The sequence below is a fragment of the Bos grunniens genome, chromosome 9 (assembly GCF_055505025.1).
Source record: "Bos grunniens cultivar Pamir isolate PY7600 chromosome 9, Bosgru_T2T1.0, whole genome shotgun sequence".
NCBI classification, from domain to species: domain Eukaryota; kingdom Metazoa; phylum Chordata; class Mammalia; order Artiodactyla; family Bovidae; genus Bos; species Bos grunniens.
Window position 1 is genome coordinate 71,817,086 of NC_141173.1, and position 125,953 is coordinate 71,943,038.

At 39.6% G+C, this 125,953-nt stretch overlaps 3 protein-coding genes and 2 pseudogenes across 14 annotated transcripts; all 5 read right to left on the reverse strand.

Annotated features, from left to right (window-relative positions):
• Positions 1-6,356: 6,356 nt before the first annotated feature.
• On the reverse strand, positions 6,357-36,496 carry LOC147366148 (trace amine-associated receptor 1). 2 transcript variants are annotated; one of them, XM_086317894.1, is made up of 2 exons: positions 17,646-36,496; positions 6,357-9,210 (listed from the first exon to the last, which is right to left on the reverse strand). In XM_086317894.1, the coding sequence occupies exon 2, from the start codon at positions 9,089-9,091 to the stop codon at positions 8,081-8,083; it is 1,011 nt and encodes a 336-aa protein (XP_086174020.1). In that variant the 5' UTR covers positions 9,092-9,210; positions 17,646-36,496; the 3' UTR covers positions 6,357-8,080. The 2 variants fall into 2 exon arrangements, with proteins under 2 accessions (XP_086174020.1, XP_086174022.1); XM_086317896.1 differs by having other exon boundaries at positions 17,599-36,496.
• A 136-nt stretch (positions 36,497-36,632) lies between these two features.
• LOC147366149 (pantetheinase) lies at positions 36,633-58,735 on the reverse strand. Of its 9 annotated transcripts, XR_015133194.1 has the most exons (11): positions 58,688-58,735; positions 57,729-57,910; positions 54,935-55,091; positions 53,543-53,673; positions 46,924-47,116; positions 45,662-45,953; positions 44,883-45,244; positions 39,827-39,997; positions 38,487-38,621; positions 38,135-38,189; positions 36,633-36,784 (listed from the first exon to the last, which is right to left on the reverse strand). XR_015133194.1 is itself a non-coding variant. In XM_086317890.1 (10 exons), the coding sequence occupies exons 2-10, from the start codon at positions 57,767-57,769 to the stop codon at positions 36,749-36,751; spliced, it is 1,518 nt and encodes a 505-aa protein (XP_086174016.1). In that variant the 5' UTR covers positions 57,770-57,803; positions 58,688-58,735; the 3' UTR covers positions 36,633-36,748. The 9 variants fall into 9 exon arrangements, 7 of the variants coding, with proteins under 7 accessions (XP_086174016.1, XP_086174015.1, XP_086174019.1 ...); XM_086317890.1 differs by lacking the exon at positions 38,135-38,189 and having other exon boundaries at positions 57,729-57,803; XM_086317889.1 differs by lacking the exon at positions 38,135-38,189.
• Positions 47,872-47,969, reverse strand: LOC147366150 (U6 spliceosomal RNA; annotated as a pseudogene).
• A 7,417-nt stretch (positions 58,736-66,152) lies between the features above and the next one.
• LOC147366151 (vascular non-inflammatory molecule 3-like) lies at positions 66,153-80,028 on the reverse strand (annotated as a pseudogene). The gene is made up of 7 exons (XR_015133195.1): positions 79,750-80,028; positions 79,517-79,650; positions 74,159-74,370; positions 71,153-71,456; positions 69,565-69,943; positions 66,802-66,972; positions 66,153-66,281 (listed from the first exon to the last, which is right to left on the reverse strand). The product of XR_015133195.1 is annotated as a vascular non-inflammatory molecule 3-like (transcript).
• A 7,798-nt stretch (positions 80,029-87,826) lies between these two features.
• On the reverse strand, positions 87,827-117,038 carry LOC147366152 (pantetheine hydrolase VNN2-like). Of its 2 annotated transcripts, XM_086317897.1 has the most exons (7): positions 116,803-117,038; positions 116,552-116,682; positions 102,038-102,230; positions 98,110-98,398; positions 96,040-96,413; positions 94,357-94,527; positions 87,827-88,426 (listed from the first exon to the last, which is right to left on the reverse strand). In XM_086317897.1, exons 1-7 carry the CDS (start codon positions 117,013-117,015, stop codon positions 88,235-88,237), a joined length of 1,563 nt encoding a protein of 520 aa, XP_086174023.1. In that variant the 5' UTR covers positions 117,016-117,038; the 3' UTR covers positions 87,827-88,234. The 2 variants fall into 2 exon arrangements, with proteins under 2 accessions (XP_086174023.1, XP_086174024.1); XM_086317898.1 differs by lacking the exons at positions 96,040-96,413; positions 98,110-98,398.
• Between the last annotated feature and the right edge of the window lie 8,915 nt (positions 117,039-125,953).

The window sequence follows — 125,953 nt, forward strand, 5'->3', positions numbered from 1 at the left end:
GTCCTGTGGCCGTTGCTGAGTTTTCCAAATTTGCTGGCATATTGAGTGCAACACTTTCACAGCATCATCTTTCAGGATTTGAAATAGCTCAACTGGAATTCCATCACCTCCACTAGCTTTGTTTGTAGTGATGCTTTCTAAGGCCCACTTGACTTCACATTCCAGAATGTCTGGCTCTAGATGAGTGTGAGTGATCACACCGTCGTGATTATCTGGGTCGTGAAGATCTTTTTTGTACAGTTCTTCTGGGTATTCTTGCCACCTCTTCTTAATATCTTCTGCTTCTGTTAGGTCCATACCATTTCTGTCCTTTATTGAGCCCACCTTTGCATGAAGTGTTCCCTTGGTATCTCTAATTTTCTTGAGATCTCTAGTCTTTCCCATTCTGTTGTTTACCTCTATTTCTTCGCATTGATCACGGAGGAAGGCTTTCTTATCTCTTCTTGCTATTCTTTGGAACTCTGCATTCAGATGCTTATATCTTTCCTTTGCTTTTCACTTCTCTTCTTTTCACAGCCATTTGTAAGGCCTCCTAGCAAGAATTCTTTTGCTTGCATTGGTCGTGGCCTTTGTCATCTATTTTCATTGAATTTTAAGCATAGGTTATAAGTCGTCCTTAAAACTTTAATTTCTTCAATGTTTGGAGCTATCCTGATGCCTCCATGGTATGCTGCAAGCTCACCATCAACTCTTACTGCCAAAACACCTTTCTTGCTTCAAGGGATATTAACAACGTAGAATAGTGGATTTGGGGATTTCACAAAAAGAAAGTTTTAAACATGGGCGCAAACGTGCCGATACGCTGTACTGTGCTGTCGCTTCTGTTGTGTCTGACTCTGTGCAACCCCATGGACTGTAGCTCGCCAGGCTCCTCTGTCCATAGGGATTCTCTAGGCAAGAATACTGGAGTGGGTTGCTGTGCCCTCCTCCAAGGGATCTTCCCAACCTTGGGATCAAACATAAGCTTGTCAAATAAGATCCTTGTCAAAATATTTTGTCTGTTATTACTATATTTTCTTTCATGAAAAGAACATCTTAATCCTGGAAATTTAGTAAGGAATGATCTTAGTCAAGAGACAGTCTATTAATTTGAATGCATATTCCATAATGAAAAACTCTTACACTGTGTTTATTTTCTCACTTCATAATGACTGGTAAAAAGTGTGTCATAGCCAATGCTAGTCTTCAAACTGGGAAAATTTGAGAATCCCTGAGTTAGATGATCAAGGCATTATTAGTTTGACAAAATAACATTAAAATGCTTAAATTTCAAAACATAACTTTAGAAATAGTTTTTCCCACAGGAACTCTACTTGGTGCACTGTGGTGACCTGAATAGGAGAGGAGGGGATACATGTATAAGTACAGTTGATTAACTTTGCTGTACAGTAGAAACTAACGCAACACTGAAGCAACTATAAAGTGAAGTCGCTCAGTCGTGTCTGACTCTTTGCGACCCCATGGACTGTAGCCTATCAGGCTCCTCAGTCCATGGGATTTTCCAGGCAAGAGTACTGGAGTGGGGTGCCATTAATTTAATAAATAAATAATTAATTAAAAATTTTAAAATGTTGCACTCAAATAGTTAGTTATCTTTCTTCTCTCCCTTCCTTGGACAAATGTTCTTGGAGCAACTATCTGGCCCAGGCCCTGTGGCAGATGCTGGGGAAAACTGAGTCCCTAACTCACAGGAGCTCATAGCCAGGGCTTCTGAGCTCATTTTTAAATACATTGTGCTATTCATTATTCCTCTGAATTTTCACTGTACAATATAAACTTAATTTTTTTTATTCCTTTTTTTTAACATCTAAGGAAATGGTGCTTAGGAGAAATGTGATCCAAGGAGCATGGGCTGCTGCTGTTTGAAACTGCAGATTTCTGAATCTCAGTCCAATCAACCCTAAATAATTCCAAACAGTTAGGAATTCAACATCAGCCTTGGTAGTAGCTCATATGCTAAATCTAGTTAGCAGTTTCAGAACCAGCTTTTTAAATAATTTAACCATTAAAATCTTTTCCTATCCGTAAATAATACATATTTATTGCCAAAATTAAAGTCATACAGGCACATCTGCTTAAACTTGACTGGAGATAAAACTATGAGTCCTGATAGTTGCTTCATATTTGACCTGAAGTAGGAGAGAGGGTAGAGTTTGGGCCAGACAGACTTGGATTCCAATCTGTCTCTAACTTGCATTAACACTATACCCTTGGATTTCTTATTTCCCCTGATTCATCTATTCCCCTTAAAAATGTGCTTTGAGTGACTTCTCTGTCCCAGGTCTGGTGCTGAGTATGGAGTAGAAGAATGAATAAGAAACAGTCCTTAACTTCTGTAGTTCACACTCCAGTGGGGACAGAGGGCATTTGAAAAATAAGCGGGCAGTGTATTGATGAGAGACTTCCCCAGTGGCTCCTGGGTTAAAGAATCCACCTGCAATGCAGGCGATGCAGATTTGATCCCTGGGTTGGAAGATCCCCTGGAGGAGGGCATGGCAACTCACCCCACTACTCTTGCCTGGAGAATCCCATGGACAAAGGAGCCTGGTGACCTACAGTCCATGGGATCATACAGAGTCTGAAGTGACTGAGCGTGCACATATAGATAAGTGCAGGGCACAACATTGGGAGGTTTTTTGGTTTTGTTTTGCTGCTGCTGCTGCTGCTAAGTCGCTTCAGTCGTGTCCGACTCTGTGCAACCCCATAGACGGCAGCCCACAAGGCTCCCCAGTCCCTGGGATTCTCCAGGCAAGAACACTGGAATGGGTTGCCATTTCCTTCTTCAATGCATGAAAGTGAAAAGTGAAAGTGAAGTTGCTCAGTCTTTTCCAACTCTCAGCGACCCCATGGATTGTAGCCCACCAGGCTCCTCCATCCATGGGATTTTCCAGGCCAGAGTACTAAGTTGGTTTGTTTGTTTGTTTTTTGATGTGGACAATTTTTAAAGTCTTTATTGAATTTGTTACAATATTGCTTCTGTTTTATGTTTGGGTTTTTAGGTTGTGCAGCATGTGGGATCTTAGCTCCCTGATCAGGAATTGATTGCATTGGAAGTTGAAGTCTTAACCACTGGATCGCCCAAGGAAGTCTGCACACTGGGGGATTCAGAGAAGACCCCTACTTGATCTTAGAGAATTTAGATGGATTCCTGGAGAGGCAATCCTCAAGATGAGTCTTTTAAAATGAGTAAAAGTCATGGAGATGGAAGAGGGGAAGGAGGCGTTTCAGCCATGGGGGCTGCAGGAGCAAAGACATAAGCAGGGAAAGCACAGGAACCACGAGGAAATTGGACTTGACCTCACGCTTGTCTGGTTTCAAAGCCTGAGGCCATCCCTCTATGCGGGGAACTTCAGAAATCTGGCTCTAGACCAGCAAGCTTCAGAGCTTATACAAAGTGTTCATCCAAATTCATTAACTACTTGGACAATAAGTAGGTATTTTGCAGGTAAATATCAATACTATATATGTAGATAGAAATATATAGTTATGTTCATATATGCCTTCTATAGAAATTATTTTTAAAGAAATAAAAATTCCCAATATGCAAAACTGCCACAGACTAATGCAGAAATGTATCACCAGGTTAACTTTCTTCTTCATAGAACTTGGAATAAGTCTGATATTCTTTTCCATAATTTTAATTGTGGAATTTACTGGGAAATAGGATGATGTAATGTTGCTCTAGTCTTTTTTTTTTTTTTTTTTTAAAGATATGTAATATCTGCCAGGTACTCCATGTGTACTAAGCATATTCTGAATGAACACTAGCATAGCACATACCAATAAAATGACAGAGAATAATGCTAATAAAATGTATTTGCTGAGTATTTTTATGTGCAAGGCCGCATGCTAGGCAGTATCTCTCATGTAATGATTAATGGTCCAGTGAGACAATATTATTGTCCTTATTTTGCAGGTGAGTAATTCACTGGGAGCTTACAGACTTAATAAAAGGATTTTACGAGGAGAGGAATATGGAACAGAAGGTCAGGACCTGTCAAAGACAAATTTACCTTCTCTAAATGCTTGTTTACAGTTGGCCATGTACTCAATGACCTGTTTGAAACACTTTGGGAAATGAATATATACTTTATCTTTAAAAAAAAAAAATCTTCAATTTGATTCTTACATTACTTAGATTATTTGAGTGCAACACTCAAAATATCTCTCAATACTGTTTTTTTTTTGTATACTTTATAGTCTACTAAATTTAAAAACATAAATCACTCTTCATGAATCTTTAAACATTTCAGTTAATATTCACACTCTGATTGACAGTGTACAGTTAAACAAACTGATTCACCAAAATCCACAATTTATGGGAGTTTATATAGTTTGCTTTACTTTTTTGACAAAAATTATGACTCTCCAAAAATTGGATTATTGACTTCAAGAACCAAGTTTAAAATCAGGCTGGAACTTCCATTGCACTGATCTCTTAAGATGGCAATATTATTATTACAAAAAAATCAGTTCCGACAAGTTCCTTGCTAAAACATTTTTATTTTTATCTCTTCTTCAATGGAAATTTATTTGAATATTTCTCTTTGAGAAGGGAGTGGAATATGATACTGTTTTGAATGGACATTGTTTGGACTAGGAAATAATGTTCTATTGTGTTGTAACAACTGCTTTCTTTATGTTTACCATAATATCGTATGTCAAGTTCAAGTTCTTCTCGTGCATGCAACCAAAAGCTATTCCTACTGTGAATTCATTAGAAGACTATCTGGGAGTCATGAAATCCATGAGAGAATGGAGAACTCAGTTTGGAAATGAATACTTGGGTATCTGTGGAATCTGGGAGGCATGAACTCCAACAACACCAAGAGCAGTCAGGTCACAGTCTCACCATATGAATAGAATGGAAACCCACATTTTTTTTTGTTTGTTTTCTGCTAATGATTCTGCTAAAAATAGTTGTCTTTTTCCCTTCTTTTAAGGTTCAGTTTCTAAAGAAAGACCTTCTGAAATTTTTAGTGTAGGTTTTCTACCCATCTGTTTAGTTAAGGGGAAAGGCAGAAGGCCACTCTCTTCCTTACAGTTCCAACAAATTATATCTAGTCTGGATGAGAAATTTCCCAAAGCTAATTGAATTCCAGTTGAGAAGCAGATTCTGGACAACCAAAAGACTAAAATACCTCTGCATGAAGGAATGGAAACTAGAATAAAGCTGCACATAGGGAAAGACAAGGTGAGCCTTTCTTCTTGTTTGCTGAAAGGATGGGTTACTGGTTGTTTTTTATTAAGAGTATTAAAAACAGAGGCTACAAAGAGAAATAGGCTATAGGGGATTTAGTACTAAGTCTAAAAGGTAGAATTATCTGAGTCATAAACTTGTTCCAAGAAAAATGTGGTCTCAATAGTCATTTAAAATAGATGGAAGACAAGGATGACTTATATCAACATTGTCAATGCTTAGTTGCTGAGTCACTTAGTCATGTCCAACTCTTTGTGACCCACTGGACTACAGCATATTGCTCTAAAAATTCTGACTCATGAAGTACAGCAAAGACTGTAGATAAGAATAACTATTAGAAAAGAGATAAAGTTTAGCATTTTTTGAGGATACTATGACTGTATAATGAAAATCCAAGCAAGTCAACTGAAAAACTAGAATAAATTTTACTATACACAAGCAATAATAATTATATAGAAAATATGATGACTTTAAAAAGATATATTCATAACAGGCAAAACACACACACACGAAAGTATAAAACATCTAAGAATGTGTGGGAGCAAATGAAGAAAACCATAGAAACTTGCTATAAGGTATAGTCAGTCAGTCAGTTCAGTCACTCAGTTGTGTCTGACTCTTTGTGAGCCCATGAACCACAGTACACCAGGCCTCCCTGTCCATCACCAACTCCTGGAGTCCACCCAAACTCATGTCCATTGAGTCGGTGATGCCATCCAACCATCTCATCCTCTGTCGTCCCCTTCTCCTCCTGCCCTCAATCTTTCCCAGCATCAGGGTCTTTTCCAATGAGTCAGCTCTTTGCATCAGGTGGCCAAAGTATTGGAGTTACAGCTTCAACATCAGTCCTTCCAGTGAACACCCAGGACTGATCTCCTTTAGGATGGACTGGTATAGAAAACTATCTAAATGCTTTTGTTCCCTTTTTAAAATTTAACAAAAATAGTTTCACAAGTAGAAGAGTCAAGATAGTTTCTGAAACCAGGAGTGATTAGGGACAACTTTCTTACCATATACTAAATGAAAAAGGTTTTCAAACTGCTTTTAAAATCTATGAGAACAAAATCTAGTCACATCAAGGAAACTAAATATACAGTCCTGAAAGAGATTGTAATAGATAGAAGGGTTTGTGAACAGAAATGCATATACAGGAACATGCATTTTTAAATTTTATTTAAAATTAACTGCCTCACCCTAACTTACCCATGAGCATAAGTCACAATTGGGAAACAAATAAATTCAAATCCGTGGTGCTGCTTAACACGATACAAATTACATGAAGTCTAGATTAGAAACAGTTCAAATGCAAATTGATATTTATGATTAAGAATGCTTGCTCACTTCTATTAGGGGATCTTACTTGAAATCACTATTTCTCCTTATTTTTCTTTTCTATATGCCATAGTAATAGACATGGGATACACTGTGTCCAATTATAGCTCTTCTTTGCCTCATGTTTAGCTGCTCTGATGAATAACTGCTTCTCTTTCAGTGTAGCTTGGCACCCAACAAGTGAATTTGCTTTATTTCCTACAGCTTGTATTTTGAGTCCTATCACACCAGGCATGACCTTGAAATGTGATGAAATCCTCCCAGACGTTTTTGTGGGCTTCAGTAACAGGTGCTGTGTGCTTAGTTGCTCAGTTATGTGTCCAACTCTTTGCAACCCCATGGTCCTTTAGCCCACCAGGCTCCTCTGTCCATGGGCAAGTGGGTTGCCATGTCCTCCTCCAGGGGATCTTCCCAACCCAGGGATCGAACCAAGGTCTCCTGCAGTGCAGGCAGATTCTTTACCATCTGAGCCACTAGGGAAGCACAGGTAACAGGCATTTAATTTAAGCTGTTCAAAAAAAAAAAAAAGGAATCAAAATGAACTAAGTGGTCAACAATGGGAAAATGGTTAAAAAAATTTTTGTGCATTCATACAATTTAACATTTTGCAGTCATTACAAAATGATGTTTTTAAGAACTTTGAATGATATGGTTCTTAAGTAAGCTATGAATTATATTTTTATTTTTATTTTGTTTCTATATATTATTTTTATTTTCCTCTATTTTCCAAATTTCCTACAAGTATGAAAATCAGAAAAAAACATTTAAAAAATGTAAACATCAATAGATTTAAAAATCAGAATATGTATTAATAATTAGTAATAAATAGCAAATTATGTGTAAGCAATAGTAATATTCAATGTACACTTTTAGTTGACTTTAAAAAAAGGCATATATATCCAAGCAAATGAATGACAAAGTCCTTCTAATTGCCATCTCCAAATGTAGCCTCTTAGTTTCCACCACGGAACAACTGAGTAAGGTACCACTGTCGGTTTCATGGCAGTTCATGTAAGAGTAGGAAGTGTTCTTTAAAATTTTAAGTTCTTAATTTCTGGACTTGTAAAGCTTCAATATACATAATACGAATGGCAAATAAAAAGCAAGATGTAAGCATCATATCTCACTGTACAATCTTTGAACCAAATATTTGATAAAAGTCCCTACAATTGGCACATGTGGTTGATATTATGCATGTTCATAATGATCACCAACTATTTTGTAAAACACTCGAAATCAGTCCTTAATATTCATTGGAATGACTGATGCTGAAGCTGAAACTCTGATAATTTGGCCATCTGATGCAAAGAACTGACTCACTAGAAAATACCCTGATGCTGGGAAAGATTGAAGGCAGGAGGAGAAGGGGACAACAGAGGATGAGATAGTTGGATGGCATCACTGACTTGATGGACATGAGTTTGAGTAAGCTCCAGGAGTTGGTGATGGACAGGGAAGCCTGGCGTGCTGCAGTCCATGGGGTCGCAAAGAGTCAGACATAACTGAATGACTGAACTGACTGACTGAAATCATAATAATTCTATGGATTTATTCTGAAAATAATTTGCTCCTAGATGAATCTTTTTGGAAAATTTTACCAACTAGAATTATCTTTAGTGCTTTTCTGAACCAGGGGTAGAAAAATGCATAAATCATTGGATTAAAAGTAGAGTTCAAATAGCCAAACCAAATCAATGCATCGTTCAAAGTAGATGGGATAGTATAGTCCAGGAAAGGGTCCATGACCATGCAGACAAAGAAAGGACACCAGCATGTTAAGAAAACTCCCATCACAATCCCTAAAGTCTTCGCAGCTTTCCTTCCTCTGCTTCGTGAAATTCCATTTCTCTCTTCCAACCCAATTTGAACCTTCTGCTTTGCATCATGAATTGATCTTGCCTGGCCTTTTGCTATGAAATATATTCTACAATAGATGCACAGCATAATAGAGCCAGGTATATAGAAAGAAGTCATAAAGGCCAGAACCCCAGATGTTTTGCTGAAGAAGACAGAGCAACTCCCTATGCAGTGACTGTGTTTATAATACATCTCTTCAGCTCCTTTGAAGTTTAGCTCCAGAAAGATCATCCCAAATGCAAAAAGAGCAGGAATACTCCAACTAATGAAGATCATCAGAGAAATAACCAAGATGTTGATCTTGGTTTTGTATCTCAGTGGGTCACACACAGCATAGTAGCGGTCAATGGAAATGAAGGACAAGTGAAAAATGGATGCTGAACTCAGCATAATGTCAGTGCTGGTGTGAATTTTACAGAAGACTTCTCCAAAAGACCAGTGGTGCTCAATGGATCTCACCATGCTATAAGGCATGACCAGGCACCCCAGAAGAAAGTCCACAGTAGCCATGGACTGAATGAGCCAATTATTTAGGGTATGCAGTTGCTTGAAGTGTGATATGGAAATAATAACTAGCAGATTGCCAACCACTGTGGTCAGAATTATGAGCACCATTAAACTGTACAGGGAAGCCCGGATGTCATTTGACCAGCTGCTTTTCACACAGGAAATATTAATTTTATTGTGGCAAAGGGACATCATTTCTTAGGACAATGCACTGGTTGTTATCTTTTCCTTAGTGGTTTGAGGAGTCTCTCTTCGAAATCCATGATCAGGTTAGAGTTCCTTCTCTTACTTCCATATATATATATCCCAGAAACCTGTGGGGGGAAAAAAGGAAACTATCAACAGTTTGATTCTTCTCACTTTTAATGCATTTACCTGTTACTTCTTGCTGAAAAATGATTATTTTGAAAAGAGGTTTTATTTCCAAGTTCAGTTCAGTAAGTTCAGTTCCTATAAGTTTTTTTTAACATCTACTGCATGTTAGTCACTGTGTTGGAAATGTAAAGCTGAATTATTAGTTTGACATATATGATTCTGTAATTCTGTAATACTCAGCTAAATTGTGGGGAACTTGCAATATATTTTGCAGTATATGTTTAATGTATATTATGTGTAATATATAACATTATGTTATATACTTGCATATTACAAAGATAAAAAGAGGAGAGAGAATTCAGAAGAACAAAGTAAATTCTGGTTATCAGTGAATAAGCTGTTATTATATTGGGAAAATGCTAGGAAATAGCAAGAAGTCTTAGAATTCCAGGAATCTACTCTCCTTTTCATCTCTTCTCACTCCCTCTGGGATGACAGTTTAAATCAAGACCACATAAGAATCTAAATTTATCCAAAACTGGAATTGGAGGAATAAAATAACTTTGCCATCAAAGGTCTGTCTAGTGAAGGCTGTGGTTTTCCCAGTGGTCATGTATGGATGTGAGAGTTGGACTGTGAAGAAAGCTGAGCGCCAAAGAATTGATGCTTTTGAACTGTGGTGTTGGAGAAGACTCTTGAGAGTCCCTTGGACTGCAAGGAGATCCAACCAGTGCATTCTAAAGGAGATCAGTCCTGGGTGTTCATTGGAAGGACTGATGCTGAAGCTGAAACTCCAATACTTTGGCCACCTGATGCGAAGATCTGACTGATTTGAAAAGACCCTGATGCTGGGAAAGATTGAGGGCAGGAGGAGAAGGGGATGACAGAGGATGAGATGGTTGGATGGCATCATCAACTCAATGGACATGGGTTTGGCTGGACTCTGGGAGTTGGTGATGGACAGGGAAGCCTTATGTGCTGCGGTTCATGGGGTCGCAAAGAGGGGGACACGACTGAGCAACTGAACTGAACTGAAAATGGATATTTTAATAAATTTGAAACATCTCTCCCCCTAGTCCCTTTCTGCCTTCTATTCCCAGGAGGAAACATATCAAATGCACCTGTAAGATTTATTTTAGTAGACACCCAGGCCCACTTTATGACAGAACAAACAGCAGACTAAATATATTTATATTACTTGAATTGTATAATGTTCAAATTATAATTGAAATTCACTAAATAAATGATGGATTTTTTTTGACTACAAAATTTATGTGCTCTCAACTAAACTAAAATTTAAAGTTTTTTTCTCACTACTGCCCCCTTTTCCTTCTTTATTTTACTTTTGTTGTTGATATATTAAAGGAATCAAACAATGTTTAGAATGTTTGCTAATAATTTCTACCAATTAAGAAAATATCCCTGCCTGGTATCACATTGAGCAGCTTCACTCAGCAGGAACTAGGGTCCAAATATAAGTAAGGGAAGGTGGGGGGAAAAAAACTGACTGCTCAGTTTTAGAAGATTATATTCATAGATGATGAAAGAGTCATCTGGCAAATTTGTATGCCTTGTTCTTCATTCCCAGATAAAAATCAAATGGCTTCCTCCTCATAACGATACATCTTGTTTTCAGAGAAATAAAGCCTGAAGCATTTTATCTGAGAAAGTATTGATAATATCAATGACACTTCAGAAGAATAATCTGTCTGGTCAACTTTAGAACTTTATGCATAAATTTTGTGCAAGTATTTTTAAATGTTATAATTTATTTTTAAAATGCTGCTGCTGCTGCTAAGTCACTTTAGTCATGTCCAACTCTGTGCGACCCCATAGATGGCAGCCCACCAGTCTCCCATCCCTGGGATTCTCCAGGCAAGAACACTGGAGTGGGTTGCCATTTCCTTCTCCAATGCATGAAAGTGAAAAGTGAAAGTGAAGATATTCAGTTGTGTCCAACTCTTAGCGACCCCATGGACTGCAGCCTACCAGGCTCCTCCGTCCATGGGATTTTCCAGGCAAGAGTACTGGGGTGTATTTTTTAAATAGATTTATTTAAATAAATGTTCTATGATGATATTATGAGTTGAACACTTATCTAAGAACATGACGTAATAGTGGTTTTCTTTTCTTCCAGCTTTAAGAATTTAGCTGGCTAGAAATGATTACTCTCTGTATTTACAAATTACGAAGTTGAACATACTATAGCAATACAGAAAGTTAATCTCTATGATATCTAGCTAGGCTTCCCAAGTGGCGCTAGTGGTAAAGAACGTGCCTGCCAATTCAGGAGACATAAGAAACTCCAGCTGGATCCCTGGGTCAGGAAGATCCCCTGGAGGAGAGCGTGGCAACACACTCCAGTATTCTTGCCTGGAGAATTCCAGGGACAGAGGAGCATGGTGGGTTACAGTCTATGGGGTTGTAAAGAGTCAGACACTACTGAAGCGACTTAACATGCATGCTCTGATAACTAGTTAACTCAACAGTTCTGTTCAAATTATCTAATTACCTAATGTTTGAAAATGACACATAATTTTAAAATATATTGTTAGGCATTATAGTTTGAAGTAGAGTTGTCTAGCAAGACAGGATTTCACTGGTAGAGTGTCCCCAACTTCCCAGTAAAAGGCCATCAATGCTAATTTCACCATGCCATTTGTCCCTGGTTCCTTCAACTACCCATGTCTAATGGCTCAGACTTTCAATCCCATACTAGTCTGTACAATTACTAATGTGAACCTATCTCCTAATCGACTCATCCACTACCCACTCACAAACCCTTCCATGTATTCCCTCTGGAGCTCATGGTCATCACCCTATTTCCTCAGGCTCTTTTTAAAAAACTTCCCTCTCTTTGTTCTAACTGAAACTTTCTTTCCCCTGAGGATATCTCTTTCCCTACATCCTTATCAAAGGTAATTGTTTCCTCTCCTGCATCCTTGGCTATCTTTTCTATTACAGGACTTGGAGGAAAAACATGTCCTCTTGTACTCATTGACATTGCAAATCATTATCCCTCCTTCCTTCCTAACTTCCATCCCTTGCAAATTTTGAAGCTCTGTGTTCAGACTACACCTCCTCTTGCTGCAGACTTCAGACTTCAAGTCATTTTTCTATATCTTGAAGATGTTAGCTCCTGGCCTACTCTCACTTTCTCCAAAGCTACTCCTGCTAAAATTCTTCATAATTTTCTTGTCCACATAAATGATTCAGTAATGGACTTGTTTTTTTTAAACTTTACATAATTGTATTAGTTTTGCAGCTCCTTACTCCTCTGTCTTCCAACAAGCATGTCCTCCACACGTTTTCTCTGCATAGCTATCTCACTTTCTTATTTAACTAAAGACACCAGATATGTACTTATGTTCACATTAATACAATGCAGAGTTTAACTTTGCATTAGACATAATTTGTTCTCTTCCTATAAATCCAAAACCTCAAATTAACTTAAGAATCTCTTAATTTTGATGACCTAAATCTGATGCACTATTATATTCTGTGTAACATAGCAGAGACGCTCTCAGGTATAGTGTGTTTATATTATCATAATATTGCTGGAGATGATTTTCTCTCTTATCTATCAGTCTATGCTGATGTCTCCACAAACAGATGGATTTTGCCATTCTTCCTGTTACTTACAGATGGAAACAATTTACTTGCAGGGATGTCCCATCTGGACATTCCATGCTGCTTCTGCTTAGTCACTTCAGTCATGTCTGACTCTTTGTGACCCAATGGACTGTAGCCCACCAGGCTCCTCTGTCCATGGAATTCTCCAGGCAAGAATACTGGAGTGGGTGGCCATGCCCTTCTCCAGGGGATCGTCTCGACCCAGGGATCGAACCCAGGTCTCCTGCATTGCCAGTGGATTCTTTACTATCTGAGTCATCAGGGAAGCCCAATGAGTCATAATTTAAATATTTGGAAATCCTGTGCATGACTAAAAACTGAATCACTGAACTTGCGAATCAAGCAGAGGAATATTACATACTCTAAGCTAAAAGACAAACAGAAAGGCAGTCATTCTTTTTCAAGATATTATAATCAAATGCCTTCCTCCTGTCAGGCACTATGTGCTGAGGCAAGAATGGTGAACAGACACAATGAAATTCCCTGCTCTTCTGGAACTTACATTCCAGTTGAAGGATCAGTCAGTTCAGTTGCTCAGTCATGTCCGACTCTTTGTGACCCCATGAACTGCAGCATGCCAGGCCTCCCTGTCCATCACCAACTCCTGGAGTTTACCCAAACTCACGTGCATCGAGTCCGTGATCCCATCCAGCCATCTCATTCTCTGTAGTCCCCTTATCCTCTTGCCCCAAATCCCTCCCATATCAGGGTCTTTTGCAGTGAGTCAACTCTTCGCATGAGGTGGCCAAAGTATTGAAATTTCAGCTTCAACATCAATCCTTCCAATGAACACCCAGGACTGATCTCCTTTAGAATGGAATGGTTGGAGCTCCCTGCAGTCCAAGGGACTCTCAAGAGTCTTCTCCAACACCACAGTTCAAAAGCATCAATTCTTTGGCACTCAGCTTTCTTCACAATCCAACTCTCACATCCATACATGACCATTGGAAAAACCATAGCCTTGCCCAGATGAACCTTTGTTGGCAAAAGTAATGTCTCTGCTTTTCAATATGCTATCTAGGTTGGTCATAACTTGCCTTCCAAGGAGTAAGCGTCTTTTAATTTCATGACTGCAATCACCATCTGCAGTGATTTTGGCGTCCCCAAAAATAAAGTCTGATACTGTTTCCACTGTTTCCCCATCTATTTTCCATGAAGTGATGGGACCATATGCCATGATCTTAGTTTTCTGAATGTTGAGCTTGAAGCCAACTTTTTCACTCTCCTCTTTCACTTTCATCAAGAGGCTTTTTAGTTCCTCTTCACTTTCTGCCATAAGGGTGGTGTCATCTGCATATCTGAGGTTATTGATATTTCTCCCGGCAATCTTGATTCCAGTTTGTGCTTCTTCCAGCCCAGGGTTTCTCATGATGTACTCTGCAGAGAAGTTAAATAAGCAGGGTGACAATATACAGCTTTGACATACTCCTTTTCCTATTTGGAACCAGTCTGTTGTTCCATGTCCAGTTCTAACTATTGCTTCCTGACCTGCATACAAATTTCTCAAGAGGCAGATCAGGTGGTCTGGTATTCCCATCTCTTTCAGAATTTTCCACAGTTTGTTGTGATCCACAAAGTCAAAGGCTTTGGCATAGTCAAAAAAGCAGAAATAGATGTTTTTCTGGAACTCTCTCTTGCTTTTTCAATGACCCAGTGGATATTGGCAATTTGATCTCTGGTTCTTCTGCCTTTTCTAAAACCAGTTTGAACATCTGGAAGTTCATGGTTCATGTATTGCTGAAGCCTGGCTTGGAGAATTTTGAGCATTACTCTACTAGCGTGTGAGATGAGTGCAATTGTGCAGTAGTTTGAGCATTCTTTGCATTGCCTTTCTTTGGGATTGGAATGAAAACTGACCTTTTCCAGTCCTGTGGCCGCTGCTGAGTTTTCCAAATTTGCTGGCATATTGAGTGCAGCACATTCACAGCATCATCTTTCAGGATTTGAAATAGCTCAACTGGAATTCCATCACCTCCACTAGCTTTGTTCATAATGATGTTTTCTAAGGCCCACTTGACTTCACATTCCAGAATGTCTGGCTCTAGGTGAGTGATCACACCATCATGATTATCTGGGTCGTGAAGATCTTTTTTGTACAGTTCTTCTGTGTATTCTTGACATCTCTTCTTAATATCTTCTGCTTCTGTTATGTCCATACCATTTCTGTCCTTTATTGAGCCCATCTTTGCATGAAGTGTTCCCTTGGTATCTCTAATTTTCTTGAAGAGATCTCTAGTCTTTCCCATTCTGTTGTTTTCCTCTATTTCTTTGCATTGATCACTGAGGAAGGCTTTCTTATCTCTCCTACTATTCTTTGGAACTCTGCATTCAGATGCTTATATCTTTCCTTTTCTCCTTTTCACTTCTCTTCTTTTCACAGCTATTTGTAAGGCCTCCCCAGACAGCCATTTTGCTTTTTTCCATTTCTTTTCCATGGGGATGGTCTTGATCCCTGTCTCCTGTACAATGTCACAAACCTCCGTCCATAGTTCATCAGGCACTCTGTCTATCAGATCGAGTCCCTTAAATCTATTTCTCACGTCCACTGTATAACCATAAAGGATTTGATTTAGAAGAGTAGTGGTATGCAATGCTAAAATTTGGGCTTTCCTGGTGGCTCAGTTGGTAAAGAATCTACCTGCAGTGCAGGAAACTAGGGTTCAATCTCTGGGTCAGGAAGGTCCTCTAAAGAAGGAAAATTCCATGAACAGACTAGCCTGGCACTGTCCAGTCCACGGGGTCACAAGAGTCAGACACAACTTTAGCAACCAAACTACCGTCACCAAGAATAAAAGCAAACATCGTGAATAATATTATCTAAATAAAGATTTAGTTTATGTCAAAAAGAGTTATGACAATATGACACAATATAATGCTTTCTAAAAAAATTTTTAAATAGAAAAAAGTAAATTTCAAGAAAACACTTAATATTGAAATTTAAATTTTCAGCTATTTCAATAATCTCTAGTTGTAATCAAAGTTAGTGAGTAGCTGTCAAGACAGTTCTTGCTGGATCCTAAGATGCAAAATTAATGATTTAATTTTGGAAAATTTCTCCAACTTCGTGTTTTAAATTTTAAAATTCCAAGTTGCTTTACCCAGCAAACGTTCAGTGTGATGGTTTTCATAACAGTAACAAAAGTAAAAAGTAAAATCATCTAAACGTATATTAGACACATAAACCTCAGTAGATACATGTTCAAAAAGATGGCAAATTGGTGGAGTTGACTCTTTTTATAATAAGACATAGAGAGATGTCCATGAGATCTTGTCAAGTAAAGAAAAATATGCAGAGTGTTTTAAAGTAGCATGCACTTGAACACACACACTTGTATAAAAGCATGAAGCATAGGCATGGAATAATAGCTCCAACTGCTCAAAGATGGTAAGTTTGAAATTCATTAAATAAATAAATAAATAACAAAATGGGAAAAAATACCAATTTTAGCATTAATTTTTCCTAGGTGAAATAATGGATGAGTTTTACTTTCTTCTCTATAATTTTTACATTTTGCAAGTTTCCTACTATGAAATGCTTCATTTTCATTTTCAGAAAAAAAATATTTAATAAAATTATGTAGGTTGTGAATTGTTTCAAATGAAACTTTAAATGAAACTTTCAAAAAGCTATTGATAAATGATTATTAATAAATTATATTATTTGTGCTTCATGTGTTTGTATAATTCTTCACCTGAGTAAAGAATTTATTATGAAAAATCACACTTTCGCTAAATTTCTTAACTGACCCATATGCTGTTTTTGTTCTGTTATACAAAATTTGGAATCAAAATTAGAAATGGACTTGATAACAGTGTTATTCACAAATATGTTTGCAGCTCTGTAATTTATCTAGTGTTTGTTAAAATAATGGAAGTATTTTTGAAAAATATTTATTTTAAAAGAAAGAAAGAGATAAAAGACAGGATTTCCAAATATTTAAGTCATAACTCATGGGGTCTCTAGGTGGAACATCCCTGGAAGCAAATTGTTTCCATCTTTAAGTAACAGGAAGCATGGCAAAATTCATTTGTTTGCTTAGGCATCAGCATAGACCAATAGATAAGACAGAAAACAATCTCCATGATATTATGATAAAATAAACACACTATACCTGAAAGCGTCTCTGCTGTGTTACACAAAAGATAATAGTACATCAGATTTAGGTCATCAAAACTAAGAGATTCTTAAGTTAATGGATCTAATACATGGCACATATAAACACACACGCAGAGGTACACATATTAAAGCACAACATCATTCAGAAATGCACCAGCATTTTCCCCACCAAACAGTATTTGCCACAAATAAGCTTTTAGTTCTGCAGTTTCATATATAATAACAATAAGATACAATTTAATTTGTAATCCTGAAAAATTTCCATGAATACTCCATTATTACATTAAAACTAGCCAAACACAACACGGAATTTCCTTCATTTTACAAGGAAAGAACATTTTTTAAAAATCCTTTTTCGAATTTTCTAGCCACCCACAGGTGAATTTTTAATCAAGGTGAAATATTTTGAAAAGCTCATATAAAGTAAGCTATTTAAAATATATGTAACTATTTTTATCCTCTCCTACTAAAATGACAGTAGAGAATCTTTCCATCAAATAACCCTAAATGTTAATATATTTGTAAGTACGAAACCATTGATAACTCTTACTCCCTTGAGCATTCTCCCTGTAAAAGATCACCTGGGCCTCCCGGCTAATCTCTGGTTTACAAGGCTGTTCATTGTGTTCAGACCTACCTTCTCAGGAAAGGGTCACAGAGCAAGTGGATAAGCAGAAACACTACCTTTGGGAAGAGGCCATCCTCACTCGTGTCCTGTACACCTGCTGCTGGCTTGAGCCACTGCTGATCAATGATAGACTGCAGTTAATGCAGACAGAATGACGCACATATTAACATCTGGAAAAGATAAGCTGATAATAAATCTTTCTGAAACAGGTAACAGTATACTATTGAGAAAAATAGGTGAGAGGTGTGTTTATTCTAAATGAGCACCAGGAAGCTAGCAGTGAGCAAATTAAATAGAGAAGGTAAATATCGCTGTTACTTTAAAAAGTATCTCAAGCATGAGCCACCAGGAACCACAGTCATGGATGTTAACGGCATATAAATGAAAACAAATGTGCATTAAGACTGCCTTAATTGTTGATTGATTTGAAAGAAAAAAATACTCCTGTATTAGGCATCTGTACAAAGGAGATAACTAGCACTAAAAAGCAAAAACAAAACCCCCCACTTTCAAAATAGATGACTTGTACTTGATAAAGGGCTGTTTTTAGAGATTAGACTGTTTTTAAACCTAATAACATAACTAGAAAATAATTTGAGTTTTAAATCATGGTAGGAAAAATGCATTTTAGCTCATGACTCAATACATATATAAATATGCATTCATAACAGAAGCAATGCTGTCATTAAAAATACCCTTACCTCATTCAATTCACTCTAATATTCTATTTTATTCAATTTCACTTTTTTAGCTGAGTGGGGTTTGTACCTCAATAATGTTACTAATCACAATTTTAAGAAAACCACTTTAGAGATGATACATATTTAGCCCACCAATTTTAAAATTGCTATTTATAGAACTTCCAAAATGACCTTCTTTCAAAACAAGGAGCCAGTGCCTTCAACATGGCAAAATAAATGGGTGAACAGTATAGTTTCTCATCTATTTCTATCAATCTGCTATTCTGCCATAGGAAATCATAGAATCATTATGACAGCTTGATTATTGGTTCCAATTCTCATTCTTCTAGTATCTCCACCTTTGTCTTTGCTTCACTTGGAATGGAAGGCCCCGCTTCCTTGTCCTTTGAATTTGAACTTTGCCGTTTAGCTTGTTTTGGCCAAAAGAATGTAGACAGAAATAAAAAGATGCCAGTTCCAAGCTTAGTCATTAAGGGGACTCACCTGTTTATGAATGTCCTGTGTCATCCCCATGAGGAGAACACACCCCAGCGAAGTCCACTTCTCCAAGGAGGTTGAGGGGCATGTAGAGCAAACTGGGGCATGTAGCTACCCAGCATTTGCAGAGCCATCCTTGCTGACCCTACTGATTCATGCACTGAAGTGGCTATTATTTTAAGCTACTGAGTTTGGGTTTTTGTTTTTTTTTTTTACACAGCATTTTCATAGGAATAACTAACTGAGTTAAGTTGTATTTCTGAAAGAAGCTACTGAGATCTATTACCCATTCTCTTCCTTGGAGAAACGCTGACACCAGAGAAGTACTGACACCACACGATGGGCCACCTATGATCTAAACAGCCATTAACAAAAGCTGCAACCATACAAAGAAAGAAAGTGTAAAATGAAAATTACCCTTTACTAGATGAAGATGACCTTTTACTAAGTAAATGTAACTCCATCTTCAGAAATTCCTGTATAAAAGGTTAAGAAGTAACACCCAAGTTTATTTCTTATTAACAGTACCTAGAAAATATTATTCGTAGTTCCAAAACTAAGGCCAATGTATGCCCAATTCACATATATACCTGTCATTTTGTGAATGAGTGAAAAAGCACAATGTCTCATGTACTGGAATTTATTAAGTTCCAGGAAATTAAAGATCTTATCTGCTTTGTTCATTTCTGTCTCTCCATCATCTAAAATAGTGCCTTCACATCATAAACATTCAATGCACATTTGGTCTGTGAACATCGGCTTCCTAATTATAAAATGAAGCATTGGTTGATTTCAGTTCCGCCACTGAATGGCTCACAGTGAAGTCAAGATCTGTGTCTCTGGCCACACAGGCTACCTGCTGATCGTTCAAGTGGGGCACTCTTATAGAATTCATGAGCTCCATGAAGACAGGGAACATATATGCTCTTTTCACTGCTTTATCCTTAGGACCCAGCACATAGTAGGTGCTCAATAACTACTGATCAGTTGACTGAGATTTCTAGCAGATTAGATGAATATTCACATTGATAGCACAAGAAAAGTCATAGCATGTGGTATTGATTTGGAAGGCAGCAACCTAGTGGTAATAGTTGAAGCTGAATCTGTGGTGGAGGATTAAAAGGAGAGACAGTGAGGAAGAGGGAGGAAATGAGCTGAAAATAAGGTGATACGTTAAAGAAGTTGCCATTAGGGATTTTGAAGCAATTATCAGTGGATTATTATGGACTAGAGGGAGGAGGTCAAAGGAAAGCTAGATTCATGAGACTAGAAAGATAGTGTGTGTTAGTTGCTCAGTCATGTCCACCTCTTTTGTGACCCCATGAACTGTACAGCCCGCCAGGCTCTTCTGTCCATGGGATTTTCCAGGCAAGGATACTGGATTGGGCTGCCATTTCCTTCTCCAGGGGATCTTCCCGACCCAGGGATCAAACCCAGGTCTCCTGCATTGCAGTCAGATGCTTTACCGTCTGAGCTACTAGGGAAGCCCAAGAAAGACAGTGTGCATGGTGAAAAAATAGAAGTAGCTGGATTAAATTTTTTTGAGACATATGACAGTGAAAATAAGATGAAATAGAATATTATTAATATTATTTTGAAGAGATGAAAAGTTCAGGGAAGTATAAGGGCAACTACAAATTCAAAATAAAAGACTTAATTTTCCTTTTTGAAAATCAGGGAAGAGGCTCCCTTCTCTCCCTTTTCTTAGAGCACTTACTTTAGAAAATGTTTAAGTTCTTTCTCTGTCTCTATGAAATATATGTAAATCTTTTTAAAAGCAAAATAAGCTAACTCTTGCCAGCTTTATGACACAGGAGTGTCTTGCCCAAGGACCTGGGAATCACTCTTTGAAACATAATTCTGGAAGATGATGCCACTAGCCCTTAGTTTCTGTGGACTGGTAGGAGCCTAACCTCAATGAACACTTCACTCCAAAGATGAAAGCTATCTTTTGTCATAAAGAAGAGTTTATATTTCCTCTGAATAAAGCCAATTAGTTAGCACAGATGGTCACCCCAACTACCAAGTGAATTTGAATAAACTGTGCGTGACAAATGATGCTTTCAGTCCTTTTTCTTGAGGGCTGTTATTGTTTATCTTGAGCACAGGTATGTATTAGTCAGGGTTCTCAGAAAAACTGAACTAGTAGGTTGTATATACATACATATACGGACAGATTTATTATACAGCATGTGTGTGCTTAGTCGCTCAGTGGTGTCCACCTCTTCGCGACCCCATGTACTGCAGCCCGCCAGGTTCCTCTGTCCATGGGGATTCTCCAGGCAAGAATACTGAAGTGGGTTGCCATTTCCTTCTCTGGGGGATTATACAGCATTCACTCCTATAATTACGGATGCTGACAAGTTTCCAGATCTGCAGGGTGAGTTGGAAATTTGGAGACCGAGGAGAGTCAGTAGTGTAGTTCTAGTCCGAAGGATGACAGGCTTGAGACACAAAAAGGGTCCATACTGCAGTTGGAATCCAAAGGCAGAAAAAAGCCACTGTCCTAGTTCAAAACCAGCCACGCAGGAGGAATTCTCTGTTACTTGATAAAGGTTCGCTTTTTGATTCTGCTTAGTCCCTCGACAGATTTGTGGTTACCAGAGTTGGGGGAGGGGAATTGGATGAAAGTGGTCAAAACTAAAAAACTTGCAGTTATAAAATAAGTAAGTTCTTGGGATATAAAGTACAACATGATACATGTAATTAACACTGCTGTATGTCATATGGACTTACCAGGTGGCTCAGATGTGAAATTTCCACCTGCCAGTGCCCAAGACACAAGAGGTGCAGGTTCAGTCCCTGAATCGGGAAGATCCCCGGAGGAGGAACTGGCATCCCACTACAGTGTTCTTGACTAGGGGATCCCATTGACAGAGGAGTGGTGGGCTACAGTCCATGGGATTGCAAAGAGTTGGACATGACTGAGCACGCATGCATGTATGTTGTATATGAAAACTGAGAAAATCCTAAGAGTTCTTACCTCAAGAAAAAAAATTATTTCTATTTCTTTAATTTTGTATCTATATGAGATTATGAATATGTATGAAATTTATAGTGAAAAACACTTCATAATTTATGTAAGTCATATAACTATGTTGTACATCTTAAATTTGTACAGCACTGTGTGTCAATTATATCTCAACAAAACTGGAGTTAAAAAATAAAGTCAGTTCATCATACACACATACACAGATAGTGTGAAGGCTGAGAAACAAAGTGCTACTTCAAATATTGAGATCAGTTCAGAGCCTTAAGGATAGACCAAATGTTAGCAGGTTTCATATATCTCTTAAAACTCCATTCAGACAATAGACTGACTCATTAATAAAGTCATCCTGATGCAACTAGCTCTGAATATCTTCATAAATATTGTAGGAAGGATCTTTGGATGGGTTGTTTGTATATACATTGTTTGGCTACCACAAATAGAAGAATGAAAATGTAATGGGGCACATGGCTTATACACTTTAGAAAGGATAGTTTTTCTTTCTTAACTGATATTAAGACACCACACCTTGAGTGTTAATTTCTTGCTAAACATGAATCTCTGACCCAGATATTATGTTCACATGTATCTATTTTTGTGGGATATAGGTTTTTATCCTGAATCCTTCCTCTTGTGCCTGGGTCCAGCCCCAGCAGAATCCAGGGGTACCCTCAGGATCACGGCCTAGGTGAAAGTATAGCAAAGCAGAGAGAGAGAGGCTTGATCTTCCTTGATTAACACAGAAAGCCAATAAAGCTCCTGGCATGGAACTTGCTCTGTTCACAGAGGCCGCAGGTGCCCTCTTGGTGGGGTGAGGATGCAGGATGCCCCCTCCCTGGTGAAGATGCAGGGCGCCTTCCCAATCGGGTCTTAGAAACCCAGGCAAAGAAGTGAACTCAGAGAGCCCCTGTGCCCCAAGGAGTCATCTTGAAAGAACAGAGAGAGAAAAGGAGGGAAAAGGAAAAAAAGAACGACATGGGGAGACCAAGCTTTGGTGAGAGAGGCCCATAACTTTATTTTCAAAAGGAACTTTTATACCTTGACTTGTACATAGAAGGAAATGAAATATGCAAAGTCATACAGAGTCAGCCCAAACACTACATCTGTTTTGTCTTTATCAAAACCAGGATTTTTTCTGCATATCTTTCCCATAAACAATGTTGTGTACATTATCTTCTGGCCTTGGAGGCCTGTGGACATTTTATGATCCTTTTTTGATAAAGGCTGCTCAACCAGAAAACTTATTTTCCCTTAAAGTGTTTTTTCTTTATATTTCTAATCTATGTCAGCCTCAGAAAGTGCCAAACAGAGGTACATTCTCACAGAGCAAAGACGTAGTAAGTTACAACAAAGAAAGAACCAATTAGCTCAAAGGTCTGATGTGGTTAATTGCAAGGCTGCTACTTGTTTTTCTTACATTCCAACTATGTTAACCAATGCACTCCCAGGTGCAAAATGGGTAAGGGATATGGGCACTTGGCAGCAAGCATTGGCCCAATAATGAAATCCTACACCAGCACTACTCTAATAGTCTTTAACTCTTTGAAAGGCTCTATATTTTTAGAATGTTTTAGGCTTTCCATGTCTCTCACAGTGGGGAGGCTGTGAACAGTCACATGCTTAGCTGCAAGAGTCTAGATAAACCTGTCAGGCAAGCTAGAAAGCCATCAGAGGGGTTTGAATTGAAACACTTATCATGTCCATTAACTAAAGCCCTAAGTTGATTTTTTCCAGAGAAAGATGGTCGGGGATAGCCCCCTGTTAATGTCAGAAGAGCTGGTGAAAGGCACAAAATAGTAAGACAAACAGATTTTGGTTTTGGGGTGGATGCTCGAGCAGATTCAGGGGGTCCCTTGAGGCCTGATCCGCCTTTGCCTGTCAGGTCTCTTCCGAATGACCTTTGTCATGGGTGGGATCTTCCTTGGTGGCTCCCGGCACTCTTGCCTCCCAAGGACCCTAGAATAGAGTGACCCAGTATTAAACAACTTCAATCTTCTCATTTTTTTCCCCTCAGAGGAGAGGGGAGGAGGAATAAACTAGGACCCTGTGGATTTCCCACATAATAGTGGATTTCCCACACTGTGCTACTCTAGACTTTCCCTTGCATCTTAGGACCTATTGAAGGCAAACCATAAACATACTGCTCCTGGGGACACAGCCTAAGCTTGGTTACTCTCAATAATAATAATAATAAAAGGGAAATAATAAGGAAGAAGAGGAGGGGCAAGAAGAGAGATGAAGAAGGAAGAGGAGAAAATGTGAGTGGAAGAGGAGGAGGAAAAAAGAGTAACAGGAGGGATAGAAGAAAGAAAGTGGAGGAGAAACAACATTTCCTGAAACAGTACCAGTCAATGAGTGAAGAGCCTTATGAGAAAGCTCTAATTTATTTCCATAACAACTCTACAGTAATAGATACTATCTTGATAATTGCTTCACAAAGGAAGGTCATGAGAATTAGATACTTTAATTTATACTAAGGGGCAGCAGTGGATTTTGATTCCAGATTTGTCTGACTCCAGAGTTTCAGCTCCTAACCACAATGAAGAATTTGGGGGAAAAAAGTTTGAGTGAAGGGTTTTCTTTTCTATAGCTGATTTCTCCCTCAGCCCCTTCAAACAGCTAGATAGCAAAAACTGAGATAACCACCCTATTGAGAACTTTGCTTAACATTCATAAGTGTTATGAATAAGTGGACAAGTGAATCATATCATTTACAAGTTAGGACAGGTAATGTTGCAACAAGTTCAGTTAAGACTTTTAAAATGATCTTCATTAAAAAAAAAAAAGGCAGATGAGATAATAACATACTAACAGTAATTTGGGGGCTTCCCTGGTGGCTCAGATGGTAAAGAATCTGCCTGCAATGTGTGACACTGGAGTTTGAATCCCTGGGTTGGGAAGATCCCCTGGAGATCTTCAACCCACTCCAGTATTCTTGCCTGGAGAACCAGTCAATCCTACAGGAAATCAACCCTGAATATTCATTGGAAGGATTGATGTTGAAACTGAAGTTCCAGTACTTTGGCCAGCTGATGTTAAGAACAAGCTCATTGGAAAAGACCCTGATGCTGGAAAAGACTGAAGGCAGGAGGAGAAGGGGTGACAGAGGATGAGATGATTGGATGGCATCACCAACTCAGTGGACATGAGTTTGCACAAACTCCTGAAGATAGTGAAGTCCATGAGGTGACAAAGAGTCAGACATGACTGAGCAACTGAACAATAGTAATAGCATAGCAACAACAATAGTAATTTCAAAACATTTTCAAAATACTTTTTGTAATTGTTTTTGTCACTAAAATTATATTTTTCTCATCAGTTTCTATAGATAACTTTCACATATTTCATGTAAAATTAAATTATAAATATTTTTAGGCTAATAGTTTTATTTTCTTGCTATAATGCTTTTATAATTGATCTCTACAACAACTAGTTTCCTAGTACTAAGTACACACAATGTCAGGTGTTTCCTTTTTTTTTTTTTTCCACTCATACTGCTATGGCAAATAAATCCTTAGTTGTCTTTGACAGAGCAAGATGAAATTTTATCATAGACGGGAAAAAAGAAATCAGCTGGTTCATAATTTCAGCTAAATCAACATCATAATCCATTAAAACAGAATTTTTGATACTAATGTTTTCATAACTCAAAGTTCATCCTGTCTACAAAGCATATTGCCCAAATATTAACTATTTATCAGATAATCTACCACTATGCTAACAGGTGGCTTTTCTTTGCTTTGGCAGGAGTTCAAAGTTCCCAGAATATATTGATGGCTAAACAGCTATTAACACTGATAAAAGCACTTGCTATATTTCTGCAACCAGACAACCATATGGAACTGATTTCAAAACAGAAAGATTAAAAGAGCTCACTCTTAACACACATAAGGGAACACAATGAACACATTGTCACTGATCCTTCTAAATTTACCTCCCAAGTCCCAAAAATTTTCACTCTTAATGTTGACAGTCCTCTCTCAGTGTCTCAAGGAAAATGTGTATTTTCTATGCCATGTTAACTGATATCATCAACTGAGTTCAATCTTTCTTCAGGGTGTGTACATATATTTTATATTAATTGTGTACTTTCACCTTAGCCCTCTACCTATCACCCTACAATCTACCAAACTCTGTGGCTATTAAAGCTACAAGATTGACTATGAGGAATGTAGTGTGTTGCTCTTACAAAGGTAGTGAAAGTGTGAAAGTGTTAATTACTCAGTCATGTCCGAATCTTTGTTACCACATGGACTGTAGCCCACGAGGCTCCTCTGTCCATGGAATCCTCCAGGCAATAACACTGGAGTGGATTGCCATTCCCTTCTGTAGGGCATCTACAACCCAGGAGTCGAACCTGGGTCTCCTGCACTGCAGGTGGACTCTTAAAAATGCAATTAAAATCTAGCTTTAATAATCATTAAGCAAAACATCAGTACCCAGCACTTTAATCAAACAGGATTAACAGTGAGTCCCTCAGGAAGCTGCAGTCTAGCGTGGCTATCTAAGAAAACACTGATAACCTAGAAAGCTAAAGAATACACTGGACATGAAGCTCAAAGATTCATTTTTGAGAATCTGATACACCCACTTGTTGGCTCTTGGGTGGAGCTTGGTTTCAGTGTTGGTATGGAGGCTTTTAGATGAGTTCTTGTCGATTAATGTTCCTTGGAGTCAGGAGTTTTCTGGTGTTCTCAAGTTTTGGATTTAAGCCTCCTGCCTCTGGCTTTCAGTCTTATTCTTACAGTAGCCTCAAGACATCTGCATGTATACATCATGGATGATAAAACATCTACGTTAATGGTGAAAAGAGTCTCCACAGTGGGGAAAACCCAGAGAGGTTCACAGAGTTACATGGAGAAGAGAAGAGAGAGGAGGGAGATAGAGGTGACCAGGAGGAGAAGAGGGGGAATCAAAAAGGGAGACTGCAATCTAGCCAGTAATCAATTCTCTATTTGCTCTCCACAGTCTGGAGAGCACTCAGAGAGGTTCAGTGTTCTCCACAGACCAGAACACCTAGAGATTCACAGAGTTAAGTAGAGAAGAGAAGGGAGGGGGAGGAGATAGAGGTGACCTGGGGAAGAAAAAGGAGAGTCAAAAGGGGAGAGAGCAGTCAAGCCAGTAATCACACTCCTAAGTAAAAGTGAGTACTGAAGATTGGATTCTTAAAGGTACAGAATTGATAACAAATACCAAAAAGCAAAGATTAAAAATCTAGAGTAGAGGTTAGACTCTTAAAAATACAATATTACAAAAACAAAACAGAATCACAAAAGTCATAAAAAATATATATATAATTTAAAAATAGCATCAATTTTTTGGCAAGGTAATAGTAGGTTTTAAAAATGAAAATTAAAGGAGTACTAAACAACTTAAAAATTAAAAAAATTTATTAAAAATGATAATAGTAAAATATATCTAGAAATTTCTCTGGAGCTGTTGAGGGCAGTGTGGGGTCAATTCAGTTTCAGATAGTTCCTTGTTCCAGCTTATACTTCTCAAGGTCCATAGGTCCCTTCTGAACTAGCCAATCCTAATGGCAAGGTTTTAATCTGTTGCACCTGTCACTTCCAAAGCAGTTCCTTCTTCTTTGTTTATTTTGGCTTCCTCTGTTTGCAAGCCTCTTGCTTCCCTGGTGGCTCAGAGGTTAAAGCGTCTGCCTGCAATGCTGGAGACCAGGGTTCGATCCCTGGGTCGGGAAGATCCCCTGGAGAAGGAAATGGCAACCCACTCCAGTATTCTTGCCTGGAGAATCCCATGGACAGAGGAGCCTGGTGGGCTACAGTCCACGGGGTCGCAATGAGTCAGACACGACTGAGCAACTTCACTTCTCACTTCAGTATCTAACTTCCACCCTGACACAAGGGGGCGAAGGTGGTCATTTATTTAGGTTCACTTGTTAACTTGTGCTGCAGGAGGGAGGAACACTGCAAACATACATCACTGGCGTGTGCGGGGAGTGCTCGCAGTGTCTGGGCCACACTGGGCTTGCTCACAGCGTGTGTGTTTTCCCGTCCATACTGCTCAGGCTCCAGGTTGCTCTGCAGGGGAACTGTCTAAAGCGGGCCCTGGGTTGCGTGTACTTCCCAGATCTAAGCCGCTCAGGTGCAGGTTCTCGGGTACTCCACAAAGACACAGACTCAGTTGGGCCTGCGTTTTGTGCCCTTCCCAGGTCTGAGCAGCTCAGGTGACCAGGTGCTTGGCGAGTGCACTCTCCCCAGGTGGGCAGTGCGTCTTATCACCTCCCTCCCCCCACAACCCCTTCCCAGCCGCTCAGTTTCCTGGGTGTACAGCGGAAGCACCTTCTCAGGTGTGCTGTGTGTCTCATTTGGGGAGCTTACCTCTGGCTGCGACTCTCCTGGCGATGTCAACTGTCCAGGATCCTAGGAAGACTTGTTTAGCAACTGGGAGCCTGCTCGAAGTTTGGTAGAGGATGCACCTTGCCTTCTGGCTCTGGCTGGTGCCTGCCTGCCTCCCTGCCTCCAGCGGGGGATGGGCGGGTCTGCTGCCAGCTAGCTCTCCTCTGGTATTTGATCAGTCCTTTGTTCTGTGAGCAGGCCTGGCCGTTCCTTAGGTTAGAGCTTTTCACAGGAAAGTTCTCTCTCTCTCTCTCCTCTCTCTTTTTTTTCCTCTCTCTCTGGCTATCCCATGGTTTGGGTTGCTATATCATGTTAGCTCCCTCAGATTGCTCTCAGGGCATTCAGGCCCAGTCTTTACCTTAAGCAATGCAGCCCTGCCTCCCTGTTCAGCCCCCTGCTTGCTGATGTGAGTGTCTGGGCTGCTTCTCAGCTGGGAGTTGCAGTTAGACACATAATCTGTGGGTTTTATTAATTTATTTTTTTCTCCCAGTTATGTTGCCCTCTGAGATTCCAAAACTCCCCCACAGACCCACTGGTGAGAGGGTTTCCTGGTGTTTGGAATCTTCTCCTCTTTTATGACTCCCTCCCTGGGATGGGTCTCCATCCGTAACTCTTGTCTCTTTTTTATCTTATGTATTTTGTCTTACCTCCTTTTGAAGACAATGGGCTGCCTTTCTGGGTGCCTGGTGTCCTCTGCCAGTGTTCAGAAGTTGTTTTGTGGTATTTGCTCAGCGTTCAAATGATCTTTTGATGAATTTGTGGGGGAGACAGTGGTCCCCCTGTCCTATTCCTCTGCCATCTTGGATCGCCCCCAACACTTTGTGAAATAAAAGAAAATGTGCATTAAAATGTTTTTTAAACTACAAAATGCTGTACACAAAACATCAGTGATGCCTTTTACATACGCCTGGCAAGTACAGGTAAAAGTGCCTTTAGATCAATGAAAGATCAATGGAAAGTTTGAGCAACTATTGGTATTGGCTTGCAATTAACATATACATAGGATTGACAACAAAGTAATGGGGCAAGAGGCAAGAAGTATAGTGTAACTATAGATTAGAGAATAAAGGAAGGGTTAAAAACTTAACGTTCAAAAATGAAGATCATGGCATCCAATCCCATCACTTCATGGCAAATAGATGGGGAAACAATGGAAACAGTGACAGACTTTATTTTCTTGGGCTCAAAATCACTGCAGATGTTGACTTCAGCCATGAAATTAAAAGACACTTGCTCCTTGGAAGAAAAGCTATGACCAACCTAGACAGCATATTAAAAAGCAGAGACACTACTTACTCTGCCAACAAAGGCCTATCTTAGTCAAAGCTGTGGTTTTTCCAGTAGTCATGTATGGAAGTGAGAGCTGGACTATAAAGAAAGCTGAGCACTGAAGAACTGATGCTTTTGAACTGTGGTATTGCAGAAGACTCTTGAGAGTCCCTTGGACTGCAAGGAGATGAAACCAGTCAATCCTAAAGGAAATCAGTCTTGAATATTCATTGGAAGGACTGATGCTGAAGCTGAAACTCTAATACTTTGGCCACCTGATGCAAAGAACTGACTCACTGGAAAACACCCTGATGTTGGGAAAGATTGAAGGCAGGAAGAGAAGGGGATGACAGAGAATAAGATGGTTGGATGGCCTCACCGACTTGATGGACATGAGTTAGAGAAAGTTCCAGGAGTTGGTTATGGACAGGGAAGCCTGGCATACTGCAATCCATGGGTTTCAAAGAGTCCCACAAGACTGAGTGACTGAATTGAACTGAACTAGCACTCTGGTGACTCACAGCAGACATTAATCATTTATTAAGTGATGTCTATATGGTAAAGTTGAAGATGAATGTAAGACACACATTTTTGAAGACTTTACATTCAGTGATAGACATAACTAGCATTAGCCACTATTTGTAAATCTCTTCCCTTTCCTGGACATGCAGGGGAATTACACTTCCTATTTATTTAAATTTTTCGTGGCCATATGACTTTCTCTGGCCAATAAAATATGAGTGGAAATGGCAGGTATCACTCCGAGTGAAAGCATTTATAAGACATTGTACAATTTTTTCATGTTCTTTTCATGCTCTAGAAATTATGGGAGCACAGTTGATAAGGAAATGATACAAGGTGAAAAAAGCCTAGAGTTCTGATCTATGACGTAAAGGCTAGCTTCCCTAGAATAGACTCTGAATGAAGTAGACATAAAATTTTGCTTTGATGAGCCAGAATGCTTTTTATATTATTTATTACTGTACCATTCCCTAGTCTTTCCTGACTAAAATACATTCTAAAGAGAGAGAAAGTATAACACCATGAAAGAGTAAACCCCTCCCTCAGTATCCAAGGGGGATTGATTTCAGGATCTCCAGTGGATACTAAACTTCTCAAATGTCCAAGCCCCTTACACAAAATGGTTATTTGAATATAACCTATGCATATCCTCTAGTGCACTTTAAATCATCTGTAAATTGCTTATAATACCGAATACAATGTAAGTGGGTTTCCCAGGTGGTGCTAGTGGTAAAGAACCCTCCTGCCAATGAGGGACATGCAGGAGACTCAAGTTCAACCCTGGATAGGGAAGATCCCCTGGAGAAGGGAATGAAAACCCACTCCAGTATTCTTGCTTAGAGAAGCTCAAGGATAGAAGAGCTTGGCGGACTACAATCCATAGGGTTGCAAAGAGTTGGACACAACTGAAGTAACTTAGTCACACACATAATGTAAATGTTATGTAAACAGTTGCCAGCACATAGAAAATTCTGAAATTCTGAACTTTCTGAAAATTTTTTTCCAAATAATTTCAACCTGCGGTTGGTAGAGTCTGTGGGTACACTAACCACAGATACGAAGGGCCAACTTTACATATATTTGAGGCAAAAGGAGCTAGATGTTTTAGATTATCTGAACTACTTATTTTTGATTGACTTTGAATATATTATCCTCTCCAAGACTCAATGACACCTTGTAGAATGAAGGCAATAATGCTTATTTAAAGGATTGTTTCATGTGAGAAAGTGCCTGTTTTTAGTAGTAAGTTAATTCAAACAGGAAACCATTAGATTTAGGTGGTTCTAATACCTTAGAAACCTATGTGAGCAAATCAGAACCTAAGCCTGTAAGTGCCTCAAAAGTTAAAAAATCAAAATCTCAGTACAGTTCAGTTCAGTTCAGTTCAGTCACTCAGTCGTGTCTGACTCTGTGACCCCATGAATCGCAGCAAGCCAGGCCTCCCTGTCCATCATCAACTCCTGGAGTTTACCCAAACTCATGTCCATCGAGTCGGTGATGCCATCCAGCCATCTCAACCTCTGTCGTCCCCTTCTCCCCCTGCTCCCAATCCCTCCCAGCATCAGGGTTTTTTCCAATGAGTCAACTCTTCGCATGAGGTGTCCAAAGTATTGGAGTTTCAGCTTCAGCATCAGTCCTTCAATGAACACCCAGGACTGATCTCCTTTAGGATGGACTGATTGGATTTCCTTGCAGTCCAACAGACTCTCAATAGTCTTCTCCAACAACACAGTTCAAAAGCATCAATTCTTCGGTGCTCAGCTTTCTTCACAGTTCAACTCTCACATCCATACATGACCACTGGAAAAACCATAGCCTTGACTAGATGGACCTTTGTTGGTAAAGTAATATCTCTGCTTTTCAGTATGCTATCTATGTGGTTATAACTTTCCTTCCAAGGAGTAAGTGCCTTTTAATTTCATGGCTGCAATCACCATCTGCAGTGATTTTGGAGCCCCCAAAAACAAAGTCTGATATTGTTTCCACTGTTTCCCCAGATATTTCCCATGAAGTGATGGGACCAGATGCCATGATCTTAGTTTTCTGAATGTTGAGCTTTAAACCAACTTTTTAACTCTCCTCTTTCACTTTCTTTTTTTGTTGTTGTTTCTTTGAATGTATTTTTTTATTTTTTTAATTTTATTATTATTATTATTTTTACTTTACAATATTGTATTGGTTTTGCCATACATCAACATGTATCCTCTTTCACTTTCATCAAGAGGCTTTTTAGTTCCTCTTCACTTTCTGCCATAAAGGTGGTGTCATCTGCATATCTGAGGTGATTGATATTTCTCCCGGCAATCTTGATTCCAGCTTGTTGCTCTTCCAGCCCAGCGTTTCTCATGATGTACTCTGCAGAGAAGTTAAATAAGCAGGGTGACAATATACAGCCTTGATGTACTCCTATTCCTATTTGGAACCAGTCTGTTGGTCCATATCCAGTTTTAGCTGTTGCTTCCTGACTTGCATATATGTTTCTCAAGAGGTAGGTCAGGTGGTCTGGTATTCCCATCTCTTGAAGAATTTCCCACAGTTTATTGTGATCCACACAGTCAAAGGCTTTGGCATACTCAATAAAGCAGAAATAGATGTTTTTCTGGAACTCTCTTGCTTTTTCGATGATCCAGCGGATGTTGGCAATTTCATCTCTGGTTCCTCTGCCTTTTCTAAAACCAGCTGGAACATCTGGAAGTTCACGGTTCATGTACTGCTGAAGCCTGTCTTGGAGAATTTTGAGCATTACTTTACAAGCGTGTGAGATGAGTGCAAATGTACGGTAGTTTGAGCATTCTTCGGCATTGACTTTCTTTGGGATTGGAATGAAAACTGACCTTTTCCAGTCCTGTGGCCACTGCTGAGTTTCCCAAATTTGCTGACATATTGAGTGCAGCACTTTCAGACCATCATCTTTCAGGATTTGAAATCACTCAACTGGAATTCCATCACCTCCACTAGCTTTGTTCATAATGATGCTTTCTAAGGCCCACTTGACTTCACATTCCAGGATGTCTGGCTCTAGGTCAGTGATCACACCATCATCATTATCTGGGTCGTCAAGCTCTTTTTTGTACAGTTCTTCTGTGTATTCTTGCTACCTCTTCTTAATATCTTCTGCTTCTGTTAGGTCCATACCATTTCTGTCCTTTGTCGAGCCCATCTTTGCATGAAATGTTCCCTTGGTATCTCTAATTTTCTTGAAGAGATCTCTAGTCTTTCCCATTCTGTTGTTTTCCTCTATTTCTTAGCACTGATCGCTGAGGATGGCTTTCTTACATTTCCTTGCTATTCTTTGGAACTCTGCATTCAGATGCTTATATCTTTCCTTTTCTCCTTTGCTTTTTGCTTCTCTTCTCTTCACAGCTATTTGTAAGGCCTCCCCAGACAGCCATTTTGCTTTTTTGCATTTCTTTTCCATGGGGATGGTCTTGATCCCTGTCTCCTGTACAATGTCACGAACCTCATTCCATAGTTCATCAGGCACTCTATCTATCAGATCTAGGCCCTTAAATCTATTTCTCACTTCCACTGTATAATCATAAGGGATTTGATTTAGGTTATACCTGAATGGTCTAGTGGTTATCCCTACTCTCTTCAATTTAAGTCTGAATTTGGCAATAAGGAGTTCATGGTCTGAGCCACAGTCAGCTCCTGGTCTTGTTTTTGCTGACTGTATAGAGCTTCTCCATCTTTGGCTGCAAAGAATATAATCAATCTGATTTCGGTGTTGACCATCTGGTGATGTCCATGTGTAGAGTCTTCTCTTGTATTGTTGGAAGAGGGTGTTTGCCATGACCAGTGTGTTCTCTTGGCAAAACTCTATTAGTCTTTGCCCTGCTTTATTCTGTACTCCAAGGCCAAATTTGCCTGTTACTCCAGGTGTGTCTTGACTTCCTACTTTTCATTCCAGTCCCCTATAATGAAAAGGACATCATTTTGGGGTGTTAGTTCTAAAAGTTGTGTAGATCTTCATAGAACCATTCAACTTCAACTTCTTCAGCATTACTGATTGGGACATAGGCTTGGATTACTGTGATATTGAATGGTTTGCCTTAGAAATGAACAGAGATCATTCTGTTGTTTTTGAGATTGCATCCAATTACTGCATTTCGGACTCTTTTGTTGACCATGCTGGCTACTCCATTTCTTCTAAGGGGTTCCTGCCCACAGTAGTAGAGATAATGGTCATCTGAATTAAATTCAGCCATTCCAGTCCATTTGAGTTTGCTGAGCCCTAGAATGTTGATGTTCACTCTTGCCATCTCCTGTTTGACCACTTCCAATTTGCCTTGATTCATGGACCTGACATTCCAGGTTCCTATGCAATATTGCTCTTTACAGCATCGGACCTTGCTTCTATCGCCAGTCACATCCACAACTGGGTATTGTTTTTTGCTTTAGCTCCATCCCTTCATTCTTTCTGGAATTATTTCTCCAGTGATCTCCTGTAGCATATTGGGCACCTACAGACCCAGGGAGTTCCCCTTTCAGTATCCTATCATTTTGCCTTTTCATACTGTTCATGGGGTTCTCAAGGCAAGAATACTGAAGTGGTTTGCCATTCCCTTCTCCAGTGGACCACATTCTGTCAGACCTCTCCACCATGACCCGCCCGTCTTGGGTGGCCCCACATGACATGGCTTAGTTTCATTGTTAGACAAGTCTGTGGTCCATGTGATCAGATTGGCTACTTTTCTGTGATTATGGTTTCAGTGTGCTTGCCCTCTGATGCCCTCTAGCAACACCTACCATCTTACTTGAGTTTCTCTTACCTTGGACATGGGGTATCTCTTCACGGCTTCTCCAGTCAAGTGCAGCTGCTGTTCCTTACCTTGGGTGTGGAGCATCTCCACTCAGCCCTCCTGTGCCCACGCAGCTGCCACTCCTTGGATGTGGGGTTGGTCCTCTCGGCCGCCTCAGCCAATTACAAACAGCCCACTAGACTTTCCCAAATAAGCCAATTACTTAAGTTATTGCCAATTAAATAGTTTCTTGCTTTGGATCTCCATCTTTCCTGTAAAAGTCTTGTCCCTAACTCCCATCAGAGGACCTCTCCTAACCACTTTTGGTTTGGTGCTGCCCTATTCAAACTAATTTTTGCTCAAATTAACTCTTAGAATGTTTAACATGCCTCAGTTTATCTTTTAACAGTTCATGCTTGAAAATCTTCATTATTATTGTCATTATTGTTCAGTCCTCAGCAATAATAAAATACAGTTGAAATATTTTAAAAATAAACACAGCTCTTGTTGGTTCTACTACACATAGATGTCCTAATGCAATGGATGCTAAAGAGCTGTTATGGGCTGGAATATAGTAACTATCCTTTGAGAGTGTGAGGGGTGGGATATTCCCTGGCTCCAGAAAATAAGGGTGAGGGGCTATGCATTCCTGCTGGGGCATTTTTATTTTGCATTTGTTTATTTTTTCCCTTTTTGCAACTTTGAATTTTTTGGGAGATCAGAGATCAAGACAACATGGGAATATCCTTATCACAGTGAGCAGACCACATGCATTTTGAATCCTCTCCAAGGACTGACTACTCTTGGAATCTAGAAATTCTGTTTTATTTATGTTTTTATTTCTTTTAATTTTTATACAGATATATTCCTAGATCTAAGGAACTTTTCCCCTTCAGTTCTTCTTTGCCAACTTGAAAGTGAATACTTTTAGCAAAGGAAGAAAGAAAATACTATGGCAACATTTTGACAGTTTGGGGGATTTTTTTATGAAAAAATATGAATTGAGATGGAGAAAATGTCCCTACCTTAAGCCCACACTAATCACTCTCTCCCAACTCCACTGGCTTCATTAAGTCTCTATTAAATAAGCCATTGAAGCAGCTGTCCCATCATCACAAAGATGCATTTAGTAAGGAATAAAGAAAAAGAGAAAGAGTTGGATGAAGAGAGTGACAGTCCATTGGTTCCTCCAGTCAGTGTTCTATGGCAGTTAGAATGTGTCTTCATGATCATAGTCTTCACATTCCAGAGCTATAGCTAGCTGCTTAACTGGCCCAGATCTTGGTCCTGGTATCGGGTTCTATTCACCCAGCATCCTGTCTCAAACCTGCATGAAGAATCCCATCAGTCCAGGTCAACTGTTGTCAGTACACCACCAGACATGGAGTCCCATTGACCCTAACACCATTCATGTCCCCACGGGGTATGAACCAGATCAAGGAGCCCTTGCTTTCTCCAGCATCCATGCCCAGGAAATATTTGACTGTAGGAAATCTAAGTTTTCTAAGATTAAGCCAAAACCACAGTCCATAGTTAGGAAAACTCACAAAGTCTTTAACCCTGGCCATTGAAATTTACCAAGTTCTGAACTATGACTAGAAAGAGAAGTACAGTAGCCAAGTGCTCCTGCCATGCCTGGAGGCTGAAGGAACATGAGACTGTGGAGCAGAAGAACTCAGACCTCCAAGTGCAAGTAGGCTTATTTTCCTGTAGGATAGCATTTTTGATTGTTGGCTTTTGAAGAGACACATAGTGTTTCCTGTTTGAGATCACCATACCCAAACAAACCTTTCTCCCATAAGCACTTTTCTAGAAGCACAAACAACACCGACTCACATTTTAATCTGTACCTGTGTCCAGCTAGGTGCCCCTTCATAAGTGCTAGGGCCTCTGTGTATGGTCATTGGGTATATCTGTGTGTGTGCATGCAAATGTAGGAATGAACACGCGTCTTTTGCATTATCATCCATTATAAGAGGCTTCATTTTTAGTTTTTAAGGAAAGTGCCATATTTTTATTAAATTATGAAGAATCCTCATGGTTTTCCTCTGCTGCTTTTTTCTTTCCGCCTTCCCATTCAGCACTGTTTCACGTTAGACCTTATTTACTTTTCCACGCGTCTGTCTTTGGATTGAGCTGTTGGTATCAAGTGAGCATCACAAATACTTTCAGCAGAAGAAATAAAAATTACAGTTAAAAAGCACATCAAAACTATCATTAAAAAATCTATATTCATTAAAGAAATCCAGAGTGAAAATAACCAGAGCTGGGTATGAATGTAGTAAATGGCATTTTTTTAGAGTAAATTCACTGCTGCAATGTTTAACTAAAAAAAAAAATCATTTAAAGACAATGTAGCAAATTTGTCACAGGAAAAAATATCAGACAGTATATTAATATGAGCAATTCTTAAATGATCTCCAGGAAAATTTAATAACTAGGAACTAAAAACTAATGCAACATTGTAAAGGAATTATACTTTCATTAAAATTGTTTAATTAAAAAATAAAATAAAAAATGTTATTTCTTTCAGAAATGTCAGTAAATACCAAATGCAACAAAAGACTATGATGTGGTATCTTAGAATGATTGAATATTAATCATGTTTATAAAATTATATTCACTTGTTTGGGATATTAGCCTATTAGACATATTTGGTCATAAGTTAATCAAGGTAATCTTTTTGTGATGTTAATGTAACAGAAAGCAAATGAAAATATTTTATTTCTCTTTGGGTGGAAGAATAAGAAAGACTCAAGGATAATTTGCCCTTATTGGTTTTCAATACTAAGATGCATTGTTCTTTAATACTTTAGAGCAGGAGATGGCAATGTTTCTCTGTAAAGGTAGTAAATATTTTCAGCTTCTTTGGCCGTGTAGTCTATACAGTCTCCATCACAAATACTCAGTTCCACACTGCATCATGAAAAACACCATCAACAGTACTGAACTAATGAACATGGCTTTCTTCAATAACACTTTAGGTATGGAGACAGAAATTTGAATTTCAAATGATTTTCATGTGTCACAAAATATTAGTCTTCTTTTAATTTTCTTTTTCAAATCTTCATAAACCTGAAAACCTTTCTTAGCTCACAGGCCATTATGAAGCCAGATTTGATAAACATCTACTTTATAGTCACCCTATTAATTTGCTTACAGGTTGACAAGACAGGCAAAGCTCTAAATAAGCAGTCAATCACCACTGAAAAGCATATAAAAAATCTTCAGGCTCTCGAGTAGGTTTCTAGATGTAAGCTCAGCTGCTCTCTGGGATACATTAGTGCTAGCTATTCAAGCCACACCCAATTGGCTTTTGAGTTTCTTGACTTTCTAATCAAAATATACAGAGTGGCTGAACTATTAGAAAACATATGCACTTTAACCAATCAGGGATGATAGGAGTTTAGCAATAAATACATCACAATTGGTTTTCCTGTGACAGTCCCATAACATTGTAAAAGTTAACATATATACAATACTTACCATGAGCTGGGAAGTTGTCTAAACACTTTAACTGTAGTAACTTATTTAATACTCACTAAAAAAAAAAAAAACCTAACAGATGGGTATAACTGTTGTTCTTTTTCAAAATTTTATCACTTTATCTACTTTATATTGTCTGGTGTGTGTGTGTGTGTGTGTGTTTCTAAACAAGAGAAAAAAATGTATTAGCAATTCATTGATATGAATGATCATGAGCACTATTAGCAAAATCCCAGACACATTCTTCTTTTCATTTTTGTTATTTTTAAAATTATCCAAAATAAAAATAGAAAGTTTAAATATTCTACCAATATAATGAGTACACAATAAGTATTATAACTATGAACATTACCCTTAGCGCTTGTGTCGTGAGGTCTGATAAAGTATTTGGTGCACTATCCTTCTCATATAATCTTCCGAAGAGAGTCACTGTCAAAACAGGTCCAGATGTTGGCTTCAGGCTGAACAAGCGTCCATCACTCGATACCTAATTAAAACACAGGGAAGCTGACTGAGAATAACTTTCAGTTGTACAACCTCACAACACACTCTTAAAATTCAGTACAACTGGATGAAGAAACAATGAAAATAATGGCCATATTCTACTGCATCTGAAATACTTGGAAAGGTACAGAGAAAAATTGGAGCTATAGAATTGGTACTTACTGAAATGTCTGTATTCTACATCTTACAATTTACTCATCTGAGAAGGCATCCCATGAGTTAATAAACACAAAACAATGGATTTGAGAATGTATGAGAGAACTCTTGTTCGCTCAAGCAAGAAAGACTCCTCCAAAGGCTCAGGAGAGCTTGACTAAGGGGCGTTGAGCTGAGCTTCTGTCATCCCTCATACTCATCACAGCCTCCCTATCTGCCCACTGTCCTCAACTCCCCACAGTAACTGTTTGGACCAAGAAAGGGGAGGAAGAGTGGCACCTGCAGGTACAGTCAGTGGGAGAATGTGGCTGAACAGAACACTTGTGCAAGAAGAAATTACTTCTGGCGTATTCTTTTTAAAAGGGTTGCTTCTTGCCAGTTCAGCCACTATCCAATTCTTCAGCTTTTCTTTCTTTCCTTTTCTGGATGGTCACCCAGGGCCTTCGAACACACCATGAAAAGAATTCTTTTCAACTGTTCTAGGCCATCCCTCCCCTAAACAAGGAGGCTTCCTCTGGTAGGACTGGTCCTGCAACTCTTCTCTAGTCTTCTTTCTACTTGATAGACCTTAAACAGTCCAGCCCACTCCCTGAAGTCCCCACAGTAAAATATATTTCTTTACACTAGTTATTCTCTAAAATAGGGGTCCCCAACCTCCAGGATCTAATGGCTGATGATCTGAGGTGGAAATGATGTAATAATAATAGAAATAAAGTGCACAGTGTCATGTGCTTTTTTGTTGTTGTTCAGTAGCATCCCAAAACCATCCCCCCTACTACCCCAATGGTCCATGGAAAAGTTGCCTTCCATGAAACCAGTCCCTGGTACCAAAAAGTTTGGGGACTGCTGCTCTAAAGGACTTTTAGACAAGAGATTCCACATGCTCCATGTCCTTGATGAGCCCTAAGTCCAATTTTACTCTCTCTAAATTAAGATTTTCATGATATTTGGAAGCACTTGGGCAGGTTTTCTATTCAAAAGATGCTACTTCTTACATAAAATGATTTATCAATATTAAGCTAAGGTTTGTACCTGAAATTCTCCAGGTGCAAGCTGAATTTCACTCAGCAACACCTCAGGGAAGACATACTGGGTTCCGAACGTGCCACTGAGGGCGAACATTTCAAACCTGGTGGAAGCAGTCTCAACTGAGTCACCACAAGTGTGTAAGTCTGTTGTTTTACACTTCAGCAGAGTACAAATCTAGGAACAGAATAAGAGAACAGTAAGTTTAAAAACAGTTAAGTCTTAGGAAAGCCAATTGAAACACTCTCTTGATCAAGAAAAAAATGTCTGTGTCCTTTTGTTATATTGCTTCCTCATTAGACTAATCTGCTTCGTTGCTGAATATTACTGCAATTAGCAAAAAAGAAAAAAGGACTTCAAGCCCTAATGCTTTCTGTGTACATGGCAAGTCACTTCAGTTGTGTCTGACTCTTTGTGACCCTGTGGACCATAAGCCCACCAGGGTCCTCTGTCCATGGGATTTTCCAGGCAAGAATACTGGAGTGGATTGCTGTGCCCTCCTCCAGGGGATCTTCCTAACCCAGGGATCAAACTTTCATCTCTTACATCTATTTCTGCAATTCACTGTAAAAAGATTAAACCACATAAAGAAATCATAGGTCCTTGGTCTATAGCCATGAACAATTATACCTTACTGTTTTCAAGTTAGCCATGCTTTTAGAAATCAAGAGTGTTCAATTATTTTTAACAAGTTTAAACACTAGTTTAATTTCTATCTTATCACCTATTTCTAATAAAGAAGGAACTTTAAAGTTGTAGAGAACCCTAGAGTTAATCTAGAGACAATTCATGAACTGGCAGTCACATACCCTACACCTGAGCAAGGGCTGAAAGTGCTTTTGTTATCTGACTTAGTTATACTATACTACACTATATTACAAAGCTATCTGTGTGTAAATCTAAGTGTATGAATCATCTCACCATGTGGATGCAAAACCCCCAAAAGGAAGAACCTTCTTCACTTATCTCCATCTATACTGCATCTTCAAAATTTTACTCCAAGCTACCTTCGTTTATGGCCTGACTAAAGCAATGTCCCTTAACTGGTCTTCCTCCTTCCATATTTGAAGTTGGAGAGCAAGTGTTTTCTAGCAAGTGTGTCAAGATGAGATACAAATAACTTTCACGTAAAGGTACATGAATACATGCTTCTATTTTTTTCCCTTGCAATCCTACTAAAACAAACATTATTATTATTGTGGAAGATCTGGACCCACAAGATTAGGAGAACAGGAGGAAGACAGACTATAGCAAAAGTTTAGAAGTTTGGGTGTTGACACAAAAATGGTAACTGAGGAAGCAACTCACATACCTATAAATAGACCATTGGATAAAAATATGTGGTACATATATACAAAGGAATATTTGGAAGGTTTGTTGCTAAGTTGTGTCCAACTCTTCTGCAACCCCATGGACTGTAGCCTGCCAGTCTCTTCTGTGAATGGGATTTCCCAGGCAAGAATACTGGAGTGGATTGCCATACCCTTCTCTAGGGGGTCTTCCCAATCCAGGTATTGAAATGGAGTCTCCTGAATTAGCATGGGGAAAGCCTAGAATCAACCTGTCTACATTGCAGAATAGGCTTCCTCGTGGCTCAGATGGTAAAGAGTCTGCCTGCAGTGCAGTTGGATCCCTGGGTCAGGAAGATGTTTTGGAGAAGGGAATAGTTACCCACTCCAGTATTCTTGCCTGGATAATTCCATGGAGCCTGGTGGTACAACCTATGAGGTTACAAAGAGCTGGACATGACTGAGTGACTTTCATTTTTGCTTTCACACTGCAGAATACTCAAAAGATTCCATCCCCAGGAGTACTAGGTATCTCAGTAACTGAGAGTATGTTGGGGTGTTTAATGAAAGGAAAACTGGTAGGAAGTTGTTAAGGGTGCCTCAATGCTGAGTCTCCAGACATGGATGAGCAACGACCCTTCCCCAGTTCCATAAAAGATAGAACCTTTATTACCAGAGAGGGTAAAGCAGACAATGTTTAGATGGAGACTCTGGAAGACTTAGTAAGGGGATTTTTTGAATGAGTCATACTGAATAGTGATACCATGCCCTTCTACCCTGCATTTCCCCAACTTGATTCTCTTGTTGTTCAGTCACCCAGTCATTTCCAACTCTTTGTGACCCCATGGGCTGCACCATGCCAGATCTCTCTGTCCCTCCCCATCTTCTGAAGTTTGCCCAAGTTCAGGTCCATTGCACTGATGATGCCATCTAGCCATCTCATCCTCTGACACCTTCTTCTCCTTTTGCCCTCAATCTTTCCCAGCTTCAGGGACTTTTACAATGAGTCAGCTGCTGACTCTCTACATTCTGTTAAAAAGGCATTTTTTCCTTCAGGAACAGGGTTTCCTAATAAATTACAGGACAGGAGTCCCAGTTAAATCTGAAGTTTAGGTAAACTAAAAATACCAAAACCAGTTTTTAGTATAAATATGTCCCAACTATTACCTGGGCATTTTTTTTTTTAATCTGTGTTTATCTGAATTTTGAATTTACTGGGGCACCCTGTATTTTTATTTGCTAAATTAAGCAAACTTATTCAGTAAAGGAATTAGAAGAATTTTGAAATATGGGAAACTGAATCATCCCCAAAGGAAGTCTCTAAAGACATTTGCTTCAGGGATTCTTCTAGTAAAAAGCCCAGCTAGACTGTCCCCCCATGAAGCTTAAAGTTGGCAAGTATCAACCACATGTTCAGAGTTTTCAAACAGTTTCAGTTAAAAAGAAAGAAGAAAAAAAGGTCATCATACACGTGAAGAAATTTTCTAAATTTAGAATTTTAAATTTAAAAGCCTGTCTGGCACCAGTGGCTTAGCTGAAGGATCACTGTTCAGCAATAATAACAGAGAGCTTCTTGGTTTTACTTGGAGCACTAAGCAACCTCCCAACACTAAGAAGAGACCTATGGCTGATCTCCTCAAGTGGAGTCAAGACTCTGGGGCAGGCAGAGAGGCAGATAAGACTGAGAGGGAAGGAGGGAAAAGAGAGGAAGAGTCGAAAGAATGCTGTCTTGTTTTATAATCATTTCTTTAAACCTAAAATAGATCATAAATAATAAAAAATAATATATCCCAATTTTTTATTTTAAAAAGCAGTATGGCAATAAAATACCACACATATGTACCACAAATATAATGCAATATATGTCAATATGCCATGTAATATATAATATTCATGTGGCAATAGATGCTTTTCTACAACATAATTTTTTAAACTAGTTTCCAATCATTGGATTTTTTCTACCTGTGTTCTTGATAGCATTTTTTCCCCCTTTCTTCTAGCACCTCAGAGCTCTGAGAAGGAATATTGATTCCTCCCACATTTTCATCCTTTCCTTTTTTGTTGCTCTTTCTCTTAGGCCTATAAAGATAATCAAGTTTCTTTCATCTATTGGAAAAACAGAAACAGCATTATGAGTTCTCTGGCTAGCTCCTATCTTGTTTCCTTTCTTCCTGAATCAGATACCCTTTTTGAAGTGCATTGATTGATTCACTCATCCTTTCAATATCCTCACTTACTTCTCACTTTTCAACCCACTGTAATCTGTCTTTCACTCTATCATTCTGAGCCCAGGAGATTCCAACAAAATTATATATTATTCATGCAATAATGGTAAACCTATTGCACAAATACACTTCAGTTTCCTCCTTCTGAGAGTCTCTACTTACCTTACCTTTGATAAGAGTTCTCTTTAAATGTTCCTTTATTTCTCAGTCATAATTGCAGGTTCCTATTCTTCTGTTTATTTCCTGCCCAAACACAGGAGCTTCAAAAGATTTCACCTTTAGCTCACTATTCTTTACCATTAGTCGATTTTTGCAATTCACTCTTTCTTGTGGGTTTATTACAACTTTTTTCCTGCTGATTCTCAAAACTGTATTTCTAAATCTAATATCTCCCTTAAGTGTCATATTACATTCAATAGCCTATTGGATACAACTGAATGTCCCCAAAGTAATGAAAAGCCCACACATCCAAAGCTGAATTTACCATCTCTCCCACTACCATCCAATCTGCTCCTCCTCTCGAATCCTGATCCGTCAAAGCATCCCATTTATCCATCTTGCCAAAAAGCTGGTACATTCTAGACCCTTCATTCTGTTTTCCTGTTCCATCTCAAATCAGCTACTAAGATTGGTTTTCTAAATATTTCTTGACTCCATATCCTGATTTTATTCATATGAACATAATCTTGGTTGAAGCCCTAGTAGGACTATTTTAATAATACCACTAGTCATTTTGCCCTATGTTTCATGATCCACGGTGCAACCAAAACGGTGTACTCATAAACAGTTGTGACAGCATCATTCCCTTGCTGAACACCTTCTGGCAGAAACCATCATTGATAGAACAAAGTCCACATCTTAGGAATGACAGGTAAGGTCCTGCAGGGTGTGATCCTGGCTCTATGCTCATCTTCCATCCATCCTTGCTTCTTATGCTAACACTTTAGTGACTCAACTGTTTGCTCATTTCTGTACACCCTGCTTTTTGACACATCCACCCCCTTGCTCAGGCTCTTCACCTTATCTTGAATTCCCTCCCACTTTTTTTCACCTGGATAAAATAGCACAAACTCAAGCATCATGTCTTCAGAAACTTTCCTGGATCTCCAAATTAGACTAAATGTAGCTCTTTAGTATTATTACAGCAAAATGTGACTTCTTTGTTCAATCACATGCCAACCTATACTGAAACTATGGCCATCTGTCTTTCTCGGCTACTAAATTCCTCAAGAGGAGGGTCCATACTTACTCATCTTCATCTCATTAGTGCTGAATATATATCTGGTATGTGTTTGGCATTCAAGAAATGTTTGCCAAAATGAGCAAGCATTGGACTGACATTTAAGATCAAAAGTTTTAGCAAATAAAAATTTAGGATACCCAACTAAAAGGAAATTTCAAGTAAACAGCCATTTTTTTTAGTATACACATAAATACCAAAGCAGGACATACTCATAATAAAAGTAATCCATTGTTTTTGAAATTCACATTTAACTGGGTGTCCTGTGTTTTATCCAGTAATTCCTCTGCCACCAAAGCAATCATTACCTGTAAATAATAGCTCCCTTCAACAGTATGTAGTCCATCAAATGCCCCCAGGGCATAAACTTCATCTGATCTTTTCTCAGACATCTTGTAACTTAGATGACAGCAGAGATCTCTCTGACAAACTGTGTAATTTCCTCCAATTTCTTTGAGCTCCAAGAAGGTGAATTCATCAAAAAAGATGATGCCTGTAAATTCCTGGTTTCCCACTGAGTGGGCTTCTACACCACTGGCATAGGAAGTCCAATTCACCACCGGTGTGGGGTGTGGGTGGGAGTCCAGTTGTGCGAGGAGGAGTTTTCCTTCCTCTGTCTTCATATCATAATGAAATGCTCGTGGAGAATCAGGTGCATAGATTCCACTCCCTGGAAATGACATTTAAAACAGTAAAACAAAAAGGAGTTGCATGGGTGTTATATTCTAAACTCATATGAACATTTTACTTCTTCTAAGCTGTATCTTTCATTAATTTCAGTAAAATATACTGATAAAGTCAGACAGATGAGGTGAAATCCAGTAAAGTATGACACAAAGAATCCAAGAAGAAAATTTCATGTAAGAAGTGGTGAATTTTGAAAAAAAGAAAAAGAGTGTATATTCAAGTTAAATAAAACTAAACCAGTTTATGAAACAATTTGGGTTGAGATTGATTGTACAGCATGTCACCAGCTATATATGCAAACATTAACAGTTGGAGGAATTTTGTTAAGGAGTACATGTTAGCTAGAAAACATATTTTTTTCCTTTTTGATTACATCAAAATCTTAAAGACTACACATTACCTGTCATTTTCTTCAAGGGGTAATGTAGATTGGATGCTAGGAAGTTGACTCTCATGCCCATAGCCCAGGCTGAGTGGAATTCAATAGCTGACAAATGTGGCAAAACATTCATCCAAGCTGTTGGGAAGAGTATGGTGTCCACACGGGAATCTCTCACCAGAGTCACAGCAGGATCGTGGAAGAGAATATCAAAGCACGTGAAAATGCCAAACTTTCCAAAGGTGGTGTTGAAAGTCACGACCTCAGGTTCCTTGGGTGCATTGAATTGATCTTCATTCAAGAAAAGATTTTGCTGCGATAAACAGAAGATGATGGGGGGAAATCTCTTTAAAGAAGTTGGCCCAGATGTCATGGCATCTAAAAAAGTTCAAGCTCACATTTATTAAACTGTGCCAACCTCATCTATGACCACTGTCTCCACAGGGAAAGAACGTTAGAGAATTAGAGATGACTATGCTGATAGGAAACTTTGGCTCAGGTTCCACATTTGATAGATATGTATAAGGAAATCCTTATCTATTAACACCTTCTTGAATATTATTATATAAGACATAAAAGAGAAATGATAGATAGCTTCTATTTGCCAAGTGCACTTAACAATTTTCTGCAGACAAAGAACTTTGCTCCTTTTCTCTTTGAAAACAAGACTGGTAAGTTTTTCATTCTAGCTTTACCCTTTGCCAGGTCATGTCATGAAAAGTACAAAATGTAGGGCTTCTCTGTTGGTTCAGTCCCTGGTCCAGGAAGATTCCACATGCCACAGGGCAATCAAGTCTATGCACCACAGCCACGGAGCCAGTGCTCTAAAGCCCGTGCTCTGCAACAGAAGCCACTGCAGTGAGAAGCCTGCACACTGCAACAAGGAGTAACCTCCACTCACCATAACTGGAAAAAAACCCACATGCAGCAACAAAGACCCAGTGCAGTCAAAAATGAATGAATAAATGTTTTTTTTTTTTTTAAAGGAAAATGACCATCCATCATTAAAAAAAAAAAAGGATAAGTCCAAAAGGCAACATTTTATTTCAAGTCAGGTCACTCCTATTGACTCCCACACACTTCTAATGACACACTCCTGTGTTCCTAAATGTACAGGAAATATCCTTTTTCTAGGATCTTATCACAAATAATCATTACTTTCTGTGCTTTGTTTATACTGTTTTTAAAATGAGCTTATTATCAGCAATAATGATTGTTTCCCTTCTTGTTCACTTTATTTTGTTAAGCATTCAGTAATTGAATTATTTGCAAATAAATTCTACCTTATGGTAGCGTGCCACCAGTTTTCCCTTAGAATCAAACACCACATCAGTATTGTATTGGTAACGACCGTCAGGGGGACACTGAGGGTCGCTGGCGTTGCATGACTTCTTGTCCCCGATATTTGCCACAATGTAGATGGAGTTATCCTTGGCCAGACAGCTGAGTCTTTGTTGCACTGGGGTGTGACCAAATCTGTTATATATTCATTGGAAGAGGAAAAAAAAACATAAAGCTTAGCTTTTAATAAAATTCAGAATGATAGTTTCTTGAATATATATGTAAACACAAAAATAAATTCTAAATAGCATAGATAGAAGGGAAAGATTAACACAGAAACTTCAGAGGAAGTACATGTTTGTGGCAATTTGGTTGTAGAAAACTATTCTATGATGAGATTCTGGGCTATGCATTTTTTTCATAGCATTTATCATATCTATAATTAATATATTTATGTATATGCTCATCTTAGGCTTCCCTGGTCACACAGCTGGTAAAGAATGCACCTGCAATGCAGGGGAGCTGGGTTGGGAAGATCCCCTGAAGAAGTGAATGGCTACCCACTCCAGTGTTCTTGCCAGGAGAATTCAATGGACAGAGAAGCCTGTCAGACTACAGTCCATAGTGCCGCAAAGAGTCGGACACGACTGAATGACTTTCACTTCATAATGTATATCACATCTTATAGATATTCTGGGACAAAGACCCATATCTCCTGTTTGCTAAACCCATGCCTGAAAGAAAAATGGCATTAAAAAGTATTCTGAATGATAGAACAACGTCTTGGAAGTAAGATGATTATAGGAAGAAGGCACCGAGAATCCTATCTTTCTACCTAATTCTAGGACTTCATCCGTTTCTTCCAAGTTGTACAATTTGTTGCATATAATTGTTCTTATGATCCCTTGTATTTCTGTGGTATTGGTTATAAAGTCCCCCCTTTCATTTCCAAAAATATGGAATGCTTCAGGGATTTTCATGCCATCCATGGACAGGGGGCAATGCTAATCTTCTCTGTCTTGTTCCAGTTTTAGCGTATGTGCTGCACAAGAGGCGTGCCTGTTTAATGGGTATAGAGTTTGAGTTTTGCTTGATGAAAAGAGTTCTGGAGAAAGAGGACGTGATGGCTGCACAACAACGTGTTTGTACTTAATACCACTGACCACATTTAAGGATGGCTAAGACGGTAAATTTTATGTAATGTGTATTTTACCTCACTTTTTTTAAGTGGAGAAAAAAAAGCCTTGGCAGTAGAAAAGGGAAATCTTGTTCAGGAAACTTGTTCAAGATGCAATAGCATCTTCAGGGGAAAAAAAGGGAATTTTAGAGATGCATTTTGGGTCATAGGAGAAGAACTCTGCATAAGAGGTTAAGAAATCTTTTCCAAGTGTTTTGAGAACAGAAGTCAAATGATATGAATATTCTTCAAGATTAATAGGGCATCGGAACATAGAATGTACTAGAATATCAGAGTATAAATGTGGGGAATCACTAGGAAGCTGTTATCATAGTTCAGTTTAGAAGCAATAAGGGTTGGACTAGAGCAGTAACAGCCTCTATGGAAAAACAGAAATACTGAAATATTTGTTAATGCTTGATTTCTTTATTCCTTATCATGTTACCAGTAGTTGTCCCAGTAAAGCAATTAAAACACAATTTTGAACAGTAAGACCTCAGAATATATAACATATAGCCATATTTATTCCTTATTGGCATTAACACTAAAATAATAAATGGCTAATAGAAGGTACTAAAGAATATGTGACAAAACTGTGATAACTGTTGGAAGAATGAAAATTTGGTGCCATCTGCTGGCAATATAATCAAAACCGTAGCAATGACCCACAAAACATATCCTTGAAAAAACCAACAAGGATAGAAAACATCTTTTAAAAATTATTATTTTAATGCATCTATATAAAATGACCATTTAATAATATTTACCTTCACTTGCTTAAATTAATATCTGAAATGCACAGATATAAATATGAGACATTAAACCATTTGAAACATATTTATCTCAAATCTTTTCAAATACTCTAAGTGGTAGAATAGGCACATGAAATAGAAGCCTACTGTTCTGGATTTATAAAACAGCTGTGATTGCATATTTTCCTCTTGTCTATATTAATTTTGAAAGGGTAGCATATATTCTAATCTATTTCCATCTAAACTAATTGTTCAGACTCTTTGTTATACCCAGAAAGGCTCCAAAATTCTTTGTTAGACCAAAAGTTTTGATTTGGAGTTTAAAAATGCATTTTGCTTATGTTAGCCTGAATCTGCTTCTCACCTAATCCATAATATTTTCCAAGCCCTTTATATACACATTTGAATGTAGAGTTCCAAAGAATAGCAAGGAGAGATAAGAAAGCCTTCCTCAGCGATCAATGCAAAGAAATAGAGGAAAATAACAGAATGGGAAAGACTAGAGATCTCTTCAAGAAAATTAGAGATACCAAGGGAACATTTCATGCAAAGATGGGCTCAATAAAGGACAGAAATAGTAGGGACCTAACAGAAGCAGAAGATATTAAGAAGAGGTCGCAGGAATGCACAGAAGAACTGTACAAAAAAGATCTTCATGACCCAGACAATGACGACGGTGTGATCACTCACCTAGAGCCAGACATCCTGGAATGTGAAGTCAAGTGGGCCTTAGAAAGCATCACTATGAACAAAGCTAGTGGAGTGATGGAATTCCAGTTGAGCTATTTCAAATCCTGAAAGATGATGCTGTGAAAGTGCTGCACTCAATATGCCAGCATATTTGGAAAACTCAGCAGTGGCCACAGGACTGGAAAAGGTCTGCTTTCATTCTAATCCCAAAGAAAGGCAATGCCAAAGAATGCTCAAACTACCACACAATTGCACTCATCTCACACGCTAGTAAAGTAATGCTCAAAATTCTCCAAGCCAGGCTTCAGCAATACATGAACCGTGAACTTCCAGATGTTCAAGCTGATTTTAGAAAAGGCAGAGGAACCAGAGATCATATTGCCAATATCCACTGGATCATGGAAAAAGCAAGAGAGTTCCAGAAAAACATCTATTTCTGCTTTATTGACTATGCCAAAGCCTTTGACTTTGTGGATCACAACAAACTGTGGAAAATTCTGAAAGAGATGGGAATACCAGACCACCTGACCTGCCTCTTGAGAAACCTATATGCAGGTCAGGAAGCAACAGTTAGAACTAGACATGGAACAACAGACTGGTTCCAAATAGGAAAAGGAGTACGTCAAGGCTGTATCTTGTCACCTTGCTTATTTAACTTCTATGAAGGGGTACATCATGAGAAACGCTGGGATAGAGGAAGCACAAGCTGGAATCAAGATTGCCGGGAGAAATATCAATCACCTCAGATATGCAGATGACACCACCGTTATGGCATAAAGTGCCTCTTGATGAAAGTGAAAGAGGAGAGTGAAAAAGCTGGCTTAAAGCTCAACTTTCAGAAATTTAACATCATAGCATCTGGTCCCATCACTTCATGGCAAATAGATGGGGAAACAGTGGAAACAGTGGCTGACTTTATTTTTCTGGGCTCCAAAATCACTGCATATGGTGATTGCAGCCATGAAATTAAAAGACGCTTACTCCTTTGAAGGAAAGTTATGACGAACCTAGATGGCATATTAAAAAGCATAGACATTACTTTGTCAACAAAGGTCCATCTAGTTAAGGCTATGGTTTTTCCAATGGTCACATATGAATGTGAGAGTTGGACTATAAAGAAAGCTGAGCACCGAAGAATTGATGCTTTTGAACTGTGGTGATGGAGAAGACTCTTGCGAGTCCCTTGGACTACAAGGAGGTCCAACCAGTCCATTCTAAAGGAGATCAGTCCTGGGTGTTCATTGGAAGGACTGATGTTGAAGCTGCAACTCCAATACTTTGGCCACCTGATGAGAAGATCTGACTGATTTGAAAAGACCCTGATGCTGGGAAAGATTGAGGGGAGGAGGAAAAGGGGACGACAGAGTGCGAGATGGTTGGATGGCATCACTGACTCAATGGACATGGGTTTGGGTGGACTCCGAGCATTGGTGATGGACAGGGAGGCCTGGCGTGCTGCGGTTCATGGAATCGCAGAGTCGGACACGACTGAGTGACTGAACTGAATCGAATAAATGCAGAGCTCTGTCTTCGGTCTACTGGGAATAGAGAAGGTAAAATGGAAGAATTAAAGTGTATTTCCTAAGACAAAGCATTCAATCTGAAAATATAATAAAAACTGTCAGTTATGGAAGACAACTTTTACTAACTTTTAAAAAGTGTACATGAAATATTCAGCAAATATCTGTTGGGTCCTACAACTACACAAAGGCTTCCCTGGTGGCTCAGTGGCAAAGATTCTGCCTGCAGTGTGGGAGCCGGAGAAGACATGGCTTTGATCCCTGGGTTGGGAAGATCCCCTGGAGGAGGGCATGGTAACCCACTCCAGTATTCTTGCCTGGAGAACCTCAAGGACAGAGGAGTTGGCAGACTATAGTCCATAGGGTCGCACAGAGCTGAACACGACTGAAGTGACTTAAGATGCATGCAGAGGCACGCACCACTACAGGGAACACCATGCTAGATATGTGGGCGTCTGGGGAAGAGGCATTCTATGCAGAGCTGTCCACGCGCAGGGTGGGAGATACAGGGTAAAGCAGGGCTGGTGCCCTTCAAAACCCTCTTCAAACTTCTACCATCTTCATCCAAATAGCAGCATTTCTTTGCCTAGCTTACCTTCATAGCTTTTAAATTATCTCCTGCATTTTTACTGATCTTTCTGAAGGCTTGTCTCCATGAGGACACAGGAATGATCCTTATAAAACTGAAGTCAGAGCATGTCACTTCTCTGCTCAAAACTCACCAATGGCTACTTTCTCACCTAAGTACCAAGGTCATTAGCATGGCCCATGAATCCTTATACTATCAGGGCCCTCCAATCTGTCTGCCTTTCTGCCTCCATCTCCTACTTTTCTCCTACTTCTTCACATCATTTCAACCACACTAACTTTGTTGCTGTTTCTAATATGCTAGATATGCACTCTGACCATGGAACCTTGGTATTTAGAATTCCCTTGGCCTGGAAGGTTCTTTTCTCAGAAACCCATATGATTTCCTCCCTCACTTCCTTTAAGTTTTGCTTAGATACCACCAAGAAGCCCTCTGGTGACATAAAAATTTAAACCTCATTCTTTCCACCATATTCATCTTTCCTGTTTTATTTTTTCCTATAATATTTATTTCTACCCCATATTGTAGATAGGTTGACAGGTGATAGATAACTAAACAATATCTTTTTTTTTTTAATTTCAATTGGCTGTTTCCACACTTGAATATAAGCTCCAAAGGACAAAGATTTTTAATTCTTTTTGTTCACTCCACTGTCCATAACTGTGCTTGGACATAATAGGTATTCAAAAACTGTGTTAAATAAAAGCAAGAACAGAGATGTCATTGGTTGATGGGAAAAAAGAAAGACTACCAAACTTCTTGAAATGGAACAAATGCAACATCCTGGTGGGAATTCTCATAAGGCCCTAGGAAATTTGGTTCTAGGGAAAAGTCATTCAGAAAGAAAGAAAGGCAATTCCTAATGGAAGTGAGAACAGAAGGCTTGTCATTTAGAACTGAACCTTGAGCATGGGACATGGTTAAATAAGAAATAATTATGATGCGATGCAATGCAATTAAAATAGTTTGTTAATATTAAGGTAAGTAATATTGAACTTTGTCAAAAATCAAGGTGTCCCTATATGCAGACATAGTTGTTAGTTTGTGTGGTTTTGAGAGCTTTTCCAAAAAAGGAATTCCTACAATTTTAGCAATAGTGCATTTGGAAATGTGAGTCAACTGACATGATTCTCTTAAATGTATAGTTCATATGTTTTCCTTTATATTGTAAGTAATAGTGTACTTTTATCAGACTTCATATTTCTTATTCTAGATTTGATTTAAACCACTTATATGGGACTTCCCTGGTGGTCCAGTGGTTAAGACTCCAGGTTCCCAATGCAAGGGGCCCAGGTTCAATCCCTGGTTAGGGAACTTGATCCTGCATGTAGCAACTAAGCTCCAGAACAGCCATATAATTTAAAAAATAAAATAACCACTGACACAATTCTGCTCTATCCACCTCCTAGGTCCTCATCTTAAGCTTTAAGAATTTCATATACATTCATGTTATCCAACTATCTTATTGATGAGAAAGGGAAAATTTTAATATTAAGCTGACATGTGACTCTGTTTCACTATTTTCTCACACTGTTTTAAAAGTACAGACCTACACAGGAAAGCAATTTTCTGCTCACTGGTAAGGAGTCAGAAGAGTAAAGTTTGGATATGGTTCTTCCTCTAACCAAACACCCTGTGACCTTAAGTAGGTTATACTATCATCTCTCCAGATTCATTCCCTCAGTGGAAATTCACATTGGAATTAGATTCTGATGTCATCTTATAGCACTAACTTCATATTCACTTTCTTAATACACATATTTGTAGGAGATGAAAAATTATAAAACTATCCTGAAACTTACAGATGATAGTGAAGCTTATACAATGATCTACAAAGTTTTCTCAGATTAAGTTCATGTTCATGGTTAAATTCTCCATAATACATTTCCTTACCTGTCAGGATTATTACAAGGGATCCAGTTCACTTGAGGGTCTGGGATATCCTCCAAGTATGGGTAGATAGATTCCCTGGTGAAGTTAAAACCATAAATGCCATCTTCTGGGGTCACAATGATATGTGCACCCTGTTACAAATGAAGCAGAATCAATATATTATTCAAATAAGCAAACAATAAAAGAGGAAGCCTGCAAGAGGACCTGAGTGGCTGAGAAAATTTGCTTTTTTTTTTTTTCATCTTATTCTTCTGTTTTTTTATATATTTATAATTTATTTTCTTTGCCCAACCACTTTCATTTCCTAATCCCACAGTTATCATTTCTATGTCACTTTTTCATCATTTCATAGCTGTTAATATTTTTCCAGGCTACTCACAGGCTTGCCACCTGCTGCAGTTGTTAACTATAAACCTATCTCTTCCCTGAATAAAGCCCCTCCCTGACCTTTGGCCAGTTATCTTGCCTGAGTGAGTAAGGATACTGATCACTCACTCTTCTGCTCCAGCCTTCCCCACCTCATACCCTACAAATGCAATCCCCATTTCTCAGAAAGGAGCTCTGATATGGTTATCTGAATGGTGCCAGGCCTAGAGGTACAACCTGAGCTCACCTGGGCAACTCTGGTGGAAGAATCACCCTGGAAGCTGCTGTGTATGTGACCTTTAAGGAAACAGTTGAACTAAAGGTGAAAAAAACCTCAGAATTCTTAATAACCTTTTAAATCTTTGTATGTACAAGAATGTAGGTTGATAAATACATGCTATATGTATACATTCATGACTCTCACCAGACTTTATATATCCCTTATCTTTACCTGCTCTACGCATAATTTATTTCAACCACATTCATTCAAACCACACATGCAAACTTAACCCTTCATTCAATTCAAGAACTTACTAAGCACTAACATATGTACTTTTGTAATTAGTATGAAGTATATAATATACACTGGTAAGTAATTTGCAACTTAAGTTTGTTTTGGTGTTACAAACTAACCTACAAACTCTTAATAGCACAAAAGTATGCCAGTACTCTAAGAACAGCTATTGATTCCTGACCCATTTATCCTCCAACCCTCCACCTGTAAAAAAACAGAGCAACAAAATCAACAAAATAGTTGAATTCATAGCAAGTTCCTCTAAGATTTGTTGTCACTTAATAATAACCAAGTTGTGCTTTCCAAATGTTGCTCTCACTGTTAGGGAAGTATGTAATAATGTCTTTGCCCTAAAAACTAGGAGCAGGGAGGACTTTGATTGCAAAACAAGGTCTTGGCTACCCTGAGACATAGGTCATTCAAAGGTGTAATTGACCCTGACAGTGGTTCTATCTACTAGGATGCCACCCTTTCTCTACATAGGAGCCAGAAGCACACTTGAGAAATGGTACCTGCTTCGATGCTGACGTCACTGCTCCCTCCAGAAGATCCAAATTCCGGTTCATTACTGCCAAGGCCTCTTCAGGAGACACTGGCACGAGGGTGACATTAGGCAATATGACTGCATGCTCATAAACAGCTGCAATAAAGGTATCCAGGGAGCTGGCTCTGGAGACACAGAAAAACAAAACGGCCACATAGTTGAGCAACTGAGACATAATCATGCTGAAGTCCAGCAACTGCTGAAAAGCAGAGTAAGCGCTGTTATTTATAGAGAGAGAGAACACAGTGAATCACGTGGCTCCCAGAACTTAGTACTTTAAAAATAAGTGACAAAAGCTAGCTTCAAGAAAGCCTTGTGATTTTTACACCGCCAGACAAAGATGTAAACAGATCTTACATAACAAGTGACCTTCTCTTCTTACAGGGCTCTGTGAGGATCAAGTAAAAAAATGCATGTACTTTCCATCTGCCGGGGTTATCCTAACAAAGTGCCATACACTAGGTGGTTTAAACAATAGAAATGTATTGTCTTGCGGTTTTGGGGGATAGATGTTTCAGAGGACGGGATTAGCAAACTGGCTCCTCCTGAGGGCTGTGAGGGACAGATTTGTTCTGCCTCTTTCGTTGTCTTTAGCTGTCTCCTTCCTGTTTGTCTTCACCCAATATTCTCTCTGTGGGCACGTCTGAGTCCCCCAGACTTTTACTTTTTTTACAAGGCCACCAGTCAATGGCTTTAGTGCCCGTCCTACTCCAGTATGACATCATCTTAACTGATTACATCTGAAATGATCATATTTCCAAATAAACTCACATGCTGAGGTGCAGAGGGTTAGAACTTAACCATACGAATTTCTGGAGTTCATACATCTTAGAACTTCAAACCTAGTAGTTTATGTAAATAATTTGAAGAATAAACAGCTTTTCAATTGTGAATTATTATTACTATCACCTTGTGAATATTTGAATTTCATATTTTGTTCACTTTCGTTTCCTCAGAATGGTGAAGACTCAGGACAAAGAGGAATATTCATTGTCTATATGACAAATCACCCCCCAAAAATAATGGCTTCTAAGAGCAAGCTTGTATGATCTCACATTTTCTGTGGGTCAGGAAACCTAGGGCAGCTTGGCTGGGTGCCTCCGTCCCACAATTACCAAAGCTTGACTGGGAAAAGAGTCAGTTCTAGGTTCTAGGCTCACATGGCTCCAGGCAGGCCTCAGGTCCACATTGGCTGTAGCCCAACATGTTCCTTGCTGTGAAGGCCCCTGGTCGCACTAAAAGGAAACTCACATGCTGGCATCCAGCTTCCCTCAAACCCAGATAACAAGAGAACCACCATCCAAGATAGAAGCCGCAGTCTTTAGTAATGTCATCTAGAAAGTGACAGCGCATCAATTTTGTTATATTATATTCATTAGAAGTACGATGCAGGGAACCCAAAGCTGGTGCTCTGTGACAAGCTAGTGGGGTAGGATGCGGTAAGAGATGGGAAGGGGATTCAAGAGGGAGGGGACACATGTATACCTATGGTCAATTCATGTTGATATATGGCAAAAACCATCACAATATTGCAAAGCAATTATCCTCTAATTAAAAAGAAATGTAAAAAAGCAAAACAAAACACCCAGTCAGTACACTTGTTGGGAGGGGCTTACTTACCCAAGGGCATATATGAGGCACAGATTACTGTGGACCATCCTAGAGACTGCAAACCACACAAGTCATAGAGGATGAGTATAAAGAATGAGAGTGAGAATAAGAAGGTGATAGAGGGAGAGAGAAGAGGGGGGAAATAATATAAAATAGAAAAAAAGCTTAGAAATTTTGATATGGAGTTAGAAGGCAAATTTTAGTTGTAAATTAAGGAAAACTTTTTTTTAATGTTTACAGATTAGTGCTTATGATTGTTTTAGTTTTAGGTTTCACTTTGGATGGTGTTTTTATTTGTTCAGGTTGAAGAAGAGTGTATATTATTATTTTTTTAAACTTCAGGACTATCGTAACTTTATTCTGTGACTGCCAAAGCAGCCAAGAGGTTGTGTTGACCAGGTCCTCTTAAGTCTGTAGCAAATACCAGCTCCCTCTGCTTGCCAATCTCCTTTGGGTTTTCCCTTCTCAGGTGGTCAGAAACACATGTACTTTAGTACTTCACAAGAGTGTTGACCCAAAGCAGACTATGCGATATTTCTCCAGCAAAGACAGGTTTGCAGAGAATTGCAATTCGGGATCTACCACCATGGTGAGCAGGGCAAGAGAAAGAGAACGCTTTTATAGAGATAAAAAAGAAATTGAGAGGACTAGAGTTAACAAAGAGTCCCTAGTTTTTCCTTGGCTGAGTTCTTGCCACAAACAGTCCTTGCCAGGAAAGGAGAGAGTGGTCTTCTTCCTGGATGGCTCTGCTGTTGTCATGGAACATAAGAACTTCCCCTTCTGGTCTCCCAACTCTATTTAATAGAGGTTTCCATTTATCCATTTTTTTTTTTCTCACAAGGAGATTGTAATCATTCCATAAGAATTTATAAAGGAAGCTCTGAAAGAAAAGTTAAAACTGGAATGAGTCACCTAGAGATTTAAAAAATATATTTCTTTGATCTTACTCAAATTAAAATTTAAATAAGAATCTCCCATTGTGTTTCCAGTCTGATATAACTAGAACTTCAAAGTCCTCTCTCTCATTTTCTCAACCAAAAAAAAAAAAAAACCCACAGCTGAACAACTGAAAAGCAGCAACTTTTTTAGATACTCCAGAGAACTGAAGTCAGCACACATCATTACCCCCAAAGTTAGAGAGACAGGCTTACCTGGGGTAGAAGTCCACTGAGGCAGCTATTCCTGGTACCATCACTCCAGCTGTGTTTGCTAAATTACTGGACAGGCTTGCAAGATAAACACGGGGTCGGGGGGGAGGGTTTGGAGGAGGTTTCAGTATTAGGAGGGTCCTCACATTTTTATAACTTTTACTCCAGAAGCCCAACCAGGTTCTCTGAGGGAATAATGAGGAAGTAAAACATCCTGTGCTGCTTCTTATAGGAGGAGGAAAAATGTACCTACTTTGAAATACATCCAGAGCATTCTGTTCTTTTAACCAAACCTGTCTTCAATGGAAGGACTTCCCTGGTGGCTCAGACAGTAAAGAGTCTGCTTACAATGAGGGAGGCCCGGGTTCGATCTCTGGGTCAGGAAGATCCTCTAGAAAAGGAAATGGCAACCCACCCCAGTACTCTTGGCTGGAAAATTCCATGGATGGAGAAGCATGGTAGGTTACAGTCCATGGGGTCGCAAAGAGTCGGACACGACTGAGCGACTAAACTGAACTGAACTGAACCTTTCTGGGGGACAGTAAAACCCCATCTCTAATCCCCTTTAACCTGCCTGTCTCAACTAAAGGAGGAAAGAAAACAGCTGAGAAACACTTATGAAGGTCAGAGCCCAGGGACACAATCCTACTAAAAGACAGAGATTTAATAGGGCTATTAAATAGCCCTATTTAAGCTGATGGATGGAATTCTATTGCAAGAACAACAAAAAATAAACAGATTTAATAGACAGAGGGCTAGATAACTCCTCCCCTTTCCCACATTTACTACTACATCAAGCTGGCAATTCCAGCCTACCTGACACGTACCATTTGGGAGAAATCTTTACGTGGATGATTGTTGTTCTTGCAATAGAATTCCATCCATCAGCTTATACTGGGACTGGTGACACCAATAGCCTCTCTTAGGATGCCTCAGTTAAATCTTCTGATCCCTAACGTTACCTTAAAACTGGGTTTGCCTCTTGTTGTGTGTTGAGCCAGAAGATATAATCAACCTAAAGGGCAGAAGGAAGGAAGGATTTTTTTACTTGCAACAAATAAGAACACTGAGGATATTTCGAAATGGGGGAAGTTTTACACTAAGGGTACGTTGGTATTCATGAAGGGCCTTGAGCAAAGAATTCAGCATAGGCTTAGGGCCAAAGTTGGCAGACTCCAGGCTCTAGTTGGCTGGAGTTAGGAGTGCTAAGTCACTTCAGTCATGTCCGACTCTTTGCGACCCCTTGGACTGCAGCCCGCCAGGCTCCTCTGTCCATGGAATTCTCCAGGCAAGAATACTGGAGTGGGTTGCCATTTCCTTCTCCAGGGGATCGTCCCAAACTAGGGATCAAACCCGTGTCTCTTTTGTCTCCTGCACTGGCAGGTAGGTTCTTTACCACTAGCACCAGGAGGGTCATCATCTCTTCTTAGATTCTAGTCAGCCTGGTGGTTGAGTGAGTCCTCAGTAGGTGTTTGGATCCTATAAAACAGCTCAAGAATGTGCTTCAGACTGATCTTTACTTTTGGAATTGAACTGGGAGTCTTTACAACTGATATACTGTCTCCAATATAGTCAAGTCATATTTCTGGCCTCTATATAGCTATCCGTTTTTTAATTTTTTTTAATTGGAATATAATCGTTTTATAATGTTGTGTTAGTTTGTACTATACAATGAAGTAAATTGAAGTAGCTATATGCATACATATATCCCCTCCCTCTTGGACCTTCCTTCCACCCCATCCCCATCCGACCCCTAGGTCATCACAGAGCTCTGAACTGAGCTTCCAGTGCTTTACAGCAGCACACACAGCAGTGCGTGTATGTCAATCCCAATCTCCTGGTTTGATCTCAGAGGTTCTTTAAAAAAAAAAATCTTCAATTTCCTTATTCCCTTAAAATCATTTTCTATGGAGACCTATTCTGCAAAGACAAGCATTGTGGCCAGGTTTAGATCACAAAATGGCTTAGGTCTAAACTGGCTTCTTTCGTGTTAAGAAAGCTATGTCTGATTCTTTTCCTCTGGGAAGCCTCCCTATCCTGTCTGTCTACAGGTACACAAAGGAAACAATGAACGTGGCAGTTTAAGGAATTAGATTAATTCTTGCCCCAGCACTGCCACTAGCTTGCTGTGGGACCTTGGAGAGTTCATTTCCCTTGTCAGCGATCTTCTCAGTTGATCCAGCTAATCTAGTTGATCTAGCTGATCCAGCTAATTTAGGTTCAGTTCAATTCAGTTCAGTTGCTCAGTCATGTCCAACTCTTTGTGACCCCATGAATCTCACCACACCAGGCCTCCCTGTCCATCACAAACTCCTGGAGTTCACTCAAACTCATGTCCATAGAGTTGGTGATGCCATCCAGCCATCTCATCTTCTGTCGTTCCCTTCTCCTCCTGCCTCTAATCCCTCCCAGCATCAGGATCTTTTCCAATGACTCAACTCTTTGCATCAGGTGGCCAAAATGAACACCCAGGACTGATCTCCTTTAGGATAGACTGGTTGGACCTCCTTGCAGTCCAAGGGACTCACAGAGTCTTCTTCAACACCACAGTTCAAAAGCATCAATTCTTTGGTGCTCAGCTTTCTTCACAATCCAACTCTCACATCCATACATGACCACTGGAAAAACCATAGCCTTGACGAGACGGACCTTTGTTGGCAAAGTAATGTCTCTGCTTTTGAATATGCTATCGAGGTAGGTTGGTCATAACTTTCCTTCCAAGGAGTAAGCGTCTTTTAATTTCATGGCTGCAATCACCATCTGCAGTGATTTTGGCACCCCCAAAAATAAAGTCTGACACTGTTTCCACTGTTTCCCCATCTATTTCCCATGAAGTGATGGGACCAGATGCCATGATCTTAGTTTTATGAATATTGAGCTTTAAGCCAACTTTTTCACTCTCCTCTTTCACTTTCATCAAGAGGCTTTTGAGTTCCTCTTCACTTTCTGCCATAAGGGTGGTGTCATTTGCGTATCTGAGGTTATTGATATTTCTCCCGGAAATCTTGATTCCAGCTTGTGCTTCTTCCAGCCCAGCGTTTCTCATGATGTACTCTGCAGAGAAGTTAAATAAGCAGGGTGACAATATACAGCCTTGACGTACTCCTTTTCCTATTTGGAACCAGTCTGTTGTTCCATGTCCAGTTCTAACTGTTGCTTCCTGACCTGCATATAGATTTCTCAAGAGGCAGGTCAGGTGGTCTGGTATTCCCATCTCTTGCAGAATTTTCCACAGTTTATTGTGATCCACAAAGTCAAAGGCTTTGGCATAGTCAATAAAGCAGAAATAGATGTTTTTTCTGGCAGTCTCTTGCTTTTTTGATGATCCAGTGGATGTTGGCAATATGATCTCTGCTTCCTCTGCCTTTTCTAAAATCAGCTTGAACATCTGGAAGTTCATGGTTCATGTATTGCTGAAGCCTGGCTTGGAGAATTTTGAGCATTACTTTACTAGCGTGTGAGATGAGTGCAATTGTGTGGTAGTTTGAGCATTCTTTGGCATTGCCTTTCTTTGGGATTGGAATGAAAACAGACCTTTTCCAGTCCTGTGTCCATTGCTGAGTTTTCCAAATTTGCTGGCATATTGAGTGCAGCACTTTCACAGCATCATCTTTCAGGATTTGAAATAGCTCAACTGGAATTCCATCACTCCACTAGCTTTGTTCATAGTGATGCTTTCTAAGGCCCACTTGACTTCACATTCCAGGATGTCTGGCTCTAGGTGAGTGATCACACCATCGTGATTATCTGGGTCATGAAGATCTTTTTTGTACAGTTCTTCTGTGTATTCTTGCCATCTCTTCTTAATATCTTCTGCTTCTATTAAGTCCATACCATTTCTGTCCTTTATTGAGCCCATCTTTGCATGATATGTTCCCTTGGTATCTCTAATTTTCTTGACGAGATCTCTAGTCTTTCCCATTCTGTTGTTTTCCTCTATTTCTTTGCATTGATTGCTGAGGAAGGCTTTCTTATCTCTCCTTGCCATTCTTTGGAACTCTGCATTCAGATGCTTATATCTTTCCTTTTCTCCTTTGCTTTTTGCTTCTCTTCTTTTCACAGCTATTTGTAAGGCCTCCTCAGACAGCCATTATGCTTTTTTGCATTTCTTTTCCATGGGGATGGTCTTGATCCCTGTCTCCTGTACAATGTCCATAGTTCATCAGGCACTCTATCTATCAGATCTAGGCCCTTAAATCTATTTCTCACTTCCACTGTATAATCATAAGGGATTTGATTTAGGTTATACCTGAATGGTCTAGTGGTTTTCCCTACTCTCTTCAATTTAAGTCTGAATTTGGAAATAAGGAGTTCATGATCTGAGCCACAGTCAGCTCCCGGTCTTGTTTTTGTTGACTGTATAGAGCTTCTCCATCTTTGGCTGCAAAGAATATAATCAATCTAATTTTGGTGTTGACCGTCTGGTGATATCCATGTGTAGAGTCTTCTCTTGTGTTGTTGGAAGAGGGTGTTTGCTATGACCAGTGCGTTCTCTTGTCAAAACTCTATTAGCCGTAGCCCTGCTTCATTCCGTATTCCAAGGCCAAATTTGCCTGTTACTCCAGGTGTGTCTTGACTTCCTACTTTGCATTCCAGTCCCCTATAATGAAAAGGACATCTTTTTGGGGTGTTAGTTCTAAAAGGTCTTGTAGGTCTTCATAGAACCGTTCAACTTCAGCTTCTTCAGTGTTACTTGTTGGGCCATAGGCTTGGATTACCGTGCTATTGAATGGTTTGCCTTGGAAATGAACAGAGATCATTCTGTCATTTTTGAGATTGCATCCAAGTACTGCATTTCGAACTCTTTTGTTGACCATGATGGCTACTCCATTTCTTCTAAAGGATCCCTGTCCACAGTAGTAGATATAATGGTCGTCTGAGTTAAATTCACCCATTCCAGTCCATTTTAGTTCGCTGATTCCTAGAATGTTGACATTCACTCTTGCCATCTCCTGTTTGACCACTTCCAGTTTGCCTTGATTCATGGACCTGACATTCCAGGTTCCTATGCAATATTGCTCTTTATAGCATCAGATCTTGCTTCCTTCACCAGTCACATCCACAACTGGGTATTGTTTTTGCTTTGGCTTCATCCTTCATTCTTTCTGGAGTTATTTCTCTACTGATCACCAGTAGCATATTGGGCACCTACTGACCCGGGGAGTTCCTCTTTCAGTGTCCTATCTTTTTGCCTTTTCATACTGTTCATGGCGTTCTCAAGGCAAGAATACTGAAGTGGTTTGCCATTCCCTTCTCCGGGGACCATATTCTGTCAGACCTCTCCACCATGACCCGCCCATCTTGGGTGGCCCCACAGGGCATGGCTTAGTTTCATTGAGTTAGACAAGGCTATGGTCCATGTGATCAGATTGGCTAATTTAAGGGAGGTCAACAAAATGCTGATTTCACAGGGCGACCTTGAGGATGAGATAAGATGAGCATCTGAGGACACCTGGGTGTATACCTATGCACACGTGTTTTATGTGCAATATCGTGACTTATAATAAGAAATATATATTTGAACTTTATCCTCATAGACAGAGGAGCGTCTCAGGCTACAGGTCATGGGATTGCAAAGCGACTAAGCGACAGAGCGAATAATACTTGACACTTTTTCCTCCACAGAGCGTTTGAAATCCTTGGAATTTTTTGTGATTAAAAAAAAATAAAGGTGTCTTTTGTTTTTTTAATAAAGTGACTTTTGGAAAATACCTAAGGTTGAGAGCTGCTTGATAGGAGAACCAACCAAGTGTTTAGAAGCTTGGAACTTTCAGTCCCAACCCCCTGAACTCCAGAGAGGGAAGAAGAGCTAAGAATTGTGGTTTAGTCACCTATGGTCAATAGTTTAATCAGTCATACCTATGCCATGATAAGGTTCAGAGAGCTCTCTGGTTTGTAAATGGGAAGACATATGGGAAGACTCTCATGCTCCAGAGGACAGAGAAGCTCAGAGCCCCTCTCCCATACCTCACCCTTTGCACCTCTTCCATCTGGCTGTTCTTGAGTAACATCCTTTTGTCATAAACTGGTAATCAAGTAAGTAAACTGCTGCTCTGAGTTCTGTGAGCACTCTGGGAAACACATCAAACCTAAGGAGAAGGTCCATGAAACTTCTAATCTATAGCCAGCTGGTCAGAAGGACAGGAGACGACTGGGTCCACAGCCAGATCTGACATGGGTAAAAGGGGACAACTAGGTCCACAGCCAGATCTGACATGGGTAGAAGGCAGTCTTGTGGCATCTAATGCCACCTGCACTTAGATGAGGTCAGAATTGCATCTGACTGTTGGACTCCCGGCTGGTGTTGGAAAATTTCTTGGTGGTGTGGGGGGAAAATTGACACATCAAAATCAGATGTCAGAATCATAGCTGGCAATCAGAAGTGGTATTAGAGTCAGAATTCTAGTGTGTGTGATAAAAGATTAGATCTCTGTTTCTCCACAGTTTCTAAGTCTACTATGGGTCTCAATCACTCAGTTGCGGGGACTCTGTAAGCCTATGGACTGTAGCCTGCCAGGCTCCTCTGTCCATGGAATTGTACAAGCAAGAATACTGGAGTAAGTTGTCATTCCCTTCTCCAGGGGATCTTCCTGGCCCAGGGATTGAACCCACATCTCTTGTGTCTCTTGCATTGGCAAGCAGATTCTTTACCACTTAGCCTCACCTAGGAAGTCCTCTAAGTATATGCACCTTCATATTAATATTTAATGGCTAGAACACTGTCAATCTCCTATTGACATTAATCTAATTGATAAAGTTGTTTATATTGTAAGACTATATATGTTTACCATAGGACTTAATAAGCCTTTTTTTTTTAAAGATCGTCTCTAATCATTATTATATGACTTGAACGGACTTTGATGAAAAAAATTTTTTTTTCCTTCCAATGAATTATGTACTTTGCTGCCTCAGAAACACTAGCTGAAGCCATACGAGTGGCTTCACTTTCCAAAGTAAGAGTTTCAATGAGGAAGACACAACTGTGAGGGCTGAGTCTAGCAAGGTCCTTATTAATAAGTCATGGTAAATAAAATGAGAATTAGGGAGGAGAAGGGGGAGAGACAAAAATAGAGCTCAAAGAAATAAAAGACATGAGATGTTAAAAGATAAGGGCCAAAACAACATGGGATATAATAAGAGGGACAGTAGGTTGTTTAGTCACGGTAAGAGCTGAGAACACCCATGGGATGCAGTGATTCTGTAGTTCCTGGGACTAGAGAAGGGGCAGAGGTTGGCTATATAAGATGCAAGGGGTGAGGGGTGGTGAGGAAGCTGGGGCCACTAGATACTAATGCAACCTCCAAACAAGGTTTGGAGGTTTGTCTAGAAGAGAGAGAAGAAGCCTGGAAAGAACCAACACAAGACCCTTATGGGGAAGAAGCCCACATCCTGCACAAACAGAGGAGTCCAGAGTACAGGTTCCATCCGAGCCCCTGGAAAGAGATTCCAGGCATGAGGGAAACAGAGAGACCAAAGGCATTTTCTGCTGCCTAGAATGTCTCCAGCTTCCTGGAACTAGATTGAATTAAATCAAGTGAAAATAAACACTTGGGAAAAATCTAGAAAAGCGGTTGTCATATCTTTTAGGGGAGGGGAAATGTGTCCCCAAACTCGGAGTGATCCTCAGCCTCTCCCACACATCCTAGAGAGCTCCTCTTCTCTCAGATACGTGTATCTCTTCCTAGAGTTAATAAGTAACCAACCAGGAAAAGACTCAGGATGTCAGGGTCAAAGGGGCGAAGGTAACTGGGAAAAAGATGACAGGGTGGCCTTTTCTAGGGAAGATCCTGTCTAGCACAGGCTGCAACAAATTCCAGAGGATGAGAGGGTTTAATCAGGATTGGGTACATTCTAAGAGAATAATTTCAGAAGGAAACAGTGCATGTTCTGAAGTAGATCATTTATTCATTTATCTCTTTCTAACTTTCCATTCCTAAGTATCTAATTTCCATACAAATATTCCATAAAAGTAGAATAAGGAGATAATGGAGCAATTTCAATTTGTTAAAAAGTTATTTAAAAGATACCTTTGTTTTTAACTTTCTGTATCCTAACTGACTAGGACCAAATACCCTCCACATTCTCCACACTAACCCTGTGCATTTACAAATGAGAGATACAGTGTTTGCATACGTTAGAGCAGTTGCCACACAAGGACTCTTCCTGGCTCTCCTCCCATAGATACATGTTGCACCACACATGGACATAGTGACACACACTTAAGTGCACCCACACGGAAGACGACTGCAGCTCCCAGAGTGAGTAGGTAAAGTGTGCGCACTCATCCATTTCTTTTTAAATCTGCTTAAGTTGGCTGTTTCAGCAAAGTCAGGACACATCTTCTAAACAGATACGATGGGCTGAGCTGTCTCTTTTTACCTCCCCTCTTTGCCAGGCTAGTCCTCAAAGGATGGCCGTGAATGGGGATCACTGCAGTTACCCGGGGCCCTGCCCTAAACATGGAGGATCCCTCTCAAACACTCTTCCATAAAGGGCTAAAGCCTAGATAGGCAAAGGGGCTTCGCCTTGGCTCTGCAGACATCCGTCTCTTGAAACCTAATCAAAGAAAGCAAAACATTAACTTCAGTGCAGATTTGGTTTCCAGTCCAGAGGCCTTCTCTGACAATGTCACTCTAAAAGCAGCATGAAGTAGTCAAAAGCCCACAGACTTTGGAATCAGAAGCTCCCTGTTTCAGATCTACATATGTAGTAATATCAGAAGGACTTTGGATGAACATGCAGTAAATAAATCTACTGCCCTGGTGATCTATGCAAATAAAGAAAACATTAGTTGTTGGCTGTCATTGGCAATCAATATTTTTATTTTAATCCCTCAATAATCTGTTCCTTTGATTCTCAAAATCACATTTATGTAAGAAAATAAAACCCCAAATTCTCCATCACAGCCTAAAAACAGTCTAGAACTACAACTTGTCTTCATATCATAGTGTCTTTGTATAAGTTGTTTATATTAGGTGAACCTCAGTGTTACAATGCTGTCTCATTATTTCAAATTTTCATTATGCCAATCTTCTCCATCTGTTCAAAGGAATTTATCCTCCTGGAAATCCTCTACCTCACAATGTCCTTCAGGGGCAAGCTGACTCCCACTGAGAATGATCTGTGGGAAAACGTAACTCGTTCCAAATGTGCCACTGAGGGAATCTTCAAACTTGGTAAAAGCTGACCCCACAGGCTCACCACAAGTTTCCAGGTCAGGGGTTTGACATTTCAGTAACATGCATACCTAGGTAGGAAAAGAAAAGAGAGGTGGTTGGAAATCTTGGAAATGTTTTCACAGCTAAAAATACCATTTCAAGGAATAGAAGAATACTCTTTAGCTTGCCTCTTAAGTGCTTTCTTCCCCAGTTGCAGCTCATAATCTGTTAGTCAACCCTAACATTAATTTAGTGGGTCAAAATTAGCCCTTTTCTTTCAATGCAGCAAAATGGAGTAGACTGCAGCGAAGTTGATTCAGTCGTGTCCTACTCTGTGTGACCCCATAGACGGCAGCCCACCAGGCTCCTCTGTCACTGGGATTCTCCAGGCAAGAACACTGGAGTGGGTTACCATTTCCTTCTCCAATGCATGAAAGTGAAAAGTGAAAGTGAAGTTGCTCAGTCCTATCCGACTCTTCACGATCCCATGGACTGTAGCCTAGCAGGCTCCTCCATCCATGGCATTTTCCAGGCAAGAGTACTGGAGTGGGTTGCCATTTCCTTCTCCAATGGAGTAGACTAGAATTTTCAAAATTAGACTGTGTTGTATATAATCATCAGTTCAGTTCAGTTCAGTCACTGAGTCGTGTCCGACTCTTTGCGACCCCATGAATCGCAGCACGCCAGGCCTCCCTGTCCATCACCAAATCCCGGAGTTCACCCAGACTCATGTCCATCCAGTCAGTGATGCCATCCAGCCATCTCATCTTCTGTTGTCCCCTTCTCCTCCTGCCCCCAGTCCCTCCCAGCATCAGAGTCTTTTCCAATGAGTCAACTCTTTGCATGAGGTGGTCAAAGTACTGGAGTTTCAGCTTTAGCATCATTCCTTCCAAAGAAATCCCAGGGCTGATCTCCTTCAGAATGGACTGGTTGGATCTCCTTGCACTCCAAGGGACTCTCAAGAGTCTTCTCCAACACCACAGTTCAAAAGCATCAATTCTTTGGTGCTCAGCCTTCTTCACAGTCCAACTCTCACATCCATACATGACCACTGGAAAAACCATAGCCTTGACTAGACAGACCTTTGTTGGCAAAGTAATGTCTCTGCTTTTGAATATGCTATCTAGGTTGGACATAACTTTCCTTCCAAGGAGTAAGCGTCTTTTAATTTCACAGCTGCAGTCACCATCTGCCGTGATTTTGGAGCCCAGAAAAATAAAGTCTGCCACTGTTTCCACTGTTTCCCCATCTATTTCCCATGAAGTGATGGGACTGAATGCCATGATCTTCGTTTTCTGAATGTTGAGCTTTAAGCCAACTTTTTCACTCTCCTCTTTCACTTTCATCAAGAGGCTTTTTAGTTCCTCTTCACTTTCTGCCATAAGGATGGTGTCATCTGCATATCTGAGGTTATTGATATTTCTCCCAGCAATCTTGATTCCAGCCTGTGCTTCTTCCAGCCCAGGGTTTCTCATGATGTTCTCTGCATATAAGTTCAATAAGCAGGGTGACAATATACAGCCTTGACGTACTCCTTTTCCTATTTGGAACCAATCTGTCGTTCCATGTCCAGTTCTAACTGTTGCTTCCTGACCTGCATATAGATTTCTCAAGAGGCAGGTCAGGTGGTCTGGTATTCCCATCTCTTGCAGAATTTTCCACAGTTTGTTGTGATCCACACAGTCAAAGGCTTTGGCATAGTCAATAAAGCAGAAATAGATGTTTTTCTGGAACTCTCTTGCTTTTTCCATGATCCAGCGGATGTTGGCAATTTGATCTCTGGTTCCTCTGCCTTTTCTAAAATCAGCTTGAACATCAGGAAGTTCACGGTTCACATATTGCTGAAGCCTGGCTTGGAGAATTTTGAGCATTACTTTACTAGCGTGTGAGATGAGTGCAATTGTGTGGTAGTTTGAGCATTCTTTGGCATTGCCTTTCTTTGGGATTGGAATGAAAATGGACCTTTTCCAGTCCTGTGGCCACTGCTGAGTTTTCCAAATTTGCTGGCATATTGAGTGCAACACTTTCACAGCATCATCTTTCAGGATTTGAAATAGCTCAACTGGAATTCCATCACCTCCACTAGCTTTGTTCGTAGTGATGCTTTCTAAGGCCCACTTGACTTCACATTCCAGGATGTCTGGCTCTAGGTGAGTGATCACACCATCGTGATTATCTGGGTCGTGAAGATCTTTTTTTGTATAGTTCTTCTGTGTATTCTTGCCACCTCTTCTTGATATCTATATAATCATAGCCATGTATAATTTTTGTTTTAATTATTTTATAAAATGTTTGTTTCACTGAGTATCTTTTTGAGATATGTCTTGATGGCACTGGGTTATGATGTGCAATGGACTTCTTGCTCTGGACTCTAGTTGAAAACAGTTTGCAAAACACAGCCCTAAAGTAACCTAACAGAAAAAGAAAATACATGGGGATTGTAGCTTTTAAAACTTTAACCCTGTTTTCTGAGAACTAATCAATCTGTTTCATGTTTTTACCTTGCAGCTCTAATTCTGTTCTTGCCAAGACTAAACAAAGTATTCTAGGGAGAAAAGTTCAATGACAAATGTAAGACTATTCCAATTAACTGAATCCAGCACAATTTTTAAAGAAATGCAGTGATGACCTAGAAGACAAACTAGTAACAAAGCCATTCTTACATACTTGAGTGTTTCTACCTGTAAGTAATATTGGCTTTCTATTGCATACTGTCCGTCAAAGGACCAAGTGCATACACTTCATCAGTTCGTTTCTCAGACATCTAGTAAGTTAAGTGACAGCACAGGTCTTTCTGACAAAGTGTGTAATTTCCTGTGTTTCTCTTAAGCTTGGTGAAGATGAACCCATCAAAATAAATCATCCCTGGAAAATTCAACTGCTCAAATGAGAATGGCTTGACACCTCTAGCATAATCACTCCAGTCAGCAGCTGCACAGTAACTGGGTTCTCGTCGAGGTCAAGACTTCGATTCTGAGAGCATCAGCTGGCCACTCTCTGTCTCTGTTTCCATGTTCTAGTGATACACTTTGACAGCCTCCGGTGCATAGATTTCACTGCCTATGGGTTACATGAAGAAACATGAATACTGGTTTCAAATTTTGCATGGCCACAAACTAATAGAATCATTTCATAAGAAATGAAATATAAAGTTATGAAAGCATAAGCATTTTCAAGATAAGGAAGGAAATACCTATTACACTGACCTGAGTTCAATTTGAATCTGTGTCCTCCATAAGAATCTGCTTACACTGAAACTATCATTTGACTTGGATCACTTTTTAAATTTTTTTAACTTAAGCTCCCCTTTCTTTAGCCAACTTGACCACAAACCAAAAAGTTTCTCAGACATGAAGAACAATTTTACGTATCCACCAACCTATCTAATTTGTTTGTGTTTGAGATTCTTCACCTGGATCAACAAATGACAAAACAATCGAGAGAGGAGCCTTCCCTGAAACATGGATTTTTAAAGGATAAACTCTAAAAAGCTGATTAAGTCTAAAGTGATTTTATCACCCCAATAGAAAGATTTATTTCAATATTACTAATAGATGGTAGCTGCAACTTTCTTTAACTCTGCCTTTGCTTTTTTTATGTGACTTAAATTCTGTCTAACTCCAATTTCCCCTCATGTGAAATTGACAATACACTCTTTGCTTCCTTCTTTATTCCCAGGAATAATGTTCTTTAAATAATGTTGGTATAGAAACCCGTAGTCTTATTAATTTTGTGACATTAAAGTTAATAAAAGAATCATTAAAGAACTTTTCTGGTGGTACAGTGGGTAAGAATCCACCTGCCAAAGCAGGGGACACAGGTTTGATCCCTGGTCTGGGAAGATTACACATGCCTCAGAGCAACCAAACACTTGCACCACAACTACGGAAGCCCACACACCCCACAAGAGAAGCCACTGCAGTGAGGAGCTTGTGCACCCCAAGGAAGAGTAACCCCTGCCTGCGGCAACTACAGAAAGCCTGCTCACAGCAAGGAAGACCCAGACCAATGAGAAATGAATAAATTTAATCAATTAAGTAATTTAATAATTAATAACTTTATTAATTAAAATTAAAAATCTATTTTAATAATTAATAATTAATAAGTATATTGATTTAATTTAAATTTAAATAATTGATAAATTTAATAATTAATTTCATTAATTAATTAATTTGGGGGGGAAGAATCATTAAAGAAATGCATGGCTTGAAAATGAAGGTGTTCCAAGACTGTGGTTGCCCTTTGGGGCAGCACTGGAGGGGGAGGTACCAGTCATGTGCACCTGATGTTGTGGCTATTGGTAGCAAGCAGGTTGACTCTCAGGGCTTGGGCCCATGCTGAATGGAAGGGAGAATGGAAGGGCCCACACTGAGAGGAGGGGCAGTGTACTGTACAGGCCTTAGGGTAGAGGATACTGTCAAGCTGAAACTCTTCTACCACCACCACAGCCAGGTCATGAGAGAAAATGTCAAAACAAGTGAAAATGCCCAATGTCCCAATGGGAGTGTTGAGAATCACATGTTCTGAATCCTTGGGAAAGTCAAACTGAACTTCAGGTGCAAAAAAGATTGAACTGTTAATGAAAAGCAAAGAAGGGGAAGATTCGTAAGAAAACTGGCAAATAAAAGTGATTAATATTTGCAAAATCTTTTCTTGCATGTATTTTAGTGTGCATATTTAAAAACATTACATATAAATTAGTGTAGATTATATCCAGTATACCACTGTCTTGTGAGTTTTCTTACAGGCCCTTCAGCTTGTCCCCTGGACTCGATTGATATCCCGGCTTCATAGACCACACTCTCAGGCATCATTCTGAGAGCCTCCCATGACCTTGGAGGCCACGACCCCAATCTACCTTGCTAATGAAGGTCTCGCTCCTCCCACAGCCCTGCTCCTGGGAGATCTCATACCCTCTCAACCCCACCTCCATCAGCCCCGCCCCTATCTTACCCAACCCCTCAATGGTCCGACCACCAAAAAACCCCCAAAACACTTCATTTTTCTCACAATCAATGAATCATTCAATGAGATCATATCTACAAATGATATTTAAAAGATGAATATTTGTCTTAAAGTCATTTGAAATTTCAAACCTCACAAATTTCTGATGGTTTTCCACTCAATTCTTTAAGTACTAATATCATGGCGTGAAGTTTCAGTTCAGTTCAGTTCAGTCACTTCGGTCATATCCGACTCTTTGTGACCCCATGAATCGCAGCACGCCAGGCCTCCCTGTCCATCACCATCTCCAGGAATTCACTCAAACTCACATCCATCGAATCAGTGATGCCATCCAGCCATCTCATCCTCTGTCGTCCCCTTTTCCTTCTGCCCCCAATCCCTCCCAGCATCAGAGTCTTTTCCAATGAGTCAACTCTTCGCATGAGGTGGCCAAAGTACTGGAGTTTCAGCTTTAGCATCATTCCTTCCAAAGAACTCCCAGGGCTGATCTCCTTCAGAATGGATTGGTTGGATCTCCTTGCAGTCCAAGGGACTCTCAAGAGTCTTCTCCAACATCACAGTTCAAAAGCATCAATTCTTCGGCACTCAGCTTTCTTCACAGTCCAACTCTCACATCCATACATGACCACAGGAAAAACCATAGCCTTGACTAGACGGACCTTTGTTAGCAAAGTAATGTCTCTGCTTTTGAATATGCTATCTAAGTTGGTCATAATTTTTCTTCCAAGGAGTAAGCGTCTTTTAATTTCAAGGCTGCAATCACCATCTGCAGTGATTTTGGAGCCCAAAAAAATAAAGTCTGACACTGTTTCTACTGTTTCCCTATCTATTTTCCGTGAAGTGATGGGACCAGATGACATGATCTTCATTTTCTGAATGTTGAGCTTGTGAAGTTTAACATGTGTTAATAAACTAAACTTTGTCATGTCTTCCCATGGTATGGCTAGGTTTATATAAGTGAGGTGAAGTAAACTGGAACTTAGACAATGTAATAGCTGCTGCTGCTGCTGCTGCTAAGTCGCTTCAGTCGTGTCCAACTCTGTGCGACCCCATAGACGGCAGCCCATCAGGCTCCCCGGTCCCTGGGATTCTCCAGGCAAGAACACTGGAGTGGGTTGCCATTTCCTTCTCCTATGCATGAAAGTGAAAAGTGAAAGGGAAGTAAACCTTGTTAATTAGTAAGTCATTAGAAAATTTTCTCCAGCTTGATTTTCGCTCCCAAACTCCATCTACCCTGGACTCAAGAGTGCAGCCTTATGTTCTGCTCAGGTTTTTATTTGGCCTGATGTGTGCATATATGCTCAGGCCACACCCCATCCCACCCCCACCACTGAGGTTCCCAAACTCTTCTGTCCTCTGCTCAGGTGGCAGCCCATCCTTCATTCCCAGGAGATCGACTCAAGCAAGGCATGTGGTCGCTAGGCGGACTGAAGGAATAATAAGGTTTTTGTGGGGTTTCTAGGAAAGAGAAATTCAGTCTTCCTCTGGATTTTGTCCCATTAGGATATGCGCTTTGTAACCAGCAGCCATGTGGCGTCTGAAAGGATAGTCAGCTGAGAAAAAGTTGGAACTTTTTACAAGGATCTAAGAACTAGAGGGTGACTTCTCCTGGTGATCCCGTGGTCCACACTCCCAATGCAAGGGACATAGGTTCGATCCCTAGTCAGAGAACTAAGATCCTGCATGCACTTTGGCATGGCCTGAGAGGATAAAAAAACACACCGTAAAAAAGAAAGAGAGAGAGAGAGAGCTGTGGGGATGGCTGACATCTTCCAGGCCTTAAGATACAGACCATGTCAGAAACTAGACCTATCCTTTCTATGATTTATATTTTCTCAGGTACCTGAGCAAGGGCATTCCATTGCCTTTGTTGTTACTGTTTCAAATCAATTTCAGTTGGGGGTTTTTCTATCACTTCAAACAAAAAAAGATCTTAATGGAATGAATGACTAAAGCTTAATACCAAACACTAACAAATTGGGTCCAAAAACTAACAAATTGGGTCCAAAAACTTACTCTAGTATTAAATCATGTGATGAAACAGAATTTCTCCTTTCTCAGAGAATATTAAAATCCTGTGAGGCTATTAGCACATCTGCTTTAATATTCTGCCAGATTCTATTTTATGACTAATTCAAATTCAGAACCCTTATATAAAAGTCAAAGTAAGTTAAGTCCCCTTTTCAACTAAATGTAATAATTAAGGAATGTGTTTATAATGGTCCCCTTACCAACATTCAACAAACAAGTCTACATAGATATCACAAACAAAAATAAGTCAAGATCAGCTAAGGCACAAGTAATTCTCACCTTATGATAGTGAGCCATAAGCCTGCCCTCAGAATTAAACACCACATCAGTGTTGTATTGGTAATGACCATCAGGGGGACACTGAGGGTCACTGGCATTACACAGATTCTTGTCCCCGATATTTGCCACAATGTAGATGGAATTTTCCTTGGCCAGACAGCTGAGTCTTTTTTGTACAGGGGTACAGCCAAGCCTAATTCAATAGATATTGCCTTAAACTTACAGTGTATTAGTGATTTTTGAACATCCAAACTGATGCTTTATTTGCCTGTCATTATAACATACAACAGCTCTAGGTTAAGAATCAACAGCAAAGATTTAAAAGCTCATATGCAATCCAATAGCTTCCCAGGTGGTGAAGTGATAAAGCATCTGCCTGCAATGCAGGAGACACAGGTTGTATCTCTAGATCCGGAATATCCCCTGGAGTTCAGTTCAGTTCAGTCGCTCAGTTGTGTCCGACTCTTTGCGACTCCATGAATCGCAGCACGCCAGGCCTCCCTGTCCATCACCAACTCCCGGAGTTCACTCAGACTCATGTCCATCGAGTCAATGATGCCATCCAGCCATCTCATCCTCTGTCATCCCCTTCTCCTCCTGCCCCCAATCCCTCCCAGCATTAGAGTCTTTTCCAATGAGTCAACTCTTCGCATGAGGTGGCCAAAGTATTGGAGTTTCAGCTTTAGCATCAGTCCTTCCAAAGAACACCCAGAACTAATCTCCTTCAGAATGGACTGGTTGGATGTCCTTGCAGTCCAAGGGACTCTCAAGAGTCTTCTCCAACATCACAGTTCAAAAGCATCAATTCTTCAGCACTCAGCTTTCTTCACAGTCCAACTCTCACATCCATACATGACTACTGGAAAAACCATAGCCTTGACTAGACAGACTTTTGTTGGCAAAGTAATGTCTCTGCTTTTGAATATGCCATTTAGGTTGGTCATAACTTTCCTTCCAAGGAGTAAGCGTCTTTTAATTTCATGGTTGCAATCACCATCTGCAGTGATTTTGGAACCCAAAAAAAATAAAGTCTGACACTGTTTCCACTGTTTCCCCATCTATTTCCCATGAAGTGATGGGACCACATGCCATGATCTTCGTTTTCTGAATGTTGAGCTTTAAGCCAACTTTTTCACTCCTCTTTCACTTTCATCAGGAAACTTTTTAGGTCCTCTTCACTTTCTGTCATAAGGGTGGTGTCATCTGCATATCTGAGGTTATTGATATTTCTCCTGGCAATCTTGATTCTAGCTTGTGCTTCATCCAGCCCAGCGTTTCTCATGATATACTCTGCATAGAAGTTAAATAAGCAGTGTGACAATATACAGCCATGACATACTCCTTTTCCTATTTGGAACCAGTCCCCTGGAGTAGGAAATAACAATCCACTCCAGTATTTTTGCCTGGAGAATCCCATGGACCGAGGAGGCTGGCAGGCTACAGTCCGTGGGGTTGCAAAGAGTCAGAAAGGACTGATAGACTGGGCACACACATGCAATACAGTCTTCTTCTTTATGAAAACTAACCTATTCTAGTTGCCAGATTCACAACAGCAGTGCAAGACCGAAACACAGAATGGGTAAAAGAGGAAGAGGAGAAAGAAGAGAAGCAACATATTTTCTTATGAAGTTCTCCCAGGAAGACAAATAAAGGGCTTTTCTAATGGAGAGAATCTTTTCCATAATGCAAGCCACGTTCATACTAGGAGGCAGTAAATAGTTGGTCCCAGGCCGATCATCCTCCAGAAATGCAGCTTTAGGTACTAGAAATATTTTTTAAAAGGAAGGAAAAGAAAAGGAAAAAAGGATTTCACCCTTTTGTCTGTGTCCTTACATGTCAAGGTAGCATAATAGCTTCCCTTCTACCTTAGAGGGCACTTGTGTGAAACCCTGGGGTAAATGCACACTATGAAATTGCTTTTCAAAGTAATGCCCAGACCTTCCAAATTGGGACTGTTTATCTTAGAAGTAAAAAGGGGTTGAGGTGAGTAAATAAGTAAGACTACAGCTGGCTTCAGATACTTAAAAGACTCTAATTTGAAGATGAGTCACATATTTGAGCATGCTATAGAAGCAGTATGGACACCAAAGGAAGTTATGAAAGATTTCAGTGGAAAATAAGATCCAAATTTCTGCAAGTACAATGTGCTCAGGTGTGGATTTACTAGTCATGGAGATTTCAAGTAGAAGACGATGCTTCTAGGCACTCAGAGTCCGTTCTGTTAGCATGACTCAGTGGAAATGGCCATGTTTGAATTCCAGCGAGGCTATTTACCAATTGTAAGACCTTAAGCCCCCTTCTTTTCTTCATATTTATTTATTTTATTTTATATATTTTATTTTTAATTTTTATTATTATTATTATTATTTTACTTTACAATATTGTATTGGTTTTGCCATACATCAACATGCATCTGCCACAGGTGTACACGTGTTCCCCATCCTGAACCCCCCTCCCACCTCCCTCCCCATACCATCCCTCTGGGTCATCCCAGTGCACCAGCCCCAAGCTTCCTGTATCCTGCATCGAACCTGGACTGGCAATTCATTTCTTATACATTATACATGTTTTAATGCCATTCTCCCAAATCATCCCACGCCCCACCCCCACAGAGTCCAAAAGACTGTTCTATACATCTGTGTCTTTTTTGCAGTCTCGCATACAGGGTTATTGTTACCATCTTTCTAAATTCCATATATATGCGTTAGTATACTATATTGGTGTTTTTCTTTCTGGCTTACTTCACTCTGTATAATAGGTTCCAGTTTCATCCACCTCATTAGAACTGATTCAAATGTATTCTTTTTAATGGCTGAGTAATACTCTATTGTGTATATGTACCACAGCTTTCTTATCCATTCATCTGCTGATGGACATCTAGGTTGCTTCCATGTCCTAGCTATTATAAACAGTGCTGTGATGAACATTGGGGTACACGTGTCTCTTTCTTTTATTTATTTATTTATTTTTTTTTACGTGTCTCTTTCAATTCTGGTTTCCTCGGTGTGTATGCCCAGCAGTGGGATTTAAAGTGGGAGATACTTCCCTGGTGGTGTAGTGGCTAAGATTATGTGCTGCTGATGCAGGCGCCCAGGGATTCAATCCCTAGTCAGGGGACTAGATCCTACATGCCCGAACTGAAGATCCCGCATGCTGCAATGAAGATTACAGATCATGTGTGCTGCAGGTAAGACCTGGCACAGCCAAATAAATAAAAATAATAAAAATAAATGTATATTTTTAAAATATGAATAAGTAAATAAAAGGGGAATAGTTATACCTGTTACTTAAACTGAATGAGACAATGTGCTTAGTGTACCAAGTGCAGATTCAGGAACCAAGTAGGTGCTCAATATTGGCCATTATGGACTTTGTAACAACAAGACCACCCAGGGACACTGATGACTTGATTGCTTGTAGAGGCCATTCAGACTCTCCATGGTTTCTCAGTCCCCCTACAATTGATGTTGAACTGATCTTTGAATAAAAAGAACAGATTTATGATTATTATTTCAGACCATTTCTTTTGTTTTGCCTTCAGGAAAAACAGTAATACTGTCAACGTGCATATTCATTAAGGAAGGCCTTAATAAAACTATTATATATTTTATTTTGTTTTTTTTTTTTTTGACTAGATAATTAGGGCACTTTAATGTTTCCTATTAGTTCCCCATGGGGAAAGCTCCAGGAAGCAAGAGATGTGTCAGTATTCTAAATGATAGTATTTAAATACACAAGGATGACTATATGGACTTGAATTATCCCTTTTAGAGATGAGTGTGACTAGGGAAGAAATGGTGGCTTTCTTTACCAATATTAGCATTTTCTTAAATACTGGATTTTTTCTTTCTACAACACAGAGCTGAAAGCTTGCCATTTGAATGTCTGAAAGACTCAATAATATTAAAGTTTCATCTGTCACCTACTTTCCTTACTTAAAATACTTCAGAGACTAATTAATCAGGCTTTAAGACATCTTTCCCCTAGGAAAGTCAGTTTTGCCAGCCCAGGCAAATAGAGTGTATTTCAGTATAAGCCTTTTGAGTTATTGCAAATAATGAGTCTTTCCTGCTCTGGGAAAACCCCATAAGCAAGCAAACATTGAGTCATAATTACGTGGTTACTGTAAACACAGACTGTGTAACATTTTGAGAATATTTTTCCAAAGGTGAAAATCACAGGGTGAGACCTGACTCACATATAAGAGCTCTTATGTTGCAACATTGGACTTGACTTTCCAATTAATTTCAAATGGTCAGAATTATTAAAGAAGTTTCTCTTTTTGTGCACTTGATAATAGCTTTAAGCAGATGCCTGTAAATTTAAAAATTAGCACATTAAATAACTTTTTAATGCATTGATTTTGTCATCATGTATGATCTATTTTAAAAAGTAAGTACACCTAAAATGATTTATTTTCATAATCTTTCTTATATTTTATGTGATTTTCTTTCAGACAGTTATGCTTAAACTACAGCTATAAACAATTGCTACACTTTCTTGAAGGACAAGAAAGCAAAATTTCAGATCCAGCTCCTGTTTTAAAAAAAAAGGAATAGTTGTTTTTTTTAAAGTAATAATTAGCACTCAAGAGGGCACCATACTGTATAGATTCTATGTATTATTTCACTTTACATTCATTTTGTGGGGGTGGGGTGAGGTCAGAGGAGGGATTTGGCCATGCTGCATGGCTTATGGAATCTTAGTTCCCCAATCAGTGATTGGGGAGGGCCCCAGGGAGCCAATCAGGCCCTTGGTAGTGAAAGCTCAGAGTCCTAATCATTGGACCACCAGGAAATTCCCTACACATACATCTACTCTGTAAAGTGAAGTAGGAAAGGAAATCATATTATCTCTATTTTACTTTAAGAGTTTAGGTTTTCTGTCCCACATCACTCAGCCAAGAGGTGGTAGGATGTAGTCTCAGAAAAAATATCTCATTTTCAAGCCCTGTGCAATTTCCACTCACCATACAGATGACATTGCATGCCGATATCAAAGCCCTTTGGAACATAAATACACTCATCTTTTTACCATTCCTGCAAAGGAGGCTGAAACCCTTACTTACAAATATAAGTCCTAGATTTCACAACTTTCTCACTTTGTTGAAAGCCAGTTAATTACATCTATTATAAAACTTGTGTGTACACATATTATTCATCCATAAATAACCAACCAGACATCATCACAAATCATTTCCCAAACAGGAGACACGCCAGATGGTGCACAATACGAAGAATTAGAGAAGTCAAAGTCGGGTGCCACAGACTGTCAGCAACAACACTAGTCAAGCTTAAATATTTGCTATGTTACAATATCACAACTTTTTGTTTAAAGATCAAAAGGTAATGACTTTACCTCTGGGGTCTCTGCATGGAATCCAGTTTGCTTCAGGGTCTGGGATATCCTCCAGATAGGGATAAATGGTCTCCCTTGTGAAGACCCAGCCATAAATTCCATCTTCTGGGGTCACAATGATATGTGCACCCTGCTCAAAACAAGTAAAGGAGCAAAAAAATTTTTACTGAAGTCGAAACATTCACATTCTTATGAAGTTTCAGATTTTCTTTCCAATGTCCCAGCCAGTGTGCCTGGCTGCCAGTTTAAGTGCTTTCTCTAAAACATCTATATTCTTGTTCATCAGGAGCAAAGCTTCTTCTTTTAGCACAGGTGTTTCTGTTCTGTTTGGTAATATAAGAGCATGCTCAAACACTGAAGCAAGAAAAGTGTCCAGTGCACCAACTCTCAGGACAAAGAGCACCAGAATGGCCACATATTTTGGAAAATATGATATAATCATAGATAAAATTTAGTGCGCTTTATTAAACTCAGATTCTTGTACTTTGTATCACTGGAAGAGCTTTTATGTTAAAGACCTGCCTATCTGCTACCGCTATTTATACTATCTCTGGAATAGATTATACAACACAGTGTTGAGAAAGGATATTGTGCAAGAAGTACATAATTGGATTGACTCTAGTGCGTGATGCTACTGTTGGCACTATTAAGAGGTCCACACAAATATAGAATTGGAAGCAGTGAGCCAAGCAGATGAGTCCACCCCATTCCAAAACACACTTGGGGTTGAACTCTTTTCTTTTAATAAAATATTTTATTAAACTATTTCAATGCTTTCAACCAAAATATTTTATTAAATGGCTCAATATTTCCATTAATAGGACCAATGTGGAATCATTGTAGTAGGAACTATCATAGCAACAATTCGTGAAAACTTGCATAGTTAGCTGTGACAGACAAAACAGAATCTAAGGCAAGCCTCAGTTTTAATAGAGCTCCCAAAATAACAGGAGAGAACATTTGTATACATGCTAATGACTGAACTCAATGTTTATGACCAGTGGCCCTGAAGTGTTTGCACTATAAGAAGCTATCAGCAGAAACCGCAGTTGACAGTTTCTCTTGGAAAGCCTGCCTAATAGTCTGAAATATTGGAACTTTACCTGAACACTGTGTAAAATATATATAGATGACAATATGGTCAGTGATGGTGAGTGCCCACCTGGCTGAGTCTCTGGGCCTCTCTGGGACCCAGCCAATGCTGTGAAGTTTATGTGCAGAAACCAAAGAGCTGGGCTTTGGTGGCATACAATTTATTCCTCTTTATAGGATCTGCTCACTGTTCAAGGGAAGCCTTCTTCCCTAAATATTTATACATGACTCAAAATCTAATCTTCAGGAGGTTTTTTCCTTATGCTTCATCTGATGTAGGGAAACTGGCAAGTTTTGGATATTTGTGTCTTTTTTGTTTCTTTGGTTGCTTCAGTTCTGTAATTGTAAACCCTTTAATTCAAATAACCTTTTTTCATTATCAGAATATGCTTTCATTTTCCCAGGTCCTCTACTGAGTTTCCATGTAACTTTATGTCCTGAAATAATAATATCAATCAGGTACAAATTCATTACAGAAAAAAATAATCGAGGACAGTATTAGAATTACATAAGACAGATGGATTGCTTTACAATGAGAAGGAACTTATTTTCATGTCAAGTTGAAATTCTACCTGTTGCTTCAGTTGACCTGACTTTCTGAATAGAATCAAAAAGAAACAAAGGAATTTCCCTTCACACTCCCTAATTCCAGGAAGTATACCAACTTTTTATTATTTTGAAATCAATAGAAACATGTTTCAAATATTTTGTTACCAAGTATGGTTAGTAATGTCTTGCCTCATATATATATGAGGAGTAGGAAGTGATTATGGATACAAGTTGTTTAAACAAGGTTTGAACTTAAATATTCAAGTACCTAACTTGAATGCCAGTTCAAAATTATTATGGCATTAGGATATTTAGAATCTAAAGTTCCATATTAAATAAATATAATTATGTTTTTATTAATAAATATTTAAGTCACAAAATTTTAAAGTAGAGAAGGACCCATGGAATAATGTCTCTGAGAGTTCATTGGCTCTCCCCAGGTCTTTAGTTCCGATATCCATTATAAAACTTGCTCTCCATTTTTATTGTCAAAATCCTGATTCTGTGGCCAACCGTTATTCTACCAGGCTCACCATCAGCCCTTCTGATTTAACTCCTAGTAACCTAAACTTCCATCAATCCTGCAAACCATAAACTTTCCTTAACCCTTGTTTTCATTAAGTAAAATGCTTCCCCATGTGTATATCAAATCAAGGCAGACAGTCAGAGCCTTCTCCCACTCTGATCCATTTTATCTTTCCTAGTCTTAGCCAAGACCACTCTTCTTTTTATATTTTAATACATATACTACCACTCTGATCCTGGATTGATTCCTCACTAACCCCTGCCCTTCCAACTCAAATTTCTCACTTCTTGCCTTTGTTGTTGCTCACTTCTCTGAACTCGAATGCACTCATGGTCAATAGCCACAGTGTTAATTAGTTTCCATTCCTTATTCTATCATTTAGCCCCTACAGCAGATCCTTTTCTACTTCATACCTTTAACTTCCCTCTATGAACTGATAACTACTGCCTCTATCTTTAGCTCAACTTCTTTCCTGAACTCCAGGATTGTTTATCCAACTAAATAGACTTCCACAAGCTCCTACAAAGCATCAGTCCACTTGCCAGCATCCATACCTATCAATTCCGTCTCCTATCCTCTCACTATCAATGACTGCTCATGCTCCTCTCTAAGTCCATTCCCTGTCTTTGTCCACCAGATCCCAAAGACAGTGCTTTGGAAATTCTCTCTTCGTTCCCACCATCAATTTTTCTTTGTCTATTGGGTTAATTATCCTGTTGTATCCCCTACCCTAAAAAAAAAAAAAAACTACCCTCTCTTGATCTGACATCACCTTCCAGTTCCTGCCTCATTTTCTGGCTCCATTGTACAACAAAATTACAACAGACTGGTTCCAAATAGGAAAAGGATTTTGTTAAGGCTATATATTGTCACCCTGTTTATTTAACTTACATGCAGAGTACATCATGAGAAATGCTGGACTGGAAGAAATACAGGCTGGAATCAAGATTGCCAGGAGAAATATCAATAATGTCAGATATGCAGATGACACCACCCTTATGGCAGAAAGTGAAGAGGAACTCAAAAGCCTCTTGATGAAAGTGAAAGTGGAGAGTGAAAAAGTTGGCTTAAAGCTCAACATTCAGAAAACGAAGATCATGGCATCTGGTCCCACCACTACATGGGAAATAGATGGGGAAACAGTGGAAACAGTGTCAGACTTTATTTTTCTGGGCTCCAAAATCACTACAGATGGTGATTGCAGCCATGAAATTAAAAGACGCTTACTCCTTGGAAGAAAAGTTATGACCAACCTAGATAGCATATTGAAAAGCAGAGACATTACTTTGCCAACAAAGGTCCGTCTAGTCAAGGCTATGGTTTTTCCTGTGGTCATGTATGGATGTGAGAGTTGGACTGTGAAGAAAGCTGAGCGCCGAAGAATTGATGCTTTTGAACTGTGATGTTGGAGAAGACTCTTGAGAGTCCCTTGGACTGCAAGGAGATCCAACCAGTCCATTCTGAAGGAGATCAGCCCTGGGATTTCTTTGGAAGGAATGATGCTAAAGCTGAAACTCCAGTACTTTGGCCACCTCATTCGAAGAGTTGACTCATTGGAAAAGACTCTGATGCTGAGAAGGATTGGGGGCAGGAGGAGAAGGGGACAACAGAGGATGAGATGGCTGGATGGCATCACTGACTCGATGGGCGTGAGTCTGGGTGAACTCCGGGAGTTGGTGATGGACAGGGAGGCCTGGCGTGCTGCAATTCATGGGGTCGCAAAGAGTCGGACATGACTGAGTGACTGATCTGATCTGATTCTCTGTCTTAATTCCTTCCCTCCCATCAGGATTTTGCCTCTGACTTAATCACCTTGTCAAGGTCATCATTGACCTCTCCTTTACTAAATCAGTTGCTCAGTTCTCATTCCCAGCTTCATTGCCATGTTGGCTACCTCATTCTTAGAACACTTTCTTCCCCCACAATCTCCTGGTTTTCCCTTCTTCTCCATCCTCCAAACCACTAGCAAAGTAATTTTTAATTGAAGCCTAGTTGATTTACAATGTTGTGTTAATTACTGCTGTACTGCAAAGTGATTCAGTTACATACATATATACATTCTTTTCCATATTCTTTTCCATTATGCTTTATTGTAGGATACTGAATATAGTTCTCCATGCTTTACAGTAGGACTTTGTTGCTTATCCATTCTATATATAAAAGTGCAAAGTAATTTTTAAAACTATTTAGTTCGTCATGATACTCTAAAATCCCTTGATGGGTCTTTTAGCTTCAGAATAAAGTTCAGACTTAATTTGTTCTTCAATGATTTGATCCTTGCCTATCTTCCTGGCCTCATATGTTTTCATTATCTCTCCTTCTTCTTCCTCTTTTTACCCTCCCCTGCGTCAATATACAGAGAAGGCAATGGCACCCCACTCTAATATTCTTGCCTGGAGAATCCCAGGGACAGGGGAGCCTGGTGGGCTGTCGTCTATGGGGTTGCACAGAGTCAGACACGACTGAAGCGACTTAGCAGCAGCAGCAGCAGCCTCAATATATTGGTCTTTGCTTACAGCATGCCATTCTTCCTCGTCTTTGCTGGCATGACTAACTCTGCCTAGAATGTCATGATTGACTTATCCAGATGGTAGCTGACAACTCTCTTGTCTCCCAAGGAAAAATTAATCCATCATTACATTCTATACTTTTCATCATATGTGTTAAATAAGATGCTTGAATGCATGACACAGTGTGAGGTGTGAGGCATATTCCACTTGCTCAATATTTGATTATTATGATGAGTGATAAAGATGATGCTCTGTCTCCTATTCTAGACTGATTCTTGGAAAAGTAGCTTTTGTTTTATTCCTCATTACCACCCAGCACAGGATCTTCCCAGTCAGCTGTAGGAATCTAAAAAAACATTGTTGGACTTCTTAAAGGGCACAGAGAGACATCCCCAAGAATGATCAGAGAACCTTTATTTATAATGTGAAATAATATTAATGATAAGTATCGTGAAGTCGTGAAGTCACTCAGTCGTGTCTACCTCTTTGTGACCCCATGGACTGTAGCCCACCAGGCTCCTCTGTCCATGAAATTTTCTAGGCAAGAGTACTGGAGTGGGTGCCATTTTCTTCTCCAATAAGTCTATATCCCCAAAATAAAAAACCTAAGCAGAACCACAAAAACAAATGTAGGGACAAAGACTGTTGAAACTGATGATTCAGAGTCAGCTGACTTTACCTTTTGATTCAGTTTGTCACTGAAAAATCATGTAAATCCCAAAAAGTATATACTCAAAGTCAAAGATATGTGGCCACAAAGCCTGTGTTCTCACACAGGAGCACCCAAAGTTTATAGTTTCAGCAACCCTCCTGTAAGTGAAGAACATGGCAGCTCAGAAGAAGCCAGAGGATGGGCCTGTTACTTTTTTTTACCGAGGTCTGGGTGAGGGGGCATGAGAACATGCCTGGGACAACCACTGTATCACCACTGACCGCTTCCACATTTTGTTCTTTACTACATTATCCCAGGTGGAGTTAGTAGTTAAGAACCTACCTACCTGCCAGTGCAGGAGACTTAAAGAGACTCGGATTCAATTCCTGGGTTGGGAAGATCCCCTGGAGGAGGGTATGGCAACCTTCTCCAGTATTCTTGCCTGAAGAATCCCATGAACAGAGGAGCCTGGTGGCTACAGTCTATGGGGTCGCAAAGAGTCGGACACGACTAAAGCGACTTAGCATATACGCACATTATCAAACTTACCCAAGATTTCAGGGCAGCAGGTTTGCCATGCCCACCATATTCATCAGTAGGAAAGAAAACAAATGAATATTGTCTTATCTGTTGTATCAGACAAGATACAACCAAGAAAACAGAATCTGCACCAGCTATTTTAAGAGAATTTAATGTAGGGATTTGGTTAAACAGGTATTTAGTGACTGAAGGACAAAAAGGAACACTGGGGTAACACAGGCAATAACTACCATTCCTGGCACTCATGAGCAAAAGGAAAAGGAGAGTGTAGGAGCTAGAAGCTTTCCAGAGAACCCTGTGGAGCTGAGGCTCAGAGCCCTAGGGTGGGGTGCTCTGCAGCTGGTGTAATAAGCCAGCTCCTCAGGGGAAGGCCCCAACAAAGCTGGGACTCATCTCTTAAGGGGATAATGGTTGCTGCTGTTATTTTTGAAGGAGGGCAATGACATCAGTTCTGGGTATGGGAAAAAAAGCAGAACTAAAAACTAGAACCAACTGGCACTGGAACAAATGACTGCTGTCAGGCGCAGGTACACTGTACTGTCATGTGGGCAAACAGAAGTTCCTCCACTCCTTGTCCAGTCTCTGGTGTCCCTCTAGTGCCGCCTATTGGCAGAACCTAACAGGGAGCCAGGGGGCAAAGGAGAAATGTGTTTGCCTACCCTCAACCTCATCATCACAAAGAAGAATACGGCGGTGGGTTTGGAGCCGAGACAATAGCTAACTAGCACACTAATGTAACTGGACAACAGACACTGTGAAAATGCATGAAGTAAACTGATGCTCACTTGCATAGATTAAATTCATAATTCCTTATGCAAAAATAAGAAATACACAGAATATGTGTAATTTGATGCCATATATACAAAGTTTAAAAAGATGAAAAATAGTACTCAGATATTTTTATGCACATGTAATCAACTACCAAGAAGTCATAAGAATGATAGAAAATAATCTTAGGATAATGACTTCCTCTAATAAAAACAGACAACGCAAGGAGAAGAATGCATTTGGAAGGAAATACAAAAAGTATCCACTCTGTTCGTAGCATCTTATTCCATAAACTGGGCAGAAGGTACATATCTTTCACTTAATGTCTTGTACTATCCCTTTATTATTTTTTCTAGTATATTTGGATTTCTTTTACATTAATAAGATATTCAATTTACGAATAGGTTCCTAGTCATGAGGCATGAGTTAGGACTGACTGATAAGGCACACATCTACTCTCCATCTACACACTTCCTATTTTTATTTTCATGGGTCAAGAGCATATTTATACTAGATGTCTCCGAGCAAGAGTAAATTATAAGCAATTTCTTTTACATCATGTCCCAGTGACACTGCTCTCACTAATTCACTGATATGTTCTATACATCCCTAAGACACGTAAATCTGAATTCATATATGGTCATATTGGGAGTATGGTCTGGCCAATGAAAGATTTATATCTCCTACAGTAGGATCTACAGAACTGTCATGTCCCAAATACAGACAGACATCCATCTGGGGCATCCATTCTTAGTAATTTAATTTTTTTAATTAAATTTAATCCATTCTTAGTACTTTAATTTTTTTTCACATGCACATTTTATTTAAAATATTTAAATTGATTATTAAAAAATTGTTTAAAATGATTCAGGTACATTTCCCTGAATCAAGGCCAAATGAAACTACACTTGAGTTGTTTGGTAAATAAAATGTGCATGTGAAAACCACTGATGAGATACGGATTAAAACATTGTAATGCAAACAATTTTACAGTTAAGTGCTCTTAGTTTTCCTTGGGACTGGTGCTATTTGTTTTTCATTTTTGCTTTTGCTTTTAATGAATTCTACTATAGCTGACAACTCTAAATGTGAATCAGGGGAAGAACTGTCCCTTAGAATCTGTGAGGAAATCCTTGTTTATATCTTTCTCCAACCAGTGAGTTTAACTTCAGAGGCTGACTACCAGTCAACACTGAAACTTCTGAAAGTGAAATATGATTGTGCATGCATCATAAAGCACACCACAAAACCATTGCATAATGTCTAACTTCCTCAAGCAAAATTGACAAATCTGAAATGGTCTATATTTTATGAAGAGATAAAAGAGCATACAGTTTTGATGATTTTGGAATATTTACATACATGTACATTCCCCATCACTAAAAACAGACTACTCAATGTTGAAAATAGTGTTGCTATTAACTGTCATGGTCTTTGTTTTATGGTATTTGTGACTTTAAATTAAACCATAGCCGTTAAGTAGGACTATTTGGAGCTATGACTACCCAAGAAACTGGACTGGGTATTAGTTTTTCTAGAACATCTCAAAACAACTTTTTTGTTAAGATAAACTTAAACATTGGAGTTTATGTTTCCAGTGGAATTCCAATGGGTTTGTTTCCATCTGATTAGAAAGCAAATCACCCCCACAATCATTAGCACAGAAAACTGAATAAATTCAAATTGTCTTTAATGTCAAATGGAATTCAGTCATAAATCTCTCAGTTCCCCTCATTCCCATCAGTACTACTCTCTTCCAAGGCCATCATTACATTTAAAATGTCCCTGAATCTCTTCTGCTCCTGCTAACAGACACACAAGTAGACACAGGTTATATGGCAAACAAGGCTGGAGCCAGGATTTGATCCACATCCATCTGGCCCAAACATCAATCATACCATTATACCATACTGTGACATTTCAGCATAGCCAAAAAAAAAAGGCAAAATTACTGTAGCCCTTAAAAATAATCCTTGATGAAGAAAAAATATTTGGAAATCATTGGTCTATACTAGTGAGCTAGTCATTCAATATTTCTTAGTAAATCTGAGATGAATCAATGAATATGATAAAGCAATGTTCTACACCATCACAGCATCCCGCAAGGTTATGATCATTAATAATGTGGGTATCATCAGGTACGCTGTTGCTGAGTTGCTGGTCCCGCCTGAGATGGAATGTGCGTCCCTGGTGTACCATCTCCCAAAGAGCGACACTGTTAGGACAGGCTCAGATAATCCATTCTTGTTTACCAAACGCCCATCTTCTAGTACCTAAAGAAAAAGTGGGAAGAGTATAGCCAACTTAATTAAAATATACATTACAAGCAGACTCATGATTCTGAAACCATCCTAGATATCACAGTTGATCAAGTAGGTTACTAGGAAAAGGGCCTGGGGCCAGGGCTTGGGGAGCAGGTGGGAAGGGTAGGGGACAGCTATTTTATATGTAAGGAAGACTAGAGCCTTTCTATAAGGTTCAATAATTGAGTTTACACAATCAAATGTAACACAACCTTTAACAGAGTCAGAAATCATCAGTAGCAAAAATTTATCGAGTCCAATTATATTCAGGATAACCAGGAGCCAGAAGAGTACAGATAGCACTCTTCCCTCAAGAAGCTTAAAAGTTAATGGTAAAACTGAGCAGATTCCAAATATAAAGAGAGAAATCAGTATAATAGTATCTTGGCAAGAGAAGCAGGTATGTGCTTAGGAAGTCTGAGAAGGAATAGCTGAACTGGTCAGCTTCCCAAATTGGGAAACAACTTGCTACAAGGAGGAGCAGTTGGGAATTTCTCCCTGGGGTTGTATTATGGAAGACTGTGCCAAGTGGAAATCAAGCAGCAAAGGCTCATTCTAAAACAAATATGTTTTTCCTTCTGGCTTACTTCACTCTGTATAATAGGCCAATACAGTATACTAACGCATATATATAGAATTTAGAAAGATGGTAACAATAACCCTGTGTACGAGACAGCAAAAGAGACACTGATGTATAGAACAGTCTTATGGACTCTATGGGAGAGGGAGAGGGTGGGGAGATTTGGGAGAATGGCATTGAAACATGTAAAATATCATGTATGAAACGAGATGCCAGTCCAGGTTCGATGCACGATACTGGATGCTTGGGGCTAGTGCACTGGGACGACCCAGAGGGATGGTATGGGGAGGGAGGAGGGAGGAGGGTTCAGGATGGGGAACACATGTATACCTGTGGTGGATTCATTTTGATATTTGGCAAAACTAATACAATTATGTAAAGTTTAAAAATAAAATTAAATTTAAAAAATTAAAATAAATAAATAAAACAAATATGTGTGTGTGGCAGGGGCTAGGAGGGGTGAGGTGGGTGGCCTTCCCCAGACTCACAGTGTGCTAGACAACGTGCATGCTTTCTCATTGCCATTTGGTTAGAAGCAGTGAGATATTCTCCCCGTTTTATAGGTAGGAAATTCAGAGGTTAACTGACTTGCACAAACTTGCATAGTTAGTTTCAGAGACCAGTGCAGTGGTATGTAAGCTCACAACAACAGACTGTTAAATCTCCAGGAACTTTGACAGCTGGTTGTTAAGCATGGCTGTTCTTGAAATTGATCATGGTAAGAGTATTTATACCATGATAATTGGCAAATCCCACAAATCAGAGCTTTGTTTCTCCCTTAGAGAGTGGCTTGTTACAATTTATAGTGCATCACTAGTTGAAGATTAGTGAAGAGAAGACTAAACCATATGATCAAAAAGAAGAGCAAGGATTAGATATGCAAAAATTGTGAAGTCACAGAGGCTTCTCTGTAAGGGAGTAATGTATGGAAAATAATGGAACAAGAAGAAACACAAATAGACAACAGAACAAGAATAAAGAAAATGAATTTATAGAAAGAAACACAAATAGACAGACAACAGAACAAGAAATAAAGAAAATGAATTTATCAGTTGTGGAAAGGACAATTTGGATGGGGGAAGAACTTAGAGGGTAAGAAATTAGATGCTTCATAACTAGAAGTAGAAAATAGCTAAATATCCTCAAAGATAATTACTGTGGTGACACATAAACATAAAAACACAGCTCACTAACAAGCTGTCAAATGCACAACCTGTTGGTAGTTAGTTTTCATTGTTTCTAAATTGTTCCTTGTTTACTAAATTGTTCATTAAAGGAACAAAAATGAAATACCAAAGGTATATTTCAAATTATAGTTGGGTGAAAGTTTGAAACAAGTTAAACACAAATATTTAGTTTTCTTGTGACTTTTCATTAATATAGTAAAATCGTGTCTATGTTAATTTCCTTGGGATTAACTTTTCCATATCAGTGATTGTCTCTTAGGTTCTAGCTAGAACTTAGCATTTTTACTAGTTTCCTGTTACAAATTTTCCTAAAATATACTGTGTAATTAATTGACCTCCTATGTAGTATATACTCAATATAATTTGATCTTTTTGATTATTCTCTTACACTGGTAGTTCTTACCCACCAAAATCAAATCAATCAAGCAACCCACCAAAATGTGGGACTATGGAAAAATACAGGTCTCACCCCCAGAGACTCTGATTTACAATGGGACCTGGTCTCTTACTCCTCCAGTCTGTCTGCACATTAACCTATACTTACACGATGTTCAGTACATGTGGCCTAATTCTGGCAACATTTTCCTCTGGTTGTTGATAAACAGTTAACTAGGGAAACCTTCTGAGGTAACTAACTAAAAATACATCCTGATACTTGTACAATGCTTCACTGTACAAGTGCTTTCACATGCATTCCCAAATCAGTGAGGAAGATATTCCCCCACTTTTATAGGTAGCAAATTCAGAGGTTAACTGACTTGCACAAACCTACATAATTAGTTTCAGAGACCAGACTTCTGATAATACACCAGTGAAAAAGTGAAAGTGAAGTCGCTCAGTCGTGTCTGACTCTTTGCAACCCCATGGACTGTAGCCTACCAGGCTCCTCTGTCCATGAGATTTTCCGGGCATCAGTACTGGAGTGGATTGCCATTTCCTTCTCCAGGGGATCTTCCCAACCCAGGACTCGAACCCAGTTCTCCCGCATTGTAGACAGACGCTTTACCATCTGAGCCAAATAGTAAAGAAATGTTTCCCAGAGTTGTGGTTAGTAACACTTCATTCTCTTAGCTAGGACTAGGGGTGGGGAAAAGATAAAAAGTAAATGTGTTGAAATCTCTGCAGAAGTGATCTTCAAGATAATGTGTAAAATGTATGTTAATGGAGAGTCCATAACCAGGGAAACTGGGGAAACACTCAGGAAAACACGGTTGGTGTGACTCTTATAAAACTCTTGTCATCTATGGTATTAGAACTGATATCTCTAGAAACAGCAAGTTAACAGATCAGCAAGTTAACATGATCTGCAAAGTTTCCAGCGAAAGAATAACTAAAAAATAAAATTCTTGATCATTGACTTTTTTTTTTACTGTTCATTTGGTTAGTTGGTTCTTCTTTTGTCTATCTTATGTGTTTACTTAGTGTCTGTTCCTTAGAACCTGGTGAACTTCAGGGAAAGTCATGCCACCGAGAATCTACACTTTTGAAACGAAAACCAGTACCCTAACTAGGAAACATCCTCCAAGGAACTGTTATACCAAAACCCCTGCTTGCCAGCGGACAAATGCCTCTTTTATAGCTCTGAGGAGTCAACACACAGTGTATCTCATTTCTTCCTTTTGCAAATGAGCTGGAGTAGATGAGATATGCCCCAAATGATAAATATACTGTAAGTGCCTAATTTATTTATTATCATTTTTGGCCATACCATGGAGCATGCAAGATCTTACTTCCCTGATCAGGGATCAAACCCATGTCCCCTTCATTCGAAGTGCAAAGTCTTAACCACTGGACTGCCAGGGGAGTCTCTGTAAGTGCTAAATTTAAAGAGTGAAGTCAGTCATGTCCGACTCTTTGCGACCCCATGGACTGTAGCCTATCAGGCTCCTCCATCCATGGGATTTTCCAGGCAAGAGTGCTGGAGTGGATTGCCATTTCCTTCTCCAGGTGATCTTCCCGACCCAGGGATCGAACCTCGGTCTCCCACATTGCAGGCAGATGCTTTACCGTCTGAGCCAGGGTAGATACAATCCCTCCCTCTCCTTCCTCCTTCTATCCAAAAATAAAGGGCCAGTGTCCAAGGATGGGAGGTAGCATGACTAATTCTGAGAATTTTAAGTTGACATCAACAAACACTATCGAGTTAAGTGCTTAACCAGTTACTATTTTGTTTTATTCTCTCATTGTTTCCTACTGCCTGAAACCATTTGTGATGAAAAGTTTAAAATTCTCATGAACTAGCACCACCTGCTTCTTCAAGTATATTGATGTGGTTCAGAGTGATAGTCACATGGCATCTCAGACTTTGGAACTTTAACGTGATCCGGAAAAAGCCAACAGTTTTTTGTCTTTCTCCCATGGATGAGACTCTTCTGTGAGATAAATGTTCTGTCCTCTTTTGGAGTAATTCCTCAAAGAGATACAAGTCTAAGAGTACATGGCATGGGGAAAATTTTTCAAAATAGTACCCAGAAAATTAGATTGTGTGCTCAGTTGAAATGGCAAGGCTTAGCTAGGTGGGATGAGTGGTGACAAGGGAGATCCAAGAGGGAGGGGATATATGTATACATATAGCTGATTCACTTCATTGTACAGCAGCAACTAACACACCATTGTAAAATAATTATACTGTAATTAAAAAATGAAATGAATGGCAAGTCTTGCAAGATACAGTGCACACATACCACTAGATCCCATGTCTTCCTAAGCTTACCTGAGTGAACCCTACCCTCCCTCCTTTCACTTCCTTGAATTTGCAGATAATTTCAACTTATCGACACATGTTTGTGCCAGGCTATCAACTTTCAACAATTGGATTTCAGTTCCAGATCTCTTACATCAGATCTGATCATGGTTTTCTACAGGTGGCACCAAAGTTTTTGTTCCAGCCTCAATGTGCTCCTGAGATTCTCTGCCTTACTGGGTTCTATGGCAGCCAAGGATTCTAGTTCCCTGAGTTTCCCAGCCTTAAGGCTGCACTGTACGTTAAACTGTTGGTGTCACAGAATTAAACATTTTTACAAAATATGACATATTCCAATCTGATAATACAAGCAGACACAAATATATTATCATAAGCAGTCTGCAGTTTTAAAGATTCCCTTGCTTGATGCTTTGGACTAATTAGCGTAGATCCTATTTTTCTTTTGTAAAAACAAAAAATGCAGTTATTCCATTTTAGTTTCTAAAACTCCGCCACCATTTGTCACAGTTCGATGAAGACATTAAATTCCAAACTTGTGGAGTGTGTGTATGCACACGTGTGTATATGCACCATGTACTAAGTAGCAGGTATCAACCTGCAGAATCTTAATTTTAATTTGAGACCAGCTTAATTTGTGGATGAACTAGCTATGACCACTATGGTTTATGAAATAAATATTTGATTTTCTGTTTGTCTTCACATGTTAGAAAAAAGAAACTAAAACTCTGTAGGTAAATATTCTGCAATGAATGGTTTCTCAGACTCATAGGCCTTAGGTATCTTATTGTGTTATTCCAACAAAGTGTCATCACATAAGAATTAGTTGCTATAAGTTACAAATATGGTCACAAACCGCCCCGGCCCTTTATCCATACCCTTTGCAATATGATTTCATAGCTCTTCCCATTGAGAATTCTGCATCATTTATTTCTTCACCCTTTGAATCTGCATTGGTCATGTGACTTGCTTATGGTGGATGAAATACTTGCAAACATGGTCCAAGCAGAGACTTGAAAATAACTTGCCTATTGTGTCTTTCTCTATTCATGCTCTTGGACTTTTTCATTTAACATGTGGACAAGCCCAGGCTTTCTGGAAGATAAGGGACCACAGAATGTGCCTCCAGTCATTTCAAGACATGGCCATCACAAACCAACCAACTCCAGCCAACTCACTTGCTAGCAGCAGATGCATGAATGAGCCCAGCCAAGATCAACTGAGCCCCTTCTAGTCCAGTAGAACAGCTTAGTTACACCCAGTTCACAGCACCAACCACACTATCAGGGCTAAAGAAATGGTTATTGCGTAAAGCCATGAAATTTTGAGGAAGTTTGTTACACAGCAAAGGTTAACAGAAACTGTTTTCTTAGCCTGTTTTGTTTGACTTCAAAAAACAGATAAAATGAAAAAACTCTTAAAATTCTCCTACCTCAAATTTTTCAGGTGCCAGCTTGATTTTAGTAAGTAGCACTTCAGGAAAAACATACTCTGTTCCAAATGTGCCGCTTAGAGAGAACATTTCAAATCTCGTCAAAGCAGTTTCTACTGGCTGTCCACAAGTTGTCAAATCAGTAGATCTGCATTTCAGCATTGTGCATACCTGTGTGGAAGAGATGCAGATAAAATCCAACACCTTGAATCTAAGTTACTTGTACTAGAACTGTTGACTCAGTTTACAGCAAAGAAAATATTTTCTCCATTTGCTAAAGGGATTTAGATCACACAATTACTTGATTTATTGGAAATGGCAAATGATTAAGAGCCAACCCACACATCCTGGTCAACCAGTGGATTGAAAGAAAGAAGCCAGTTTTCATAATAGGAAAGAACAAATCCAACTCCATATTGGATCTGGTTCTTTTACTTGAACCTTTGTATTCTATTGTTTTTGCTATAAGTCCATCACTAAATGGAGATTGGTGCACTCAGTTATTCAGTCATGTCCAACTCTTTGCAACTCCTTGGACTGTAGCCTGCCAGGCTTCTCTGTCCATGGAATTTTCCAGGCAATATTACTGGAGTGGGTTGTCAATTCCTCCTCCAGGGGATCTTCCTAAGTCTCAGACATCTCCTGCATTGCCAGGTGGATACTTTACCACTGTGTCACCTGGAAGCTTAAATGGAGGTTGTCTATAAGCTTAAATTATACATAATGAACTGTCTCTGAGAATAGTGCCTTTCATGCAATAAGCTAAAATACTTTTGTTTAGCTTATAGGGAATATCTAGACTAGGTCCACTTATGAATGGCCACAAGAAGAAAAAAATGTACATTTCCCTTCCAGAGTCTGACTGGAACCAGGACTTTACCTTTTTCCCTTTCAATATAAAAGAAGCCTGACTTCTACCTCCGGAAAGATGGTTCTTTGGGACACTAGTCCACCACCTCAGTCTGCTGGCTTTCCAAATAAGGTCACTGTTCCTTGCCACAACAACTCATATCTCAATTTATTGGCCTGTCCCACAGTGAGCAGTACAAGCTTGAACTGGTATCAGATATAAACCATTCATCTAGCATGTCAGATAATGGCATTTGGTCCAAGAAAGTGGAACTCTTTGGGCAACAGAAATACTAAAGTCAAAAGGATGGTTAGAATTTTGACCTTTTTTTTTTTCATATCTGTTTCCTTAGAAGAAAGCAATGAGGCACAGAGTATAATAATAAAATACAAATGCATAGCCATCATGATACAAAAAATGTGCACTTTAAAATTTGTCATTGGAAGGGCAGGAAATGACTAGGAATATGGTTACAAGAGCAGTTAAAATAAAAATGATATCCCTACTTATTGTTAGTTTTAAAAGTTAAAATAAGACTTTATATTTAGATATGTCAGCAAAATTACTTAAGGAAGCCACTTAAATATGCAAGCTAGTTCATTAGTCAATTAGAAAATCAGGTTAATATTTTAATGTGTTCAAAGCAAGCAATCAGATGATACTTAGCTCCCCTGCAAATATCATATGATTAATCCCAAAGCGTATGTGTGTGATGCTGGCAATGCATGGAGTCAAGCCAAGAAAAAGCACTTGATTCCCTGGGACAAATATGAAAAGTTAACCCGGGAATTTACTCACACCCAAACACTCGTTTTCACTTGAGTTGAGATTACCTGCCAATATTCTCTTCTCCTTCTCCCATGAAGTCCTGCAAAAGCTCCTAGAACATACACTTCATCCCCCTCCTTTGCTAACATTCTGTAGCTTAAATGACAGCAGAGCTCTTTTTGACAGACTGTAAGGTTTCCTGCACTTTCAGAGAGTTTTGTAAAGTTGAACTCATCACGGGAAATAAATCCCCTGAAGGAATTTTTAGGTCCTGGAAAGGGTGTGATGGAGGTGGCGTAGGCACTCCAATTCATGGCTGGTGGGTAGGTCGAGGAGTTTCGGGGATGGGAATCCACCTCTGCAAAGAGGATCTTTCCTGACTCTGTTTCCATATCATGATGGTAGACTTTGGGAGAGTGTGGTGCATAGATACCACTGCCTGTGAATGGAAGACAAGTCTTTATAAAAAACAAAAAACAAACCCAACACCCCCAGTTTCCCCATCAAAACTGAGCATATGGTCATGTCACAAGATTAGTTACGAGATAACACAAGGCACTGAACACCTAAGTACTTCTCCTATTCTCCACTGGAGGAGATTAAATTGAATGATCAATGGTCTCATTCAATAAACTTTGAACATAATTTATTACCATAACAGAAAATTAAGCCAAATATTAAAACCACTGAATCACTGAAGTGTCTGAGATGTGCATGCTAAGTCTTTACAATAGTGTCTGATCCTCTGAGATCTTACAGGCTATAGGCCACCAGGCTCCTCTGTCCATGGGATTCTCCAGGCAACAATATTGCAATGGGTTGCCATTTCCTCCTCCAGGGGATCTTCCCAACCCAGGGATAGAACTGGCATCTCCTACGTCTCCTGCGTTGGCAGGCAGGTTCTTTACCACTAGCCCTTTGAGAGGTAAGGAAGGTAATATAAAAGAACAGTCCCTCCTGTTCTCCATTGTGGTGGTTTTCAAATATGTCCAAAATTTCTTCATCATTCCTCTCTCCAATGGGTGGATCTAATTTGTTTTACCTTGAGTGTGGGCTTGGCTTAGTGACATACTCCTAATGAATATAACGTGGTAGAAATGATGGTAGAAACGTCATAAAAAGCTGTGTAGCTTTCCCCTGTCTCTCTCCATCTTTCTCTCATTACTAGCTCTGGAGAAAGTCAACTGCTATATCATGAGGATACATCACATAGCCCTATGGAGAGGCCCACGTGACAAGAAATGAAAGTCTCCTGTCAACAGCCACTGAAAAAGAGAGGAACCCTACCAAGAGCCATATGAGTGAGCCATCCTGAAAGCAGACCTGCCAGCCCCAGTCAAGTCTTCAAGTGACTTTTAGCCCAGGCAAAACCTTGATGTAACCTGAAGAGATGGCCTGAGCCATGACCACCCAAGCTACTCCCAAGTTCCTGACCAACACAAACTGTGAGATAACAAACGTTTGTGGTTTTAAGCCACTTCCACTTTTTACTTTTTGAGTAATTTATTGTACAGCAACATGTCAATAATACACTGCTCTGCCTTCACCAGTTTTAGAGCACATCTTGTTTAGTTTCCTACTTTGCTACATACTGCTGCTGAGTAGTCACTTCAGGCACGTCTGACTCTGTGAGATGCCATGGACTGTAGCCCACCAGGCTCCTCTGTCCATGGAATTCTCCAGGCAAGAGTACTGGAGTGGGTTTTTATGCCCTCCTCCAGGGGATCTTCCCAACCCAGGTGTCAAACCCAGGTCTCTGCATTGCAGGCATATTACCACTGAGCTACCAAGGAAGCTCTTGCTACCTACTAGCTGATGCCTTTAGTAGGTTACTTGCGTTTTTGTGTGTATCAGTTTTCTAATCCATAAAACCAGATTGATAATACTCAGCCCACACATAGAGTTGTGAGGATAAATGAAATAATACACATAAAAGTCTTAACACAGACATAGCTATTATGACCAACAGTAGCTGTTCTTTTCTTCTTCTTTTTTTTTTTTTTTGGTGAATGAATACAAGCTTAGTGAGAAGTCCCAACAAAGGACTAAAAAAAATTACAACTGGTCGTATCCAAAGCATGAGTTTCTCCCCATATAGAAATATAATCTGCAAACCTCATCTGGTCAGGGATTACCTGTCATTTTTAGGCTGACATTATGTGTGTTTGCTGCAAGAAGATTAACTCTCATTCCCATTGCCCAAGCCGAATGAAATTCAATAGCTGTCATAAAGGGCAAAACGTTCATCCAAGCTGTGGGAAACAATATGGTGTCCACGTGGGAATCTTTCACCAGGGTCACAGCAGGATCATGGAAGAGAATATCAAAGCACGTGAAAATGCCAAACTTTCCAAAGGTGGTGTTGAAAGTCACCAACTCTGGCTTTTCGGGGACATCAAACTGAATCTCACGGTAGAGGTGGTACTGTAACAAACACACAGGATAAAACCAGAAAAGCCTTATTTATTGAAGAGATGACACATGAAGACCCTCCAAGTTAGTAATTACCTGCTCAACAGTGGGAAATATATAGAAGGTGAATGCCACTGTGATTGGAAGCTAATTTTCAAAGAAAAATATGGAGAAATATAGTTTCTCTCTGTCTCTGTCTCTCTTGCTCTCCTTTTCTTTCTCTCTCCCCACTCCTATCCCTCCTTACCTCCCTCCCTCTCTCAATTAGGGGCCAAATAGCTCCCCATGAATTGCAAACAATATGTGCTTCTTGAAAGCTGAAGATATACATCACTATTCTTTGAGTCCCTGATACCTAAAAATAAAATTGTTGTTGTTGTTTAGTCGCTGAGTTGTGTCCAATTCTCTGCAACCCCAAGGACTGTAGCCCACCAGGCTCCTCTGTCCATGGGATTTCCCAGAAAAGAATACTGGAGTTGGTTGTCTTTTCCTTCTCCAGGGGATCTTCCTGACCCAGGGATTGAACCCAAGTCTCCTGCATTGGTGGGTGGATTCTTTACCACTGAGTCACCAGAGAAGCAGAAATGTAATAGATACACAATAAATATCTATTAAGCAGGTGAGGGAGGCCTCATCCCTCTTCACCATGTCCCTTCCAAAGTAATCTCAGGGACTGTTACCCAGTTTTGAAAAGTGTTGTTAAACATAGATGTTTTATTTCATTCTGATTTCTTCCAAGTCAGCTTGAGAAACAAACATAGTCTAATTTGATAATCAGGATCAATAGCTTAATAAAATCATTTGCAAAGCAGGAAAAGCTGAGAGTTGGAAGCAAGATTATTAAAACTCCTCTCAAAGTTTATTTTTGATCTAAAAAATTTGTAATTGAAATTTACTAGCATTTTAAGAATCAGTTGACAAAGTTCTCTTGTCAGATCCATATGTCAGAGGATATGGGTCACGAACTGTTCTGAGGTACCCTGATGGAAGAGTGAGAGCTTCTCACTTTAGGATGACTCAGGTCCTCACTAGCTGCCCACATCCTGTACACTGTGCCATCCTGCCATTTACTGGGTCTGGTTAAGTGGATTGATCAACTATGTTATCAGTTTAACTAGGTAAACACTTACAGAATAGAAGAGTAGCTGCAAAATTAGCCTTTAAAATGATACTAACAATGTAAACACAGTCTCCAAAATAACAAAAATGACATTCCTATTCCCAATTTGAGACACATTTGGGAGAACATAAAAGTTTAATTACAATTGAAAACAAGTTGTCAGACCCACAAGATTACATAGAAAACTCTTTGAAAGTTTTGGGTCTTATTTATAAACACACAAATAAATGCATAAATAAATATAAACATATTTTTAAGGACTCGTGTTAATTTTTTTTCCATATAGGTATGTGATCAAAAACATTTGAAAATCATTGATGCCATATCTTTCTTCTTGACTAAAATTTATTTTTTACCTATGACTTCCAGGAGATAATTTCTCCACTCAGAAGATTCTGTGGTTCAAATATAAGATGATTAGAAAAAAGAATATGGGACAGGAAAAGGGACATTCACACTGACCTGCACACCCCATATTCATGTAAAAGGTCAATCTCTCTCCCTGCCCAACTTGGTACAAAATTATGACATTAAGTTATTTTATTCCTTCAGGTTATTTTACTCAGATTTTAAAGTAAAAATTTTATAATTTGACCTTAAATCAATAAAAGGATAATTAAATCAACTGGTATAGAATCTAAAAAAGAAAGATCATTTTTGTAACTTGATAGAAAGCAAAGAAATTAGCTTCTGTGAAACTAATTCATACAATATGAAAACATCTTTTATCATTTTAGTGTTAAATGGTATCCAGGTCAGGAAGCAACAGTTAGAACTGGACATGGAACAACAGACTGGTTCCAAATAGGAAAAGGAGTACGTCAAGGCTGTATATTGTCACCCTGCTTATTTAACTTATATGCAGAGTACATCATGAGAAATGCTGGGCTGGATGAAGCACAAGCTGGAATCAAGATTGCCAGGAGAAATGTCAATAACTTCAGATATGCAGATGACACCACCCTTATGGCAGAAAGCGAAGAGGAACTAAAGAGCCTCTTGATGAAAGTGAAAGAGGAAAGTGAAAAAGTTGGCTTAAAGCTCAACATTTAGAAATTTAAGATCTTGGCATCTGGTCCCATCGCTTCATTGTAAATAGACTGGGAAACAGTGGTTGACTTTATTTTTGGGGGCTCCAAAATCACTGCAGATGGAGACTGCAGCCATGAAATTAAAAGACGCTTACTCCTTGGAAGAAAAGTTGTAACCAACCTAGACAGCATATTAAAAAGCAGAGACATTACTTTGCCAACAAAGGTCCATCTAGTCAAGGCTATGGTTCTTCGAGTAGTCATGTATTGATGTGAGAGTTGGACTATCAAGAAAGCTGAGTGCCAAAGAGTTGATGATTTTGAACTGTGGTGTCAGAGAAGACTCTTGAGAGTCCCTTGGACTGCAAGGAGATTCAACCAGTCCATCTTAAAGGAAATCAGTCCTGACTATTCATTGGAAGGACTGGTGTTGAAGCTGAAACTCTAATACTTCAGCCACCTGATGTAAAGAACTGACTCATTTGAAAACACCCTGATGCTGGGAAAGACTGAGGGCAGGAGGAGAAGGGGATGACAGAGGATGAGATGGTTGGATGACATCACTGACTCAATGGACTTGAGTTTGAGTAAACTCCAAGAGTTGGTGATAGACAGGAATGCCTGGCTGCTGCAGTCCATGGGGTCGCAAAGAGTCGGACATGACTGAGCAACTGAACTGAACTGACTGGTATCCAGATGGCAGTCATCTCAGTATCCTTTGTATCAATATTAAAATTATTTGTTTTATATATGCAAAAACTTTATCTTGATTCTGGACTTACAAAACCTTTCTTACAGATCTCAGTCTACAATTTAATCCACACTTCTAAAATGTCATTTTTTTTATTGCTCTTTTTAAAAAAATATTGGTAACATTGTATTGACAAACCTAGATGACAAACTTAGACTGTGTATTAAAAAGCAGAGACGTTACTTTGCTGACAAAGGTCCATCTAGTCAAAGCTATGGTTTTTCCAGTAGTCATGTATGGATTTGAGAGTTGGACCATAAAGAAGGCTAAGAGCCAAAGAATTGATGGTTTTGAACTGTGGTGTTGGAGAAGACTTTGAGAGTCCCTTGGACTGCAAGGAGATCCAACCAGTCCATTCTAAAGGAAATCAACCCTGAATACGCATTGGAAGTACTGATGTTGAAACTGAAGCTCCAATACTTTGCCATCTGATGTAAAGAGATGAATCATTGGAAAAGGCCCTGATGCTGGAAAAGATTGAAAGGAAAAGGAGAAGAGGGTGGCAGAGGATGAGATGGTTAGATAGCACCACAGACTCAATGGACATGAGTCTGAGCAAATTCCAAGTGATAGTGAAGGACAGAGAAGCCTGTCAAGCTGCAGTCTGTGGGGTTGCAAAGAGTCGGACATGACTTAGCGACTGAACAACAATAAAACATCGTATTATAAGGAAATGAAGCTCTATCTCTTAAACATAGAATATACCCTTCTCAAAGGAGGCTCCATTTTACACAGTCACCCTCTCTTACCTTATGGTAACGCGCCACCAGCTTTCCCTTTGCATCATACACCACGTTGGTGTTGTATTGATAATGGCCATTAGAAGGACAAGTGGTATTATGGGAATTACATGGCTTTTTGTCACCCGTATTTGCCACGACATAGATAGAGTTGTTCTTGGCCAGGCAGCTGAGTCTTGCTTGTACTGGTGTATGACCAAATCTAAATGAAATTTTAATTAAAACATTTCAGTGTCAAAGAGAGAAAGGCCAATACTGTATGATATCACTTATACATGGAACTTTTTAAAGTCAAACTTGTAGATACAGAAAATAGAATGGTGGATATTGGAGGTTAGACTGTGGGAAATTGGGGAAATGTAGTTTAAGGGTACAAACTTGTTACTAATAAATAGATAAATCCCAGAGACTGAATGCATAACATAGTGCTTATATTCATATATATGCATGTATGATAAACTTTAAAGTTGCTATGAAGCTAAGTCTGAATTTTCTCACATACACACAAAAAATACTAATTATGTGACATGATAGAGATCATATTTAGAAGTCACAAGTTAAACCTGAATTTTTTTCCAAATTCTATCTATTACTCCAGCAATTCATTATTCACTCTCCTGTAGCAACAGTTTTCATCTCTTCAAGAGATCATTTCATCAACACACACATATACACTGGTACCTCTCATCTGTGGAAAATAAATAAAATAAAAACCTCTCTTGACCCCCACATGCCCTTCTAATTTATTTTTTTCTTAGGTCCCTAGGTTCTTAGGTCCCTCTTACAACAAAACTCCCTGAAAGAGCTGGCCCTCTTGCTGGATCAGCCCATATTCTCGCATTCCCTTTGGAAGTGCTCAGATCAGGCTTCGTTGCTATCATCCCTCGTGAAAACCCCTACTAGTGAAGTGATGACAGCCACATCTTACCTTATCTTGTACTACTTCTGCATCAGCTGATGGAGTTACACTCTCCTCCTGGCAACACTTCACCCCACTTATTGGACCCCACTCTCTCATTCTCCTACTCACTGGGTGCTTTTCTCCATCTCCTTTTCTGGTTCCTCCTCTTCTGCCCTGAGTCTAAACACTGAAGTTTCCTGTGGCTCAAGCATTAGATTTCTTCTCTTCTAACTCATTCCATAGGTGAAGCCATTTTGGTGTTAAATATTGTCTCTCTATTAGAGGTAAGTTTCTCTTCTTTTTCTAAGGAAACTTTATTCTTTTATTATTTCCAACAATAATCCAGCTCCTAAAGTCTTGAATTTAAGATGTATTGGGGAGTTTGGTTCTTGGCAGTTTGGGAATAGGCAAATGAGCTCTCATTCTGGGTCGTGGAGGCGAGGGTGTCTCAGTTTGTTAGTGGTGCAATCCAAAGCTACATTTACTATCTGGGTGGTGGAACGCCACTGGAACCCCCTGGAAATGGTAGCAGCAGAGCTGCACCACAGCTCTGAGGGCCGTGACCTTTGGACTCTGGAGATTCCAAGACAATGAAGTGACAAACAGCAGAATAAAAAAGAAGGGACATGATTTTTCCATTTGTGCCTTTCTCTCTAGCTGTGACTCTGTGGCCTCATGTAGCAGTTATGCAAAATAGTCTATAATTCTTATCTTTGGATTTGAAATGAGTGTAAAAAGGAATGCTTGCATGGCTTATTGAAAAATCTGACTACTGTGTCTTTACAATGAACAGAATAACTTTATATGATGAAACTAATGTTTCTGTTCTTACTATAGAAATACATTTTTTTTCCAAAGTTTGTAGATGATTAAGGACATAAAAAAATGTACTTGACAGGTCTCTTGTTTTACCCAGAATAAAGAATATGCAGACGTGCGGTTACATCTGTGAACAGATCATTCTTTGAGACAGTTCTTCCTCCTCTGAGGACCAAGAGTTTTGCTCTTTAACATTACTGACCAGTGTGGAGTTGGCACACCTTTGTGTGTGCTCAGATGGTCAGTTGTGTCTGACTCTTAGCGACCCCATAGACTGTAGCCTGACAGGCTCCTCTATCTATGGGGCTCTTCAGGCACGAATACTGGATGGGGAGCCATTTCCTCCTCCAGGGGATCTTCCCAGTTCAGGAATAGAACCCACGACTTTTACATCTCCTGCATTGGCCAGCAGATTCTTTACCACTAGCACCACCGGGGAAGCCCAGCATAGCTTTATTGATAAGTAATTAATATTACTTGAGAATAGTCACACTAAATGTGAAAGGAATAGAGTGAGCGCCATGCTAGGATATCTTTTTTAAACTAAGTATGATTATCAATATTTAAAAATGCAACCACTATTCTTTTATAGATGATAGATATTTTATTTTATTTCCTAAAGCTTTGTAGGTTTGAATATGAACTTTATTTGTAGAAAGCAAATAAGAGGAAATCTATAAAAGCATGTCTCAAAATAATTACCTATTTATCCATCCTATAAACTACATTATGACATGTGTTTCATTGAGCACAATGTGATTTGAAAAAAAACTGAGATTATGGGGGACCCAGATTTACTTAGATATTTATAGACGGTTCCTGATTTGAACTGCCACTGGCAAAGTACATTCATGACCTCACCAATGAGAATCTGATAAGATTCACTTTTGATTTTTAAAACATAATTAAGTGTTCTGGCACTCCACTCCGGTACTCTTGCCTGGAAAATCCCATGGATGGTGGAGCCTGGTAGGCTGCAGTCCATGGGGTCGCTAAGAGTCGGACACGACTGAGCGACTTAACTTTCACTTTTCACTTGCATGCACTGGAGAAGGAAATGGCAACCCACTCCAGTATTCTTGCCTGGGGAATCCCAGGGACGGGGGAGCCTGGTGGGCTGCCGTCTATGGGGTCACACAGAGTCAGACACGACTGAAGTGACTTAGCAGCAGCAAGTATTCTGGAGCTTGCATTTAACAGGCAGTTTAAATTCAAACACCAGATGACTCTTTCTCATGACTGCATTTCTGCTTCCTTACTGTAGATCTCTAGACATTTGCTGGTTACACAGGTGAATGAGTGAATGAATAAATGAAAAGGAATGGATTGATAAGTACTCTTATCCATGTTAATAAATCTAATTTGAAAATGTTTTTCTCCCTGATTTTCTACCTCCAACCCTGACCTTGTATTTCATGCCAGACTCAAATACATATCCGCCAGGGTTACATTTCCACTTGGATGTCTATTAAATTAAAGCTCAAACTTCAGATGCACAAAATTGATTTCCATAGTTCCATCCCAGACTTGCTATTCCTTCAGTGCTCCTGTAACCGACCAGGACCCTAGGCCACCTAACCAGGACAGACTCCCCACCCCACCCTCACCCTGCCATATCCTCTACCTGCCTCTTTTTTGTAGAAAAACTTTAGTCTCCTAGGCCTCCCCTGCGTCACAAAAATTTAACTCAAGAATAAATGATTGTAAGAATGTAAAGACATAGTAACAAAAAAATAGCAGTTGGGCCAGGAGGACTGGTAACAATTTAAACAATGGATCAGGCATACAGGAGCACAGAATGTTAGGCCTTCCCCTGAGGACATAAAAACCAGTGTCTGACACACATTCCTAGTTGTTTTGCAGACACTAAAACCCTCACCAGATGGAAAAAGCTAAGTGCATGAAGGCCATGAGCATGTAGCGGCCAGACTGGCTGGAATCTGAGGACTGATGATGTTAACCCCTGTGACATCATCCTGTTACCTCTCCATTAACTAACCAGAGAATTGTGCATAAGCTGATCACATGCCCTGCAACTCTCTCCCTTACCTTGCCTTTAAAAACCCTTCCCTAAAATCCATCGGGAGTTTGGTTCTTTTGAGCATTAGCCACTGGTATTCCTGGCTGGACACTGAGCTTTCCTTCACCACAACCTTGTATCAGTAGATTGGCTTTCCAGTGCCTGGACAAGAGGAACCAATTGGTTCACCAACACTCCCTATGTCCATAAATGGCAAGTTTGTGTCTCCAACTGCTTAGGCCAAACATTTGGGAGTCACTCTTTTGTTTGTTTGGAGAATTTTGTTTTGGCTATGAAGCATGGTTTGTAGGATCTTAGTTCCTTGACCCGGGATTGAAGCTAGCCCCCTAAAGTAGAAGTTCTTAGTCCTAACCATTAGCAGTAACCTTTGGTGTGGGACTACTTTGTTTACTTTTATTTGTTTGGTTTTTTCTTGGAGATGGGGGGTGTTGCAAAAACCCCTATATATCTTGGCTCCTCCCTTACCTCTTTGGAACAGTCCAAAGAAGTATCTGAGCCACTGGATCCCAGGCTTAAGGCCTTGGTAAAGTCCCAAATAAAATATGATTTTAGATTGTACTTGTTTTCTTCCATCAACACCCCATTATTATCTCCAAATGACATTCTACATAATAAATGATTTGTTTACATCTATCTTCCCCCACAAGAATATTCATAAGCCATGGGAAGGGCAAAGACTTTGCTTTAATAAGTGCTATATCTCCTATTCTTAAAATAGTATCTGGTATATAGCAGGTGCTCAATAAGTGGCATTGCTGCTGCTGCTAAGTCGCTTCAGTCACGTCCAACTCTGTGCGACCCCATAGATGGCAGCCCAATAGACTCCTCCATCCCTGGGATTCTCCAGGCAAGAGTACTGGAGTGGGTTGCCATTTTCTTCTCCAATGCATGAAAATGAAAAGTGAAAGTTAAGTCACTCAGTCGTGTCCAACTCTCAGTGACCCCATGGACTGCAGCCCACCAGGCTCCTCCGTCCATGGGATTCTCCAGACAAGAGTACTGGAGTGGGTTGCCATTGAATTAAAGTGACTACACTGGATGACCTCATGTGAAGAGTTGACTCTGATGCTGGGAGGGATTGGGGGCAGGAGGAAAAGGGGACGACAGAGGATGAGATGGCTGGATGGCATCACAGACTCAATGGACGTGAGTTTGAGTGAACTCTGGGAGTTGGTGATGGACAGGGAGGCCTGGCATGCTGCAATTCATGGGGTTGCAAAGAGTCGGACACGACTGAGCGATTGAACTGAACTGAACACTGGATGACAGTGCAAACCCATTTTCTTTCAAAATTTCTTTTTTGTAGCATAGAGCTATGAAAGAGATATTTCAATGCTTTATTTCATAGAGCTATGAACGAGGAATAGAGGTAAATACCTCTATTCCACCTGGAATAGACCTTTCCTCCAACCTTCATCATGTGGCTCTAGTGGTAAAGAATAAGCCTGCCAATGTAAGAGACATAAGAGATGTGGGTTCGATCAGGAAGATCCCCTGGAGGAGGGCATGGCAAACCACTCCAGTATTCTTGCCTGGAGAATCCCATGGACAGAGGAGGTGGGCTAATGTCCATGGGGTCAGAAAGAGTTGGATACAACTGAGGCAACTTAGCATGCCAACCTTCACCAGTTTTCATAGCTACTGTGATATTTGACTAGCCCATACATTGGCAAAATATGTTGTTGTTTTTTTTTAACTAAGAAATCCATCTCAGAATCCTACTGTGAGATGAAAAATAAATGGATTGTCCCCTTCTCAAAACTTCTAGTCAGAAAGACTGTCCAGCTGTCGCCCCTTTTCTTCCACAACAAACACCATGGGGAGCATCAGCTCAGAACAAGAAGAACAGGAAAGTGGAGCTGCTGACTGTCATGGAACCCAATATTCTCCTCATTGTGGTTAAGCTCTTTAGAGCTGAGAAAAGCCATTTTCTGATAACCCTTACTTAAGCTTCAGACTTCTCAGTAATGCCTCAAAAAGCATGGTCTCCATAATCGCCAGCAAAAGCACGGCAGAGGAATATTTAATAAACTTAATTTGAGGTACCAGAGTGAAAAAAAAGTATAAAAGGGTAAAAGATGGTGAGAGGATCTGAGAGTTGAGAAAGAATGAGTATGAAGTATAGAAGTGTGCAACCTGTACCTCAATAATTCAAGCCTTAGTAGATAGTAGAAGTTATATATTAATACACATATATATTAAATATTTTATGTTGGAAAGTTTCTAAATTAATTTACCCCAGGAAATTTAGCTTTATGAGCCTAGGAAACGGCAAAATGTCAAAGCATAAAAGTCTTACGGTTCAGGTCTTTCTGCAAAGGGAAACAGATTCTAGAGCAGAGAGACTATGAAACTGAAGTCTGGTACCATCAATAGAGACTGTCAGGGAGGTGTTTAACAGGAGGATTCCTACGTGCTGTTTCTCACAAGTCCTTTGTTTCTTTTTAAGCGGAACTTAAACCTCCCAGGAGCTGAGGTCATTATGTGAGACAGGCTTGAATCTCCTTTAGTAAACATTCTTTTTATGACAGAATTGCTTAGTCTCGATCCCCTTTCTTGAGATATGGATTGTCTCCTGACCTTGTGACCATTATTAATTCCTTGTTCCCTTGGTAACAGTTGCTGTACATTTGGTTTTCTGATCTTTATCATAGTCGAAAGAAACTTTTTGTACCCCAGCCTATATATACTCACAGAAAAATTATTAAAGCACCTTTGCTCCATCAGAGCTTAGGTCCCCATGTCGTTTTTGTTTCTCTCTCTCTCTTTCTCTCTCTCTCTCTCTCTCTCTTTCTCTCTCTCTCTCCCCAGCTAATTCTCTGGAGCGTAGAAACCTGTCATGCTCACTCTCCTGCCTGGGCTTCTAAGACCCTCTCGAGAAGGCGCCCTGTGCCTTTACCCCCTTGAGAGTGCACCTATACAAAAAATCTCTTGCCAAACTGCAGAAATTTCTCAAACCAAAGCACAAGAAGTTTATCAAAATGTTCAAATCTACCCATACAAAGGACCGAAAGGCCAGCCTGCAACATTAAGACCTTATGTGATAGATGCACCCCTTAATCTAACAGGAAGGGACTTACTTATGCTATGGCAAACTCAGACATACATTCCACGTTTTCTCTTAGGGCCACTGCTCATTTAACAAACAAAGCAATTATTAAAATAACTTGGAAAAATGACGAGCCTATTTGGACAGAGCAATGGCCCCTTATGAAAGAAAAATTACAGGCTACTAAGGACTTCCCTGGTGGCTCAGACAGTAAAGCATCTGTCTACAATGCAGGAGAACTGGGTTCAAGCCCTGGGTTGGGAAGATCCCCTGGAGAAAGAAATGGCAATCCACTACAGTACTATTGCCTGGAAAATCCCATGGACAGAGGAGCCTGGTAGGCTACAGTCTATGGAGTCACAAAGAGTCAGACACGACTGAGCGACTTCTTTTACTTTCAAAGAACTTATAGACACACAATTAGAATTAAACATATTGAGGAATCTTACTCTCCTTAGAACCCTCCTATTCCTATTATAAAAAAGAAATCTAACAAATGGCGTCTCTTAACAGACCTTAGAAAAGTTAATGCATCTATGAAACCTATGGGTGCTTTACAACCAGGGATCCCATCACCTATTACTATTCCTCAAAATTGGCACATTATTATTACTGATTTACAAGATTGCTTTTTTAATGTACCTTTACATCCTTTAGACCAGGAGAGATTCACTTTCTCTCTCCCTTATCCTAATCATATTGGGCCTCATAAAAGATTTCAGTAGATTATGTGACCTCAAGGTATGCTTAACAGTCCTACTATTTCTCAAAATTTTATAGCCAAAATTTTACATCCAATGTGACAGGATTTGGAGTCCTAGATAGAGTGGGCTGTGTATCCCAAGGACATGATAAGAGTTAACTTTAGGTTTTTTCTTAGGCCTGTTTTTGTTTCCCAGGCAGAATTGGAACTCCAAAAAAGTATTTTAACAAGTTAACCTTTTCCTAACTGCATGTGTAAGAAGAACCAATTTTGCAAATTCAAAAAAGATTTTATTTTAATCAGTTTTCTCTGGAGTCTAAAGAATATCATGGCCATTCAGTGTCAAAAATATAATTTCTCCTTTTTGTAGTTACAGTATATTATTAATTGTATATACTGGTTGAGGCAATCAACCCAATAATTCAAAACCACAGCCATATCAGATCAGATCAGATCAGTCGCTCAGTCATGTCCGACTCTTTGCGACTCCATGAATTGCAGCATGCCAGTCCTCTCTGTCCATCACCAACTCCCAGAGTTCACTTAGACTCACGTCCATCGAGTCAGTGATGCCATCCAGCCATCTCATCCTCTGTTGTCCCCTTTTCCTCTTGCCCCCAATCCCTCCCAGCATCAGAGTCTTTTCCAATGAGTCAACTCTTCACATGAGGTGGCCAAAGTACTGGAGTTTCAGCTTTAGCATCATTCCCTCCAAAGAAATCCCAGGGCTGATCTCCTTCAGAATGGACTAGTTGGATCTCCTTGCACTCCAATGGACTCTCAAGAGTCTTCTCCAATACCACAGTTCAAGAGCATCAATTCTTCAATGCTCAGCCTTCTTCACAGTCCAACTCTCACATCCATACATGACCACAGGAAAAACCACAGCCTTGACTAGACGGACCTTTGTTGGCAGAGTAATGTCTCTGCTTTTGAATATGCTATCTAGGTTGGACATAACTTTCCTTCCAAGGAGGAAGCGTCTCTTAATTTCATGGCTGCAGTCACCATCTGCAGTGATTTTGGAGCCCAGAAAAATAAAGTCTGACACTGTTTCCACTGTTTCCCCATCTATTTCCCATGAAGTGATGGGACCAGATGCCATGATCTTAGTTTTCTGAATGTTGAGCTTTAAGCCAACTTTTTCACTCTCCTCTTTCACTTTCATCAAGAGGCTTTTTAGTTCCTCTTCACTTTCTGCCATAAGGGTGGTGTCATCTGCATATCTGAGGTTATTGATATTTCTCCCAGCAATCTTGATTCCAGCTTGTGCTTCTTCCAGCCCAGTGTTTCTCATGATGTACTCTGCATATAAGTTAAATAAACAGGGTGACAATATACAGCCTTGACATACTCCTTTTCCTATTTGGAACCAGTCTGTTGTTCCATGTCCAGTTCTAACTGTTGCTTCCTGACCTGCATACAAATTTCTCAAGAGGCAGATCAGGTGGTCTGGTATTCCCATTTCTTTTGGAATTTTCCACAGTTTATTGTGATCCACACAGTCAGAGGCCTTGGCATAATCAATAAAGCAGAAATAGATGTTTTTCTGGAACTCTCTTGCTTTTTCCATGATCCAGCGGATGTTGGCAATTTGATCTCTGGTTCCTCTGCCTTTTCTAAAACCAGCTTGAACATCAGGAAGTTCACGGTTCACATATTGCTGAAGCCTGGCTTGGAGAATTTTGAGCATTACTTTACTAGTGTGTGAGATGAGTGCAATTGTGTGGTAGTTTGAGCATTCTTTGGCATTGTCTTTCTTTGGGATTGGAATGAAAGCAGACCTTTTCCAGTCCTGTGGCCACTGCTGAGTTTTCCAAATTTGCTGGCATATTGAGTGCAGCACTTTCACAGCATCATCTTTCAGGATTTGGAATAGCTCAACTGGAATTCCATCACCTCCACTAGCTTTGTTCGTAGTGATGTTTTCTAAGGTCCACTTGACTTCACATTCCAGGATGTCTGGCTCTAAGTCAGTGATCACACGATCGTGATTATCTGGGTCGTGAAGATCTTTTTTGTACAGTTCTTCTGTGTATTCTTGCCATCTCTTCTTAATATCTTCTGCTTCTGTTAGGTCCATACCATTTCTGTCCTTTATCGAGCCCATCTTTGCATGAAATGTTGAGGCAATCAACCCAATAATTCAAAACCACAGCCAAATACCAGTCCCCAAACAGATTGCTAGATGATTTTTTTTCTTTTGGACAGAAATATTTCCTAGGAATATTTTCATCATTATCGCTTTCCTTTCTTTCTATAACTATTGTTAATATAGCTTTATTTGTTTTAAATTTTTTAAACTTACCACAAGGAAATATTTTAACAAAAGCAGAAAAACATTTCAAGACATTGAAGGACACCTCCATTCCTTTGCCTGTTTGGTATCAAGATGGGTTAACTAATCAATGGAAATCTAAGAAACTAATCTTACAGGGAAAAGGGTATGCTTCTATTTCTCCAGATGGATCCAACGAACTCAGATGGCTTCCTCTTCGGAAGATTCAACCAAAGGGGGCCCCCAACATTCAAACTAGAGACAAAACAACAAAAACCCTAGGAAGAAGAAATTCCAATACAAGCCATGGCAGCTTTAAAAATTTCCAAAAAACACCGCACTCGACATCATTGACCTTATGATCTCCCTACTTGGGGACAGATAAAAACCCTTACTAATCAAGCTGAAAATCTGGTTTCTCAACAGGGAATGCCTTGGAATTACATATATATATATATATATATTCCCCCCCACACACACACACTATGCTTGCTTTGCTTGCTTTTGCTTCCCCTGTTCAGGCTGACTTGATTCATCACATTTATTGGGCTTATACACCTAACCCCCCTTTTTTATTGAGTGGACAGATATAGGACCAATCGTATCCACTAATGATACGTGCCCCCTCCTTGGAGCTTGGAGGGGCTGTCTCATCCTGAGAAAAAAGGAAGACTAATTAACATTTCTCTTGCCATGATATCCTTCCTTTATGCATGGGCCCAACACAATTATGTATTAATGTTAATCAACAAACTTGGGCTTTCGTCCTGCCTCCAAAAAAGAACTTCCACTCATTGCTTGGATTATTTACTGCCCTTTCTTTGTCCATGAACCATGTTTATACTACTGAAACTTTAGGGAAAGAATTAAAGAAAGAACAAAGAACACTATGCAAAGCGTTTACCAATAAGAACTTTAAATATATTCCTGTTCATTGGGACAAATGTCAGGCCAAATTAGGAAAATTAATGTTTATGGCTAATCATACAATTGACTATTGGGGACCCGATGGTATGTGGTTATCTAACTGCTCAGATGATATTAACAGCCTGTGTGTGATTATGTTACTCAAGTAGCATAGAAGGTTACTAAGACTACAATGGAGCATTACCATGACAGAGGACTTCTTGGGTGGCTTGACGGTGGAGTGCCCCCCCCCTCGTCCTTGGATTGTCCTTGATAAACAGATTGGGCCTGAACAATGGGACATCTGGAAACTTGCTGCAAGCACCGAGGAACTTGGGACTTGGACGGGACATTTCACAGGGACCAGTCGTAGCCATAGCAATTATTTCTTTCGCTATAATCAATCATATTGTATACAAACCTGTGTTCCACTTACTTTTGTTGTAGCTATACAAAATTGTAAATTGAAATTTACAATTCAATAAGACTTTACGTTCTGAAACTTGCATAAATTGTAAGTTATATACTTGTCTTAACTCCTCTATTTCCTTGCGAAATGACTCCGTTTTGATTCTTCGATCTCGACATAGTCTGTGGTTACCAATAAATCTCCAGCGTCCCTGGAAAGAAGGTCCCATGGCTGGACTTGCTTCCAGGTTATTTACTAAATTGCTCCGACGATCTAAACGATTCATTGGGTGGCTGATTTTTGGCATTTTGGGATTAACAGCTATTTGCACCACTGCTGCTGTCACTGATGTTGCTTTACAAACCTCAATTCAAACACATGATTTTATTCAAAATTGGACTAAAGATGGTGGGCCACTCAGGCTTAGATAGATGAGGATATTCAAGAGGAAATACAGGAACTAAAAACAGCCATCAAATTGGTTGGAGATCAATTAACAGATGTACAAAAACAGGTGATGCTAAAATGTGATTGGAATTCTACTCAATTTTGTGTTACTCCTGTTCATTTCAATAATAGTGCCTACAACTGGGAACAAATCAAATTTCATTTACAAAGCATACATGATAATGCCTCTCTGAATGTACAATTATTACAAAAAGAAATATTTGAAACCTTTTCCAATAATCTGCTGTCGGGAGCCAGCGTGAGGAGCTCCACCTGTGGCAAAGGTCATGAAAAAGGAGGCTTGGCATATGCAAAGGCAGGATCGAGCCTCAGGAGTCCCCCTGGATATTCTCAAGCATCTACCCCCCAAAACCAGAGTCTGCCTACTTTACTGCTTTGTGCTCTCACCTCTGACTTTACTGGGGGCTGTCTCCCACCACCATCTCGCTCTCTCTGATAAAGAGTTAACTTACAGCTCCAGTTAATGAGTTCCTGGGCATTAGGTGTGTTTAAATCCAAACCCCTCAGATAGCTCTCTAACTCGCCTGACAAGTTTACCCGGACTCCTACAGCTATGCATACGATTGTTTACAGTCTCTCAGCCTCGAGAGGCATGGGAAGCTTAAGATATTCAAATAGCTTAGAGCCTCTCAGAGAGTTAGAAACTGTCAGAATAAAACTAGTAAAAGATTTCATTGATGAGCCAATGCTTGCTGCCAAGTTTCCACATACTCTGTATTGTATCCTTGAATGTGTATTAATTAATATAGTTGGAATGTAGAAAAAATAAGTAGTGGCCTTGGTGTTAGCAACTTTAGACCCTTAAGGTAATAAATTCTTTCCTTTGTTGTAAACCCACTGCACCTCTGCCCTGTAGGAATGCAACTTTATCTAATACCTTCGGAGGATGGCACCAAACCTTAAAATAATTACTCTTAGAGAAAATAAGTCTTATGGATTGACAAACCTTTGTCAAGAGTCATAAAATGTTAATAGGCCTTCTGGCCAGAAGATGATGTAGATCACCTAAACCATTTGTACACAATAAATTTGCAGGAAAGAAACCCTGGTTTTGATAAGGATCAAAGATTGCTGACTTTGCGTGATTTCACATCCTCTATTATCCTCTATGTGCAACTTAGGGTATAAAAGCCCCTGTTGAAAATAAAGCTATGGGCCTTGCTCACCGAAGCTTGGTCTCCCCGTGTCATTCTTTCTTGTTTCCTTTTCCTCTTTTTCTCTTCTATTCTTCCTTCATGCCAAAATAATTTGGAGCGCAGGGGGTCCTCTGCGACCACTTATTTGCCTGGGCTTCTAAGACCCACTCGAGAAGGTGCCTAAAGTGAGACACCTTCCGCTATTCAAGAGGGCGCCTGCGGCCTCCGTGGTCAGAGCAAGTTCGGTGTCAAGAACTTTATTTTTTTCCCGTGTAAACCAGTTATTATTGAGCATCTAATAAATCTCTCAGCCTTTGCTATCCCTCAATCGCCAATGCCGTCATCCTGAGGGAATTCCTGGATCCAACCGGGGCTAGACTCCAGCAATCTGCCCTCTTCCACTAATTTTAAAACTTTAGCTGAACAACTAGCTGATCAATTATCTGGGCTAGACCCACGCGGATGGTTTCAAAGCATTACTCACAGCATTGGGTCTGGAACTGTAATTTTGGTGACTGTCTTGACAATTATATTTGTCATCTACCTTTGCCTTCACACAAAAATTGTTAAAACTAAACAAACTCTAATGGTCAGAACTCTTTTTACAAATATTATAAATAAATAAGGGGGAATTATCAGGGAATGTTTAACAGGAGGATTCCTACGTGCTGTTTCTCACAAGTCCTTTGTTTCTTTTTAAGCAGAACAGCACGCTGCTCCCAGGAACTGAGGTCATTGTGTGAGACAGGCTTGAATCTCCTTTAGTAAACATTCTCTTTATGACAGAATTGCTTAGTCTCGATCCCCTTTCTTGACATATGGATTGTCTCCTGACCTTGTGACCATTATTAATCCCTTGTTCCCTTGGTAACGGTTACTGTACTTTTGGTTTTCTGATCTTTATCATAGTCGAAAGAAACTTCTTGTATCCCAGCCTATATATACTCACAGAAAAATTATTAAAGCACCTTTGCTCCATCAGAGCTTAGGTCCTCGTGTTGTTTGTTTCTCTCTCTTTCTGGCTAATTCTCTGGAGCATAGAAACCCGTCATGCTCACTCTCCAGGCTTCTAAGACCCTCTCAAGAAGGCACCCTGTGCCTTCACCCCCTCAAGAGGGTGCCCAGTGCCTTCGTGAGCAATGCAAACCCTGTGTCAAGGGCTTTATTGGTTCTCTGCATAAACCAGGGAATATCAGCCTCTTTCTCTCTTTCACTTTCTTATCATCGACTCTGGACCACCAGGTTCTGGTCCGTTAAAGGACCCCAACAAGAGACCTTGGAATATTTTCTGAACACAACCCACTGTCTACTTCAGAAATTAATTTACTATTTATATTCATGAGATTGTCTTCCCCTTAGTTTCTAATCCCAATGATAAATATTTATATATTTCTCCAAATTTAATAAGCATATTAGATTATAAATAATTGTTAAATGGTATCTAAGTACAATTTTAAAAAATCAAATGAATGTCTATATATATATATATATATAAAACTTATACCACATACATGAACAGTTAGGATTCATCATTTTCTGTAGTAAGCATATGCATTTTAGAGAATCACAGTACTTTGTACAAACAACTATGACTGGGACTTCCCTCGTGGTCCAGTGATTAAGAATTCACCTTCCAGTATAGGGGGTGCAGGTTCTATCACTGGTTTGGGATCTAAGGAACTAAGACTCCACATGCTGTGGGGCAATGAAGCCCAGGCATCACAACTGGAGAAGTCTGCATGCTGCAACAAAGACCCAGCATAGCCTAAATAAATAAGCAAATATTTTTTTAAAAATAGGATGTTTCAAATACCTGTGGGGTTCTTGACATGGAATCCAGTTCACCTGAGGATCTGGGATATTCTCCAGATAAGGGAAAATGGTTTCCCTGGTAAATTTCCATCCATAAAGTGCATCTTCTGGGGTCACGATAATCTGAGCACCCTGCTCAAAACAAGTTAAATCAAAATTATTTATCTGTGTATACAGACAATTCAACACTCCAGTCTTCATCAGCTCTCATGCCTGTCTTATGAATTACGATTAGCAGAAATAAAAGAATACCTGCTCAGCTGCCTGCTTAATTGCCTTCTCCAGAATATCTATGTTCTTGTTCATGAGGAACAAGGCCTCATCTGGAGAAACAGGTGTTTCTGTGTCATTTGGCAGTATGACAGCATGTTCATACACTGCAGCTTTAAAAGTATCCAGAGTGCTGACATGTAGAATTATTAGGGCAAAAACTGCCACAGAGGTTTGTAAAGAGGAAGTGATCATGGCCAGGGTATCCTGAGTTCTGCAAGTGAAAGTAACATTCATGTAGTATTTATAGAGGAAGGAACATTTATGTAACATGTGACTGCCAGCTCTTATCTTATAATCTCATGAATATTATGTCTCATCATTTTGGAGGAAAAAAATTTCAGTTCCATGAATACAATCAAAAAGTATTACAAGGACTGTACAACATGTACTATTGATAAAGTGTAATGACACATTTCAAAAGAAGAATTCAAATATAACACAATTGTACCCTTTTATTAATAGAAAGAAAATAGTTAACTAAATTAACTCTCATGTGAAAACCATGATACAATAAATATCAGTTTTAAAAATTACAAAAACCAGATAATAATTTTTTTTCTGTTCTGTTGAAGGATCTACATTGTGTTTATTTTCAGAAGATGAGAAAATTTAAAAAATATTTACTACTAGGAGAATGCAGTACAGGGTGATATTGGGGGCAAAATTCACCCAGATCAACACTCTGACTTACTTATTAAAGACTCTGAATGTGCACTCCATAAAAACAAGATTTTGTGTCTGGTTTGCTCATTGTTGCAACCTTAGTGCCCAAAGCACTGATCCTCCCGGAGCTGGTCCCTGGTGTTTGGCCAGAAGAGAAATCAAGAACCTCTCCTTAGGGAGCCTCTGTCCTTAGGGAGAAAAGCCTCCTTCCTCCCCCACTCATTTCCTTCCTTCCTTTCTCTTTGGAAATAGATGCAAGGGAAGGGGAAGTATCTCACTTGGGCTAGTCATTACAAAGATCATCTCTGTTGTAAACTCAGATAAAATGGAATTTTCATTTTTTTAGGGGCAAATGACCACAAAAATGAGCTTTAAAACACACATACACATACATTATGTGACCACTGATAACCTTCTGAAAGAGGTGGAAGTGTTAGTCGCTCAGTCATGTCCAACTCTTCACGACCCCATGGACTGTAGCCCACTAGGCTCCTCTGTCCATGGGATTCTCCAGGCAAGAATACTGGAGTGGGTTCCCATTTCCTTCTCCAGGGGTCTTCCTGACCCAGAGATTGAATCCAGGTCTCCTGCATTGCAGGCAGAGTCTTTACCATCTGAGCCACCAGGGAAGCTGGCCCTTCCTAGGACATCCATATTCTCCCTTCTCCAGTCCAATTCTATCACACAAGGATTTAGTGCATTTTGTTTATTTGTCTGTTTGATTTTGGTTTTTAATCTGTCTTTCTTTCAAATACTTTTAAACAGCATAAAACAGTAGAAACAAATAAATAAAATTCTTGATATAGGTGAGGTCTAAAGGTTATAAACCAGGTCTGCCCAAATGTTCTGCATTGAATAGAAATGTTTAGTAAAGAAATAACTTATTACCTATATAGAATAGAATACTGAAAATAATTTTTTTAGAAAAATGTTCAAGTCTTTTAATGGATAATGTGAAGAGATTTTTTATCATCTATTTTCATACAGTAAATCATGAGTGCCTTTAGAGTCTAGGGAGTGTGTAACACAAACACTTTATAGGACAGGAATTGGAGGCATAGAGAGACAGTGGTTTAAAAAAGGGTGGAGAACTTCTCACTCTTTATTCCAGAATCTTTTCCTGATAACTAAGACATCAGGCATACATCCATACTCTAGTTTGACGTCTGTATCCAGGTGTCTGAACATTCAGTTGCATCTTTTAAGGAGTCCTATTCAAAATGACCATCTTAGGAAGATCACAGGTAAATCTAAATATTGCACAAATACTTGATGTAGCTGTTGGAAATAGCATGTACAGTCATTGATGGTATTTCCTCATAGGTTGCAAGGATGACACATCAAAAATAAGGAAGCAAAACAGAAAAACCAGGCCCTTCTTTTAAAATTGTTTTCTCTTGATACTATATACTGAAAAAAAAAAAAAAAACACAATGTAGTTGAGGCCTTTAAGCCCTTGCATTTTTATCAGTATAATTTGGGTCATGATCTACTTCCTCGTCATTTAATCTAATTGATTAATTTCATTTCATTTCATCCAATTGGTAATACTTCATTATCTTTTTTGCTTAGTAGTATTTAGGTAAGCTGGTGAAAATACACAAACAATCCTTACTTTTGGAGGGTAGGAACAGAAACAGTCTTATCTGTCTTTCGAATCTCAGTGTCTCCAAATTTCCTGGATGTTTTTCTCTTTGTCGCTATACAGAAGAGATATAGTGTTTTGTTTATTAGAGGTTTTTGGCTGGAGGGTGAAAGGGGAAATGGTCTCTGATGCAAAGTCAGGGTGATGAAGTTCCCTTTTTTCTCTGTAGCATTTCAAAATTGTCTCATAAAAATTGAGAATTTGAATAACAAAATATTGGAAGAGTCAGAAACTAGTAAATGAAACAGCAATTTAAATATGGAAAGATCTATAATATATAAGAAAAAGAGAATGAGTTTTACAAACATTTGCCATACAGTAGGTGATACACTTTTAAATCTTCACTAAATTCAGGACCGAGAACTTTAAGAGTTTACATTTTCATCTTCATAAACCTGATTGCTTAAGTAAGGCTGAATTAACTTCTTTAGTTTAACTCAGCTATAAAATAATGTTACCTGGCCATGGGGAACAGTGATCAATTATAATTTATTGCTAATAAGATCTATTCCCTAATTTACCAGTTTGTGATTAATGTAATTCATTACAAGGGTGAAAAGTTCCAATCAATTCAAAGTTTTGAATGAAGAGTCACTATAAAAACTAGACAAGAGGTCAAATATTTGTTTCTAACTGGGATCTGATCGTCTCAAAATAGTACTCAACTGAGCCTGGTTTTCTGGCTCTAATAAGTAAGAAGAGTAGAAATGTAGCTTCTTTTCTTTTCTTTTTTCCTTTTTCTCATTTTTGACAGTACAACACAGCTTGTGAGATCTTAGTTCCCCAACCAGAGATTGAACCCAGACTCACTGCAGTGAAAGCACCAATTCTTAACCACTTGATCACCAGGGAATTCCCTAGAAATGTAGTTTCTGCTTTGTATTCCACTTCTCTGAACCTCTATTTCTCACCTAAAAGTTCAGGTAATCATACATGCTGTATCATTTTCACAAAGTTGTCCTGAGAGTCAAAGACACGTGAAGATCTCTGCAAGATTATGATGGGATGACAGTAATTAACAAAAAGGGGAGACAATTTATGTTAGGGCCACAGAACCACTATTTTTCAATTGAAGATCTAGTCCATTTGGGGCACTGTGCTGAGGATGAAATTAGGAACACAGCACCTGGGCACCAATTCCTGGAGCATGCACAGCTGGACCTGGCAGACACACATCCATGGGCCAGTGAGAGCACAATAAGAATACCAAGGCCCAGAAAGGCAAGGAGTAGCTCCTGGCTCTGACTCAAGCCTCAGCACTTCCTGGTTTCCAAGGTTGAAATAACATTAACAAAGACTTGTAAATATCATGTACAGTCATTGATGGCATTTCCTCATAGGTAGCAAGGATAGCATCAAAAATAAGTAAACAAAACAGAAAAACCAGACCCTTCTTTTAAAATTGCTTTCTTTTGATACTATATACCAAAAGGAAATAAAAAAAGATAATACTGTACCCCCAAAAAAGTATTTAGTGGTAAAGGACAACGTTTTGTCCTCACTGGGGTTGTGCTTTGGTCTTCAGCATGCCTCTCTGACTCAGTCTCTGAGAAAGAAAATGCTGCTTGAGCCAAATCAGCCTGAACTTGAGCAGAACCAGCCTGAATTTTAACTATGTTTTGGAGTTATACCCCACCCAAATGAGGTGCTCCTCCAGCTCTGGACTTGAAAGGGTGTTCAACTGTTCAGACAGTTCAAGCAACTCAAACCAAGAGAGAATCTTAAAGAGTAAGGATTCCATCCTGGTTCTCCTAGAATGGATGGAAGGGTTGGGCATAGGAAGTTGCTAATCGCCACCTGTTTTTGACCTCTGGCAACAGCGATTTCACATGGTTCAAACTACCCTTCTGTTTTCTTGCTCTCAAAAGTTTAGGACCACGGTATGACAAGCTATAGAAGTCTCTTTGATCTGGCTTCTATCAGTATGCTCCCACACTGTCCTCAAAAGAAAAAGAGTTACAAGCTCTATTTTTAATGATTTCACTTGCAAATCCTTTATTTTGTTCTAATTCAACTCTGCCAGAAGTTCATTGACTTCACCAACAGGAACTTCTGAAATGTCTCTTCGTTGGTGCTATAGACTAAATGTTTGTGTTCCCCCCACAAACAGATTCACAAATTCATATGTTGAAATTTAAACCCCAGTGTGATTGCATTAGGAGGTGAAACCCTTGAGAGGTGATTAGGCAATGAGGGTGAAGCTCTCATGAATGTGATCCCTGCCTTTATAATGGAAACCCCAGAGAGCCACTTCACCCCTTCTACCACATGAGGACACAGGAATCATTATCTGTGAACCAGCAAATGGGTCCTGCCAGACTGGAATCTGCCAGCACCTTGTTCTTGAACTTAGCCTTCAGAACTGTGAGAAAGAAATTTCTGTTGTTTTAAACTACCCAGTTGATGGTATTCTCTTGAACTAAGACAGATGGATTCAATGCTTTGGGTAAGGTCAGGATGATTGCCACAAATGACACGAATCCATAGCACCTGAATCAAAGTCACTTGTTTATTTAGATAGGCAGATGTAGAAGCCTGCATTTGAAGGGGTTGTTGTTTTGTTGCTAAGTTATGTCTAACTCTTTGCAACCCCATGGACTGCAGTATGCCAAGCTCAAACTCAGGTCCAGTGAGTTGGTGATGCCATCCAACCACCTCATTCTTGGTCACCCTTTTCTCCTGTTGCCCTCAATCTTCCCAGCACCAGGGTCTTTTCCAATGAGTTAGTTCTTTGCATTGGGTGGCCAGGGTATTGGAGCTTCAGCTTCAGCATCAGTCCTTCCAATGAATATTCAGGATTGAGTTCCTTTAGGATTGACTGGTTTGATCTTCTTGATGTCCAAGGGACTCTTAAGAGTCTTCAGCACTACAATTCAAAAGCATCAGTTCATCCATTTTTTTTATGGTCAAACTCTCACATATGTACATGAAAAATCAAAACTACTGGAAAAACCATAGCTTTGACTATACAGACTTTGGTCAGCAAGGTAATGTGTCTGCTTTCTAATATGCTATCTAGGTTTGTGCTATCTAGCTTTTCTTCCAAGGAGCAAGCGTCTTTTAATTCCATGGCTGCAGTCACCATCCGCAATGATTTTGGAGCCCAAGAAAATAAAATCTGTCATTGTTTCCACTTTTTATCCTTCTATTTGTCATGAAGTGATGGTACCGGATGCTATGATATTAGTTTTCTGAATGTTGAGTTTTAAGCAGATTTTCACTCTCATCTTTCACCCTCATCAAGAGGCTGTCTAGTTCCTCTTCACTTTCTGCCATTAGAGTGGTATCATCTACATATCTGAGGTTGGTATTTTTCCTGGCAATCTTCACTTCAGCTTGTGATTCATACAGCCCAGCATGTTGCATGATGTACTCTGCATGTAAGTTAAATAAGCCGGCTGACAATATACAGCCTTTTGTATTCCTTTCCCAATTTTGACCAGTCCGCTGTTCCATGTCTGGGTTTAACTGTTGTTTCTTGGAGCGCATACAGGTTTCTCAGGAGATCGGCATGGTGGTCTGGTATTTCCACGTCTTGAAGAATTTTCCACAATTTGTGATCCACACAGTCTTGGAAACCCACTCCAGGATTCTTGCCTGGAGAATTCCACAGACAGAGGAGACTGGTGGGTTACAGTTCATAGCGTTGCAAAGAGTCGCACACAACTGAAGCAAATGAATACACACACACAATCAAAGGCTTTAGCATAGTCAATGAAGCAGAAGTAGATTTGTTTTCTGGAATTCCCTTGCTTTTTTTATGATCCAATGGATGTTGAAAATTTGATCTCTGGATCCTTTGGCTTTCTAAATCCAGCTTGTACATCTGGAAGTTCTACGTTCATGTACTGTTGAAGCCAAGCTAGATGGATTTTGAAAACTACCTTACTGGCATGTGAAATGAGTCCAATTGTATGCTAATTTGAATATTCTTTGTCATTGCCTTTCTTTAGGATTGGAATGCACACTGACCTTTTGCAGATCTGTAGCCACTGCTGAGTTTTCCAACTTTGCTGGCATATTGGGTGCAACATTTTAACAGCATCATCTTTTAGGAATTGAAATAGCTCAGCTGGAATCCCATCACCTCCACTAGCTTTGTTCATGGTAATGCTTCCTAAGGCCCACTTAAGTTTACACTCCAGGATGTCTGGGTCTAGGTGAGTGACCATGCCATTGTGGCTATCTGGGTCATTAAGACCTTTTTTTTGTATTTGAAAGGGTTCGTCTAGTCAAGGCTATGGTTTTTCCTGTGGTCATGTATGGATGTGAGAGTTGGACTGTGAAGAAGGCTGAGCACCGAAGAATTGATGCTTTTGAACTGTGGTGTTGGAGAAGACTCTTGAGAGTCCCTTGGACTGCAAGGAAATCCAACCAGTCCATTCTGAAGGAGATCAGCCCTGGGATTTCTTTGGAAGGAATGATGCTAAAGCTGAAACTCCAGTACTTTGGCCACCTCACGCGAAGAGTTGACTCACTGGAAAAGACTCTGATGCTGGGAGGGATTGGGGGCAGGAGGAGAAGGGGACTACAGAGGATGAGATGGCTGGATGGCATCACTGACTCGATGGACATGAGTCTGAGTGAACTCCGGGAGTTGGTGATGGACAGGGAGGCCTGGCGTGCTGCGATTCATGGGATCACAAAGAGTTGGACACGACTGAGCGACTGATCTGATCTGATAGGATATAAAAATAAAACTGAAATCTCAGGTACTTACACGGGGAAAAAAAAATGAAAAGATAGGTTAAAAATAGAAAAGCATCAACCAGTGGTACATTTACTGTTTTGTTGAGCAATATGAGGGCACCACAATAATTCACCAATAATTTACCCTGTTCTTCATGGGCAAGGATGTGAAAAAGCATGTTTGTTGCCTGAGGTAACTACTTACAAGTTTGGTCTACGTGAAATCCCCCACCCACGCCTGGCTGGATCCCATCTGCTTTCTTCTTTCCATGACCTGTAGCTCCTTCAGTCACCTCTGAGTTTCTGTTTTGGTTTACTTTCTGTATAGAGAGCAGGTGACCAGGGGAGGCTGACACCTTAGGCACCAGGAAAAGGAGGTGGTATATTATTCTAGTGTGGCAACTCTGATTACTGGGTTTTTCTTTCAAGCAGTCATAGAGGCCAGATGGAACTATAGGGTTGGCCAAAAAGTTCATTTGAGTTTTTTCCATAAGATGTTACTGAAAACCCAAATGAATTTTTTGGTCACCTCAATACATGATTTATACTGAACAATGACAAAATAGCCAGGAGAGGTAATAGAACAATAGAAGCTGGGCACTTCCTAGCCTTCAAGGCCTAACTAAAGTTGACTCCTACATTTATTCCATATTCTTTCTCTTTAGCATATTTTTCTTCTATTGTAAAACATATCCAGTCTTGGACTTCCTCCAGGTAGAGATAACTAAATTCTGCATGGTCTTGCATCTAATTACTATTTGCTTACATGGCATGAATTTTTTCCCACTGTATTGAGTGTCACGATCATATCAGATAATAGCTAAAGTATGGACCCTGAAGACAGAATTCCTGGGTTTGAACCACTCCCTGTGTGTACGGCCATGAGCCAGTTACACGTCCTCTCCTTACATTTCTCTCAGCTGCAAAGTGTTGATAAGTGGTCTGAATAGCTTTTGCTGTTATTATTATCTCACACTCAAAAGGTGGAGGCCCTTTGGTGAGGGTAATGTCCAGTACAGCTTTGACATGGGTCTTTAAATCTCTCAGGTCAGATGCCTACCTGTTCTTGGCAACTAATTTGCTAAAAGAATGTCAATTAGTTCACTTCTCTATTTTCTCATTTTCTCAAAATCGTTCATGTTTCCTGTCTTCTAAAGTCAGCCTGACCTGAATGGCTTCTTTTGGAATTATTAACTTAAAGTCCATTTCTATGAGCTCATCTGGATGGTTTTTCCTCTAGCAGTCCCACAGATTTGCTCTCTTATCAATAAACTCTCCCTATTTCATGCATCACTCTATTATTTTATTTTATATTATTTAAACCTATTTATTTAAACATACACACAAAAAAAACTTACTGAGAAACTGGGTTAGTCATACGTTACTGTTGGGAAGATTGTGAAATGGTACAACTGCTCTGGAAAACCACTTGGGGGTTGCTTTAAAAACTAGTCACAGCCCCACCCCTCCTGAGTGACAGTCATACTTGGAAGGAGGGCAGGGTCACAGTACCTCCCACAGCCTCTTGTTCCCTGTTCTAGAAGAGGTGAGACAAATGTTTGTGGAGAATTTAAAGGTCTCAGTGAGGAAGGAATTTCCTTATGAGCAGCAGCTTCCATTTCTTGTAAGCTGGGCCATTCACCAGACTATATTCAAAGATAGAGAAGAAAAGCTGAAGTCTGTGTTTGTCTGCTTTGACCCACCCAGAATCCAAATCTTAGGCTTTGCTAAGTGAAATTTATTTATATGGAAGATCAATTAATATACTGTATCTGTTTGGGAGTTCTTGCTCCTCTGAGTCCTGAGAACAAATCAAGATAAATTCACCAGGCACAGGAATGAAAAAGTGTGAGGAGATCTTTCTTGTGCAGTTATTTTTTTCCAATTAACAACGTGTTTGACCTCAAGTATATTTTTTCTTTCAGAGAGTTTGCAGTGGCATGCATGCAATTAAATCTTGCAACTTCCTTACTACCAGATGGCACTGGTACATAATGAACATCCTTGTCCTCATACTATTCGTGTTCAAGATCTGCAGGTTGGACCTAGCTCTTAGGAATGGACACACCGACAACCAGGTAACTCTGATGGTCATCAGATACATAAATAAAAGAGGCAACAGCAAACCAGTAA

Excerpts from the sequence above, each read along its gene's own strand:
- LOC147366149 (XM_086317887.1), bottom strand. The coding sequence starts at position 55,147 with ATGATTATGTCTCAGTTGCTCAACTATGTGGCCGTTTTGTTTTTCTGT. Across the intron at positions 53,674-54,934 it reads TGACGTCAGCATCGAAGCAG|GGTGCACATATCATTGTGAC; the intron begins GTACCATTTCTC and ends CATTTGTAACAG. Across the intron at positions 47,117-53,542 it reads CCTTGTAATAATCCTGACAG|ATTTGGTCACACCCCAGTGC; the intron begins GTAAGGAAATGT and ends AATATATAACAG.
- LOC147366148 (XM_086317894.1), bottom strand. The coding sequence starts at position 9,091 with ATGATGTCCCTTTGCCACAATAAAATTAATATTTCCTGTGTGAAAAGC.
- LOC147366152 (XM_086317897.1), bottom strand. The coding sequence starts at position 117,015 with ATGATCACTTCCTCTTTACAAACCTCTGTGGCAGTTTTTGCCCTAATA. Across the intron at positions 116,683-116,802 it reads TTAAGCAGGCAGCTGAGCAG|GGTGCTCAGATTATCGTGAC; the intron begins GTATTCTTTTAT and ends TGTTTTGAGCAG. Across the intron at positions 96,414-98,109 it reads TGTCAGCCTAAAAATGACAG|GCAGTGGTATCTATGCACCA; the intron begins GTAATCCCTGAC and ends TTCCATTCACAG.